This window comes from Carcharodon carcharias, chromosome 30, assembly GCF_017639515.1.
Source record: "Carcharodon carcharias isolate sCarCar2 chromosome 30, sCarCar2.pri, whole genome shotgun sequence".
Classification (NCBI taxonomy): Eukaryota; Metazoa; Chordata; class Chondrichthyes; order Lamniformes; family Lamnidae; genus Carcharodon; species Carcharodon carcharias.
Window position 1 is genome coordinate 4643979 of NC_054496.1, and position 114617 is coordinate 4758595.

General features: G+C 48.5%; 3 protein-coding genes across 6 annotated transcripts; 2 read left to right on the forward strand and 1 right to left on the reverse strand.

The window, feature by feature from the left end:
- Positions 1 to 17490: 17490 nt before the first annotated feature.
- LOC121271430 (DENN domain-containing protein 1B-like) lies at positions 17491 to 86895 on the forward strand. Of its 2 annotated transcripts, XM_041177436.1 has the most exons (23): positions 17491 to 17597; positions 24472 to 24533; positions 33508 to 33551; positions 34591 to 34640; positions 35921 to 36040; positions 41651 to 41720; positions 43081 to 43161; positions 44554 to 44628; positions 45764 to 45817; positions 46510 to 46620; positions 50126 to 50226; positions 50371 to 50416; positions 51345 to 51446; positions 52662 to 52787; positions 56893 to 56994; positions 57579 to 57669; positions 57808 to 57848; positions 58380 to 58451; positions 59250 to 59306; positions 78387 to 78521; positions 79211 to 79278; positions 83722 to 83932; positions 85746 to 86895. In XM_041177436.1, exons 1-23 carry the CDS (start codon positions 17581 to 17583, stop codon positions 86859 to 86861), a joined length of 2952 nt encoding a protein of 983 aa, XP_041033370.1. In that variant the 5' UTR covers positions 17491 to 17580; the 3' UTR covers positions 86862 to 86895. The 2 variants fall into 2 exon arrangements, with proteins under 2 accessions (XP_041033370.1, XP_041033371.1); XM_041177437.1 differs by lacking the exon at positions 44554 to 44628.
- Positions 86896 to 90637: 3742 nt separating this feature from the next.
- LOC121271170 (protein crumbs homolog 3-like) lies at positions 90638 to 107167 on the reverse strand. Of its 3 annotated transcripts, XM_041176932.1 has the most exons (5): positions 106991 to 107165; positions 106280 to 106495; positions 98803 to 99215; positions 93197 to 93246; positions 90638 to 92292 (listed from the first exon to the last, which is right to left on the reverse strand). In XM_041176932.1, exons 3-5 carry the CDS (start codon positions 98867 to 98869, stop codon positions 92098 to 92100), a joined length of 312 nt encoding a protein of 103 aa, XP_041032866.1. In that variant the 5' UTR covers positions 98870 to 99215; positions 106280 to 106495; positions 106991 to 107165; the 3' UTR covers positions 90638 to 92097. The 3 variants fall into 3 exon arrangements, with proteins under 3 accessions (XP_041032866.1, XP_041032868.1, XP_041032867.1); XM_041176934.1 differs by lacking the exon at positions 106280 to 106495 and having other exon boundaries at positions 106991 to 107167; XM_041176933.1 differs by lacking the exon at positions 106280 to 106495 and having other exon boundaries at positions 106964 to 107167.
- Positions 99444 to 100942, forward strand: LOC121271158 (basic salivary proline-rich protein 1-like). Its single transcript, XM_041176917.1, has 2 exons — positions 99444 to 100085; positions 100190 to 100942. The coding sequence occupies exons 1-2, from the start codon at positions 99444 to 99446 to the stop codon at positions 100940 to 100942; spliced, it is 1395 nt and encodes a 464-aa protein (XP_041032851.1).
- Positions 107168 to 114617: the final 7450 nt, after the last annotated feature.

Consider the following 114617-nt stretch of genomic DNA (forward strand, 5'->3'; position numbering starts at 1 on the left):
GTATCTGAGGTCAGTGTCCCGTGTCCCGTGTCCCGTGTCCCGTGTCCCGTGTCCCGTGTCCCATGTCCCGTGTCCCATGTCCCGTGTCCCGTGTCCCATGTCCCGTGTCCCGTGTCCCGTGTCCCGTGTCTCGTGTCCCGTGTCCCGTGTCCCGTGTCCCATGTCCCGTGTCCCATGTCCCGTTTCCCGTGTCCCGTTTCCCGTGTCCCATGTCCCGTTTCCCGTGTCCCGTGTCCCGTGTCTCGTGTCCCGTGTCCCGTGTCCCGTGTCCCGTGTCCCGTGTCTCGTGTCCCATGTCCCGTGTCCCGTGTCCCGTGTCTCGTGTCTCGTGTCCCGTGTCTCGTGTCCCGTGTCCCGTGTCCCGTGTCTCGTGTCCCGTGTCCCGTGTCTCGTGTCGCTGGGACGCTGTTCTTCCCATAATTCGGTGCTTTAAACCCTGCACATGCATAGTACCTGCTCCCCTCTTGTTTGCCCACTCTTAGCTCTGACACCCCCCCCCCACCCCCACCCACTCTCACACCCCCCCCACCCCCACCCCCACCCACTCTCACCCCCCCCACCCCCACCCCCCCCCCCACCCACTCTCACCCCCCCCCACCCCCACCCCCACCCCCACCCACTCTCACACCCCCCCCACCCCCACCCCCACCCACTCTCACACCCCCCCCACCCCCACCCCCACCCACTCTCACACCCCCCCACCCACTCTCACACCCCCCCCACCCCCACCCCCACCCACTCTCACACCCCCCCCCACCCCCACCCCCACCCCCACCCACTCTCACACCCCCCCCACCCCCACCCCCACCCACTCTCACACCCCCCCCCACCCCCACCCCCACCCACTCTCACACCCCCCCCACCCCCACCCCCACCCCCACCCACTCTCACACCCCCCCCACCCCCACCCCCACCCACTCTCACACCCCCCCCACCCCCACCCACTCTCACACCCCCCCCCCACCCCCACCCACTCTCACACCCCCCCCACCCCCACCCCCACCCACTCTCACACCCCCCCACCCCCACCCACTCTCACACCCCCCCCCCACCCCCACCCACTCTCACACCCCCCCCCACCCCCACCCCCACCCACTCTCACACCCCCCCCACCCCCACCCCCACCCACTCTCACACCCCCCCCACCCCCATCCACTCTCACACCCCGCCCCACCCCCACCCCCACCCACTCTCACACCCCCCCCACCCCCACCGCCACCCCCACCCACTCTCACACCCCCCCACCCCCACCCACTCTCACACCCCCCCCACCCCCACCCCCACCCACTCTCACACCCCCCCCCACCCCCACCCCCACCCACTCTCACACCCCCCCCACCCCCACCCCAACCCACTCTCACACCCACCCCCACCCCCACCCACTCTCACCGCCCCCCACCCCCACCCACTCTCACACCCACCCCCACCCCCACCCACTCTCACACCCCCCCACCCCCACCCACTCTCACCCACCCCACCCCCACCCCCACCCACTCTCACCCCCCCCACCCCCACCCCACCCACTCTCACCCCCCCCACCCCCACCCCCACCCACTCTCACCCCCCCCACCCCCACCCACTCTCACAGCCCCCCCACCCCCACCCCCACCCACTCTCACACCCCCCACCCCCACCCCCACCCACTCTCACACCCCCCACCCCCACCCCCACCCACTCTCACAGCCCCCCCACCCCCACCCCCACCCACTCTCACACCCCCCCCACCCCCACCCCCACCCACTCTCACAGCCCCCCCACCCCCACCCCCACCCACTCTCACACCCCCCCACCCCCACCCCCACCCACTCTCACACCCCCCCCACCCCCACCCCCACCCACTCTCACACCCCCCCCACCCCCACCCCCACCCACTCTCACACCCCCCCACCCCCACCCCCACCCACTCTCACACCCCCCCCACCCCCACCCACTCTCACACCCCCCCCACCCCCACCCCCACCCACTCTCACACCCCCCCCGACCCCCACCCCCACCCACTCTCACACCACCCCCACCCCCACCCCCACCCACTCTCACAGCCCCCCACCCCCACCCACTCTCACACCCCCCCCCACCCCCACCCACTCTCACACCCCCCCCACCCCCACCCACTCTCACACCCCCCCACCCCCACCCCCACCCACTCTCACACCCCCCCCACCCCCACCCACTCTCACACCCCCCCCACCCCCACCCCAACCAACTCTCACACCCCCCCACCCCCACACACTCTCACACCCCCCCCACCCCCACCCACTCTCACAACCCCCCCCACCCCCACCCACTCTCACACCCCCCCCCACCCCCACCCACTCTCACACCTCCCCCCACCCCCACCCACTCTCACACCCCCCCCCACCCCCACCCACTCTCACACCCCCCCCCACCCCCACCCACTCTCACACCCACCCCACCCCCACCCCCACCCCCACCCACTCTCACACCCCCCCACCCCCACCCACTCTCACACCCCCCCACCCCCACCCACTCTCACACACCCCCACCCCCACCCCCACCCACTCTCACACCCCCCCACCCCCACCCACTATCACACCCCCCCACCCCCACCCAATCTCACACCCCCCCCCCCACCCCCACCCACTCTCCCACCCCCCCCACCCCCACCCACTCTCACACCCCCCCCCACCCCCACCCACTCTCACACCCCCCCCCACCCCCACCCCCACCCACTCTCACACCCCCCCAACCCCCCCACCCCCACCCCCATCCCCTCTCACACCCCCCCACCCCCACCCACTATCACAGCCCCCCCACCCCCACCCACTCTCACACCCCCCCCCCCCCCCCACTCTCACACCCCCCCCCACCCCCACCCCCTCTCACACCCCCCCCACCCCCACCCCCACCCCCACCCACTCTCACAGCCCCCCCCCCCACCCCCCCACTCTCACACCCCCCCCCCCCCCCCACTCTCACACCCCCCCCACCCCCACGCACTCTCACACCCCCCCCCACCCCCTCTCACAGCCCCCCCACCCCCACCCACTCTCACACACCCCCCACCCCCACCCACTCTCACACCCCCCCACCCCCTCTCACACCCCCCCACCCCCACCCCCTCTCACACCCCCCCCACCCCCACCCCCTCTCACACCCCCCCACCCCCTCTCTCACCCCCACCCACTCTCACACCCCCCCACCCCCACCCCCTCTCACACCCCCCCACCCCCTCTCTCACCCCCACCCACTCTCACACCCCCCCACCCCCACCCACTCTCACACCCCCCCCAACCCCACCCACTCTCACACCCCCCCACCCCCTCTCACACCCCCCCCACCCCCCCCACTCTCACACCCCCCCCACCCCCACCCACTCTCACACCCCCCCCACCCCCACCCACTCTCACACCCCCCCACCCCCACCCACTCTCACACCCCCCCCACCCCCACCCCCACCCCCCCCACTCTCACACCCCCCCCACCCCCACCCACTCTCACACCCCCCCACCCTCACCCCCTCTCACAGCCCCCCCCACCACCCACTCTCACACCCCCGCACCCCCACCCACTCTCACACCCCACCCCCACCCACTCTCACAGCCCCCCCCACTCTCACACTCCCCCACCCCCACCCCCACCCACTCTCACAGCCCCCCCCACTCTCTCACCCCCCCACCCCCACCCACTCTCACACCCCCCCCACCCCCACCCACTCTCACACCCCTCCCCACCCCCACCCACTCTCACACGCCCCCACCCCCACCCCCACCCCCCCCACTCTCACACCCCCCCCACCCCCACCCACTCTCACACCCCCCCACCCTCACCCCCTCTCACAGCCCCCCCCACCACCCACTCTCACACCCCCGCACCCCCACCCACTCTCACACCCCACCCCCACCCACTCTCACAGCCCCCCCCACTCTCACACCCCCCCACCCCCACCCACTCTCACACCCCCCCCACCCCCACCCACTCTCACAGCCCCCCCCCACCCCCACCCACTCTCACAGCCCCCCCCACTCTCACACCCCCCCACCCCCACCCACTCTCACACCCCCCCCACCCCCACCCACTCTCACACCCCCCCCACCCCCACCCACTCTCACAGCCCCCCCCACTCTCACACCCCCCCCACCCCCCCCCACTCTCACAGCCCCCCCCACTCTCACAGCACCCCCCCCACACTCTCACACCCCCCCCCACCCACTCTCACACCCCCCCCACCCCCACCCACTCTCACACCCCCCCCACCCCCTCCACTCTCACAGCACCCCCCAATCTCACAGACCCCCCCCCCTCCACTCTCACAGCACCCCCCACTCTCACAGACCCCCCCACTCTCACAGATCCCCCCCACTCTCACAGCCCCCCCCACTCTCACAGCACCCCCCCCCACTCTCACAGACCCCCCCACTCTCACAGATCCCCCCCACTCTCACAGACCCCCCCACTCTCACAGATCCCCCCCACTCTCACAGCCCCCCCCACTCTCACAGCACCCCCCCCCACTCTCACAGACCCCCCCACTCTCACAGATCCCCCCCACTCTCACAGACCCCCCCACTCTCACAGATCCCCCCCACTCTCACAGCCCCCCCCACTCTCACAGCACCCCCCCCCACTCTCACAGACCCCCCCACTCTCACAGATCCCCCCCACTCTCACAGACCCCCCCACTCTCACAGACCCCCCCACTCTCACAGATCCCCCCCACTCTCACAGCCCCCCCCCACTCTCACACCCCCCCCACTCTCACAGACCCCCCTCCACTCTCACAGACCCCCCCCCACTCTCACAGCACCCCCCCCCACTCTCAGCACCCCCCCCCACTCTCACAGCACCCCCCCCCCACTCTCACAGCACCCCCCCCCACTCTCACAGCACCCCCCCCCCAACTCTCACAGCCCCCCCCCACTCTCACACCCCCCCCCAACTCTCACAGACCCCCCCCTCCACTCTCACAGACCTCCCCCCCACTCTCACAGCACCCCCCCCACTCTCATAGCACCCCCCCCCCACTCTCACAGCGCCCCCCCCACTCTCACACCCCCCCCACTCTCACACCCCCCCCACTCTCACACCCCCCCCACTCTCACAGCACCCCCCCCCACTCTCACAGCACCCCCCCCACTCTCACAGCACCACCCCCACTCTCACAGCACCACCCCCACTCTCACAGCGCCCCCCACTCTCACAGCCCCCCCCACTCTCACAGCACCCCCCCCCACTCTCACAGCCCCCCCCCACTCTCACAGCACCCCCCCCCACTCTCACAGCACCCCCCCCCACTCTCACAGCCCCCCCCCCACTCTCACAGCCCCCCCCCCACTCTCACAGCTCCCCCCCCACTCTCACAGCACCCCCCCCCCACTCTCACAGCCCCCCCCCACTCTCACAGCGCCCCCCCCACTCTCACAGCTCCCCCCCCACTCTCACAGCCCCCCCCCCACTCTCACAGCACCCCCCCCCACTCTCACAGCACCCCCCCCCACTCTCACAGACCCCACCCACCCCCCACCCCACTCCCCACTCCACTCCCCACCCCACTCCCCACTCCACTCCACTCTCACAGCCCCCCCCACTGCTGTCAGAGATGTGAGATTGGGAAGCGGGCTGTTGCCAGAGCTGATTATTGGAACCTATTGGTTCGAAGTTGGCAGCCCTGTACTGCTGGAGGGGATAGCTGCTGTTTGACTCATTCCGATTTTCCCAGCTGCCAGGTGGGCATTATGTTATTCCCTGAGCCGTGCTGATTGATACAAGGGGTCAAAATAATTTTTTTTCAAGGGTTCCTCTTGATCTTTTCTCAAGGGCTATTCTTTAGTTTTCAGGGCTCTTTTTTCATTCTCACAAACTCCTCTGTTAGGTGATGCAATCACCTAGTAACATTGCCTTCTGTATTTATGTTGACATATGTGGTATTTGGACTCTCACAGAAGCAGAATTAGAAGAATTCAACAATATCCTCAATAATCACCACTCCTCCATTAAAGTTAAAGCCACAACACATAAGGAAACCATTAATATCCTAGACACTACAGTATTTAAATTGACACAAGTCAACAGGCAAAAGTTAACAACCAAAGTTTTTTCAAGATAACTAACTCTCACTTCGACACACAGAAAGCCAGCAGCCTGAACACACCTTCCACAGAGTGATAAGATCACCGCCAATGCATTTTCATCGTGTATGAAGATTTTAAGCAATTAGTTACTATCCTTTTCATTGCATCTCAGATCTCAATCTCAAATTTAAATTTAACAATTGATCTAGCATTAATATTGATTTATTATCAAGTACTGTTTGCAGAAGAGAGTTCCAAACTTCTACCACCCTTTGTGTGTAAAAGTGTTTCCCAATTTCACTCCTGAAAGATCTGGTTGTAATTTATACATTATGCTCCCTATTCCTAAACTCCCCTAAATTAATTGAACATTTACCTCATTACATTTCCTTCATTACAACAGTGACTACACTTCCAAAGTATTTCATTGAAGGTAAAGTACTTTGGACTGTCCCAAGGTCATAAAAAGCACCATAAAAACCAAGTTCTTCATTACACATTCACAAAAAGAAAATGATACAATGTCCATAGAATCACTGGAAGCGATTTCTTCAAAAGTTTATTGGCTGCTTTATGTAATATAATAGATATGTCCTTATCCAGCTTACAGACTCAACAAACCGCTGGCAGATGTGACCCTGAGAAACTTTCCCTGACATTAACTGAAAGGTGCAGAGCTCCAGTCCAAGTTGACAGATTGCTGCTGCAAGATTCCCTCGCTGTCCAAAACAAAGTAGCAAAGAAACTAGAATTCTCCTGAAAATTCAGTCATGCTGAGGCCTGCTCACAGCTTCTGCAGATGGAGAAGGTGTGACTACTCTTGTCCTAGCAGACAACCTCTCTCTGTCCCCCAAAGATGGCAGCCTCCTCCTCCCTACCACCCTTTCCCTCCCTTCCTCCAACTTCCTTCCCCAGCCCCTACCCCCACATCCCTCCTCCTCTCTACCCTCCATTTTTCAACCCACCCATTCACTCACACCCCCACCCCCACCCTGGCAGGCAGTCTCTCTCTCTCTCACCCCCTATTCCTCTCACCCCTCCTTAACTCCCTCCCTCCCCTTCTTCCATTCTACCCGCTCTCATCCTTACCCGTCCTTCCATCCCCTTCCTCCCTTCTCCCTTCACCCCTCCCTCCCTTCACCCCTCCCTCCCTTCACCCCTCCCTCCCTTCACCCCTCCCTCCCTTCACCCCTCCCTCCCCTCACCCCTCCCTCCCTTCACCCCTCCCTCCCCTCACCCCTCCCTCCCTTCACCCCTCCCTCCCTTCACCCCTCCCTCCCCTCACCCCTCCCTCCCTTCACCCCTCCCTCCCTTCACCCCTCCCTCCCTTCACCCCTCCCTCCCTTCACCCCTCCCTCCCTTCACCACTCCCTCCCTCCCTTCACCCCTCCCTCCCTTCACCCCTCCCTCCCCTCACCCCTCCCTCCCCTCACCCCTCCCTCCCCTCACCCCTCCCTCCCTTCACCCCTCCCTCCCCTCACCCCTCCCTCCCTTCACCACTCCCTCCCTCCCTCCCTTCACACCTCCCTCCCCTCACCCCTCCCTCCCTTCACCACTCCCTCCCTCCCTCCCTTCACACCTCCCTCCCCTCACCCCTCCCTCCCTTCACCACTCCCTCCCTCCCTTCACCCCTCCCTCCCCTCACCCCTCCCTCCCTTCACCCCTCCCTCCCCTCACCCCTCCCTCCCTTCACCCCTCCCTCCCCTCACCCCTCCCTCCCTTCACCCCTCCCTCCCTCCCTTCACCCCTCCCTCCCTCCCCTCACCCCTCCCTCCCCTCACCCCTCCCTCCCTTCACCCCTCCCTCCCTTCACCCCTCCCTCCCTTCACCCCTCCCTCCCTTCACCCCTCCCTCCCCTCACCCCTCCCTCCCTCCCCTCACCCCTCCCTCCCCTCACCCCTCCCTCCCTTCACCCCTCCCTCCCTTCACCCCTCCCTCCCTTCACCCCTCCCTCCCTCCCCTCACCCCTCCCTCCCTTCACCCCTCCCTCCCTTCACCCCTCCCTCCCTCCCCTCACCCCTCCCTCCCTTCACCCCTCCCTCCCTTCACCCCTCCCTCCCTCCCCTCACCCCTCCCTCCCTCCCCTCACCCCTCCCTCCCTTCACCCCTCCCTCCCTTCACCCCTCCCTCCCTTCACTCCTCCCTCCCCTCACCCCTCCCTCCCCTCACCCCTCCCTCCCCTCACCCCTCCCTCCCTTCACCCCTCCCTCCCTCCCTTCACCCCTCCCTCCCTCCCTTCACCCCTCCCTCCCTTCACCCCTCCCTCCCTCCCTTCACCCCTCCCTCCCTTCACCCCTCCCTCCCCTCACCCCTCCCTCCCTCCCCTCACCCCTCCCTCCCTCCCTTCACCCCTCCCTCCCCTCACCCCTCCCTCCCTCCCTTCACCCCTCCCTCCCTTCACCCCTCCCTCCCCTCACCCCTCCCTCCCTCCCTTCACCCCTCCCTCCCTCCCTTCACCCCTCCCTCCCCTCACCCCTCCCTCCCCTCACCCCTCCCTCCCCTCACCCCTCCCTCCCTTCACCCCTCCCTCCCCTCACCCCTCCCTCCCCTCACCCCTCCCTCCCTTCACCACTCCCTCCCTCCCCTCACCCCTCCCTACTCCCTCCCTTCACCCCTCCCTCCCTTCACCCCTCCCTCCCTCCCTTCACCCCTCCCTCCCTTCACCCCTCCCTCCCTTCACCACTCCCTCCCTCCCTTCACCCCTCCCTCCCTTCACCCCTCCCTCCCTTCACCACTCCCTCCCTCCCCTCACCCCTCCCTCCCTTCACCCCTCCCTCCCTTCACCCCTCCCTCCCTTCACCCCTCCCTCCCTTCACCCCTCCCTCCCTTCACCCCTCCCTACTCCCTCCCCTCACCCCTCCCTCCCTTCACCCCTCCCTACTCCCTCCCCTCACCCCTCCCTCCCTTCACCCCTCCCTCCCTTCACCCCTCCCTACTCCCTCCCTTCACCCCTCCCTACTCCCTCCCTTCACCCCTCCCTACTCCCTCCCTTCACCCCTCCCTACTCCCTCCCTTCACCCCTCCCTCCCCTCACCCCTCCCTCCCTTCACCCCTCCCTCCCCTCACCCCTCCCTCCCTTCACCCCTCCCTCCCCTCACCCCTCCCTCCCTTCACCCCTCCCTCCCCTCACCCCTCCCTCCCCTCACCCCTCCCTCCCTTCACCCCTCCCTCCCTTCACCCCTCCCTCCCTTCACCCCTCCCTCCCTTCACCCCTCCCTCCCTTCACCCCTCCCTCCCCTCACCCCTCCCTCCCTTCACCCCTCCCTACTCCCTCCCCTCACCCCTCCCTCCCTTCACCCCTCCCTACTCCCTCCCTTCACCCCTCCCTCCCCTCACCCCTCCCTCCCCTCACCCCTCCCTCCCTTCACCCCTCCCTCCCCTCACCCCTCCCTCCCTTCACCCCTCCCTCCCTTCACCCCTCCCTCCCTTCACCCCTCCCTCCCCTCACCCCTCCCTCCCCTCACCCCTCCCTCCCTTCACCCCTCCCTACTCCCTCCCCTCACCCCTCCCTCCCTTCACCCCTCCCTACTCCCTCCCTTCACCCCTCCCTACTCCCTCCCTTCACCCCTCCCTACTCCCTCCCTTCACCCCTCCCTACTCCCTCCCTTCACCCCTCCCTACTCCCTCCCTTCACCCCTCCCTACTCCCTCCCTTCACCCCTCCCTCCCCTCACCCCTCCCTCCCCTCACCCCTCCCTCCCTTCACCCCTCCCTCCCCTCACCCCTCCCTCCCTTCACCCCTCCCTCCCCTCACCCCTCCCTCCCTCCCCTCACCCCTCCCTCCCCTCACCCCTCCTCCCTCCCCTCACCCCTCCCTCCCCTCACCCCTCCCTCCCTTCACCCCTCCCTCCCCTCACCCCTCCCTCCCCTCACCCCTCCCTCCCTTCACCCCTCCCTCCCTTCACCCCTCCCTCCCCTCACCCCTCCCTCCCCTCACCCCTCCCTCCCTTCACCCCTCCCTCCCTTCACCCCTCCCTCCCTTCACCCCTCCCTCCCTTCACCCCTCCCTCCCTTCACCCCTCCCTCCCTTCACCCCTCCCTACTCCCTCCCTTCACCACTCCCTCCCTCCCTTCACCCCTCCCTCCCTTCACCCCTCCCTCCCCTCACCCTTCCCTCCCTTCACCCCTCCCTCCCTCCCTTCACCCCTCCCTCCCCTCACCCCTCCCTCCCCTCACCCCTCCCTCCCTTCACCCCTTCCTCCCTTCACCCCTCCCTCCCCTCACCCCTCCCTCCCTTCACCCCTCCCTCCCTTCACCCCTCCCTCCCTTCACCCCTTCCTCCCTTCACCCCTCCCTCCCCTCACCCCTCCCTCCCTCACCCCTCCCTCCCTTCACCCCTTCCTCCCTTCACCCCTCCCTCCCCTCACCCCTCCCTCCCTTCTCCCAACCTCTCTCTCTTACACCCACCATCCTTCCTTTCTTCCCTCCCCCAAACTCACTCCCACCCTCCATCCCTCCCCCTCCTCCCCTACTCTTCCTCTATCTTTCCCTCACCCCTCCCTCCCCTCACCTCACCCTTCCTCCCCTTTTCCCATCACCCTTCCTCACCCTTTCCCCTCCCCCTGCCTTCTTCCTCATCTTCCCCCCCTTCCCCCCCTTCCCCCTCCCTTTCTCACCCCTTTCCTCCCCCTCTCTTCCCACCTCCCCCCCTCACCCTACTTCCCCTTCTCCCCCTCCCTTCCCATCTCCCTCCCTCCCTTCCCACCTCCCCCCCTCACCCTACTTCCCCTTCCCCCCCTCCCTTCCCACCTCCCCCTCCTTCCCCTCCTCCACACTCCCCACCTCCCCCTCACCCCACTTCTCCTTCTTCCCCCTCCTGACAGGAGGGTGCCAATGAGCACCCTAACTGTCCTTAGGCTGATTGCCGACTGCCTGGGCTAGCAATTCACTTTTAACAGCTGCTACTTCTGAAAAGGCAACTGTATCAGAAACCTGGCTACTTGGCAATACAAACTCAGGAAATTGATAAACCACAGCTTCCTGATACGCAGCATTCATATAAAGTATGCAAAACTATCACGGGCTGGGTTTAATCTTGCTCTATCGATCTGCTTGCTGCATTCTGTTTGATTTTAAAGTATGTTTCTCCTTACTCCTTAGCCTTATGGCCTCAAACCACAAATTAAGAAACTTGTGTATGATCTCTGCTAACTTCAACACTTCACAGGTTGTCTCGTTCATTATGGGAATGTCCTTCCTCTAATATCCATACATCTTTGAGCAGAAATCCACAGAGTCTGGCCTGTGGCTGAGCACAAGAATGGCCTCCTTCTCTAGATGAATCAGCTGCAAGTGTTTGTTCTCTGGATGTGTCTGATAATCTTTTAAATGAAAACAGTTAAACCAAATCAACAAAATTGGGATAAATCAGGCACAGCCCCTAATTTAGGTCAGCCGTAAAACCAAGAACAAAGTTTACTGGATGTGTCTGATGCTGCCAAGTCAGCAATTATTGCTTAACGCTAGTTCTTAATGTAGTTGTTATCTCTCCCTTTGAACCACTTCAGTAATTGTAGATAGTGCTTCTGCTAAGGTGCTACATTCAATGGTTGTTATTGTGACTGACAGCAATCGTGTTTAAATCAAAGAATATTTACACACCTGAGCTGTCTGTACCCAATGTGAGTATTGATCAGCATCAGCTCCTGACAGTCAAATATTCCAACTGCTGCTGTTTAATTCATCTTTAAACAATGGCTGTTGGCAGGAGGTTGAGGCAGCAGGAGTTGGTGTTTACAAGACTGAGAAATGGCAGTGGGTCTATCTGTGCACCTAGCAAAGTACATCTTGCCCAGCATGAACCTATCTGCTGTCTCTTCACCAATAGCTGCTCTCCTCTGCTGCAGCTCAGCATGGAGCTGGATATAACTGAGCTTAGGAGCTGAACTGGACATGATAAGGAAAGAGGCAACAGCCTCCAAGGGTTCCAGCTCACCCATTCCCTGGGTAATGACACGGAGTCTGTCATGGGAACCCTCCTCAACCAGCAAGATCAGAGAAGAATATCCAGACAGATGCCCTCCCCCAAGATACTGACACTGCTGTAGAACCATACAATGCCACCCTGTCTGTTGACCAGATTGTAGAGAACACATAGGTGAGACATTTGCAGTGACTGTTGTTTTACCTTCAAGCTCAAAGCTCCATAGTCCTGATAATCTAGGGCCGGTAAGATCCCTTTGAAGAATAGTGGACAGTGCCCAATAACAGTGCCTGCATAACTACAGTAATCATGTCCCATTACCACCAATCAGATATTGTTGGGCAAAAATTAGGAGAAATCTAGCTTCTCTTCAAATAATGCATTGGGATCTTTAACATCTTAACATACACAGTGGCTCCTCTGAAAGACAGCACCTCTGATAATAGGGCACCTCTGATATTACGGCACCTCTGATAATACGGTATCCCTCATAATACTTGATAACACAACAACCCTGATATTATGGCATCCCCGATTATAAGGTATCCCCCATAATAGGGCATCTCTGACAATACGGCACCTCTGACCAATACGGCACCTCTGATAATACGGTGCTTATGCACTGGAATATCTGTCTAGACTTGTGCTAAGTTGTGAAATGCCCTTGATAATAGGGCACTCTGATAATTCAGCATCCCTGATAATACAGCACCCCTGGTTAATATGGCGCTTATGCACTGGAATGTCAGTCTAGACTTGTGCTCAGTTGTGAAACAGATCTTGAAATAATGACTTTCTGACTAGGAATATAGAGGAGAAAATATATAATAAAACACCTTGGAATATATTCCAATAAAATAAAAGATGAAAACAGAAACAGGTTCTAATGTACATTATTGGACATATGTACAAGATCTCCTGAGATAGCAGAGGTGGGGTAGGTCATGACTGGTCACTCTTTGGGTTAGCAATCTCGCCGTTTAGCCAGAAAGTCGAGGGTTCAAACACCATGTTATGACATAGCCCCTGTGTCTCTTAATATTGTAACATCTTTACCTACTCCACCCTGTACACATGGAAAGACTTTCCCCTCACACACAAAATCTTTAAACATTTCTGCAACCTGCTCCTCAGAATTCTCTTGGGTAAATTGGGAACACGTTCCCACTTCTTTACCTATCACTGATTCTCCTTGTTTCACCTGTACACAAACCATTGTTTTTTCCTGTGCCTGGATCTCACAACTCACAATACTTTCACTTCCAGAACTTTTCGGTGCCTCAGTAATTCCAACAGATTTTCCTTGCAATTTCCAACACACTGACATCGTGTGCCCCACTTTATTAATGAAAACACCTTGATTTTTAAATATCACTTCTACCCTTATCACCTTCCTTTTTATCCTGAAAAAAACTTCCTGGGAATTCCCAGCCCCTCCTTCTCTTCCCTAACTACCTACCTTCCTTTCACCTTCCCTCTTTCTATCCTTTTTGAATTTGAAAGTGTGACGAAAAGAAGGTTTAGTTCTGTGAAATAACTCATTCATCAGCTATCTCTGCTGCTTGTCTTACAGTTTAAACCCTCTGTTCCCCCGTATGAGTTCTCAATACTGAAGGGATTGAGTCTTTAAATTCTTCCAAAAGAATTACTTCCCTAAGAGCTGCGTATGTTGTCTCTACTTTTAACGCCCATATCCACTGGTCAAAATTATTTATTTTACGCTCTCAAACTCAATATACCTTTGCCCAGGCTGTTTTCTCATATTCCTAAATTTCTGCCTGTATGCTTTAGGAACCAACTCATATGCACTCAAAATGGGCTTTTTCACCACATCATAATTCAACAATACCTCTTCAGACAGCGAAGCATATATCTCATGCGCTCTACCCAGCAACTTAGACTGTAATAATAACATCCAGTACTCCTGTGGCCATTTCATCTGTTTAGCTATCTTCTCAAGTGAAATAAAGAATGCTTCAACATCTTTTTTCTCAAACTTTGGAAGAGCTTGTACAATTTTAAACATCCCCCCCACTGGGTTTTAGGCTAAAGGTTTTCTCATCATCAGAACTCTCTTCAGAATCTGAGATATCTTTTTTAACATCCAGCCTTTTAAACAGGTATTCTCTTTCTCTCTCTTTCCCTCTTGGCTGAAATTCCAGTTCCAGCTTCCTTTCTTTCTCCTGCCTTTCTGCTTGCTCCATTTTAAATGCCATTTCTCTTTCCTTTGCTCCTAATTCAAGTTTTTTCAGTTCCTTTGCTTGTTCAAATTCAAGCTTCTTCATTTGCAACTGAAGTCTCACTACCTCCAGCTGTGACTCACTAGTATCAGGTATCACTTCCAACTGTAGATGCTGTGCTATACTTTTAATTATGCCTGATTTCATAGCCCTGCAGGTAACCCCAATTTTATCTGCCCAACTCTGTTAACTTACTCTTGGTTATTTTCTGCAACCCAATCAGAGTTATATCTTTTACTCCCAGACAAGTCTTAGCAATTGCCAAAGCCATCTTGCAGCCTCACCACTTCTAAAATACCTCACCAACTCCTGAAATCAAAGTGCTTCTCGTACTCATAACCTTAAGATTCACCAATCCAAACCAATCAAGGAATTACAAATGTTATCCTGCCAAGAGCCCCCAGTTGTTATGACACAGCAGTTGGTAAAGGTTGAGTTATTTCAAATCCCGGAGGGAAACTTTAAACAACTGTCATAACCTTATTTTCAATAGGTATGTTTGAGATGCAGCTCTGAATTCAGGAATAAAACCCATCAAGCCTCCAGAGATTTTTTTAAATATAAATTAAACATTTATTAATTTAGCAACACATTTAAACACATACATATGTCTACAAATTACTACCATAATAACTTTTAAACAAATCCCCAAATTAATCAGTCCCAGGTAATCTTCCCCAAGGCAACAATAACCCATAGATTTAAACAGACACCAGACAAAGCACATTTTATCTTACAAATTCAAAATGAGGTTCCTTTCAATTTGTTCCTTCGCAGACACAGTTGTAGGCTTATAGGCAGCTTAGATCTCACACGCCTCTGACCACCACACAAAACTCTTCTGTATATACCTAACCTTCTCTTTGAATGTAAATTCTCATTGTATCACCAGGCCCTTTGAACTCCTCCTCTTCTAACAATAAAACCCCTTTCAGAGCACCAATTTTATTAGTAATATAAACATATTGCTTGGAGTCTCCTAACTAAGTGCAAGATTTCACCCCCAGTCTTTGAATGGTTTATTCAACAAAATACAAATGTCCCCTCTACCTAACCATTTAACATCTCAAAACTACCATACATCAAACCACCCAGACTAGCTGGCTTTAATCCAGTTAGGACAAATACACTCACACCCACAGACACAGACCCTACAACAAGTCCAATTTAAAATAATTTCCAATAACATTATAACATTAATATCTTCATGACACCCTGTTAGAAGGTGCAGCACTGGGATTGTGCACCCGGCGCCGCACTGGGAGAGTGCACCCGGCGCCGCACTGGGAGAGTGCACCCGGCGCCGCACTAGGAGAGTGCACCCGGCGCTGCACTGGGAGAGGGCACCCAGCACCGCACTGTGGGGGTGCCTCCCAGGGCAGCACTGTGGGGGTGTCTCCTAGGGCAGCACAATGGGGGTGTCTCCCAATGCAATAAGAAGGAATGCTGCACTGTTGGAGGTGCTATCTTTTAGACGTAACTTTAAATTGAGATCCCATTCAGTGGATTTAAAAGATCCCATAGCATTGCTTGAAGGGAAGCAAATGTCCTGATGAATATCCTCCAACCAATATCCCTAAAAACAGAATATGTGGTCATTATCTCATTCCTGTGTGTGGGATCTTACAGTGAGCAAATTGGCTGCTGAGTTTTCTGCACTACAACAGTGACTTACTTAAGAAAATCACTTAATTGGCTGTAAAATGCTTTGGGACGTGCTGAAATCAGAAAGGTGTTATAGAAATTTTGAGTTATTTTCCTTTAGCGCCTCAATGTAATATATAGAGATGGACACTAGGTGTCACCATGACACCATGACCTGATTTAGATATAACTGCTGTATTCAGCCAGTGAGTAACTGAGCTTCACAATGCAGGAGCTCCCTGACTCCATCCCCAGCGTATTCTGAGTTAGCTGATCTTACCTGGATACTGAAGGGCAGTTGGGGATGGGCAATAAATGTTGGCCCTGCCGGTGATGCCCGCATCACATGAATTCATGGAAAAAATGTTGGGGCTGCAGTCACCCTCGGTGCTCGCAGTTAGAGAAGGAAAATCCCACTGAAGCTCCCAGGCCTGATTGCAATCCAGCGCCACTTTCCTCTGAGCTTTGTGTGTGCACGGCATCGGGCTCAGCTATGATAGCCCCACCATCCAATAGCCTTCTCATTTTGGCATCTGTCCTCACAAATGGCCCATTCAGGTGAGAGACTGGAAGAGGCCTGGTGTCTGTGGAACCTTATGTCAGGAGAAGTCAGAAGAGGAGAAGGTAAAACTTTCCAAGCTTGACAGCAACTCCCACATTCTAACTAATAAAAGGTTCCAGATGTTCCATCGGATCTTCAAGTTAAAAAACCGTTCTCCCTTTTAGGCCACCTTGCCAACGGGTACCCTGTGTCATTGCTGGTGGAAAGTCGGATGGTTTGCTATTTCATGGTAACAGAAATTATGTATAAACTGCTGTTAAGGTGACATAGGATATAAATAGATAAAAACAAAAAACTGCGGATGCTGGAAATCCAAAGCAAAAACAGAATTACCTGGAAAAACTCAGCAGGTCTGGCAGCATCAGCGGAGAAGGCCTGACCCTTAAGTTCGAGACGATTTGCTGAACGTTCTTCTGCTCAATGGGAGGCTAATTGCTTTTAGCGAGGGAAGCGTGAAGGTTGGTACAAAAATAAAAATAGCTGGAAAAACTGAGCAGGTCTGACAGCATCTGCGGAGAGGAATACAGTTAATGTTACAAGTCCGTATGACTTGGTATATGTTTGTAAATCTCTGGCTACCAAGTTAGAAAGGATCAGCAGGAATTGACTAGCTTTCTTTGAACTTCTACCACTGAAAGTACAACTGACCTCTGACTTTTATCCTGAGACAGATTTTACCCCTTCTCTCAATCCCCTGTCAGGCAGTTATCCTGTGCTGAACTCTTCAGGAAATATTTACATATCCATATCACAGGCCCTATCATATCTTTAGGAAACATTTAACTTCGTTATGTTATGTGATAAAGTAATGATGGATAGAGGGATTGTTGTGCAGTAACCTGTGTCGTAGCCTGTGGTCCCCACTCTAACACACTGAACTCTAAGCCTGTGGTATCACTGCATATAGTGACTCTGCTCTGAGTGGCGCGTCATACACTATACTTCCTATAGTGTAACGGAAGGATTGCAGCATTACATACTGGCAGAAAACTTTGTCAAATCTAACAACTGCACTCCTTGGCACCGCTGTGCTCCCCCTCCTCCCCACCCCACCCCAGGTCCCCCCCCCGCCCCCCCCCCCCCCCCCGCCCCCCCACCCCCCACCTCTCCCCAAACTCCATGATCTGTCCAAATCCAGAGACTAGGATTTTTTCCAGCTGAGAACACTGCCATGTAGACAACCATGGGATCCAGGATCAAGTAAGAGACTCAACCACTTTCAATGTGATTGCAAGATTGCGACACTTTCCTTATTTTGTCTGTTGCATTTGTTGCCTTTTCTGCTATTGCTCAGCTCAGCTCATGCTCGAGTGACAGTTATTTGAAGTGAACTCAGAGTTTGAAGGGAAGGAGCTGAAACTGCGGTTTAGCTGATGCTCGAGTCAACAGGTGGCTTTGTATCGTTGAAGTGAATTTAAATAATTATTTTCTTAGTCTCATTTTTAACTCTTTGCCACTGCTTTAACCTTTGTCAACAAATATAGCTGGTGAGCAAGGGCTGGGAGAGGTTAATGTCGTCTGTACACCTGGGATTAAGTCTGTACAAGAGATTGACTAATAACAAAATGGTTGCTTAAAAAGGAAGTTAATGCGAGGTTCGTACTAACATAGGTTTGTGACCTAATGGATGTAGATCATCTGGACTTTCTACTGTTGTGTGTAGTTGTTTCACTCCGTGTTCTACAACGCTCAATAATCTGACAGAAGCTTCTTGTTCACAAATCTAAATCATCAGTCTCAGAAAGTAACAAGCTTTGAAATGGAACAGAGAGCGGATGTTGAATGAACTTGATGGGGTAGTTTGTAAGTAACTGTTTCACCCAATGTTGATGGTGGGGTTTGTGGATTCTCAATCTAGCCTGTTGAGTACAATCTCTAAATCTGTTACAAGACATTACTTAACTAATATTAGCCTGATATAGACCAGCTACATCTATAAATATTGAGAATAAAAGATCCTGAGAACAGAGGAAGCAGAAACAGAGAAATTTTACCTTGTACTGTTTCTAATGATCATTCTATTACTAACTAGTTAATAGGTGCATTTGTTTCACTAATTACTCAACAAGATTCTTATGAGAACACTGGTTTAATGTGAAGAGAAGTTCCTTTCTTTGTCTGGTCTCTCCCCTCAGGCCAGGGCATGGTCTTTGAATGGTTCTTACTCCAGCAAGTCGAAGCTTGGCTATTTCCCATTTAGATTGTTCAGTTTATTTACGTCACATTTATTTTTACAAAGTTCTGCCATATGCTCGTCCCTGCCCTCCCTTGTGTGAGTCCTAATTATCATACTGTTTCAACATTGGGCCTCGGCTTAAGAGATGTTCCAAAGCAATTAGCCCCTCTTCCTTCATTGGTCTTGATCATACTTCCTTTTCATTGCGTTGTGGCTTTGTGGTGTCAGTCAACTTTTCTTTCAAGATTGTTTTACAAAAAACTTTTTAGGGTCACCAGTTTTAATAGATTCCTGCAGCTCACAACTAATTTTAAGAAACAGTACTAAACTAAGCAAGTACACCACATTAGGAATTAAAAAACAGGATACACTATACAATTACAGATCACAACAAACCCATGAACTGCTCCACTCAATCCAAGATTCAAGCACCTTGTCCATGTCCATGTTGTTTGCTTTGCTCTAAGTTTGTGTGAATTGACCACACTATACACTCAGTGTGAAAACCAGTGACATGGGAATCCCTCTCACCCACATTGTAATTGTATGTGCTGTATCTGTCTTTTCCTTGTACAATCAGTTCACCGAGTCTTTATATTTGGTTCAATAATGCAGCAACAGGCAGTAAACTGTTCGGTTACCCTCTCTGTAGTGCCATCATAGGAGGTCTTGTAGGGCAGTGGATAGCGTCCCTCCCTCTGAGCCAGAAGTCCTGGGTTCAAATTCCATTCCAGGACTTGATGCCCAAAAGAAGATGCATTCCTAGCACAGCCAAACAGGTTAGATATCAACTTATAAATCCTTCCAACATGTGCCAAGAGAGGGAGAGATTCCTGGTCAGCTATGTGATGGAAAGAAATTGGAGTCTCTACTACCACTATCCGTAGCTCCAGGCTACAACATGCATGGAAAAACCTACGCTGCCACAGTGACTCGGACCCCGAGTAAGGTAGGATCGGAATAATTGGTTGAAGGGAAAATCTCACTTAACTAAAAATCAATCATTTAAATTAGACGGGCAAGCATTTTGACAAGGAGGGGCTGGGCTAGATCCCCCACACTCGAAATCTAGACACTCAGAATCACTTCACCTTTGATTGCTGTGCTTTCAGCTGCCAAGATCCTAAGCTCTGGAATTCCTTCCCTACACCTCTCCAACTCTCTACCTCACTTTCCCTCTTTAAGACACTTCTTAAAATCTACGTCCTTGACCAAGCTTTTGGTCATCTGACCTAATATCCTCTTATTTGGTTTGTTGTCATACTTTGTTTTATAATGCTCCTATGAAGCGCCTTGAGATGTTTAGTTAAGTTAAAGGTGCTATATAAATATAACATATATAAGTATATAAAAGTTGTTGTGAGTTTATGAAGTGTGGAAGGCAGGAGGCTTTTCCAGCATTAGAAAAATGTGTCTTCAAGGTAGTTCAGGCTTTGTCAGTACTACAAGCATACAGTGCTGCACAACAGACTTGTGAGAAAAGTTATAGCTCATGGAATAAAGGGGTCAATAGCAACATGGAAACAAAATTGGCTGAGTGACAGGAAACAGAGAGTAATGGTCAATGGATGTTTTTCGGGCTGGAGGATGGTTTGTAGTGGAGTTCCCCAGGGGCCGGTATTGCTTTTCATGGCATATACTAATGATCTAGACCTTGGTGTACAGGGAACCATTTCAAAATTTGCAGATGATACAAAACTTGGAAGCATTGTAAACTGTGAGGAGGACGGTGTAGAACTTCAAAAGGACATAGACAAATTGGTGGAATGGACAGACAGGTGTCAGATAAAGTCCAATGCGGGGAAGCGTGAGTTGATACGTTTTGGTAGAAATAACATGGAGAGAAAGTATAAAATAAAGGATAGAACTCTAAAGGGAGGAGCTGAGAGGCCTGGGTGTATATGTGCTTAAGTCATTAAAAGTGGCAGGACAGGTTGAGAGAGCAGTTAATAAAGCATGCAGTATCCTAAGCTTTGTAAATAGGGGTATGGAGTTAAAGAGCGAGGAGGTTAGGTTGAGCTTGTATAAGACACTAGTTAGACCTCAGCTGGAGTACTGTGTACAGTTTTGGGCACCAAATTTTAGGAAGGATATGAAGGCATTGGAGAGAGTGCAGAAGCAGTTTACAGGGATCATTCCGAGAAGCGTCAGTGATGAAGCTAGATTGGAGAAGTTGGGACTGTTTTCCTTGTTCAAAAGAAGACTGAGAAGAGATTTGATAGAAGTATTCAAAATCATGAGGGGCCTGGACAGAGTAGATGGGGGAAGCCCCATTGACAGAGGGATCGATAACCAGAGGGCATAGATTTAAGGTAATTGGTAAAAGAAGCAAAAGTAATTTGAGACAAAACTTTTTCACACAGCGAGTGGTTAGGCTCTGGAATGCACTGCCTGAGAAAGTGGTGGAGGCAGGTTCAATTGAGGTATTCAAAAGGGGTTTAGATGATTATTTGAAAATAAACAATGTGCAGGTTACGGGGAGAAGGCAGGAGAATGGCACAAGGTGAAATGCTCATTCAGAGAGCCAGTGCAGACATGATGGGCTGAATGGCCTCCTTCTGTGCTGTAACAATATTATTATTCTGTGACCGCCCCCCCAAGGGCAACAATAATCAACCGCAATGGGAATTAAGACCACGCTATCATTAGCTAGAAGCTTGGTGGGTAATTTTGTAAGGTGCAAAATCATTTTGGCAGAAGTCTGGATGTTGGGAAGAAAGCTCAGACCAACATTAAGAGATTTCAAAGTTGCCCATCCATTGATCTGAACTTGAACCACCAGCCAAGGCTGGTGATCCAGTTGGTGCCAGACACTTTGGTGTTGGTGAAGTTCAGGCCTCTGTCAGTTAAAAATCCTGGGGTCAGTGATCTTGGGTGGAGAGGGTAGAGTTGGGCACCAATGAGGGTGGGAACAGTGCTCAAACAGAGTTTGACAGTGTTAAGGAGCAGACCCAAGAAGGGGCTTTTGATTGTCAGAAGTTAGGTTGAGGGAGACATTGGTATGAAGTATTGAATGGATTATGAACTGCAGTCAAGGGTTCAAGGACAGAATCTATTTGCTAGAGCTAAGGAACAAAAAAGGTGCAATTGCATTGCTTGGTGTCGTCTACAGACTACCAACTAGTGGGAAGGATGTAGAGGAACAAATTTGCAAGGAAATTACAGAGAGTTGCAAAAACTATAGAGTAGTTATAATGGGGGACTTTAATTGCCTGAATATATACTGCGATAGTATTTGTGTAAAGGACAAAGTGGAGCAAGAGTTCCTAAAGTGTGTTCAGGAAAATGTTCTTCCCAACAAGGAAAGAGGCGCTGACAGACCCGGTGCTTGGAAATGAGCTGGGCCAAGTAGATCAAGTATCGGTGGAAGAACATTTAGGAGACAGTGATTATTATATCATAAGGTTCAGGCTGGCTATGGAAAGGGACAAAGAACAACCCAGAGTAAGAAAAATTAACTGGAGGAAAGCCAACTTCAATGGGATGAGAACAATCTGGACCAAATAAATTGGAGTCCAAGGTTGTCAGGAGAAACAGTAGCTGATCAATGGGCTACCTTCAAAGATTTATACTCCCTCGAAATTGAAAGGTAGGGCAATCAAATCCAGAGTTCCCTGAATAACAAAGGAAATAGAAATTAAGATAAAGTGTGCTTATGACAGGTTTCAGATAAAGACTACAATAGGGAACCAGCTGAATAACGAAGGTACAAAAGGGAGGTGAAGAAGTAAGTAAGAGAAGTAAAGAGAGAGTATGAAAAGAGACCGGAAGCTAACTTCAAAGGGAATCCCAAAATCTTCTATAGGCATATAAATAGAAAAAGAGTGGTAAAAGGAGGATTAGAGATCATGAGGGACCAAAAAGGGAACTTGCACATGGAGGCAGAGGGTATAGCTGAGGTACTAAATGAATACTTTGCATGTGTCTTTATCAATAAAGAAGATACTATCCAGGCCAAAGTAAAAGGGAAGGCAATCCAGACACGAGAAGGGTTTAAAATTGAAAAGAAGGTGGTATTGGATGGGTTTTGTGTACTTATGTTGATAAGGCACTGGGACCGAATGAGATGCACCCAAGGATACAGCGAGAAGTGAGAGTGAAAATTGCGGAGGCATTGGCCATAATTTTTCAGCCTTCCTTAGACTCAGGGGCGGTGCCAGTGGGCTGGAGAATTGTAAACGTTACACCCTTGTTCAAAAAAGGGTGTAAGGATAAACCCAGTAACTACAGGCCAGTCAGTTTAACTTCAGTGGAGAGGAAACTTCTAGAAGCAATAATTCTGGCCAAAATTAATAGTCACATGGACAAATGTGGGTTAATTAAGGAAAGCCAACCTGGATTTCTTAAGGGAAAACCATGTTTAACTAACTTTCTGGAGTTTTTCAAAGAGATAACAGAGGGTTGATGAGGGCAATGCTGTTGATGTGGTGTACATGGACTTCCAAAAGACATTTGATACAGTGTCGCACAGCAGACTTGTGAGCAAAGCTATAGCTCATGGAATAAAAGGGACAGTAGCAACATGGATACAGAATTGGCTGAGGGGCAGGAAACAGAGAATTCTTTGGGCTGGAGGAAGGCTTGTAGTAGAGTTCTGCCAGAACTCTGTAAGTGTTGGGATCCTTGCTTTTCCTGATATATATTAATCATCTGAATCTTGGTGTGCAGGGCACAATTTCAAAGTCTACAGCTGATAGAAAACCCAGAAGCATTGTGAACTGTGAGGAGGATAGTGTAGAGCTTCAAAAGGACATAGACAAGTTGGTGGAATGGGCGGGCAGGTGGAAGATGAAGTTCAATGCAGAGAAATGTGAAGTGATTCATTTTGGTAGACAGAACATGAGAGACAATACAAAATAGGGGTTAAAACTCTAAAGTGGGTGTAGGAGTCAAGGGATCTGGGTGTATATATACATAAGTCATTGAAGGGAGCAGGACAGGTTGAGAGCACAGCTAATAAAGCATTCAGTATCCTATATTTTATTACTATTTTTATTATTATTTTATTAATAGGGGCATACAGTACAAGAGCAAGCAGGCTATGTTGAACTAGTAGAAGTCACTGGTTTGGCCTCAGCTGGAGTACTGCATCCAGTTCTGCACCCCGCACTTTAGGAAGGATGTGAAGGCATAGGAGAGAGAGCAGAAAAGATTCACGGGAATGGTTCCAGGGATGAGGAACTTAAGTAATGAAGATAACTTCTCCATTCTAAGACTGTTTTCCTTGGAGAAGACTGAGAGGAGATTTAATTGATGTATTCAAAATTACGAGGACTCTGGACAGAGTAGATACGGAGAAACTGTTCCTGCTCATGAAAGGATTGGGAAAGAGAGGGCACAGATTTAAAGTAATTAGTAAATGAAGCAAAAGTGATGTGAGGAAAGGCTTTTTCATTCAGTGAGTGAGGTTTGGAATGCTCTGCCTGAGAGAGTGGTGGAGACAGATTCAAATGAGGCATTCAAAAGGGAATTAGACTGTTATCTGAAAAGGAAGAATGTGCAGAGTTATGGGGAGAATCAAACTAGGTGAGTTGCTCATTCGCAGAGCACGAAAGACACGATGGGCCAGATGGCCTCCTTCTGAACCATACAAATTCAGTGATTCTGTAGTTTAACTCGTTATTTTCCACCATGGTGCTTTTTGCTAACCAATGACTCCTCTGTGTGTGTGAGAATATGTGTGAGAGTCCATGTGTGTGTGAGTGTGTGTAAATGTGCACATGTTAGGATCTTCTGAGATACCTCCAAGGTTCATAAATGTTGAATGGCCACTAGGCCTGGTTACCATAGGGCAGCCTGGGACATTGCACCCTGCTTGAATTAGTGCTTCAGGAGAGAAGACTTGCTTTTCCAGATGAGCTATGACTTAACTCATTTTAAAAATATTTTTATTTTTAGAGAAAACCCGGAAAAGACGTTCGAGTTGTTTATCGAAGTCTCGTGTCCAAAATCAGATGTTGGTGAGTGAGAAAAATTACCAAATAGAAGTGCTGAAAGGTTGTTCAATCTTAAATTTATCTTCAAATGGATTGAAATAGATGAGGAGAGCACTTGATAAGATGGATAGAGATGAGATTGATCCAACCCGACTCATTGTGGCAAAAAGTCCCTCTACTTCCCATCTATTTCTTACTTCAGAACAAGAGGAGATGATTCAGCCCCTCAATCCTGTTCTGCCATTCAAGCCATGGCTGATCTGTAATTGAACTTCATTTACACACCTTTCATTCATCTGCTCCAATACCCTTACCTCAGCAAAATCTATTAACCACCATCTTGAAAATTTTAAATATTCACACATCTGCAGTCTTTAGGGAAGAGAGCTGCGGATTTTCATTGCCCTTTGTGTGGAGAGGTGCTTCCTGATTGGAACTTCAGTTTTGAGATTGTATCTTGTTCTGAATTCCCCCGCTGGAGGAAATGGTTTCTCTATAGAATGCTTTTTTCTCATTTTGAAATACCTCAAATTGTTCACCCCTCATTCTTCTAAACTCAAGGGAATATGAGCCATAACTAACCCTTTAAGCCCTGGCATCATCCCAGTGAATGTGCACTGTGCACTCTCTGAGACCAATATATATTTCCTGGGGTGCAGTGTCCAGAATTGAACACAATATCCCAAATGGAGTCTGACCAAGGCTCTGTATAACCCAAGCATCATTTCCTTCCTTTTGTTAAATCCCAGCCTATTTGAGATAAAAGCTAATAAGGCTTTTGACGTTGCTTTGTGCCTGTACTCTAGTTTTTAGTGATTTGTGTAACTGGCCATCCAAATTCCTTCACTCCTCCATATTCTCTCACCATTAAGAAAATATTCCAACTTGTTTTTCTCAGATTAACTTCAGTCTTCCCCACATTGAATTCCATCTGCTGTTCACATTCACCTAACCTGTCTATGTCCCTTTGTAACTTCCTGCTCCCATCAACACCACTTATCATGCTTTGTAACTTAGCACCATCTGCAAACATGAATACACAATTCTCAGAGAATGAACCTTTTATCCCTATTCTCTGGGACAAATTTTCATCCAGGTGAGGAGCTGCATTTTAGTGTGTGAGTAGCCGCACTTTGATTTATTTTAGAGGAAATCCAATTTTCCCCTGCATTCCTGACCCACGCCTTTTTGCGGATCAGGAATGCCTCGTGTGCAAAACGCTCACCCATCCCCACTGAGGTCAGGTTCCCCATTTTAAATGGAGGGTGAAGATCAGATTTCCTCCCACACACCATATTCATCTAATGGTGCAGGGTTCTAGAAACCCATCAAAAGCACACCAGATTTGATAGTTTATGAAGAAAATGGAAAGCCCACTGAAGAGTCTGGAATATTCTGAAAGGTCAGTGGAAAATATTTTGACATCTTCAAGTGTCACTAATTGGTGCTATATTGTAACATAGATGTGTTTTTAATGAACAAATCAGTCCTGCAATATAAGTTGACCCTTACATTGACCGGCTTTGTGTAATTGCTCACATGCATTATGGTACTTTTCCAATGGAGAAAATAATATAATGTATTTTTAAAATGTCCTCTGCTGTCATAATTTTTGTGCTCTGATTTATTTGCACTGGCTGTTTTAAAAAAAAAACCCTGCTTCTGAATGTAGAACAATTGGTCTGCAGCTGCTCCTCTCCATTGATTGACACACTGATTTGAAAGGGAAATGGATATCTGTTCTGTCAGTGAAGTTGGAAACTTTTGTTATGACAGGTGTTCCATTATGAATGCTTGGCTGAGTTTCAAAAGCTTAAGCTCAACAGATAGTCTTATTGATACAAGAGCTATTGAAATGTTTACGCATCTATAATAACAAACGGAACATGTCTTTGATATAGTTTCTTGTTTGTTTACAAACCTAATAGACACTTAAAAGATTACATCTATTTTTCCCTTGGGTGTTTTGGTCCAGTATCAATGATACTGAGTTTGGATTCAGGATTTTCTTAGATTGTTAAAGGTTTAATGATTTTCCAATGATGTTAAAATAATTGCATGGCTCCCGAGAACTATAAATAGTGCATACAGATGAGTAGCTATGTAGGATGCATGGGGGGCATAGAGTATGCATGAGGTGGAATGGGAATGGGAGGTGGCATAGAGGTGACATGGGCTGGGATTTTCCTCCCCCATTGGTGTCAGGCGGGGATATGGCGAGAAGGCCAAAAATCGGTTTCACACCATCCTGAAACCAGTTTGCGATCGTCCACTCCACCCGTCAACGGCGGGCCGCATTTCCCATCGCCGCATGCTGGGAACCTAATTTCAATACTTTAGCATCTCATTATAAGCCCTGCTCAACAGAATTATCCCCCCCCCAACGCTGGATCATCCGGGCCCATTGACGTGATTGCACGCCAACATGTTTCACAACTGTACATAAGCGATGTGCACCTGGTGAGCTGCATGTTGCTCAGGACTTCGAGGTTTGTTTGCCTACCCTGCTTCGGGCAGCTCTCGTTGTCATCAGCGCCAGGCTTCGCAGGCAGCACCACATCACCTTTGGGGGGGGTCACGAGCAGGTCTCTACCTACCAGACCAGCCATAAGGCAGAGGTGGCTTCTCAATGACTGCAGGGCTGGGGCTTTCTTGGGAAAGGGGGAGAAATGGCCTCAGGTAAGGGAAGAGGCTGCAGGGCGAGGGCTGTACTGGGGAAGGGGGGTATCCCAAGGTTTGTGTGAGGTCACATGTTGATCTGTGCAATTAGCTTCAAGATGGTGAGGGCTGAGGAGGCAGTCTCCAGAGGAGATGAGGCCAGGCGGAGATGTGAGGGTGTGTGTGTGAGAGAGTGAGTGGTGACGCCCCTTGAGCTGGTAGTGAACGAGATGCCAGTGAATGTGCAATGGCCTTCTGAGTGTGTAAGTTTAGAGTGATGAGATGGTTGCCTTATCCTGGCAGCATGGATAAGATCATTCATCCATTGGATGCCCAACCTCTTCTGTGCAGCATTGGCAATGACCACCTCTGCCAACATCTCCCATGCCAGAGTGGTCAGGCAAGGGTAGAGGACATCATGGCTGGCCTCCACAGGGTCCAGAATGCGACCTAGGGATGCGTCACTGAGTCGGGAGACTGCACACTTCTTGACTTTCAGAGCCGTGTTTTCTCCGGAGCAGTCCTGGGCTACAAGCGTTGAGATCTGTGCATGCGACTACAGTTTAAATATGGTGCCTGGAGTGAGGAAGGACGAGATAACGGTGTGGCCAGCAAATTGAAGGCCGCCCACCAGCGAGACGGCATGTTTCCTGTGGGCTGCATAACTAATGAGGCGGGAGTGGGACAATGTGGCATGAAAATCCACCACTGCGGCCAGTAAAACAAATTTTTCCCCGCTCACTATTACACTTTGTGCAAATCTGGGACGATGCCACCCATGGGCTGGCATAAGGGCAAGTGAGGTGGCATGGGGTGGGTGGGGGAGGTTGAGGGGGCGAGGGTGAGATTTAGGTGGCGTTGGGAGCTAGGTTGCTGTGTTGGAGAACCAAGGAGGGTTTCTAACTGGCCTGCCTCCACATCCACACTCCTCGCACACTCCATCACATTGCAAAATGCACTGCCAGCCCAGCCCCTGTGTAAATGTAAAGTCACACGTGGGTCGGGTGTGCATTTTGTGAGCTACAAAAGTACTTTGGTCGGTTTTTCCCAAGCCCAGTGGAAATTTGGTCCCCTGTCTCCAACCACCCAGCCAATTACAAACCCATAAAACAAGGCAGCCTTCAATTCCACGCACTCTCTCTTTTACTAATTCATGATTGTTGGTAGTGATTTGAACACATGTTAACCCACTGCACTGGTGAAGCAGCAGCTGACCAGTGGAAAGCCAGGCAGCTAGTGGCCACCTCCTGAAATGAGGTTGGTGGTGGGAATCAAAGGGGTATGTCAGGACCCAGGAGGAGTTTGAGGCATCTGCAGACATAATACAGCGGTGAGCAGATTGCAGTTATGAGCAGCATTAATGGCAGATAGATTGTAGAGAAAGGCAGCATTAATTATGAAACATTTCTTGCAAAGTGGTGTTTTTTCTGTCAATTCTACTTTGCTCTGCCCATCCCTCGTGTGATCCCTGAATGTGAGTATTAACTGGCGGAGCTTGATGTTTCCCCAGGCACTTTCCATTGAATTCACTGCATACTGATCATAGCAGGAGCTGGCGCTGGATTCTTTCCCCTACCCCATCTCACAGGGGTTGATTTAAGCATGAGGCAGAAGAGTTCTGGGTTATCTGATGATTAACTTTATCAATGTCACAAACTTAAAGGAATTTAATTAAGCTGAAGTTCCCATTGGGAAAGATTGGAACAAAATAGCATAACAGCAAATTTAAGTAATGACCAGCAATTACTCATTAGCGAACGCATCATGTACAGTGGTACTCAGCCTCGGCCAAGAGGGCTTCAGGTTCTGCTCATTATCTGTGCTCAGATAGTTCAGGGCTCAGTGATGATATTGTAAGTCTCCAAGATAGCAGAAATAAAAATCAGCTCCTTATCCTGAAAGACTGTGAATAATGACAGAGATCAGGATCAGGCTTGGATACAAAGCCTCCTAATGTTAAATAGCTGTCATGTAGATTCATTAAGAAAAGGAGTGAAGAAAATCAGGAAGAGGAGACTAAAACAGAATCTAGCTTTATTTAAAAATAGGAACAGGAGAAGGTCATTCAGCCCCTCAAGCAAGTCCTGTCATTGCGTTAAGCCATATCTGATCTATACTTCAATTCCATTTACCCACCTTAGCTCCATATCCCTTGATACCCTAAGCTAACAAAAATCTGTCAACCAGAGTCTTGAAAGCGCCAATTGGCCACACAGTCTTTTGAAGAGAGAATTCCAGATTTCCTCTACCTTCTTGTGTGAAAAAGTGCATCTTCATTTCATTTCTGAACAGTCTAACTCTAATTTTAAGATTTCCCCTTCCAGAGGAAATAGTTTCTCTCTATCTGCCCCATTGTATCCTTTAATCATTTTAAATACCTCCATCAGATCCCCCTCAATCTTCTAAACTTGAGGGATCACAAGTCAAGTTTATGTAACTTGACCTCATCATTTAAGCTTGTTAAGTCTAACATGACACACCTTAAAATTGTGACTGATATGGACAAGTGAGGCAGAGCAAGTGTGCTGATGCTGTGGTTGAGCAATCACCAAGTGCTACAGGAAACAAGTTTGCACAGCTTCAACATTCTCTGAATACACTCTTTCCTCTCATGCTCACGTTAGGGGTTGTCTTAAATTTACTAATTTTTCGAATAATAGTAATGTCCAATTTTCCAAACTGACAATATAGCCGTTAAAGGGGTAGCTCACTGTCAGCATATTTTGACCATATTCTCCCTTCAATGTATTCTGTAGGTGATGTACATTCTTTGGTACCAAGGTACCAGAGAATGTGCACCTACAGAGGCTTCACAGGCCACAGTCCCGTCCTATCCTCACCCTATGTCAACAGTTCATGAAACATAAAACTAGTCCTGCCCGAGGAAAAGCATGTCCTGCAGCATTCCTCTCATCTGTGGAATGACCATGTGTGCCCTGCTCAGTCACTCAGTGGAACAGAGTCTCCTGTCTTACTGCAGCCTTGGAACAGTTGACTTCTTACCTTGCTTGTGGGGGAAAGAGGTAAGAAGCTTCATGGTGTTTAACCTAATAATATGTAAGCCCCACAACCACATTCCCCCACGCCCCACCCCATGATTTTAAAATTATCATCCTTGTTTTAAAATTCCTTCATGGTCTTACCATTCCCCCATCTCCAAAACCTCTTCCAGGCCCCTGAGATTTCTGTTCCCCCAACTCTGGCCTCTTCTGCATCCCCAATTTCCATTGCTCCACCATTGGCGGCTGTGTCTCCAGCTACCTAGACCCTAAGTTCTGGAATTCCCACTCTAAAAACTTCTTTGCCCCTTTCTCCTTTAAGACACTCCTTAAAACCTACCTCTTGGTCTCCTATTTTAAATCTCTTCATGTAGCCCATTGTCAAATTTTGTTTGTTAACACTCCGGTGAAAATGTTTACTACGCTCAAGGTGCTTGGAGAAATGCAAATTACTGTTGTGCCGTACAAACCCAGGAAGATCCCAGTTTCAATCCCTGATCTCTGCTGAATTAAGCTGACCTCAGCCATGGTGGCAGCAGAGGGTAGGGCACCTGACCTGGGACCTAGGAAGCCCAAAGTTCAGACTCCTGAGCACTGATAGCGTAGGTGTTTGGACAGGACCTGTTTAACAGCAATGCCTCCTGTGGTCAAACAGCCAGCTTGTACATAAGTATTGAATGGCCACCTGGATGATATATAAGGCTGTCAGTGGCCACAGGTCAGTGCATTGAGAAGAGCAAAAACAAAATCTGAAGGCGCCAGAACAGGCAGAGGGGCTCTTGTGGTTGTGGACTGAAGAGTCTGTCTCAGTGTCTGACTCCTTTCTGCAGTTTGGATTTTTTTAAAAAGTTGTGCTGAAGCCACAGGTTTCCTGCTGAGCTCATCACCAGGGCAATGTGTGAAGGGCAGAAAAGCCATCCACAAAACATAATCCCTATAACTCAGGAGGCAGACTGTCAGCAAAAAGAAGTGCTTGTAACCACGTGCTGACAGAGGATAGGACAACAAGGCAGGATGTGTAAATCAGACATTTTATATTAAAAGAAAACAGAATCACGATCCAGTTAATGAGCAGCCCCATCTTGTGTTAAACCACATCCTGTCTGCTAGGAAACAGGCCCAACTGTCTGCTGGTGCAATGCAGGGATTTGTCACGAAAGCTCCACTACTGCATGTGGTTTTCCCCTTTTCTTCCCTTCTGTCCTGAAAGTGCTGACTCTTGCTACAGACAGATGTACTGGGATGGGCAACCTCTGGTATCCAGGCCACTCCCCCATTAAGATAAAAGCAAAAAACTGCGGATGCTGGAAATCCAAAAATACCTGGAAAAACTCAGCAGGTCTGGCAGCAACTGCGGAGAGGAACACAGTTAACGTTTCGAGTCCATATGACTCTTCAACAGAACTAAGTAAAAATAGAAGAGAGGTGAAATATAAGCTGGTTTGGGGGTGGGAGGGGGCGGCGGGACAGGTGGAACTGGATAGAGGGCCAGTGATAGGTGGAAATAACCAAAAAATGTCACAGACAAAAGGACAAAGAGGTGTTGAAGGTTATTATCTAAGGAATGTGCTAATTAAGGGTAGAAAGCTGGACAAGCAAGTTACAGATAGCCCTAGTGGGGGTGGGGTGGGGTGAAGAAATCAAAATAGGCTAAAAGGCAGAGATAAAACAATGAATGGAAATACATTTAAAAATAGATGGAAATAGGTGGGAAGACTCCCCCATTAATGCTGTTTAAACAGGACACATTCCACAAGCACTATACAGGGACATATCAGCACAGTTACTAGGTATGGCTTCCCATCGTTGTGTGTTTTAATACTCAAAGCTACTGATTATGAAGATCGAAGGCACCAATGTTAGATTGAACAGGCTAGTTGTGAGCAGTAATGGCAGGTGCAGTTAAACTGAGGTTTCTTAACTTGCCTATGACCCTGAATCTTATGGCTCCTGGTCTGTGTGGATTAGTATCATATCCAACTGTGCATTTGGGGAAGCTATCATTGCATTCAAATCACAAATCTATAGAGATCTGAGTGAGGTAGGGGTGTGAGATAGAGGGGTACAATATTCAGGAGGGAAGAGTAGAATTGAGGGACAATTACAGAGAGGAGCAGGTTAGAGAAGTTTTATAATGAATGGCTATAAAGGAGGCATGCAGTGGAGGCATGGTGAGCAGTATAGAGGCCAGTGAGGGTTCTGGGTAGGGGAAGGAATATTAGTTATAAAGAAGCTGAATAATGCTTGACAACAGACATATGTCCAAGTCCTCTGCTGGTGGAATGACCCAAATCCCATTGGCTGGCGGTTATTGTGCTGCTTTGTTGAATTCAATTTCACAACTTGGGATTTGAACACACACCCTGTGGATTTCTCATCCAGTAAAATAACCACAAAGCTACGTCGTTGTATTAGTCTATGATGTCCAATAGGATCACTTGGAGAGACTTAACAGATATTTCACATCCATGTTAGTAGATTGTTGTAAGCCCAGTGCCAATCCTAACAAAGATGTCATCCTACTAACAATCTGTGATTATTCTCCAAGATTCAACCTTATGTAAGTGATGTGGGACAGCTTCCATTTGGACACTAAAAGGAGGATTGGTGAGGTTTTATCACATGGAAACACTTGCCAGCAGTGGGTAATGATCATGGGGAGCAGGATTCATTGCTGTTTCCTTCCCTCAGCCTTGGGCCAATAGTAGCATTTCCCATTCCAACCTAATAAAGTAAATTGGGATTGAATCTTGGAGATTCCACTCTCAATGCTTCAGTTCCACTGGGCAGCATCATTTCCAGTCTGTTGAAAACTCACTGATTTCCATCCCAAAGAAAGATGTTATAGATTAGCCTCACCCCCAAAATCATAGGATAATGCAGCATGGAAGGAGGCCATTTGGACCATTGTGCCTGTACTGGTCAGCCTGCCTTATCGTCCTGTCCTTTGACTGCATGTGGAACATGCTGCTATGAACGCTTTGCTGTGCTGATAGTCTGCCTCCTAGTTTGAAGAGATTGTGTTCTGCTGGTGCCTTTTGCCCCCTTCACATGTTGATGTGGTGATGGGCTCAGCAGGAAACCTGCAGCTTCAGCACATCTCCTGCATTTAGCCAAGGTAACTTGTGATCAACTCCCAACTGTATCTCTTTCAAATGAATCAGGAGAGGGTCAGCAGGTTCTTTGCTTACTTTCAGCTCTCCTTTCTTGCAACAAACCATCCCACGGTGTTTGCAGATGAGTACATGAAGCAGCAAATCCATAGGGACCATGAGTGTAGTGTACAAGTTTTTGAGTGCTGAGATTGATGACTATTTGATGGGCTTGCTCTTCCCTTTCAGATCCTGCAGTGCTGAGACAGTTTCCTGAAGATTACAATGACCCGGTAAGCTGTATCTTTTATCTCACTCTGTAATTTGCCACTGGAAAATCTAACTAACCTGTTAGTGAACTGATTAACAATTAAACTGCCGTTAGGTCTGGACACACATGGGTGCTGAACGAGTCTGCTACACATTCATGTATATTCAAAGAATGGGAGTTCTACCTGAGTATGAGCTCCACAGTGGATTTTAAAATGATTGCTTTGGGTCATACTAAATATTTGTTGATTATGATACTGTTTTGTTATCCTGAATGTGAATTGGTTTATCATGTGTAAACAGTAGATTGATAGGTTATTGGTTTATTGAAAAATCATCATGGTGGCACGAGCCAACTAGTAATTATGAAACTAATAAAACAAGTAATGAGATTCATGACATTGTTATGGGCTAGTGCTAATGAAAGGATTCTACTTTATAAACAGCTAAAAGCAATGTGTGCTTGACACTGCCTGGCTGAATGGTGCCTCAGCACCATCTTATATTCCTTTACAACATGATTGCTGATGTGGGAATTCCTCACCTTCTTCAGTTTTTATCCATTTTTCCTTCCATCCTCTTCTGTAGAAACTCCCCAGTTCACTCATGCAGTTATTTTTCAGGTGTGAACCCAGGCAGCAAGAGCCCGAATTTAACTCTGCATATGGACGAGTTAAAGTGTCAGCAGACTATGGCCAGGGTTTTCTAGCCCCATCATGGTGGGACCCGCTGCAGGAGATTCAGCGGCCCAGCCAAAAGTCCACTGACTTTCGGCAGTACTGGACAATCCCGATGATGGGCGGGACTGGAAAATCCTGCCCTCTGTAGCCAATGGAGGTGTCACAGTCAAGCATGTTACACCCTGCGCTGCAACTGCAGCTGCAACCTTGCAGTAGAAGCCACTGGACAGCAAGCTGAAGTGGGGGCCCAGGAATCAATCCCATGGACCTCCTGGCATTATGGCTCAGTATCAAAGTGACCTGAGCCATCAGTGGCCCAGACGTAGGTAACTAACCTGATATAACTGACAGCATCAAAACATGCCTGCTTTTTTTCTCACAGGAATCTCTACAGAGCCTGCCCAAATTCTGCTTCCCTTTTGATGTGGAAAGGTAAGAGTTAAGCCATGGGTTTAGGGATGAATGTCTCTCCCACTGCTCCTTACCTGGGTGTCCACAATCTGAGGTCAGTTTCAGGTCCAAATTGAAATCAATTTGAAGGTCAGGTCTCAGTCAGCTCCTGATTGGTACAACACCACAGTATGTAGTGACAGGGTTTAATTTTCTCTCAAGTATTAATGCAATACTCCTTTATTTACTATCTTAACTCCAAAGGAATTTTACTGGTTCGTGTTCAACGAACACATGGGAGGGGAGGAGAGTGAGGGGGGAGGAGGAGAGTGATGGGGGAGGGAGGAGAGTGAGGGGGAGGGGGGAAAGAAAAAGAGAGGGAGAAGGAAAAGACCTCTATTTTAACAGGGAGTGGTTGAGGCCAAGGGCCACTGCATCATTTATTAGAAAGTTGGATCAATATTTGAAGCAGAGGAAGATTGCAGGGCTTTGGGATGAAAGAGGACAGGAATATGGAAATATTCAGATTGCTATAACAAAGAGTTTCTGATATGCATCATTAGATAACCTGTTTGATGCAGAATGCACTCTCAGTGGGGTTAAAGATCGAGTTTGACTCTAGATTGCTGTACATCAACTTGCTTCCAACTTAATAAATGTTATCCTTTCTTATTCAATCCCAGGTTACAAAAAGTATGTTGTTTGTATGACTAAGGTGTTGTAAAGACTGACTAAGTTTTATTGTCAACTTTTCTTGCTTCGCCTCCTGTCTTGGAGATGACCCTGATTAGGAGTAAGTGATAATCTTAGGCTCACAGCCTGGACAATATTGTCACCTCCATTCTCCTGGTCCACACTTGCTGGGTACAGACTCACCTCTTTAGGTTCATGGGTTTTGGGTAACCTCATTATTCCTATCTGAGCCAGGACTCAAGCCCCATTCTGACAGGCACAGACTGTGAATGCTGGAGGGCTATTTAACCATGGAGACATCACAACCCATCCAACCCTGTCCTTATCCAAAAAACTCACACAAAGACCCAATTGAGCAGCTGTAGCTGCAATCAGGTGTCTTCGCACAGCTTACAGTGTGAGTTTCCTGATCGGTGTGTGTTTGTTCATCACTGGTTAAACATGCCGATATTAGAATGGACTTTCAGTGTCACGTGATGGCATATTAACCCTGATGTTGTAATGAGAGCACAGTGTGGTATCGGAATAGTCTGCACAATGCCCAGTTGATCATTGGGTTGGAATTCTGTCATTGGATGATGAAATGTGAACTCACTGTGTGAGCTGAAAATCATTTTTCTGTTTGGCAGGATGTGGGAGAGTTCTGTAGTCCAGCAATTCACCTTTGTGTTGACGGATATAGACGGCAATCAGCGGTTTGGCTTTTGCCGACTGACTGGTGGATCAAAGACCTGCATTTGCATCCTCAGGTAGGACCCAGGACACAAATCCTCATGAAACTGGCACTTGGCCAATTCCAACAAACTAATTTTCCAAAAAACTTTCATGAATTTACTTCTTTAAAAAATACTAAAGAAGATTTTTATTATCCTTGTCTCCATTTCCTCCAAACCTGTTCCCTCAGTCAAAGACACTAACTCCTATAGTCCCCCTGCCGTCAAACACTCTCCAGTACCAGAGACACTGACTCCTACAGTCCCCATGCTCCAGACACTCTCCAGTACCAGAGACACTGACTCCTACAGTCCCCATGTCCCAGACGCTCTCCAGTACCAGAGACACTGACTCCTACAGTCCCCATGCTCCAGACACTCTCCAGTACCAGAGACACTGACTCCTACAGTCCCCATGCTCCAGACACTCTCCAGTACCAGAGACACTGACTCCTACAGTCCCCATGTCCCAGGCACTCTCCAGTACCAGAGACACTGACTCCTACAGCCCTCATACCCCAGAGGCTCTCCAGCAACCAGAAACAATAACTCCTACAGACCCCATGCCCCAGACCCTCTCCCAGTTATTAATTCAGCCACCCAAGCACAAGCACTACACAGTGGTTTGGTAATATGAGTTTCCAGGATAGCTCTTCACAGTACCACTCCTGTCCCTGCTCAAACATACCTGTATCTAATTACATCAGATTCAGACTCAGTAAGTGGCACCAGCCTGGCTGAGGAAGAAAATCTGGTTACAAGGAGATGGGGCGGAACTAGAAATAAGAACATGTGCCCTGGCTATTTAACAGGAGGCCACAGAAACTAAAATTTCCATTTCTAGCCACTTACTGAGGAAGTGAAACATTTCCTGGAATATTTCAAAAAGAAGAATCACTTGGCATAATGAGCACCAGGATCAAAAAAACCAAACCCAGCATATGACTGCTTCATCAAGAGCTCTCCAAACACCGATTACAGACAGCAACTTTGAAGGGCAGTGACTGCTGTTAGTTTGGAAAATGGGGCAGTAGTTGATAGTGCCAGTAGTATCCCTCCAAAAAGCAATGAGATGAACAGCCAGCTAATCAGTTAATGGTGCCATTGATTGTGCCAGGAATATGAATAAGATACCAGGACCACTCCCTGTTCTGCATCAAATGGGGATCTTTACCGCATTGAAGCAGGGTGATGGGATTTCAAACTGTCCGAAGGATGGCCACACCAATTGTTTTTTGATGCCAGGTGAGCTGCAACTTGGGTTTAAACCACAAAGCTCACATCCAACTAACACTGTGTAAGAAAGTGCCCATAATCCCCAGGGAGAGAGGGAGGAGCGAGGGAGTCTCCCCCCAGGGAGAGAGGAGGGAGGGAGGGAGTCTCCTCCCCGGGGAGAGAGGAAGGAGGGAGGGAGTCTCCCCCCAGGGAGAGAGGAAGGCTGGAGGGAGTCTCCCCACCAGGGAGAGAGGAGGGAGGGAGGGAGCATTGCTGTGCCAATAGACTAAGGGAATTCTCTGGAAAAAAAACAGTTCAAGATGTCCTTAAAAATGTCCCGTTTTCAGATTTTGCTGGTTAGCCAGATTTGAAGTACTGTACCTATGTATTTCCAAATGGTGTTCCTAGGGTTGAATTTTACATCCTGTGGGCGGGCATGCAATTAAGCCCACTAACAGCGCAATTGTCTCCGATTTTTCACAGCCCGTCAAACCTTACGCTTGGCAGAAGGGCAAATCAGCCAGGCGGACTTTCCATTTTTCATCAAACCTCATCCAAGGGCGGCATGACATTTCTGTTATGAAATAAAATAAAAATAACTATCTGTGGGAAGCATTTTTATCAGCTATATTTTCAGGTGATTGATTGCGATGCATGGACATTTTTTCAGCTCTTAAAACCTTTATTTGATGACTTTTCAGGTCTGCAGCTCCCTGATGCATCTGTCTGCCTTCAGGGAGCTTTCTCGCAGTGCTCACCTGTGCCCACGGTGACATCATTGCCCACCCTCTCCCTGCACCCACCCTAGCAGCGCTGATCACCCCTGGGCACCCCGATCGGGCGCGCCCACCAAGTGTAAAATTCAGGTCCTGGATTCAAGTTCCTGCATTCTCTTGTAAACAAACAGTGCCTGGATACTAATGGAACATGGAACAGCAGGCTGGTAACATCTACGCATATCTGACAGACCCAGAGATCCTACGTTAACCTGTTGAGTTAATTGATCTTAGCAGAGGCAATGTTAAAGGTTACCAAGTGAAATCAGCCAGAATCCCCATTATGGGATGTGGGCATCACTGGAATAGCATTGTGCCCACCCCTAAATACCCTTGAGAAGGTGGTGGTGAGCTGCCTCCTCCTTGAACGGCTGCAGTCCATGTGGTGTAGGTACACCCACAGTGCTGTTAGGGAGGAAATTCCAGGATTTTGACTCAGCAACAGTGAAGGAACAGCGATATATTTCCAAGTCAGGATGGTGAGTGACTTGGAGGGGAACTTGCAGCTGTTGATGTTGCCATGCATCTGCTGCTCTTGTCCTTCGAGATGGTAGAGGTCATGAGTTTGAAAGGTGCTGTCGAAGTAGCCTTGGTGAGTTCCTGCAGTATATTGTACACACTGTAGACACTATGCAAGTGATGGGGGGACTGAATGTTTAGGTTGGTGGATGGGATGCTGATCAAGTGGGCTGCTTTGTCCTGGATAGTGTCAAGCTTCTTGAGTGTTGCTGAAGCTGCACACATCCAGGCAAGTGGGGATTATTCCATCACAGACCTGACTTGGGCCTTGTAGATGGTGGACAGGCTTTGGGGAGTCAGGAGGTGAGTTACTCGCCGCAGGATTCCCAACCTCTGACCTGCTCTGGTAGCCACAATGTTTATATGGCTAGTCCAGTTCAGTTTCTAGTCAATGGTGACCTCCAGGGTGTTGAGGGAGGGTCAGGATTCAATACAATTGAATTGCATGCTGACTTTTAAGATCTGGGCTCAGACCTGAGAGTTGGGAATGATTCGAAGGAGGACAATCAGCAGCTCTAGAAGCATACCCATGGAGAAAGTAACATTTTCAGGAGAGGCTTGATGAATGGAAAAAAATAGACAGTAATATCAGAGACCTTGAAACATGATAAAGATATTACAGGAAATATAGACCAGAATTACTGAATTGTTACAGCACAGAAGGAGGCCATTTGGCTAATCATGTCTGCACTGGCTCTCCAAATGAGCAACTCACCCTAGTGCCATCCTGCTGCCTTCTCCCTGTAACCCTGCACATTTTTCCTTTTCAGATAACAGTCTAATTCCCTTTTGAATGCTTCAATTGAACCTGCCACCATCACACTGTCAGGCAGAGCATTCCAGACCTTAACCATTTGCTGTGTGAAAAAGATTTTTCTCATATTGCTTTTGCTTCTTTTGCCAATTACATTAAATCTGTGCCCTCTCATTCTTGATCCTTTCACAAGTGGGAACAGTTTCTCCCTATTTACTCTGTTCTCATGATTTTGAATACCTCTATCAAATCTCCTGTCAGCCTTCTCTTCTCCAAGGAGAATAGTTCCAACTTCTACAATCTCTCTTCATAACTGAAGTTCCTCCCTGGAACCATTCTCGTGAATCTTTTCTGCACTCTCTAATACCTTCACATCCTCACTAATGTGCAGCACCAAAACTGGACACAATACTCCAGCTGAGGCCAAACTCGTGTCTTATACATGTTCAACATAACCTCCTTGCTCTTGTACTCCGTGATCCTATTAATAAAGCCTAGGTTACTGTATACATTATTAACTGCTCTCTAAACCTGTTCTGCCACCTTCAATGACTTATGCACATACACACCCAGGTCCCTCTGTTCCAGCACTCCCTTTAGAGTTGTACCCTTTATTTTATATTGTCTGTCCATGTTCTTCCCACCAAAATGAATCACCTCACATTTCTCCGCATAGTATTTCATCTTTCACTTATCTGCCCATTCTATTTTTTAATTCATTCATGGGATGTGGGCTTCCCTGGCTGGGACAACATCTATTGCCCATCCCTAGCTGCTCTTGAATAGGTGGCAGTGGGCTGCCTTCTTGAACCACTGCAGTCCATATTGTCTACCAATTGGACTATGTCCTTCTAGACTACCCTCCTCAAGGTTCACTATGCTTCCAAGATTCGAATCATCCATAAATTTTGAAATTGTGCCCTGCACACCAAGGTCTAGGTTATTATTATGTATAAGGAAGAGTAAGGATCCCAACAATGACCCCTGGGAACTCCACTACACACCATCCCCAAACCCGAAAAACATCCATTAACCGTTACTCTCTGTTTTCTGTCACTCAGCCAATTTCATATCCATGTTGCTACTGTCCCTTTTATTCCATGAGCTATAACTTTTTCACAAGCCTGTTGTGCAGCACTGTATCAAAAGCCTTTTGGAAGTCCATGTACATTACATCAACAGCATTGCCCTCAATAACCCTCTCTGTTAACTCTTCAAAAAACTCCAGCAAGTTGGCTAAACAAAATTTTCCCTTAACAAATCTGTGGTGGCTTTCCTTAATTAGCCTGCACTTGTCCATGTGACTGTTAATGTTGTCCTGAATTATTGATTCTAAAAGTTTCCCCACCGCACTAAAGTTAAACTAACTGGCCTGTAGTTGCTGGGCTTAAGGGTGTAACATTTGCATTTTCCAGTCCTCTGGCACCACCCCTGAGTCTAAGGAAGACTGGAAAATTATGACCATTGCCTCTGCAATTTTCACTTTCATTTCCCTCTCTATCCTTGGATACATCTCATCTGGTCCTGCTGCTTTATCAACTTTAAGTATAGACAGCTAATCCAATACCACCTCCTTATCAATTTAAACCCTTTTATTAATTACCTCCTCTTTCACTGTGGTCTGGATAGTATCTTCTTCCTTGGTAAAGACAAAGTATTTATTTAATACCTCAGCTATACCTTCTGCCTCCAAGCGTAAATCCCCTTTTTGTCGCTATCCCCTTTTTGGTCCTTTTATCACCCTTTTACTATATATCTCTGTTGAAGACTTTGGGATTCCCCTTTATGTTAGCTGGCGGTCTCTTTTCATACTCTCGCCTTGTTTCACTTACTTGCTTTCTCACAGCCCCTCTGAACCTTCTATATTCAGCCTGATTCTCCGTTATGTTATTCACCCAACATCTGTCACAAGCAAACTTCATCTTCATCTTAAACTCTATCTCTTTTGTCATCCAAGGAGCTCTGGATTTGTTTGTCCTATCTTTCCCCTTCGAGGGAATTTACCTTAACGGTGCCTGAATTATCTCTTCTTTGAAGGTAGACCATTTTTCTGTTACCATTTTTCCTGCCAACCTTTGATTCCATTTTATTCGGCTGAGATCCGTTCTTACACTATTGAAGTTGGCTTTCTCCCAGTTAATTTTTCTTACTCGGGATTGTTCTTTGCCCTTTTCCATAGCCAACCTGAACCTTATGATACAATGATCCTGTCCACCTCATTCCCAGGAGTGATCATTGAAAAAGTATGCAACAAGATAATAAATAATAAAGCAAGTACTTTTTAAATGAAAGCTGTTAATTGCACTGGAAGTGTTTTTGTTCATCACTCCTTTGAACTGGGGCTCTGCAGCTTTTTCATTTGTTGCTCCGTTTGTCTTCTAGTTTCCTGCCCTGGTTTGAAGTCTTCTACAAGCTCCTAAACAATATAGCTGACTACTTAGCAAAAGGACAGGTAAATATTACAATGTGTAAAATACACCGCTGTATAACCAGAGTAAATATTATACTGTAACACACAGTTTGCTGTAGGATATGAATACATATCGTTCACTAATCAGAATTAGTAGGTTGATTCAGAGCTTGCTACACACTGAGTGACAGCGTAGAGATCCATCTATATTGTCCCATCAAATACCCCCAGGACAGGTACAGCACGGGGTTAGATACAGAGTAAAGCTCCCCCTGCACTGTCTGCATCAAACACTCCCAGGACAGGTACAGCACGGGGTTAGATACAGAGTAAAGCAACCTGTACGCTGTCCCCATCAAACACTCCCAGGGCAGGAACAGCACGGGGTTAGATACAGAGTAAAGCTTCCTCTACACTGTCCCCATCAAACACTCCCAGGACAGGTACAGCACGGGGTTAGATACGGAGTAAATCTCCCTCTACACTGTCCCCATCAAACACTCCCAGGACAGGTACAGCACGGGGTTAGATACAGAGTAAAGCTTCCTCTACACTGTCCCCATCAAACACTCCCAGGGCAGGTACAGCACGGGGTTAGATACAGAGTAAAGCTCCCTCTACACTGTCCCCATCAAACATACCCAGGGCAGGAACAGCACGGGGTTAGATACAGAGTAAAGCTTCCTCTACACTGTCCCCATCAAACACTCCCAGGGCAGGTACAGCACGGGGTTAGATACAGAGTAAAGCTCCCTCTACACTGTCCCTATCAAACACTCCCAGGACAGGTACAACACAGGGTTAGATACAGAGTAAAGCTCCCTCGACACTGTCACCATCAAACACTCCCAGGGCAGGTACAGCATGGGTTAAATACAGAGTAAAGCTTCCTCTACTCTGTCCCCATCAAAAACTCCCAGGACAGCTACAGCACAGGGTTAGATACAGAGTAAAGCTTCCTCTACTCTGTCCCCATCAAACACTCCCAGGGCAGGCACAACACAGGGTTAGATTCGGATAAAGCTCCCCCTACACCGTCCTCATCAAATACTCCCAGGACAGGTACAGCACGGGGTTAGATACAGAGTAAAGCTCCCTCTACACTGTCACCATCAAACACTCCCAAAGCAGTTGCAGCATGGGTTAGATGCAGATCAAAGCTCCCTCTACATTGTCTGCATCAAATACTCCCAGGACAGGTACAGCTCAGGATTAAGTACAAAGTAAAACTCATTCTATATTGTTCAAACAAAACAACATAATTCTCCCAGATTGGACCATTTCCATTCAGAATGCTTCTGGCCTTTGCATTTGCTGATGTTTTGGGGAGCTTGCTGCTTTTCCTAGGTCCGTAGGTCTGCTTTCTGTGAGCTGTAATATGTCTGTGTGTTTATTTCTACAGGACAGTGAAGTGAAAGAGCTCTTGAGTGCTCTGTACGCTCACCCACCTCCCCAGCCAGACTCTGCACTCAATCTTGGATTTGTAAGTAAAGAAAAGAAAGAAACTGCATTTATTTAGCACCTTTTACAATCTGAGGATGTCTGCAACCATTTCATGGTGCCCCCATCACCACTCACTGGGCTGTGCAGCATATGCTTGTTAAATATGCAAAAAACTCCCCATCATTTTATACACGTTAGGGTCAGTGATTAAGTGGAATTGTGACTCAATCAATTAAGCATTTTCTAATGTGATAATGAGCCAAACAGACCAGCAAGGCTGCGCTGAACCTCTGAGGTAAGCTGGGGTGCAACAGGTGGTCTTAGTGATTCTGGATGGGGAGCTGCTAAAATTGGCCAACTATCCTTATGGAAGGTATGTCTGCCCTATTTGTGTGAATAGACTGAAGTCACTCACGATCTAGACTGACTGACATAAGGTTTCTTTGAAAGATACACTTTCATTTCTATAGCACCTTTAATTAACTCAGGATATTCCAAAGTACTTTAAAGTCAATGAAGTAATTTTGATGCAAAAGCAAACTACTGTGGATGTTGGAAATCTGGAACAAAAATAAAAAATCCTGGAAATATTCAGCAATCCAACCCACGACCTCTTTCATCTAGAAGGACAAAGGCAGCAGAGAGATGGGAACACCACCACCTGCAAGTTCCCCTCCAAGTCACTCACCAGCCTGACTTGGAAATATATCGCCGTTCCTTCACTGTCGCTGGGTCAAAATCCTGGAACTCCCTCCCTAACAGCACTGTGGGTGTACCTACACCACATGGACTGCAGCGATTCAAGAAGGCAGCTCACCACCACCTTCTCAAGGGCAACTAGGGATGGGTAATAAGTGCTGGCCTTGCAAGCGACGCCCAAATCCCATGACTGAATAAAATAAAATCAGGCTGCATCTGTAGAGAGAGAGAAAAACAGAGTTCATATTTCAGGTCGATAATGTTTTGTGATGTAAAGTACTTTTGAAGTGTAGTCACTGTTGTAATTCCAATTTACACAAAGCAAACTCCCACAGACTGCAATGAGATAATGACCAGGCGATCTGGTTTTGTGATATTGGTTGGATAAATATTGACCAGGACACTGGAGAGAATTCCTCTACTCTTCCTTGAAAGAGTGTCATGGAACCTTTTATGTTTATCTGTAATGGCAGATATCTCATCTGAGAGATGGCACCTCCAACAGTGCAGCATTCCTTCAGTACTACACTTGCAGTGTTGGCCTGGATCATGCTGTCAAGTCTCTGGAGTGGAGCATGAACTCACTAGAGTTCTGACTTGGAGGCAAGAGTGTTACCCAATGATCCATGGCTGACAACAAGTGAGAGATTTTTCCTAACACAAAGTTGATAAAATATACATTGTAATGTGATATTTTGGAATGAAAAATAATTGCACAATACTGTCTCACAAGGCCCAGCAGCTGGGAGTTACAACAAGACGGTTTCTGAAAGATCAGAAGAGGGATCCTAGTAGTGGTATGCCGTCGGTGAGTCGGGCAAAACCCGATAACCAATGCCACTATACTGGAACTGATCAAATTAACCCTATAACTAAACAGCACCTAACTCTACCCATGCATGCTGATCAAATTAATTAGCAATCTGTGCTGCCCTTTACATAAAACACTTGCTATCTGCAGACTAACCTGTTGTCTAATTGTGCAGATTGTCAATCTTTCCTTTATTAACAAGGGTTTCCTGTTTAGCAAAAGTTGCTCTATATTTCAGCTTTTACAATATGAATGGTGGAATCCTAGTGACTGGGGGTCACTTCATGAGACAGGGCCCTTGAGGTAGATCCCTGCAAAGGAAGGCCCAGGAAGGCCAGATCACCCCCGGCAGGGCAGTCCTGAGTGAGCTGACCATTGGATGCTTCTTTTCTTCCAGGCTTCCTGCTGGCTGCACTCTTCCTCCCTTACAGACTAAAGTTCACAGATTTCACATTGCTGAGCCTGCCATTTCTTCCTCCGAGACCACGGGAAGTATACATCTGAAGCCTGCGACCTGACCTAGCTGTAACCAGGCTTCAGAGAGAAATCAACTGCCCATTAGAAAAGAACAAATCATCCTTGGAACAGCCAGTCCCACTGGCCAGACCAGTGCACCTATTCCACGATAGAGTGACAAACTGCCCCTCTAGAATGCCAATGACCCTCTCTGGGGCGAGAGAGCTGAAGGAAACAAAAACAAAAATACCTGGAAAAACTCAGCAGGTCTGGCAGCATCTGTGGAAAGGAACAGTTAACGTTTCGAGTCCAAATGACCCTTCAGCAGAATAGAGCTGAAGGAAATGTTGGCGGTGAGGGGGAACAGAACAGGGTGGGAGAAGAGGGTTAAGGGAGACAAGGGGAGGTGAGGGGTAGGGAAGAGGAGAGGGGAGGAGGGGGTGGAGTCAGGCTCCGGCATTTTAATGAGCAACACAAAACATTTCTTATTTCATTCTTGTTTGCCTTGCAGCTCTGTTAACCATTTTGATCATTATTCTTGTTAATCCCTTGTGGGATCCGTACTCCTAAATTTTAAACTCTTTGTGACTTAATCACTGACAAATGAACACTCTGCAAACTGTACGTTTTATAAACATAAAAACAAACATAACCTTTTATCTCTTTTTACCTCCAGCTTTCTTACTTTATTGCCCCTGACACCAACAGCTTGCCTACAATACCAGAGAGTGTAAGTATGACTCAGTGTTCAGGTGGTTGGTGGGGGGTGTTGGGTGGGAGCGAGTGCTGCTGGCTGACTAACCCCGTTGACCATTGATGGACATGGTATATGTTTGAGAAACTACCTGCAAGAACCCATTTGATTTACAGCATACACAGATACACAGTCACCCATAAAAAAACACACACACACACACACACACACACACACCTGACTGTAATATATTTATACCTGAATCAGGAAATGAAATCATAATGAACCCAGAGTTCTCCAAAAGTCCTACAATCCTCATTCCCCATTGCACCCACCCTCTGCCCCCACCATCATCCACCCATGAAGGAAAAGATATTAGGGATTGATAACAGTTTCTGCTTTGTTCAGGTGTTTATCCTGTCTAGTTCCTTTGCATCTTTCCAGAGTCATTGAAGCCTCCCACCTACCAGGCAGTAGCACTGAATTCTATAGGGAAAGAGAATGCACAAATAACAATTTTATCTATGAACATGAAGGGATCTGTGCAGTAACACTTAACAAGGGAGGGATTTGCACTGTTGAGGTAATGGGAAGGGGATTGTTCAGTGCTCTGTTGGATAAGGTTTCCATTTATATGGATTCAGTTTTACTAGTAAGATACCAAGTAATGTTGTATAATATGTTTGCTCTTTGTTTCCCACTTCTGTATAAATGTATTTGTGTTACAGAGGAACCTGACAGAATATGTGGTTGCTGTAGATGTGAATAACATGCTACATCTCTATGCCAGTATGCTGCATGAGAGGCGCATTATCATCACTTCCAGCAAGCTCAGCACAGTAAGTGCCAGCACAGACAATGTCGTCCCTCTGATGGCGTTTCTCCCCAATTCCCTTAGAACACTTAACTTTAACAGTCTCTATCTACAGAGTACAGCTGTGACATTCTATCTACAGGGTTAAGCCATGACAGCCTATCTACAGGATTCAGCTGTGACAGTCTATCTACAGGATTCAGCTGTGACAGTCTATCTACAGGGATCAGCTGTGACAGTCTATCTACAGGGATCAGCTGTGACAGTCTATCTGCAGGAATCAGCTCTGACAGGCTACCGACAGGATTCAGCTGTGACAGTCTATGTACAGGGTTCAGCTGTGACAGTCTACCTCCAGGGTTCAGCTCTGATAGTCTATCTAGAGTTTTAAGCTGTGACAGATTATCTACAGAGTTCAACTGTGACAGTCTAACGACATGGGTCACCGTGACAGTCTATCTACAGAGTTCACTGTGACAGTCCATCTACAGGGTGCAGCTGTGACAGACTATCTACAGAGTTTGCTGTGAAAGCATATCTACAGGGCTCAGCAGTGACAGTCTATCTACAGGGTTCAGCTGTAGCAGTTTATGTACAGGGTTCAGGTATGTCAGTCTATCTACGGGGTTCAGCTGTGACAGTCTATCTACAAGGTTCAGCTGTAGCTGTCTATGTACAGGGTATACGTGTGACAGTCTATCTACAGGGTTCAGTTGTGACAGTCTGTCTACAAGGTTCAGCTGTTGATGTCTATCTACAGGATTCAGCTCTGAAGGTCTACCTACAGGGTTCAGCTCTGGCAATCTATCTAGAAACCTCAGCTTTGAGAGTCTATCTAGTCAGTTCAGCTCTGACAGTCTATGTACAGGGTTCAGCTGTAACAGTCTATCTACAGGTTTCAGCTGCGAGAGTCTATCTAGACAGTTCCGTTGTGACAGTCCTGCAACAGGATTCAACTGTGACAGTCTGCCTGCAGATTTGAGCTGTGACAGTCTGCCTGCAGATTTGAGCTGTGACAGTCTGTCTGCAGAATTGAGCTGTGACAGTCTGTCTGCAGAATTGAGCTGTGACAGTCTGTCTGCAGATTTGAGCTGTGACAGTCTGTCTGCAGATTTGAGCTGTGACAGTCTGTCTGCAGATTTGAGCTGTGACAGTCTGTCTGCAGATTTGAGCTGTGACAGTCTGTCTGCAGATTTGAGCTGTGACAGTCTGTCTGCAGCTTTCAGCTGTGACAGTCTGTCTGCAGATTTGAGCTGTGACAGTCTGTCTGCAGCTTTGAGCTGTGACAGTCTGTCTGCAGCTTTGAGCTGTGACAGTCTGTCTGCAGCTTTGAGCTGTGACAGTCTGTCTGCAGCTTTGAGCTGTGACAGTCTGTCTGCAGCTTTGAGCTGTGACAGTCTGTCTGCAGCTTTGAGCTGTGACAGTCTGTCTGCAGCTTTGAGCTGTGACAGTCTGTCTGCAGCTTTGAGCTGTGACAGTCTGTCTGCAGCTTTGAGCTGTGACAGTCTGTCTGCAGCTTTGAGCTGTGACAGTCTGTCTGCAGCTTTGAGCTGTGACAGTCTGTCTGCAGCTTTGAGCTGTGACAGTCTGTCTGCAGCTTTGAGCTGTGACAGTCTGTCTGCAGCTTTGAGCTGTGACAGTCTGTCTGCAGCTTTGAGCTGTGACAGTCTGTCTGCAGCTTTGAGCTGTGACAGTCTGTCTGCAGCTTTGAGCTGTGACAGTCTTTCTGCAGCTTTGAGCTGTGACAGTCTGTCTGCAGCTATCAGCTGTGACAGTCTGTCTGCAGCTTTGAGATGTGACAGTCTGTCTGCAGCTTTCAGCTGTGACAGTCTGTCTGCAGCTTTCAGCTGTGACAGTCTGTCTGAGCTTTCAGCTGTGACAGTCTGTCTGCAGCTTTCAGCTGTGACAGTCTGTCTCCAGCTTTCAGCTGTGACAGTATGTCTGCAGCTTTCAGCTGTGACAGTCTGTCTGCAGCTTTCAGCTGTGACAGTCCCTCTACAGGGCTCAACTGTGACAGTGTCTCGACAGGGTTCAGCTCTGACAGTCTATCTCCAGGGTTCAGCTATGACAGTCTATCCATAGGGTTCAGCTATGACAGTCTATCTAGACAGTTTCGCTATGACAGTCTCTGGACAGGGCTTAGCTAAGACAGTCTATCTACAGGGTTGAGCTCCGACAGTCTATCTAGATGGTTCAGCTGTGATAGTCTCTGGACAGGGCTCAGTTATGACAGTCTATCTGGACAGTTCTGCTGTGACAGTCTATCCGCGGGTTCAGCTCTGACAGTCTATCTAGATGGTTCCGCTGTGACAGTCTATCTCCAGGGTTCAGCAATGACAGTCTATCTACAGGGTTCATCTCTGACAGTCTACCTAGACAGTTTCGCTGTGACAGTCTCTCAACAGGGTTCAGCTGCGACAGTCTGTCTGCAGATTCAGCTCTGAAAGTCAATCTAGATGGTTCCGCTGTGTCAGCCTAGCTCCATTGTTCAGCTGTGAGTCTATCTACAGGGTTCAGCTATGAAATTCTATCTACAGGGTTCGGCTCTGACAGTCTATCTAGATGATTTAGCTGTGACAGTCTCTGGACAGGGCTCAGCTAAGACAGTCTATCTAGGTCGGTTCCACTGTGACAGTCTCTCGACTGGCTTCAGCTGTGACAGTCTCTCGACTGGCTTCAGCTGTGACAGTCTATCTAGATGGTTCCACTGTGACAGTCTCTCGACTGGCTTCAGCTGTGACAGTCTATCTAGATGGTTCCACTGTGACAGTCTCTCGACTGGCTTCAGCTGTGACAGTCTATCTAGATGGTTCCACTGTGACAGTCCCTCAACAGGGTTCAGCTGTGACAGTCTATCTAGATGGTTCCACTGTGACAGTCCCTCAACAGGGTTCAGCTGTGACAGTCTACCTAGAGGAGTCTGCTGTAAAAGGTCTGGAGCTAAAACACACAAACAGTTCAGATTTGGACCTTGGTCCATACAGAGTTCTCTGATCTTTAACCAGGTCAGCAACTTGGTGTGAATTAGCTTCAATGCCTCTGTCTTTGAGAGGAAACTCTCAGGAAAGCATCTTGTTCCTCAGCCCAGTCATTTGGACCTGCTGAAAAGTGCTCCTGTGCTGGGGTACAGGATGGCCCCAATAATCACTGCCTGGATTCACTTGTGTTTGCGCTATGGGTAAGTTATGGAGGTGGCTGATGGCACTATGGGACCACACTTGTCTGTAGGATATGAGGGAGAGCATTGGGCAGGGGGGAGATTTCCTTTTCACTTTCCCTTCTTCCCAGTCAGAATGCACAGGGTGCCCACTCAGCACTTGGCTGTGGTGATGAGTTCCATCAATATTTCTCATTCTCTGGTACCATGTTTACAACAATCCCACATGTTGTTCTGTCATCCTCCCTAATTGTCCTCTTCTGACAATATTAGGGAAGACATTACACACAATCTGCTAGGCAGTGGCCACAGGTTGTAATTAATTGACTGTGATTTATTTATCCATACATTGCTATTTTTTTCTGTTCCACAGTTAACTGCTTGTGTACACGGCTCAGCTGCAATGCTCTATCCCATGTACTGGCAACACATCTACATCCCTGTGCTCCCTCCACATCTCCTTGATTATTGCTGGTAAGAAAACCGTTCCTTTCACTCTTTCCTATTGGCTTAGGAGGCAGAGGTGGTAACCAGCAGACATCTCAGTAATGGCTGGCATTGAGCAGGTGCCAGAGATGAAAGATCAGTGTGTTAACCCTTTATCTTGTTGCCTTACAGTGCTCCAATGCCTTATCTCATAGGGATTCATTGCAGCCTAATGGAGGTGAGTGAGTCAGTATGTGTCGCTATCTCACTAATTGACATTGCTGACAAACTTCTTTCTTCAAACAGTCCAGCCAAACTTCACATCCTGACTATAGTCAAGAAACAAACTTTGACCTTTGGTGAGTCTTCATTGCCTCTGTCTCCTGATAAAACAGTAACATTCTCCTTGTCCTAGGACTTGGTTTTCTTCATGCAACTGTCACACCAGGGTAATAAACAAGGTAGCATAGATAAAGGCAGGATACTGCTCAGAATAAACAGGGATAGAAGAACAAGATTGTGGGTTCTAACCGTTCTACAAGGGTTCCATACATGATTCAGTGACAAAAACAAAAATAAAAATACCTGGAAAAACTCAGCAGGTCTGACAGCATCTGCGCAGAGGAACACAGTTAACGTTTCGAGTCCATATGACTCTTCAACAGAACTAAAGAAAAATAGAAGTGAGGAGATTCATTAAAGGTCACATTATCTTTCACAGTAGAGCGGGAACTTCTCCCAATATTCCTCCCTTCACCACCACAAAAAACATAATCGCATTGCTGTTTATGGGATCTTGCTGTGTACAATATGGCCACCACATATAGCTACATAATATAAGCTACCAAATATCAAAACCCAAGTAATAAGATGAAATATTTTGAGATATGTTGAGGTGACAAGACACTGAACTTGTCCCAAAGGGATTTCTAGTGCTTTATTGTCTGTAGCTTTCCAGTTGAGTGTCTCATTGATGTGAGGATTAGGTTGTGATACAATGGACATTCTCACAGGTCTAGACTGTGGTAACAGAACTGATTGTGAAGAAGCCAGTGGAAGTAGCAACCAAATGTGAGTTCACCCTGAGAGAGCCCTGTCTTTCTCGAAGCAAATGAGAATGCAAAAAATGAAAGTTTGTATCCTTCAGATATCCCTTTCCCTTGCAGAGAGCAAGAAGCAAAGCTCTGGAGGATGTGGTTATATTAAATGTTGACTCAAACACCCTGGAGTCGCCATTCAATGATCTGGAAAAGCTGCCATCAGATGTGGTGAGTTCACAGTGACAAATCAAACCATCACATCCACTCCATGCCTAGAATCACTGAAAGATCGTACATCATCGCCCTTGAAGCAAAACCCCATCAGTGGTGGTCACACTAGTCATTCCCCTGACCCCCACTCCACACACGTCCAGACTATCCTGGAACATATAGCATGGGATTGGGCTGACACCTGGAAATCTTCTTAAGTCCAGAATCCTTCTGTTTAAATTCAGCTGTAATGGGAGATGTTGCTACAGCAGGGGTGGGTGGGTGGGGGGGGGTGGGGGGGGGGGGGGGGGGGGGGGGGGGGAAGAGAGAGAGGGGGGCTTTGGGGAGGCAGGGGACAGGACAGGCGGGGGCTGACAGAGCAGAGTGTTGGCAGGGGATGAATGAAAAGGTGCACCGGCACAAACAGGCAATGCACAATGCAGCACCTTAACTTCAACAACTTGCACTATTCACACTTCCCTGACTAAATATAGGCTTCTGTGATGTTGCAGCATTCGTGAGCAAAACTGGGGCAGCGACATTCGCCTCACTCTGTTCCCAGGAAGGGCAGTGTTAGGACGAATGGTACACAGTGCAGAGAGCAAAGCAATAAACAGTACACATTACAGAGAGTGGTGCAATGAGCAGTACGCAGTACAGGGAGAGGAGCAATGAGCAGTACGCAGTACAGGGAGAGGAGCAATGAGCAGTACGCAGTACAGGGAGAGGAGCAATGAGCAGTACGCAGTACAGGGAGAGGAGCAATGAGCAGTACGCAGTACAGGGAGAGGAGCAATGAGCATTATGCAGTACAGGGAGAGGAGCAATGAGCATTATGCAGTACCGGGAGAGGAGCAATGAGCAGTACGCAGTACAGAGAGAGGAACAATGAGCAGTATGCAGTACAGGGAGAGGAGCATTGAGCAGTATGCAGTATGGGGACCGGTGCAATAAACATTTCACAGCGCGAGTGTAGAGAGCAGAATCATGGTATTGGAACAGGTGCACAGTGTGATATACAGGAACCGGTGTGGAGCCAAGTGCAGAACAGTTCAAGAATCAATGTGAGGGACGCTGTTGTGACGGGAATGGTGAGGGGCACTGTCTGGATAAAGGGACCTAAAATTATTTCAAAAGCCACAGAAGTGGATGCAGGAGATGAGGGTATAAACATGAATTGTGATGGCTGTCCCTCAATGATGTTTCATCATCTGTTTGTTCCGTATACTCCAGGTGTCGATTCTGAAGATGAAGTTAAAGAAGCAGTCAGCAGTGACTGGTGACGTGGTGGCACGGGCCTTTCTCAGGGCACAAGCAGCAATCTTTGGAAGCTACCAGGATGCCCTTAAGTTTAATGCTGTAAGTGTCCACAGCCACTCAGACTCAGCTGCATCTCCTCCACCTGCACCCTGTCTAATGCACACACTGAGTCCCAGTATTCAGCATGGAGAGTTCTCTCCTACACTCACTCGCTACTGAAAGCACCAATCACCAACACCATCACCTGCAAGTTCCCCTCCAAGTCACACACCCTCCTGACTTGGAAATATATTGCCGTTCCTTCACTGTCGCTTGGTCAAAATCCTGGAATTCCCTTCCTGACAGTACTGGGGTGTACTACACCACAAGGACTGCAGCGGTTCAAGAAGGCAGCTCACCACCACCTTCTCAAGGGCAATTAGGGATGGGCAATAAATGCTGGCCCAGCCAGTGACGCCCACATTCCTTGAATGATTGAATTTAAAAAAATCTTTCCCTTAACAGTTCTCATCCCTCTGAGGGCCCTGAAACACCTCAGCTGAGAAATGGGGAAGATAAACCCATACTGTGGGCACGAAGATAGAAAGGAAAGGAGTGAATTGGTAAAAGAGACAATGAAGTAAATTGGAATGTAGTGATTAACTGGTAAAATAGGCTTTTAAATGTCTGCAGATGAGGTGAGGAAAGGGAGACCATTTGGGCAGTGAAGTATTCTGAGAAACAATAAGTCTGAGTAGGAGCTAATGCATGAGTTAATTAACGATTGAGGGAGGAGAGTGTGATAGAGCACATTGGACAGTCAGCAGAGGCACAGGGGAAGAACATTCAGAGACCTCTGACCAATTGTATTGTTGAAATAGAGAGAAACAAGAAAGAATGTGATGGGACAAGAGTGTTTGACCATTAATTCGCTCGTAGATGCTGTTTTAGAGTGAGAGCAGCCTCTCCAGATACATGTACAATGATCAAAATTGTAGAAATTGAATGACTTTCTCTTTAGTTTTAACATGGTGTTAAATTTAAAATTTAGTTTCCTCAATGGCTTAGGGTCAATTATCAGCTGGTATGACGCAGTGCCATCCAAATTGTTGCTGCCCAGATAACTGATCCCACATGGGACAATTGTGGTGCTTCCTATATCAGGTAGAGTTCCTGCTCTCCATCACTACCCCACAGTGTGGCCATTGGTAAAAGAAGGATAGGGTGTCATGGAGAGTACTGAAACTTTATTGATGGCTATAGGAATATCCAGACATGGTATGGGACAAGGCCATGGAGGGCTTTTTTACACATCAAGTTATTGTGATTTGGAATGCACTGTGGAACGGGCAGTGGAAGCCGATTCAGTAAGTGAGGATTAAAAGATAAACACCTACAGGCCTCTGGGAAAGAGCAAAAGAGTGGCTCTTTCAAAGGGCTAGAACAGGTACAATGTCCTCCTTCTATGCTGTTAGCTTTTTCTTTATTCTTTCATGGGATTTGTTACCCATCCCTAATTGCGCTTGAACGGAGTGACTTTCTAGGCCATTTCAGAGTCAACCATGCCGCTGTGAGTCTGGAGTCACATGGAGACCAGACCAAGTAAGGACAGCAGAATTCTTTCCCTAAAGGACATCAGTGAACCAGATGGGTTTTTACAACAATTGATGGCAGTTGTCATTCCTGAGACCAGCTTTATATTAACTGAATTTAAAGTCCATGAGCTGCCGTGGTGGAATATGAACCCATATACCCAGATCATTAGCCTGAGCCTCTGGATTACTAGTCCAATGACATTGCCACTACGCCACCATCACCCTGGTCCCTATGACTGGCAACAGCTTAAGGACCCTAATGAAAAACATGGGAAAATGGAGATAAAAGCAAAAAACTGCGGATGCTGGAAATCCAAAACAAAAATACCTGGAAAAACTCAGCAGATCTGGCAGCATCTGCGGAGAGGAGCAGAGTTAACGTCTGAGTCCGAATGAACCTTCAACAGAACTAAGTAAAAATAGAAGAGAGGTGAAATATAAGCTGATTAAGGGGGGGTCAGGGGGGGTGGCGGGTGGGACAAGTAGAGCTGAATAGAGGACCAGTGATAGGTGGAGATAACCAAAAGATGTCAGAGACAAAAGGACAAAGAGGTGTTGAAGGTGGTGATATTATCTAAGGAATGTGCTAATTAAGGGTAGAAAGCAGGACAAGCAAGGTACAGATAGCCCCAGTGGGGATGGGGTGGGGTGAAGGGATCGAAATAGGCTAAAAGGCAGAGATAAAACAATGGGTGGAAATACATTTAAAAATAATGGAAGTAGGTGGGAAAAGAAAAATCTATATAAATTATTGGAAAAAAAAGGGGGGGAAATCGGAAAGGGGGTGGGGATGGAGGAGAGAGTGCATGATCTAAAATTGTTGAACTCAATATTCAGTCCGGAAGGCTGTGAAGTGTCTAGTGGGAAGATGAGGTGCTGTTCTTCCAGTTTGCGTTGAGCTTCACTGGAACAATGCAGCAGGCCAAGGACGGACATGTGGGCAAGAGAGCAGGGTGGTGTGTTGAAATGGCAAGCGAGAGGGAGGTCTGGGTAATGCTTGCGGACAGACCAAAGGTGTTCTGCAAAGCGGTCACCCAGTCTGCGTTTGGTCTCTCCAATGTAGAGGAAACTGCATTGGGAGCAGCGAATGCAGTAGACTAAATTGAGGGAAGTGCAAGTGAAATGCTGCTTCACTTGAAAGGAGTGTTTGGGCCCTTGGACAGTGAGGAGAGGGGAAGTAAAGGGGCAGGTGTTGCACCTTCTGCGGTTGCATGGGAAGGTGCCGTGGGAGGGGGTTGAGGTGTAGGGGGTGATGGAGGAGTGGACTAGAGTGTCCCGGAGGGAACGATCCCTGCGGAATGCGGCCTTGGGGTGAAGGGAAGATGTATTTGGTGGTTGCATCATGCTGGAGTTGGCGGAAATGGCAGAGGATGATCCTTTGAATGCAGAGGCTGGTGGGGTAATAAGTGAGGAAAAGGGGGACCCTATCATGTTTCTGGGAGGGAGAAGTAGGTGTGAGGGCGGATGCGCGTGAGATGGGCCAGACACGGTTGAGGTCCCATCGTGGATGGAAAACTTCGGTTAAGGAAGAAGGAAGACATGTCAGAGGAACTGTTTTTGAAAGTGGCATCATCAGAACAGATGCAATGGAGGCGAAGGAACTGAGAGAATGCGATGGAGTCCTTACAGGAAGCGGGGTGTGAGGAGCTGTAGTCAAGGTAGCTGTTGGAGTCGGTAGGCTTGTAATGAATATTGGTGGACAGTCTATCTCGAGAAATTGAGACAGAGGTCAAGGAAGTGAAGGGAAGTGTCAGAGATGGACCATGTGAAAATGATGGAGGGGTGGAAATTGGAAGCAAAATTAATAAATTTTTCCAGGTACAGACAAGAGCATGAAGCAGCACCAAGGTAATCATCGATGTACCAGAGAAAGAGTTGTGGGAGGGGGCCGGAGTAGGACTGGAACAAGGAATGTTCCACATACCCCATAAAGAGACAGGCATAGCTGGGGCCCATGCAGGTACCCATAGCCACACCTTTTATTTGGAGGAAGTGAGAGGAGTTGAAGGAGAAATTGTTCAGCGTGAGAACAAGTTCAGCCAGACGGAGAAGAGTAGTGGTGGATGGGGATTGTTCGGGCCTCTGTTCAAGGAAGAAGCGGAGAGACATCAGACCATCCCAGTGGGGGATGGAGGTGTAGAGGGATTGGACGTCCATGGTGAAGAGGAGGCGGTTGGGACAAGGCAACTGGAAATTGTTGATATGATGTAGGGTGTCAGAGGAATCACAGATGTAGGTGGGAAGGGACAGGGGAGAGAGAATGGAGTCAAGATAGCAAGAAATGAGTTCTGTGGGGCAGGAACAAGCTGACATGATCGGTCTGCCGGGACAGTCCTGTTTGTAGATTTTGGGTAGGAGGTAGAAGCGGGCCGTCCGAGGTTGGGAGACTATCAGGTTGGAAGCTGTGGGAGGAAGATCTCCAGAGGAGATGAGGTCAGTGACAGTCCTGGAAACAATGGCTTGATGTTCAGTGGTGGGGTCATGGTCCAGGGGGAGGTAGGAGGAAGTGTCTGCGAGTTGACGCTCAGCCTCTGTGAGGTAGAGGTCAATACGCCAGACAACAACAGCACCACCCTTGTCAGCGGAAAAAGGAGAAACCGTTAATGGAATTTGTTTCCCTGTGTATTTAGGATGAACCAGTCACGTTTTGTGAGGAGACGTTTTTGAATCACAAGTCTACCCTGATGAAGAATTTTCTGCAACATGCAGTGCACCTTCAGCTGTTCAAACAGGTGAGACTTGGTGGGAGCCTGTGTGTCAGGTATGAAACCAGCCATTTGAGGGGGTTTTGCTAAGGCTTCTTGATCAGTTTAATAATCCTTCAATGTCGAGGGTAGATACTCCCAATCCCCTTTCATTCAGCATTCCAAATTTTAGAAAAAACTTGAAAGTTTACAGCTGCGAAAGCACTCAGTCAGCCCAACAAGGCTGTTCCAGGTCTATGCTACAGCTATCCCAAACTAAACCCACTGCCCTGCTCCCTCCCCAGAGCCTTGAATCTATCTCCACTTCAAATATTTATCCAAATTTCCTTTTAAAGATGCAACTGTCTCATCCTCAACCAATCCCTGTGCCAAAACAGCTCTTGCTTCAACAGTCCCTGTGTAATTAAATTTCTCCTAACCCTCTCTCGACTCTTAATATACATTTTAAGTTGGTGGCCATCATCAATGACTCCCCCGCCCCCACCTGCCCTGGCCCCATTCCACTCACTGCGAGCAGTGTATTGCCAATTCACCCCATCCATTAAATTTCCTCTTGTTCAATTTGGTCCATTGGAAATAATTTGTTTAATTCTTCTCTGGTTTGGATTCAGTTTATAGACAATCGTCTGGAAAAGCTTAACCAAGGGAAAGCATTAACGGATATATTCGAGGAGGAAGTCAATCTGGGCGGTTATTCGTCAGGTGAGGGCCTAGGATCCTGAGTTTACTCTCTCATCCAACACAGACACGAAGCTGCTCCCCCCTTCAAAGCTTCTCTTTACCAATAAGCATTAACGTTATGTTCTCCCTCTCTCTCTCCCTCCCTCTCTCCCTCCCCAGGCTGCTCCAGGTCATACCAACTATGGATGCAAAACTTTAAGGTAAATATAAACAACTGTTTCTTTTAGCGATAAAGCCAGATGAGGGTCAAAGTTTGGGACATAGCCAGGGTTGGTGAGAAGATACGATCCAATAACACTGTGATTGGATTTGAAAAGCCTGTGGATTCTAGGAGCAAGAGAAAAATATGAAGGGGAGCAGCTAGGAGGGAGCAGGACCAAAGAGTTAGAGTAACACAGTTAGTCTTTATTTCAACACGGTGAGGATTCAGGGGAAAAGGGAAGAGGGAGAGAGGCCAGAGTGTAGGGAACAAAAGAGAGGGTGAAGTATCAGGAGGAGAGAGAGAGCAGGTGGAGTGTAGGGAGGAGGGAGGGCAGAGTATAGGGAACAGGAGACAGCATAGCAGAGGGGAAGGCATGGGGATGAGGTCCATGGGGTGAAGGTGAAACCAGAGGCTGCTCCTGGAACTGAAGCCTGGAGGAGGTAATAAAGTTATTGAGTTTGAAGGTGAATTTTGAGGGGCCTGTTGGAGTGGGACTATCTAATGTTTTAACGGTTGACTCTGTTTCCAGAAAGGTGGCGGAGCCCTGATTCAGACAGTGAGAACCAAAACCAATCCAGCCATGAAGAACATGTATAAATACGTAAGTACAGAGCTAAAGGGCACTCTCTTCTCTGGGTCAGTGTGACCTCTGAGAGCTAGTATTAATGAGCTGTCTAGACAGGCTGACGGGTTAGTTGTGTTCTCAGCAGGGAGCTGTCAATATTGGGAAATATACCAATTGATGGGACTGAAACTGCTGCGAACAAATAAGACCTCTCATCTTAGGAATTACAGATATCAAACAACTCATACAGAGCTCATACTTGGCAACAATCCTACTGACGCAACTTGTGTCTCTCTTGTGCTCACTATCCAATCAAAGTCACCTGCTATCCTGTATCCTTACCTATATCTTATGGAACCACCCTTCCTTGTCTCTATAACCTTCAGAGATCTTTATTCTCCTCCACTCTGACCTATAAACCATTCCTGATTTTAACGGCTCTGCCATTAGTGACCTTGCCTTCAGCTGCCTGGGCCCCTAAACTCTGGAATTATCTCCCTCCACCTCTCCATTCTCTCCCCCTCTTTCCTTCTTTATGACTCTCCTTAAAACCTACCTCTTTGACCAAGCTTTTGGTCCACCTGCCTTATTATCTCATGTAACTGGTGTCAAATGTTGTTTGCTAACACCCTTGTGAAGCACCACAGGACATTTTAGTCTGTTAAAGCTTGTTAGAGACTCAGTCAGTCTGATATAGCACCAAACCAGAGAAAGAAAGATTGAAAGATTTGGAGATGGGTAGTGATAAAGGGAGAAAGGTGGATATGAGATGGGGAGACAATGATGTTCAAGATGCAGGAATACTCACTTGGTTTGATTGTCTTTCACTTTCAGGCTAAAGGTCAAGCTAAATTGGGCCTGAAGGGGATGAAAAACCGGCTGAAACACAAGGTACCAGCTAATTCCTTCATCATTTATCTTTTTTTCCCACTGGTCTAAATTAGTTCACAGGAATTAGACACAGATGAGGGAGGCCATTCAAGCCTATCCCATTAAACAGACCCTAAACCCCCATCACAACACACAGCAAGTTCCCCTCCAAGCCACTCACCATCCTGACTTGGAAATATATCACCGCTCTTTCACTGTCGCTGGGTCAAAATCCTGGAACTCCAGCACTGTGGGTGTACCTACACCACAGGGACTGCAGCGGTTCAAGAAGGCAGCTCACCACCACCTTCTCAAGGGCAGTTAGGGATAAGCAATAAATGCTGGCCTAGGCAGCAAAGCCCACATCCCATGAACAAGTAAATACAAAAAAAGATTCCATAATTCTCTTTCAAGTTGCCCAGAATGTATTCCAGGATATGATCTCGGTGAGAAATCAGTCCTAAATATTGTCCTAAACTCACATTATGTCTTCAATTAGATTTCAGATGGACCTTTCCATACCCTTACCGATCTTTCTTTGATCATTTCTCTAAGATCCTTTCTCAGATGCCTCTTTATAAGGACTGAAATATTCAAGTTTGCTGTGTTGCTGGAGTAGGGATGTTGCATTACTGATTGAGTAATTTGATTTAAGAAGTATTGTAATATTTTAAAATAAAATATTGCAGAGACTACAGCCTTTGATACTCTGTAATGAACTGAGAAAATAGGAGCAGGAGTAGGCCATTCAGCCCCTAATGGTACTGATTTTAATTAAGCCGCTGCATCAGGCACATCCCCTACCCCCACTGATCCAAACCTACCCTCCTATCCTAGTCCAGTGCCTGGACCTTTCTCTACCTTCCTCTCTTCCAAACTCATCTTGTCCATGGCACCTCCTGCTGCCTTGACTTGCCCGACCTCATATGTCTCCGTTACCACTGAACTGCTGATCACCCAACTTCCCAACTGTCTTCTTGGCCCCCACGCTACCTGACATTGTAAATCTTTTCCAAAGCTATCAATCCCCCTCCCATCATCACCCCACCCCTCAGAAAACCTAGACACCCGCTTCCTTGGTCCTTGCAAATTACCTCCCCGTGGCCAACCTCATTTTCCTCTCCAAAGACATCCAACATGTTGTCACCTCTCAAATATACGCCTATCCTTCTTGAAATTCCATATTTGAGCCAGGTTTCTGCCCCTTGCACAGTAAAGAAGGGCCCCGATCAAAATCACAAATGACATCCTTAGTAATGACCATCGTGTGTTATTTCCCCTTGTCCTCCTTGCATACCAACCACCTCACCATCCAGTACCCCTCCTTCATAGATCACTGTGGGACTGGCCTCTCTTGTTTCCACTCTTAGCCAATCCAGTTGTACTTCTGGAAGGATCAATTCGCTTCCTAATCTACATCATCTGAAGATATAGGTCAGCTTTCACAGGCACGCTGATGACACCCAGCTCTCTCGACTGTTTCACCACCTCTTCACAAACAGTGCCCTCACTAGAATTACATCACCCACCCCAGTACTCTCAGGGTAAACCAGATTGTTCATAACCTCGGTGACCCATTTGACTCCTACTGCATATTCCCTACATCACAAAGACCAGCTAATACCATATCCGTAACATCCCAGCTTCCAGCTCTGCCTCAGCCCATCAGCCTCTGACACCTTCATCCATGTATTTCTCACCTCCATACTTGACTATTCCAATGTTCCCCTTACTGGCCTCCAACTTCCATTAACTTTTGCCTTTGTGTTTGTGTGAGTTTGTGTCTGTGTGTTTGTGTCTGTGTTTATGTTTGTATGTGTCTGTGTGTATGTGTGAGTTTGTGTCTGTGTGTTTGTGTCTGTGTTTACGTTTGTATGTGTCTGTGTGTTTGTGTGAGTTTGTGTTTGTGTGTCTGTGTGTTTGTGTCTGTGTTTATGTTTGTATGTGTCTGTGTGTTTGTGTGAGTTTGTGTCTGTGTGTTTATGTGAGTTTGCTTCTGTGTGTTTGTGTCTGTGTGTTGGTGTGAGTTTGTGTCTGTGTGTTTGTGTCTGTGTTTGTGTGCGTTTGTGTCTGTGTTTGTGTGCGTTTGTGTCTGTGTGTTTGTGTGTGTTTGTGTCTGTGTTTATGTTTGTTTGTGTCTGTGTGTTGGTATCTGTGTTTATATTTGTATGTGTCTGTGTGAGTTTGTGTGTGTGAGTTTGTGTCTGTGTTTTGTTTGTATGTGTCTGTGTGTTTGTGTGAGTTTGTGTCTGTGTGTTTGTGTGAGTTTGTGATGTGTGTTTGTGTCTGTGTTTTGTTTGTGTCTGTGTTTTGTTTGTGTCTGTGTGTTTGTGTGAGTTTGTGTCTGTGTGTTTGTGTCTGTGTTTTGTTTCTGTGTGTTTGTGTCTGTGTGTTTGTTTGTATGTTTGTGTGAGTTGGTGTCTGTGTGTTTGTGTTTGTATGTGTTTGTGTGTGTTTGTGTCTGTGTTTTGTTTGTATGTGTCTGTGTGTTTGTGTGAGATTGTGTCTGTGTGTTTGTTTGTATGTTTGTGTGAGTTTGTGTCTGTGTGTTTGTGTTTGTATGTGTTTGTGTCTGTGTTTTGTTTGTATGTGTCTGTATGTTTGTGTGAGTTTGTGTCTGTGTGTTTGTGTGCGTTTGTGTCTGTGTGTTTGTGTGCGTTTGTGTCTGTGGGTTTGTGTGTGTTTGTGTCTGTGGGTTTGTTTGTATGTGTCTGTGTGTTTGTGTGAGTTTGTGTCTGTGTTTTGTTTGTATGTGTCTGTGTGTTTGTGTGAGTTTGTGTCTGTGTATTTGTGTGAGTTTGTGTCTGTGGGTTTGTTTGTATGTGTCTGTGTGTTTGTGTGAGTTTGTGTCTGTGTTTTGTTTGTATGTGTCTGTGTGTTTGTGTGAGTTTGTGTCTGTGTTTTGTTTGTATGTGTCTGTGTGTTTGTGTGAGTTTGTGTCTGTGTATTTGTGTGAGTTTGTGTCTGTGTGTTTGTGTCTATGTTTTGTTTGTATGTGTCTGTGTGTTTGTGTGAGCTTGTGTCTGTGTGTTTGTGTCTGTGTTTTGTTTGTATGTGTCTGTGTGTTTGTGTGAGTTTGTGTCTGTGTTTATGGTTGTATGTGTCTGTGTGTTTGTGTGAGTTTGTGTTTGTGTGTTTGTTTGGATGTTTGTGTGAGTTGGTGTCTGTGTGTTTGTGTTTGTATGTGTTTGTGTCTGTGTTTTGTTTGTATGTGTCTGTGTGTTTGTGTGAGTTTGTGTCTGTGTTTATGTTTGTATGTGTCTGTGTGTTTGTGTCTGTGTTTTGTTTGTTTGTGTCTGTGTGTTTGTGTGAGTTTGTGTCTGTGTGTTTGTGTCTGTGTTTTGTTTGTATGTGTCTGTGTGTTTGTGTCTGTGTTTTGTTTGTGTCTGTGTGTTTGTGTGAGTTTGTATCTGTGTGTTTGTTTGTATGTTTGTGTGAGTTGGTGTCTGTGTGTTTGTGTTTGTATGTGTTTGTGTGTGTTTGTGTCTGTGTGTTTGTTTGTATGTTTGTGTGAGTTGGTGTCTGTGTGTTTGTGTTTGTATGTGTTTGTATGTGTTTGTGTCTGTGTTTTGTTTGTATGTGTCTGTGTGTTTGTGTGAGTTTGTGTCTGTGTGTTTGTGTCTGTGTTTTGTTTATGTGTGTGTGTGTTTGTGTCTGTGTTTTGTTTGTTTGTGTCTGTGTGTTTGTGTGAGTTTGTGTCTGTGTGTTTGTTTGTATGTTTGTGTGAGTTGGTGTCTGTGTGTTTGTGTTTGTATGTGTTTGTGTCTGTGTTTTGTTTGTATGTTTCTGTGTGTTTGTGTGAGTTTGTGTTTGTGTGAGTTTGTGTGAGTTTGTGTCTGTGTGTTTGTTTGCATGTTTGTGTGAGTTGTTGTCTGTGTGTTTGTGTTTGTGTGTGTTTGTGTGTGTTTGTGTCTGTGTGCTTGTTTGTATGTTTGTGTGAGTTGGTGTCTGTGTGTTTGTGTTTGTATGTGTTTGTGTCTGTGTTTTGTTTGTCTGTGTCTGTGTGTTTGTGTGAGTTTGTGTTTGTGTGAGTTTGTGTCTGTGTGTTTGCATGTTTGTGTGAGTTTGTGTCTGTGTGTTTGTTTGCATGTTTGTGTGAGTTGGTGTCTGTGTGTTTGTGTTTGTATGTGTTTGTGTGAGTTTGTGTCTGTGTGTTTGTGTGAGTTTGTGTCTGTGTGTTTGTGTGAGTTGGTGTCTGTGTGTTTGTGTGAGTTTGTGTCTGTGTGTTTGTGTGAGTTTGTGTCTGTGTGTTTGTGTGACTTTGTGTCTGTGTGTTTGTGTTTGTATGTGTTTGTGTGAGTTTGTGTCTGTGTGTTTGTGTGAGTTTGTGTCTGTGTGTTTGAGTGAGTTGGTGTCTGTGTGCTTGAGTGAGTTGGTGTCTGTGTGTTTGTGTGAGTTTGTGTCTGTGTGTTTGTGTTTGTATGTGTTTGTGTCTGTGTGTTTGTGTTTGTATGTGTTTGTGTCTGTGTGTTTGTGTGAGTTGGTGTCTGTGTGTTTGTGTGAGTTTGTGTCTGTGTGTTTGTGTGAGTTGGTGTCTGTGTGTTTGTGTGAGTTTGTGTCTGTGTGTTTGTGTGAGTTTGTGTCTGTGTGTTTGTGTGAGTTGGTGTCTGTGTGTTTGTGTTTGTTTGTGTTTGTGTGAGTTTGTGTCTGTGTGTTTGTGTGAGTTGGTGTCTGTGTGTTTGTGTTTGTATGTGTTTGTGTGAGTTTGTGTCTGTGTGTTTGTGTGAGTTGGTGTCTGTGTCTTTGTGTTTGTATGTGTTTGTGTGTGTTTGTGTCTGTGTGTTTGTGTGAGTTGGTGTCTCTGTGTTTGTGTTTGTATGTGTTTATGTGTGTTTGTGTCTGTGTGTTTGTGTGAGTTGGTGTCTGTGTGTTTGTGTGAGTTGGTGTCTGTGTGTTTGTGTGAGTTTGTGTCTGTGTGTTTGTGTGGGTTGGTGTCTGTGTGATTGTGTGAGTTTGTGTCTGTGTGAGTTGGTGTCTGTGTGTTTGTGTGAGTTGGTGTCTGTGTGTTTATGTTTGTATGTGTTTGTGTGAGTTTGTGTCTGTGTGTTTGTGTGAGTTGGTGTCTGTGTGTTTGTGTTTGTATGTGTTTGTGTGAGTTTGTGTCTGTGTGTTTGTGTGAGTTTGTGTCTGTGTCTTTGTGTTTGTATGTGTTTGTGTGTGTTTGTGTCTCTGTGATTGTGTTTGTATGTGTTTGTGTGAGTTAGTGTCTCTGTGTTTGTGTTTGTTTAAGTTAGTGTCTCTGTGATTGTGTTTGTATGTGTTTGTGTGAGTTTGTGTCTGTGTGTTTGTGTGAGTTGGTGTCTGTGTGTTTGTGTGAGTTTGTGTCTGTGTGTTTGTGTGAGTTGGTGTCTGTGTGTTTGTGTTTGTTTGTGTTTGTGTGAGTTTGTGTCTGTGTGTTTGTGTGAGTTGGTGTCAGTGTGTTTGTGTTTGTATGTGTTTGTGTGAGTTTGTGTCTGTGTGTTTGTGTGAGTTGGTGTCTGTGTCTTTGTGTTTGTATGTGTTTGTGTGTGTTTGTGTCTGTGTGTTTGTGTGAGTTGGTGTCTCTATGTTTGTGTTTGTATGTGTTTATGTGTGTTTGTGTCTGTGTGTTTGTGTGAGTTGGTGTCTGTGTGTTTGTGTGAGTTTGTGTCTGTGTGTTTGTGTGGGTTGGTGTCTGTGTGATTGTGTGAGTTTGTGTCTGTGTGTTTGTGTGAGTTGGTGTCTGTGTGTTTGTGTGAGTTGGTGTCTGTGTGTTTATGTTTGTATGTGTTTGTGTGAGTTTGTGTCTGTGTGTTTGTGTGAGTTGGTGTCTGTGTGTTTGTGTTTGTATGTGTTTGTGTGAGTTTGTGTCTGTGTGTTTGTGTGCGTTTGTGTCTGTGTCTTTGTGTTTGTATGTGTTTGTGTGTGTTTGTGTCTCTGTGATTGTGTTTGTATGTGTTTGTGTGAGTTAGTGTCTCTGTGTTTGTGTTTGTTTAAGTTAGTGTCTCTGTGATTGTGTTTGTATGTGTTTGTGTGAGTTTGTGTCTGTGTGTTTGTGTGAGTTTGTGTCTGTGTGTTTGTGTTTGTATGTGTTTGTGTGAGTTTGTGTCTGTGTGTTTGTGTGAGTTGGTGTCTGTGTGTTTGTGTGAGTTTGTGTCTGTGTGTTTGTGTGAGTTGGTGTCTGTGTGTTTGTGTGAGTTTGTGTCTGTGTGTTTGTGTGAGTTGGTGTCTGTGTGTTTGTGTTTGTTTGTGTTTGTGTGAGTTTGTGTCTGTGTGTTTGTGTGAGTTTGTGTCTGTGTGTTTGTGTGAGTTGGTGTCAGTGTGTTTGTGTTTGTATGTGTTTGTGTGAGTTTGTGTCTGTGTCTTTGTGTGAGTTGGTGTCTGTGTCTTTGTGTTTGTATGTGTTTGTGTGTGTTTGTGTCTGTGTGTTTGTGTGAGTTGGTGTCTCTGTGTTTGTGTTTGTGTGAGTTGGTGTCTCTGTGTTTGTGTTTGTATGTGTTTGTGTGTGTTTGTGTCTGTGTGTTTGTGTGAGTTTGTGTCTGTGTGTTTGTGTGAGTTTGTGTCTGTGTGTTTGTGTGAGTTGGTGTCTGTGTGTTTGTGTGAGTTTGTGTCTGTGTCTTTGTGTTTGTATGTGTTTGTGTGAGTTTGTGTCTGTGTGTTTGTGTGAGTTGGTGTCTGTGTGTTTGTGTGAGTTTGTGTCTGTGTGTTTGTGTGAGTTGGTGTCTGTGTGTTTGTGTGAGTTTGTGTCTGTGTGTTTGTGTGAGTTGGTGTCTGTGTGTTTGTGTGAGTTTGTGTCTGTGTGTTTGTGTGAGTTGGTGTCTGTGTGTTTGTGTTTGTTTGTGTTTGTGTGAGTTTGTGTCTGTGTGTTTGTGTGAGTTGGTGTCTGTGTGTTTGTGTTTGTATGTGTTTGTGTGAGTTTGTGTCTGTGTGTTTGTGTGAGTTGGTGTCTGTGTCTTTGTGTTTGTATGTGTTTGTGTGTGTTTGTGTCTGTGTGTTTTTGTGAGTTGGTGTCTGTGTGTTTGTGTGAGTTGGTGTCTGTGTGTTTATGTTTGTATGTGTTTGTGTGAGTTTGTGTCTGTGTGTTTGTGTGCGTTTGTGTCTGTGTCTTTGTGTTGGTATGTGTTTGTGTGTGTTTGTGTCTGTGTGTTTGTGTGAGTTGGTGTCTCTGTGTTTGTGTTTGTATGTGTTTGTGTGTGTTTGTGTCTGTGTGTTTGTTTGTATGTTTGTGTGAGTTGGTGTCTCTGTGTTTGTGTTTGTATGGCCAGAATTTTGCCCTTGGTGGGTGGGCGGACTCCACTGGCTTGGCGGTGAGCGGGCAGCCAAACTCCGCCGCCAAAACGGAGCCGGCCACCGTTTTATATGGGCAGGTCAATTAAAGCCCGCCCAGTGGCCTGCCCAACAGGAAGCACTATGCGCTATGCACTTCCTGTGTGGGGGGTGGAGGGATTCCCCATCCGTCAAAGTGCGCTCTTTCACATGCGCATGAATGAGTGCACTGCTTCCTGAGACTAAGTGCTGTCTCAGGGAGAGCGCTGAATGTTTTAAAAACTTTTAAAATAGAGAAAGAAAAACATTATTAACATGTCCCCCTCATGTGACACTGTCACACAAGATGGGACATGTTAATAAATATGAGTCAAACTTTAATAAACTTTTTAAAAACTGAGATGAAACCTCATCCCATCAGTGGATGAGCTTGTATTGTTTTTCAGAAGCCCACTGGGGTTCCTGTCCCGCCCACTGGGGTTCCTGTCCCGCCCACTGGGGTTCCTGTCCCGCCCACTGGGGTTCCTGTCCCGCCCACTGGGGTTCCTGTCCCGCCCACTGGGGTTCCTGTCCTGCCCACTGGGGATCTTGTCCCGCCCACTAGGGATCCTGTCCCGCCCACTGGGGATCCTGTCCCGCCCACTGGGGTTCCTGTTCCGCCCACTGGGGTTCCTGGCCTGCCCACTGGGGTTCCTGGCCCGCCCACTGAGGATCCTGTCCCGCCCACTGGGGATCCTGTCCCGCCCACTGGGGATCCTGTCCCGCCCACTGGGGATCCTGTCCCGCCCACTGGGGATCCTGTCCCGCCCACTGGGGATCCTGTCCCGCCCACTGGAGCTCCTGTCCCGCCCACTGGGGTTCCTGTCCCGCCCACTGGTGTTCCTGTCCTGCCCACTGGTGTTCCTGTCCCGCCCACCGGGGATCCTGTCCCGCCCACTGGGGATCCTGTTCCGCCCACTGGGGTTCCTGTCCCGCCCACTGGGGTTCCTGGCCCGCCCACTGGGGATCCTGTCCCGCCCACTAGGGATCCTGTCCCGCCCACTGGGGATCCTGTCCCGCCCACTGGGGATCCTGTCCCGCCCACTGAGGTTCCTGTCCCGCCCACTGGGGATCCTGGCCCGCCCACTGGGGATGTTGGCCCGCCCACTGGGGTTCCTGTCCAACCCACTCGGGTTCCTGCCCCGCCCACTGGGGTTCCTGTCCAACCCACTCGGGTTCCTGTCCCGCCCACTGGGGTTCCTGTCCCGCCCACTGAGGTTCCTGTCCCACCCACTGGGGATCCTGCCCCGCCCACTGGGGCTCCTGTCCTGCCCACTGGGGATCCTGGCCTGCCCGCTGGGGTTCCTGTCCCGCCCACTGGGGATCCTGTCCCACACACTCGGGTTCCTGTCCCGCCCACTGGGGTTCCTGTCCCGCCCACTGAGGTTCCTGTCCCACCCACTGGGGATCCTGCCCCGCCCACTGGGGCTCCTGTCCCACCCACTGGGGATCCTGCCCCGCCCACTGGGGCTCCTGTCCCGCCCACTGGGGCTCCTGGCCCGCCCACTGGGGCTCCTGTCCCGCCCACTGGGGATCTTGTCCCGCCCACTGGGGATCCTGTCCTGCCCACTGGGGATCCTGTCCTGCCCACTGGGGATCCTGGCCCACCCACTGGGGATACTGCCCCGCCCACTGGGGTTCCTGTCCCACCCACTGGGGATCCTGTCCCGCCCACTGGGGATCTTGTCCCGCCCACTGGGGATCCTGTCCTGCCCACTGGGGATCCTGTCCTGCGCACTGGGGATCCTGGCCTACCCACTGGGGTTCCTGCCCCGCCCACTGGGGTTCCTGTCCCGCCCACTGAGGTTCCTGTCCCACCCACTGGGGATTCTGCCCCACCCACTGGGGCCCCTGTCCCGCCCACTGGGGCTCCTGTCCTGCCCAATGGGGCTCCTGGCCTGCCCACTGGGGATTCACAGTGATTTTCATAAGAACACAAGAACTAGGAGCAGGGTTGGTTCAAAAGGCTGCTTGAGCCTGCTCCACCATTAAATGTTATTGCAGCTCAACTCCATTTTCCCATCCTATCACCCTATCCCTTAGTGCCGAAATATACATGGATTTCCATCTTGAACATATCAAGATGGAGAACAACAGACTCAGTGCAACTATTAATCTGGGAAATGCACAAACAAGGTGCATGTGAATTACAAACTCACCTCTTCACTACTTGGTAATGATGTTAAATGAGCTTTACACTGGCCCCATGCTGAAATCTAGTCATTCTCTGATAGGTATTCTTAATGCAATAATTAGCAAATTTAGAATGAAAAATACCCTCCGCTTCACTGTAAGGCTGAGCCGGCCTTAAAGTTGGACGGGCAGGTCTTTCAATGAGCTTAATGATCTTGTCAATGGCCTCAATTGGCCATTGATAGGTTGGCGGGCAAACAGCTGATTTTGCTGTTTAAATGGACCAGGATGACATCAGGGTTCCTCCCAACGTCATCCCACGTCATTCTCCCATTGGCGAGCAGGCCCCGCCCCCAAATCACCAACAGGAAAATTCTGGCCTATGTGTTTGTGTGAGTTAGTGTCTCTGTGATTGTGTTTGTATGTGTTTGTGTGAGTTAGTGTCTCTGTGTTTGTGTTTGTTTAAGTTAGTGTCTCTGTGATTGTGTTTGTATGTGTTTGTGTGAGTTAGTGTCTCTGTGTTTGTGTGAGTTGGTGTCTCTGTGTTTGTGTGAGTTGGTGTCTGTGTGTTTGTGTGAGTTGATGTCTGTGTGTTTGTGTGAGTTGGTGTCTGTGTGTTTGTGTGAGTTGGTGTCTGTGTGTTTATGTTTGTATGTGTTTGTGTGAGTTTGTGTCTGTGTGTTTGTGTGAGTTTGTGTCTGTGTCTTTGTGTTTGTATGTGTTTGTGTGTGTTTGTGTCTGTGTGTTTGTGTGAGTTGGTGCCTCTGTATTTGTGTTTGTGTGTGTTTGTGTCTGTGTGTTTGTTTGTATGTTTGTGTGAGTTGGTGTCTCTGTGTTTGTGTTTGTATGGCCAGAATTTTGCCCTTGGTGGGTGGGCGGACTCCACTGGCTTGGCGGTGAGCGGGCAGCCAAACTCCGCCGCCAAAACGGAGCCGGCCACCGTTTTATATGGGCAGGTCAATTAAAGCCCGCCCAGTGGCCTGCCCAACAGGAAGCACTATGCGCTATGCACTTCCTGTGTGGGGGGTGGAGGGATTCCCCATCCGTCAAAGTGCGCTCTTTCACATGCGCATGAATGAGTGCACTGCTTCCTGAGACTAAGTGCTGTCTCAGGGAGAGCGCTGAATGTTTTAAAAACTTTTAAAATAGAGAAAGAAAAACATTATTAACATGTCCCCCTCATGTGACACTGTCACACAAGATGGGACATGTTAATAAATATGAGTCAAACTTTAATAAACTTTTTAAAAACTGAGATGAAACCTCATCCCATCAGTGGATGAGCTTTTATTGTTTTTCAGAAGCCCACTGGGGTTCCTGTCCCGCCCACTGGGGTTCCTGTCCCGCCCACTGGGGTTCCTGTCCCGCCCACTGGGGTTCCTGTCCCGCCCACTGGGGATCTTGTCCCGCCCACTGGGGATCTTGTCCCGCCCACTGGGGATCCTGTCCCGCCCACTGGGGATCCTGTCCTGCCCACTGGGGTTCCTGTTCCGCCCACTGGGGTTCCTGGCCTGCCCACTGGGCTTCCTGTCCCGCCCACTGGGGTTCCTGTCCTGCCCACTGGTGTTCCTGTCCCGCCCACTGGTGTTCCTGTCCCGCCCACTGGGGATCCTGTCCCGCCCACTGGTGTTCCTGTCCCGCCCACTGGTGTTCCTGTCTCGCCCACTGGGGTTCCTGGCCCGCCCACTGGGGCTCCTGTCCCGCCCACTGGGGATCCTGTCCCGCCCACTGGGGATCTTGTCCCGCCCACTGGGGATCTTGTCCCGCCCACTGGGGATCCTGTCCCGCCCACTGGGGATCCTGTCCTGCCCACTGGGGATCCTGGCCTGCGCACTGGGGATCCTGGCCTACCCACTGGGGTTCCTGCCCCGCCCACTGGGGTTCCTGTCCCGCCCACTGAGGTTCCTGTCCCACCCACTGGGGATCCTGCCGCGCCCACTGGGGCCCCTGTCCCGCCCACTGGGGCTCCTGTCCTGCCCAATGGGGCTCCTGGCCTGCCCACTGGGGATTCACAGTGATTTTCATAAGAACACAAGAACTAGGAGCAGGGTTGGACCAAAAGGCTGCTTGAGCCTGCTCCACCATTAAATGTTATTGCAGCTCAACTCCATTTTCCCATCCTATCACCCTATCCCTTAGTGCCGAACTATACATGGATTTCCATCTTGAACATATCAAGATGGAGAACAACAGACTCAGTGCAACTATTAATCTGGGAAATGCACAAACAAGGTGCATGTGAATTACAAACTCACCTCTTCACTACTTGGTAATGATGTTAAATGAGCTTTACACTGGCCCCATGCTGAAATCTAGTCATTCTCTGATAGGTATTCTTAATGCAATAATTAGCAAATTTAGAATGAAAAATACCCTCCGCTTCACTGTAAGGCTGAGCCGGCCTTAAAGTTGGACGGGCAGGTCTTTCAATGAGCTTAATGATCTTGTCAATGGCCTCAATTGGCCATTGATAGGTTGGCGGGCAAACAGCTGATTTTGCTGTTTAAATGGACCAGGATGACATCAGGGTTCCTCCCAACGTCATCCCACGACATTCTCCCATCGGCGAGCAGGCCCCGCCCCCAAATCACCAACAGGAAAATTCTGGCCTATGTGTTTGTGTGAGTTAGTGTCTCTGTGTTTGTGTTTGTATGTGTTTGTGTGAGTTAGTGTCTCTGTGTTTGTGTTTGTTTAAGTTAGTGTCTCTGTGATTGTGTTTGTATGTGTTTGTATGAGTTAGTGTCTCTGTGTTTGTGTTTGTATGAGTTAGTGTTGCTGTGGTTGTGTTTGTATGTGTTTGTGTGAGTTAGTGTCTCTGCGTTTGTGTTTGTATGTGTTTGTGTGAGTTAGTGTCTCTGCGTTTGTGTTTGTATGTGTTTGTGTGAGTTAGTGTCTCTGTTTGTGTGAGTTAGTGTCTCTGTGATTGTGTTTGTATGTGTTTGTGTGAGTTAGTGTCTCTGCGTTTGTGTTTGTGTGAGTTAGTGTCTCTGTGTTTGTGTTTGTACGTGTTTGTGTGAGTTAGTGTCTCTGTGTTTGTGTTTGTATGTGTTTGTGTGAGTTAGTGTCTCTGTGTTTGTGTTTGTGTGAGTTAGTGTCTCTGTGTTTGTGTTTGTACGTGTTTGTGTGAGTTAGTGTCTCTGTGTTTGTGTTTGTACGTGTTTGTGTGAGTTAGTGTCTCTGTGTTTGTGTTTGTGTGAGTTAGTGTCTCTGTGTTTGTGTTTGTACGTGTTTGTGTGAGTTAGTGTCTCTGTGTTTGTGTTTGTACGTGTTTGTGAGTTAGTGTCTCTGTGTTTGTATGTGTTTTTGTCTGTGTGTGTTTTTGTCTGTGTGTGTTTTTGTCTGTGTGTGTTTTTGTCTGTGTGTGTTTTTGTCTGTGTGTGTTTTTGTCTGTGTGTGTTTGTGTCTGTGTGTTTGTGTCTGTGTGTTTGTATGTATCTGTGTTTGTGTCTGTGCGTTTGTGTTTGTATGTATCTGTGTTTGTGTCGGGTGAGTTTGTGTCGGGTGAGTTTGTGTTTGTATGTATCTGTGTTTGTGTCTGGTGAGTTTGTGTCGGGTGAGTTTGTGTTTGTATGTATGTGAGTTTGTGTCGGGGTGAGTTTGTGTCGGGGTGAGTTTGTGTCGGGGTGAGTTTGTGTCGGGGTGAGTTTGTGTCGGGGTGAGTTTGTGTCGGGTGCGATTGTGTTTGTATATGTTTGTGTCGGGTGAGTTTGTGTCTGTGTGTTTGTGTGAGTTTGTGTCTGTGTTGTGTGCTTGTGAGTTTGTGTCGGGTGAGTTTGTGTCGGGTGAGTTTGTGTCGGGGTGAGTTTGTGTCGGGTGCGATTGTGTTTGTATATGTTTGTGTCTGTGTGTTTGTGTCGGGTGAGTTTGTGTCTGTGTGTTTGTGTGAGTTTGTGTCTGTGTTGTGTGTTTGTGAGTTTGTGTCGGGTGAGTTTGTGTTTGTGTCTGTGTGTTTTTGAGTTTGTGTCGGGTGAGTTTGTGTCGGGTGAGTTTGTGTTTATATGTGTTTGTGTCGGGTGTGTCTATGTTTGTATGTGTTTGTGTCGGGTGAGTTTGTGTCGGGTGTGTCTGTGTTTGTGTGAGTTTGTGTCTGTAGGCAGAATCTTCGGGTTGGCGAGCAGGGGAGGGTCCTTCTTACTGATGTGTGAAATGACACGCGGTGACAGTGGGCATGCATCCCGACGTTACCACACGTCATTTAGAACTTGAGTTCGGCGGGTGCGCACTGGAGTTGGCTGTACACCCCCTGAACTGTCAAAGGCCTATTAAGGCCATTTAAATAGTATTAAACGAAGTAACTGAACTGCCCGTCCAACCATAAGGTTGGCGGGGGGGGGGGGAGGCGAAGATCCCAGGCGGCCTTCACATTTATCATGGAACCTCATCCATGGACAGGAGGAGGTTTTAATGAAGGTTTTTCAAGTTTTATAAAAATTTATAATAAAATTCATTGCCATGTCCTGGCTCATGTGGCACAGATTGTGAGACACTGTCACATGAGGGGACGTGGATTAAAAACTTTGTTTTCCCTTCATTAAAAGTTTCAAAAATAAAACTGATTTCCCTGAGGCAGCTCTTTACTTCAGGGAGATTTCTGCGCTCTTTTGCGCGGAAGAGCTCAGCCTACTCCCCCTGCCCGCACACGCTTCCGGGTGCGCGTCACGTTGGGCGGCCCTTAAATGGCCCGCCCACATAAAATGGCGGCGTGCAGCTGATCATGGGCGGCGAACAGCTACGCCCACGCCCTGCTCCCGTCCAACACCCCCGATGTGGAGAACATTTTCCCCTGTGAGTTTGTGTCCGTGTGTGTGAGTTTGTGTCCGTGTGTGTGAGTTTGTGTCCGTGTGTGTGAGTTTGTGTCCGTGTGTGTGAGTTTGTGTCCGTGTGTGTGAGTTTGTGTCCGTGTGTGTGAGTTTGTGTCCGTGTGTGTGAGTTTGTGTCCGTGTGTGTGAGTTTGTGTCTGTGTGTTTGTGTTTGTATGTGTTTGTGTGAGTTTGTGTGTTTTTGTAGTTTGTGTTTGTGTGTTTTTGTAGTTTGTGCCTGTGTGTTTGTGTTTGTATGTGTCTGTGCGTTTGTGTGAATTCCTGCCTGTGTTTGTGAGTTTGTGTTTGTATGAGTTTGTGCCGGTGTGTTAGTCTGTGTCTGTGTGTTCGCGTAGTTTGTGTCTGTGTGTTTGAATTTGTATGTGTTTGTGAGTTTGTGCCTGTGTATTTGTGTTTGTGTCTGTATGTGTCTGTGTGTTTGTGTTTGTATGTGCCTGTGTTTGTGTGAGTTTGTGCCTTGTGTTTGTGTTTGTATGTGTCTGTGTGTTTGTGTGAATTTGTGTCTGTGTGTTTGTGTGAGTTTGTGTCTGTGTGTTTGTGTTCGTATGTGTCTGTTTGTGTGAGTTCCTGCCTGTGTGTTTGTGAGTTTGTATTTGTGTGAGTTTGTGTCTGTGTAGTTTGTGTCTGTCTGTGTTTGTGAGTTTGTGTGTTTTTGTAGTTTGTGCCTGTGTGTTTGTGTTTGTGTGAGTTCCTGCCTGTGTTTTGAGTTTGTATTTGTATGAGTTTGTGCCTGTGTGTTTGAGTTTGTATGTGTTTGTGAGTTTGTGCCTGTGTATTTGTGTTTGTATGTGTCTGTATGTGTCTGTGTGTTTGTGTTTGTATGTGCCTGTATGTTTGTGTGAGTTTGTGCCTGTATGTTTGTGTGAGTTTGTGCCTGTGTTTATGTTTGTATGTATCTGTGTGTTTGAGTCTGTGTCTTTGTATGTGTCTGTATGTTTGTGTTTGTGTGAGTTTGTGCCTGTGTGTTTGTGAGTTTGTGCCTGTGTGTGTGTGTGTTTGTGTCTGTGAATGTGTGTGAGTTTGTGTCTGTGAATGTGTGTGAGTTTGTGTCTGTGTATGTGTGTGAGTTTGTGTCTGTGTTCGTGTGAGTTTGTGTCTGTGTTTGTGTGAGTTTGTGTTTGTGTCTGTGAGTTTGTATCCTTGTGTTCGTATCTATCTGTGTGTGTGAGTTTGTGTGTGTGTGTGTTTGTATGTATCTGTGTGTTTGTGTGACTCTGTGCCTATGTGTTTGTGTTCATATGTGTCTGTGTATGTATGTGAGTTTGTGTCTGTGTGTGTGAGTTTGTGCCTGTGTATTTGCGTTTGTATGTGTCTGTGTGTTTGTGTTTGTATGTGTCTGTATGTTTGTGTGAATTTGTGTCTGTGTGTTTGTATGAGTTTGTGTCCGTGTATTTGTGTGAGTTTGTGTCTGTGTGCTTGTGTTCGTATGTGTCTGTTTGTGTGAGTTCCTAACTGTGTGTTTGTAAGTTTGTATTTGTGTGAGTTTTTGTCTGTGTAGTTTGTGTTTGTCTGTGTTTGTGTGAGTTTGTGTGTTTTTGTAGTTTGTGCCTGTGTGTTTGTGTTTGTGTGAGTTCCTGCCTGTGTTTGTGAGTTTGTGTTTGTATGAGTTTGTGCCGGTGTGTTTGTCTGTGTCTGTGTGTTCGTGTAGTTTGTGCCTGTGTGTTTGAGTTTGTATGTGTTTGTGAGTTTGTGCCTGTGTATTTGTGTCTGTGTGTTTGTGTTTGTATGTGCCTGTATGTTTGTGTGTTTGTGTGAGTTTGTGCCTGTTCATGTTTGTATGTATCTGTGTGTTTGTGTCTGTCTTTGTATGTGTCTGTATGTTTGTGTTTGTGTGAGTTTGTGTCTGTGTGTGTGTGTGTGTTTGTGTCTGTGTGTGTGTGAGTTTGTGTCTGTGTGTGTATGAGTTTGTGTCTGTGTGTGTGCGAGTTTGTGTATGTGTGTGAGTTTGTGTCTGTGAATGTGTGTGTTTGTGTCTGTGAATGTGTGAGAGTTTGTGTCTGTGTTCATGTGAGCTTGTGTTTGTGTGTGTGTTTGTGTTTGTATGTGTCTGTGAGTTTGTATCCTTGTGTTTGTATCTTTCTGTGAGTTTGTGTCTGTGTGTGTTTGTATGTATCTGTATGTTTGTGTGACTCTGTGCCTGTGTGTTTGTGTTCATATGTGTCTGTGTGTTTGTGTGAGTTTGTGTCTGTGTGTGTGTGTGAGTTTGTGTCTGTGTGTGTGTGAGTTTGTGTCTGTGTGTGTGTGATTTTGTGTCTGTGTATGTGTGAGTTTATGTCTGTGTGTGTGTGCGTGTGTGGGTTTGTGTCTGTGTATGTGTGTGAGTTTGTGTCTGTGTATGTGTGTGAGTTTGTGTGTGTGAGAGTTTGTATCTGTGTGTGTATGAGTTTGTGTCTGTGTATATGTGTGTGAGTTTGTGTCTGTGTATGTGTGTGAGAATTTGTGTCTGTGTATGTGTGTGAGTTTATGTCTGTGTATGTGTGTGTGAGTTTGTGTCTTTGTATGTGTGTGAGAGTTTGTGTCTGTATATGTGTGTGAGTTTGTGTGTGTGTGTGTGTGTTTGTGGCTATGTATGTGTTTGTGTCTATGTATGTGTTTGTGTCTGTGTGTTTGTGTGTGAGTTTGTGTCTGTGTGTGAGTTTGTGTCTGTGTATGTGTGTGAGTTTGTGTATGTATATGTGTGAGTTTGTGTGTGTGAGTTTGTGTCTGCGGTGTGTGTGTGTTTGTGTCTGCGTGTGTGTGTGTTTGTGTCTGCGTGTATGTGAGTTTGTGTCTGCATGTGTGCGTGTGTGTGTATGTTTGTGTCTGTGTGTGTGTGAGAGATTGTGTCTGTGTGTGTGAGAGAGATTGTGTCTGTGTGTGTGTGAGTTTGTGTGTGTGTGTGTGTGTATGTGAGTTTGTGTGTGTGTGAGTTTGTGTGTGTGTGTGAGTTTGTGTCTGTGTGTGTGTGTATTTGTGTCTGTGTGTGTGTGTGAGTTTGTGTCTCTGTGTGTGTGTGTGTGTGTGTGTGTGAGAGTTTGTGTCTGTGTGTGTGTGTGTTTGTGTCTGTGTGTGTGTGTGTTTGTGTCTGTGTGTGTGTGTGTGTGTGTGTGTTTGTGTCTGTGTGTGTGTGAGTTTGTGTCTGTGTGTGTATGTGTGAGTTTGTGTATGTGTGTGAGTTTGTGTCTGTGTGTGTTTGTGTCTGTGTGTGTGTGAGTTTGTGTGTGTGTGTGTGAGTCTGTGTGTGTGTGTGAGTGTCTGTGTGTGTGAGTGTTTGTGTCTGTGTGTGTGTGAGTCTGTGTCTGTGTGTGTGTGAGTTTGTGTCTGTGTGTGTGTGTGTGTGTGTGAGTTTGTGTCTGTGTGAGTTTGTGTCTGTGTGTGTTTGTGTGTGAGTTTGTGTGTGTGAGTTTGTGTGTGTGAGTTTGTGTGTGAGTTTGTGTCTGTGTGTTTGTGTCTGTGTGTGTGTGTGTGTGTTTGTGTCTGTGTGTGTGTATGTGAGTTTGTGTCTGTGTGTGTGTGTGTGTGAGTTTGTATCTGTGTGTGTGTGTGTGTGTGTGAGTTTGTATCTGTGTGTGTGTGTGAGTTTGTATCTGTGTGTGTGTGTGAGTTTGTGTCTGTGTGTGTGTGTGTATGAGTTTGTGTCTGTGTGTGTGTGTGTGTGAGTTTGTATCTGTGTGTGTGTGTGTGAGTTTGTGTCTGTGTGTGTGTGTATGAGTTTGTGTCTGTGTGTGTGTGTATGAGTTTGTGTCTGTGTTTGTGTGTGTGTTTGTGTCTGTGTGTGTATGTGTGAGTTTGTGTATGTGTGTGAGTTTGTGTCTGTGTGTGTCTGTGTGTGAGTTTGTGTCTGTGTGTGTGTGTTTGTGTGTGTGTGTATGTGTGAGTTTGTGTATGTGTGTGAGTTTGTGTCTGTGTGTGTCTGTGTGTGAGTTTGTGTTTGTGTGTGTGTGTGAGTTTGTGTCTGTGTGTGTATGTGTGAGTTTGTGTCTGTGTGTGTGTGAGTTTGTGTCTGTGTGTGTCTGTGTGAGAGTTTGTGTGTGTGTGTGTGTGTGAGTTTGTGTGTATGTGTGAGTTTGTGTGTGTGAGAGTTTGTGTCTGTGTGTGTGTGTGTGTATGTGTGAGTTTGTGTGTGTGAGAGTTTGTGTGTGTGTGTGTGTGTGTATGTGTGAGTTTGTGTGTGTGTGTGTGTGTGTGTATGTGTGAGTTTGTGTGTCTGTGTGAGTTTGTGTGTGTGAGAGTTTGTGTCTGTGTGTGTGTGTGTGTGTGTGTATATGTGTGAGTTTGTGTGTCTGTGTGTGTGTGTGTGTGTGTGTGAGAGTTTGTGTCTGTGTGTGTGTGTGTATGTGTGAGTTTGTGTCTGTGTGTGAGTTTGTGTCTGTGTGTGAGTTTGTGTCTGTGTGTGAGTTTGTGTCTGTGTGTGTGTGTGTGAGTTTGTGTGTCTGTGTGTGTGTGTGAGAGTTTGTGTCTGTGTGTGTGTATGTGTGAGTTTGTGTCTGTGTGTATGTGTGAGTTTGTGTCTGTGTGTGTGTGTGTATGTGTGAGTTTGTGTGTGTGACAGTTTGTGTCTGTGTGTGTGTGTGTGTGTGTATGTGTGAGTTTGTGTGTGTGTGAGTTTGTGTCTGTGTGTGTGTGTGTGTGTGTGTGTCTGTGTGAGTTTGTGTGTGTGAGAGTTTGTGTCTGTGTGTGTGTGTGTGTGTATGTGTGAGTTTGTGTGCGCTCATTTGTTCAGAAGTTGCAATCCTTGTAATTTAGAAGACAAGTGTGAATGTGTGACTGATAAAATTTACACTATTGGTGTAAGTCCAGGCCTGGCTGCTGCATGGCAAATGCGCCAGCATGTAAACCCATAGACTGGCTTGGCCTTTCACCTTTCAACAATGCAGCAGAATGATGAATGGTGTTTTATTTCCAGGAGCTGGGTGAAGAGCGAGGAGTTCACCGTGGTGGGTCACTGAGGTGTGAACCAGGTGGGGGCTGCTCCTATCAGAGACACATGCAGTCAGAGTGTTTACAAAATCGTCTGCCAATCACCCAGCACTTCGGTCAGGTAAGGAGTGGCCTAAGCTTTCCAAGGTTTAGGAAACTGGGCGCCCATTCAGAACAGGCACTAACCATCTGCACTGTAACGGCTCACGTTCAACACTGCTCCCTAACACATCGACTGTCCGTCTAATTCCCCCACCCCCAAAACTGTGCTGCAGACAGCAAGTGACAGCAAGCTGCTGCCTGGCAGAGAGCATTGTGACTGAGCTTCACCCTGACTCTTCACAAAGTATTGGGGGGGATGATCAAGAGGGGACAACCTTGGCTGCTTTTTCATTCATACCCCGACCTTTGCTTAAGGGAATGAGGTGCAGGTCATTGTGGCTCTTAACAAGGTTGCTGGGCAGTGGGCTTCTTACCCGAGCCTTAGAGAGAGTCCAGAACAGGAACCATGCCACCAGCCCACTGAATTCACAGGAGGTGTTGTCAGAGATTGAGACTCAAGGGAATAGAAAACACAGGAGCTGACGGCTCGGAATACTGAGGAACTGAGATCTGCACAGATTGATGTATCGATATATAAATCAAAAATACTGTCTTCACTTTTGGAAACTCAGAACCAAATACCACGTTATTTATTTAGTTGAGAGTTTGTTGGATGGGGTGGCTGGTGGGATTGATTGGGTGCAGGAGAGAGCTTCAGCCTATTCTGGTCCTGTTTTACACTGAACACGTTTACTGTTTCTCCTCCAGTCTCGTCCTCGTCGACCAGCTCGTCGATACACAAATTTTGATGCAGCACTCCCCCCTGAGACAGTCAGGTAATGCTTTCTGTTGTAGATACATACCCAAGTCTAGGTGTACACGGGTTAAAGGGGCCCAAGCAGGTGTTTCTCCAAATACACCCCCCGTCTGGATCTGTCCTTGATATGCTCCGTGTGGATGATACGCACCCCGCCCACAGCTCACACATCAAAACACCCCAGCATACAGGCACCTCCTCTCAGCATCGTATAGGGTACTAACACTACCCCCCCCACACACCATCCCAAAAGCACGTGGCTACTAACACCACCTGCACCCTGTCCCGTCACTGTGTGGGGTATTAACACCGTGCCCCCCAAACTGTCCATCACTGTGTGGGGTATTAACACCGTGCCCCCCAAACTGTCCATCACTGTGTGGGGTATTAACACCGTGCCCCCCAAACTGTCCGTCACTGTGTGGGGTATTAACACCGTGCCCCCCAAACTGTCCATCACTGTGTGGGGTATTAACACGGTGCCCCCCAAACTGTCCATCACTGTGTGGAGTATTAACACCGTGCCCCCCAAACGGTCCTTCACTGTGTGGGGTATTAACACCGTGCCCCCCAAACTGTCCATCACTGTGTGGGGTATTAACACCGTGCCCCCCAAACTGTCCATCACTGTGTGGGGTATTAACACCGTGCCCCCCAAACTGTCCATCACTGTGTGGGGTATTAACACCGTGCCCCCCAAACTGCCCATCACTGTGTGGGGTATTAACACGGTGCCCCCCAAACTGTCCATCACTGTGTGGGGTATTAACACGGTGCCCCCCAAACTGTCCAACACTGTGTGGGGTATTAACACTGCCCCCCAAACTGTCCATCACTGTGTGGGGTATTAACACGGTGCCCCCCAAACTGTCCATCACTGTGTGGGGTATTAACACCGTGCCCCCCAAACTGCCCATCACTGTGTGGGGTATTAACACTGTGCCCCCCAAACTGTCCATCACTGTGTGGGGTATTAACACGGTGCCCCCCAAACTGCCCATCACTGTGTAGGGTATTAACACTGTGCCCCCCAAACTGTCCGTCACTGTGGGGTATTAACACTGTGCCCCCAAACTGTCCATCACTGTGTGGGGTATTAACACTGCCCCCCAAACTGTCCATCACTGTGTGGGGTATTAACACCGTGCCCCCCAAACTGTCCATCACTGTGTGGGGTATTAACACTGCCCCCCAAACTGCCCATCACTGTGTGGGGTATTAACACCGTGCCCCCCAAACAGTCCATCACTGTGTGGGGTATTAACACCATGCCCCCCAAACTGCCCATCACTGTGTGGGGTATTAACACCGTGCCCCCCAAACTGTCCATCACTGTGTGGGGTATTAACACTGTGCCCCCCAAACTGTCCATCACTGTGTGGGGTATTAACACTGTGCCCCCCCAAACTGTCCATCACTGTGTGGGGTATTAACACCGTGCCCCCCAAACTGTCCCATCACTGTGTGGGGTATTAACACCGTGCCCCCCAAACTGCCCATCACTGTGTGGGGTATTAACACTGTGCCCCCCAAACTGTCCATCACTGTGTGGGGTATTAACACTGCCCCCCAAACTGTCCATCACTGTGTGGGGTATTAACACTGCCCCCCAAACTGTCCATCACTGTGTGGGGTATTAACACTGTGCCCCCCAAACTGTCCATCACTGTGTGGGGTATTAACACTGTGCCCCCCAAACTGTCCATCACTGTGTGGGGTATTAACACTGCCCCCCAAACTGGCCCTCACTGTGTGGGGTATTAACACTGTGCCCCCAAACTGTCCATCACTGTGTGGGGTATTAACACTGTGCCCCCCAAACTGTCCATCACTGTGTGGGGTATTAACACTGCCCCCCAAACTGTCCATCACTGTGTGGGGTATTAACACTGTGCCCCCCAAACTGTCCATCACTGTGTGGGGTATAACACTGTGCCCCCCAAACTGTCCATCACTGTGTGGGGTATTAACACTGTGCCCCCCAAACTGTCCATCACTGTGTGGGGTATTAACACTGTGCCCCCCAAACTGTCCCATCACTGTGTGTGGTATTAACACTGTGCCCCCCAAACTGTCCATCACTGTGTGGGGTATTAACACTGTGCCCCCCAAACTGTCCATCACTGTGTGGGGTATTAACACTGTGCCCCCCAAACTGTCCATCACTGTGTGGGGTATTAACACTGTGCCCCCCAAACTGTCCATCACTGTGTGGGGTATTAACACATGCCCCCCAAACTGTCCCATCACTGTGTGGGGTATTAACACCGTGCCCCCCAAACTGCCCATCACTGTGTGGGGTATTAACACCGTGCCCCCCAAACTGTCCATCACAGAGCGGGGTATTAACACGGTGCCCCCCAAACTGTCCATCACTGTGTGGGGTATTAACACTGTGCCCCCCAAACTGTCCATCACTGTGTGGGGTATTAACACCGTGCCCCCCAAACTGTCCATCACTGAGTGGGGTATTAACACCGTGCCCCCCAAACTGTCCATCACTGTGTGGGGTATTAACACGTGCCCCCCAAACTGTCCATCACTGTGTGGGGTATTAACACCGTGCCCCCCAAACTGTCCATCACTGTGTGGGGTATTAACACTGTGCCCCCCAAACTGTCCATCACTGTGTGGGGTATTAACACTGCCCCCCAAACTGTCCATCACAGAGCGGGGTATTAACACGGTGCCCCCCAAACTGTCCATCACTGTGTGGGGTATTAACACTGTGCCCCCCAAACTGTCCATCACTGTGTGGGGTATTAACACATGCCCCCCAAACTGTCCATCACTGTGCGGGGTATTAACATTGTACCCCCCAAACTGTCCATCACTGTGTGGGGTATTAACACGGTGCCCCCCAAACTGTCCATCACTGTGTGGGGTATTAACACCGTGCCCCCCAAACTGTCCATCACTGTGTGGGGTATTAACACTGTGCCCCCCAAACTGTCCATCACTGTGTGGGGTATTAACACGTGCCCCCCAAACTGTCCCATCACTGTGTGGGGTATTAACACCGTGCCCCCCAAACTGCCCATCACTGTGTGGGGTATTAACACCGTGCCCCCCAAACTGCCCATCACTGTGTGGGGTATTAACACGGTGCCCCCCAAACTGTCCCATCACTGTGTGGGGTATTAACACCGTGCCCTCTAAACTGCCCATCACTGTTTGGGGTATTAACACTGTGCCCCCCACACTGCCCATCACTGTGTGGGGTATTAACACCGTGCCCCTCAAACTGTCCATCACTGTGTGGGGTATTAACACCGTGCCCCCCAAACTGTCCATCACTGTGTGGGATATTAACACCGTGCCCCCCAAACTGTCCGTCACTGTGTGGGGTATTAACACCGTGCCCCCCAAACTGTCCATCACTGTGTGGGGTATTAACACCGTGTCCCCCAAACTATCCATCACAGAGTGGGGTATTAACACTGTGCCCCCCAAACTGTCCATCACTGTGTGGGGTATTAACGCTGCCCCCCAAACTGTCCATCACAGAGCGGGGTATTAACACGGTGCCCCCCAAACTGTCCATCACTGTGTGGGGTATTAACACTGTGCCCCCCAAACTGTCCATCACTGTGTGGGTTATTAACACCGTGCCCCCCAAACTGTCCATCACTGAGTGGGGTATTAACACCGTGCCCCCCAAACTGTCCATCACTGTGTGGGGTATTAACACGTGCCCCCCAAACTGTCCATCACTGTGCGGGGTATTAACATTGTACCCCCCAAACTGTCCATCACTGTGTGGGGTATTAACACGTGCCCCCCAAACTGTCCATCACTGTGTGGGGTATTAACACCGTGCCCCCCAAACTGTCCATCACTGTGTGGGGTATTAACACTGCCCCCCAAACTGTCCATCACTGTGTGGGGTATTAACACTGTGCCCCCCAAACTGTCCATCACTGTGTGGGGTATTAACACTGTGCCCCCCAAACTGTCCATCACTGTGTGGGGTATTAACATTGTACCCCCCAAACTGCCCATCACTGTGTGAGGTATTAACACTGCCCCCCAAACTGTCCATCACTGTGTGGGGTATTAACACTGTGCCCCCCAAACTGTCCATCACTGTGTGGGGTATTAACACGGTGCCCCCCAAACTGTCCATCACTGTGTGGGGTATTAACACGGTGCCCCCCAAACTGTCCCATCACTGTGTGGGGTATTAACATTTCTTCTACCATTCCATCACCACATCTCCCCTGCCCGACTTCCTCCTCCCCCCCACCCCTGCCTTACAACACTGTCCCATCACCCGCCACTGCAAACCTCCTGAGCAATGAATGAAACCCACACCATACTCCAGCTTGCTTTCACATTGTCTTTGTCTAATCCCATGTTAGATTTGCAAGACCCCAGTGCAGGACCTGTTACATTTCCCTAGTCCATGATGTATGGAACCCCCTTGAGCTTTTGCTGTAAGTTATTTGCTTGTCTTGTGCAGATCCACCAGTGGAGAGCTCGTGCTGGACAGCTCACTGGACATTATTGAAGATGAGCTTCTGGACTGTAACCTGCTGCAGAATGAGGATATGGATCTGCTGGGGGAGATCTTCGACACCCTCAGCACCCAGACTGCACATGACAAGGGTCTTCTGTATGCAACTCGCAGCCTCGACTTTTACAACTTAGATTCAACGGAGGATATCCATAGGGTGAGAAATTCCCCAACATCGATCCTGCTAGCTCTGCTCGTTTTTATCCAATCATTCCCTAAACCAGGAAACCATTTTCCAAAGGCCTTGTCCACAGTTTCCTGGAGTATTTCAAATGTACCATTTGCCTCTAAGAATGTTGTGCATTCAAGCCTCCCTCCAGAAGCATGTGCGGTAAATCCAAGTTGACACTCCAGTGCAGTACTTAGGGAGTGCTGCACTGTCAGAGGGTCAGTACTGAGGGAGTGCTACACTGTCAGAGGGTCAGTACTGAGGGAGTGCTGCACTGTCAGAGGGTCAGTACTGAGGGAGCGCTGCACTGTCAGAGGGTCAGTACTGAGGGAGCGCTGCACTGTCAGAGGGTCAGTACTGAGGGAGCGCTGCACTGTCAGAGGGTCAGTACTGAGGGAGGGCTGCACTGTCAGAGGGTCAATTCTGAGGGAGCGCTGCACTGTCGGAGGGTCAGTTCTGAGGGAGCGCTGCACTGTCGGAGGGTCAGTTCTGAGGGAGCGCTGCACTGTCGGAGGGTCAGTTCTGAGGGAGGGCTGCACTGTCGGAGGGTCAGTTCTGAGGGAGGGCTGCACTGTCGGAGGGTCAGTACTGAGGGAGCACTGCGCTGTTAGAGATGCTGTCTTTTGGATGTGATATAAAATCAAGGTCTTCGCCCTACAGATAACGTCCCAGACTGCACCATCACCATCCCTGGGTATGTCCTGTCCCACCGGCAGGATAGACCCAGCAGAGGTGGTGACACATTGGGATACTGTCAGGAGAAAGTTGCCCTGGGAGTCCTCAACATCGACTCCGGACCTCATGAAGTCTCATGGCATCAGGTCGAACATGGGCAAGGAAACCCCCTGCTGATTACCACGTACCGCCCTCCCTCAGCTGATGAATCAGTGCTCCTTCATGTTGAACATCACTTGGAGGAAGCACTGAGGGTGACAAGGGCACAGAATGTACCCTGGGTGAGGGACTTCAATGTCCATCACCAGGAGTGGCTCAGTAGCACCACCACTGACCGAGCTGGCCTAGTCCTATGTGACATATCTGCTAGACTGGGTCTGCGGCTGGTGTTGAGGGAACCAACAAGAGGGAAAAACATACTTGACCTCACCCTTACCAACCTGCATGCTGCAGATGCATTTGTCCATGACAGTATCAGTAGGAGTGACCACCGCGCAGTCATTGTGGAGATGAAGTCCCTCCTTCACATTGAGGATAACCTCCATCGTGTTGTGTGGCACTACCACTGTGCTAAATGGGATAGATTTGGAACAGATCTAGCAATGCAAGACTGGGCACCATGAGGTGCTGTGGGTCATTAGCAACAGCAGAATTGTACTCCAACACAACCTGTAACCTCACTTATACTGACACAAGCTTTTTATATCTTAATTTCTTTTTAAAATGAACACAAGTTCTTGAAGTCATGGTGAGATTTTAACTTGTGTTTTCTGGATTACTAGTCCAGTAGCAATTACTGCACCAGCATCCTTGTGTATATCTCGTGTTTATTTCATTGCTGTGTACTGAAAGGCATTTCCTTATTCAACCACAGTCACTGCACATCAAGATAAAGTCAGTGTGTTAAATGCTTCATGATGAGAGAGATCTGTCTGAATGAACTTCTCGTTCTGGATTGGTTTTTCTTTGTGGTAAAATGCAGCAGGCACTGTATCTGACCAGAAAAAGCCTAATACTGAAACTTGGAGCCAAAGTATCTCAACCTACCCAAGGTTGGCATTCCCCATCTAAACATTCAGATTATCGGATTGATAAAACTGTTAATTTATCATTCTCATACTTGCAGATCAAAGACATCAACCCCAGCGAGGAGAATCTGAGCAAGATCAGGAGGGAGTCTGAACCAGTCAGACCCAGGATGTGGGGCTTTGATGGCTCTGCAGAGTGTGTGAAGTCCCTCTCGGCCTCCTTGGATGAATCTTCAGGCCTATCCTCAGTGTACAACAGCCAGCCGGACCTTGGAGACTCCGGCAGTCTCTCCAGCAGCAGTCATGAAGAAAACATAACAGCTTCCGAGGCAGAGACACTGAAACACAACACTCCAAACGACAGCAATAAAAAGGAGCTTGGATCGATGGAAGAAGCTTCAGTTATTTCCCCAACTGGCAAATCCAATGAAAAGTGTACAGGGATTCACTGGGATAAAGGATCTTTACTGGCCCAGCCCAATGGAATATTGGCTGAAAACGGAGATTCTCAACTGGAGGTGAGCAAGACAAGAGATGAAGTCCTAACCAAGACTGTGGAGATCGATGAGCTGAAAGCTTCTAAAGATGAATCCAAGCATCACAAAGGACCAGACGAAGCAGTGGATCTTGCCAGGAGTGCAGTAACATGCGCAGAGAGTAAACCTGACCAGAGCAGTAACACTGAAAAATCTCCTCCACCAACAGCTCCTAAAACATCAGCAGTAGAGCTGAGATCAAAGCTGACAGCCCAGGGTCCTGAAGGCAAAGGATTAAATAGCGGTGAAATAAAGGGGGAAAGTTCCAGTGGTCAGGAAATGGGATCTAAGGAGCATGTTTCGAGTACAGAAGACTCTTCACCTGCTCCTGCAGACACTGCCACTCATGAGGAGACAGCTCCGAGTGTGCAGTCTGCACTCTCCTATTTCAAGGCTCGATCAGAGGAACAAAAGGCTGTAAAAGGAAAAGTCTGCCAGTTATCCCCCTCAGCAGGTGGGTCCCTGGGTAGGTGTAGCAAAACCGATCAGAAAGAGGAACACAATGCAGGAAAGGCTCTCTCTGAGCCCATCATCACCCCTTCTAACAGGTCAGCCAGAGAAGCAACAACTCCGGACAGTGAGGAACAGAAACCTGAATCAGCAACACATTCTGGCAAAGACCCAGACATTACACCCCCTAGAAAGGTTTCAGAGCTGAAAAAGAGATTTGAATCCTAGCAAATGTCTGGACTTATAAATATGTTTTTCAATAGTTGGCCTTCCTAACTGAATGTTGAAAAGTCGGTATAAGATCTTTGCTTTGTGGCCATGCATATCCATAATAGAGGTTACTGAGCCTCACGGGTTTTTCCAGGCATCAGTCACCGTTAATTTTTTTTTTTAAATATACAGAGAAACTGAGCTGAAGCCTCTAAAAGATATGAGCTATAGTCTTAAAGAGGAGGCTTTTGATTTGCCCATTAACATCTCCCACTCAGTAATTTTTTAAAAATGGCTTCCTGGACCTGAATTTCAGCTGAAGCAATTAGCAGCATTTGTGGGGTGGGGGTGGGGGTGCAGGAGGGATTGATGCTTACAGATTAGGCCACTATAGTTCAGAATTTTCTAAATTTAAAGGAGTGACATGTGACAGATGGAGCCAGCATGGCTGTAGACAGGGTCCTCACACAATCAGCTTTGCCAGCGTCCAAGTAATATATTTTTACTTGTGTGAAGCAATTCATTTTGGTAGGAGGAATGAGAGAGAGGCAAATGAACTTAATGGTACATTTTTAAAGGGTGGGAGAACAGACTTATCCTATTACTTTCAAAGATTTGTGCATTTACATCCTCAAGTTGAGAAAGCTGTTTAAAAAGCAAATAGGATCTTTGGCTTTATTAATATAGGGGTATCGTACAGAAGCAAGGAAGTTATTTCCTTTCTAAACCTTTCTAAAATACTGGTTAGGCCTCAGTACAATAGAGTGTTCAACTCTGGGCACCACACTTTAGGATGTCAAGGAGGGTACAGAGCAGATTTATTGGAATGGGATCATGGAAGAGGGACGTCAGGCATCTGGAGAGACTGGGGAAGTTGGGATTGTTCTCATTTCAGCAGAGAAGGTTGAGGGAGATTTGGTAAGGATGGTCAAAATCATGAACAGGTTTGTAAGATTAAATAAGGGAAAACAATTAGCATTGATCAGTAATGAGCAGAGTGAGATTTTAGGTAATTGGCAAAAGAACGAGAGGGGAGATGAAGTTTTTTTTACACAGCAGGTTGTTGTGAACGGCTTGAAAAGGAGTGGATCAAATTCAATAGTAACTTTCCAAAAAAAAATTGCATAAATACTTGAAGGGATCAAATGGCAGGCCCGTGGACAGAGAACAGGGAAATGGGATTCATTGGATAGCTCTTTCCAAGAGGCAGCTCTTGGAATGGGCCGAATGGCCTCTCTGTGTGCTATATGATTAATCCTCAATGGGAATGTCAGATGTGTGTATGCTGCAGTACCAGCCTTTGGCCAGATGAGAGTGATGTTGTTCCAATAATGATGATGGACAATTTACAGCAATTTAACAGGAAATGTTCAGCTAAAGGGAGGAAAGATTTGCAGCACCTTTTGCAATCACATGATGTCCCAAGTCACTTTACAACCAATGTAGTCACTGTCATAATGTATGAAACACAGCAGCCAATTAGCACACAGCAAGATCCCATAAACAGCAAAGGGAAATAATGGATATTTGTTTTAGCAATGTTGATTGAGGGATAAATATTTGCCAGGACACAGGGGTAAGTCTGCTGCTCTTTAAAGTAGCACCATGGAATCTTTCACATCCAACAGGCAGGGCCTCAACTGAATGTCTCATCTGAAAGTCAGCACCACCATCAGTATTGCATTAGCGTCAAATGATCTAAACCATCTTATCTTTTTAAATTCATTTACAATGTGTGGGTGTTCCTGTCTAGGCAAGCATTTATTGCCCATCCCTAATTGCCATTGAAGGTGGTGGTGAGCTGCCTTCTTGAACCACTGCAATCCCTGTGGTGTAGGTACACCCACCGTGCTGTTAGGGAGAGTTCCAGGATTTTGACCCAGTGAAGGAACAGTGATATATTTCCAAGTCAGGATGGTGACTGGCTTGGAGGGGAACTTCCAGGTGGTGGTGTTTCCAGCTATCTGCTGTCCTTGTCCTTCTAGATGGTAGTGGTCGTGGGTTTGGAAGGTGCTGTCTAAGGAGCCTTGGTGAATTCCTGCAGTGTATCTTGTAGATGGTACACACTGCTGCCACTGTGTGTCGGTGGTGGAGAGAGTGAATGTTTGTGGATGTGGTGCCAATCAAATGGGCTGCTTTGTACTGGATGGTGTCAAACATCTTGAGTGTTGTGGGAGCTGCACTCATCCAGGTAAGCAAGGAGTGTTCCGTCACATGCCTGACTTGTACCTTACAGATGGTGGACAGGGTTTGGGGAGTCAGGAGGTGAGTTACTCGCTGCACGATTCCCAGCCTCTTGTCTGCTCTTGTTGCCACAGTATTTATATGGCTAGTCCAGTTCAGTTTCTGGTCAATGATAACCTCCCAGGATGTTTATAGTGGGGGATTCAGTGATGCTAAGGCTATTGAATGTCAAGGGTCGATGGTTAAGATTCTGTCTTGGTGGAGATGGTGATTGCCTGGCACTTGTGTGGCGTGAATGTTACTTGCCACTTGTCAGCCCAAGATGATTTCTGCAACTGTCTCCAGTCTGCACCCCCCCTCCCCCCCCCCCATCCCCATCCCCATGGGCACTGAGGCAAATTGTCCAGTGCAGATTGGGGTTGAACCAAGAAGGACGGAGCCCAGCATCCTCACAATATATAATACTCCAAAGACCAGATAGGATATTTCTTCCAGATTCAGCAGTGACCGAAGCCTCTGTTTTGAAACAGTGTGAAAAGGAGTATTAAAATGGCAGATCTGTCATATACAGTATTCTCCAGGCCATCTAAATACTGTCAGGTGTGATATACTAATGCAGATAAACCACAAATACCTTGTGAACTGACTGAATTAACGCAATTAATCAAAAATTCCCTTCTCAGAATAAAAAAGAGGATTTGCATTAAAGGTCATTTGAGAATCTCATTCCATGGAAAATAGACACTGGAGAGGATGTGGTATTGGGATCAAAAAGAGTGGTTAGTGAAAATGGCAGAAACCCCTCAACAAGCAAATGGCCTTTTCTGTTCCTACACACTGCCAAGTTCACCACAGATTTCAAGGATAAAATTCCTTCATCTCTTCACCATGTTTAAATTCAAACTGAATATTTCTCCTGGGATTGCATGCTGGCATTTGGGAATATTTCTCCTTGGATTGTATGTTAGTGTTTGGGAATTTTCCCAAAACCTAGTACATAATTTCAGATATCAGCCACCACAGCTGTTTCTGGCTGACCATTACAATAATGGAAGATAAACACTGGTCCAGCTGGTTACAGGGGTTTGGAAAAGCACTGGGATTTTCTATCAGAATCTACAGATTCTGTTTTACAGTCTAAGAAACTTGTTGACTTCCTGTGATGTTACATACACATAGATGTAGAGTACCATGGGAAACTAGAGCAGGGTCCTTAATCCTAATTCAGTGCCCATGTTAAACTTAAAAATATATTAAACATTGGAAGTATAATATTAAACAACAAAACTAAAATTAATTTAGTTTCACTTATGTACAGGCCAAGAAGGTGGGAGGGACATTGCAGCCTCCCCATGGTGAGAAGGTAAATTACAGTATGACAAGTTTACATATGTTGTTTCAATTATAAATTTGGTCACAAGAACTTAACAATGGCAAAAAGAAAGTGAGACAAGAATATGGGAAGTGCTCTTTGCTAGATAGAAATTGTTGCAACTGTAATACTTATAACAAAAATATTGTGTATGCACTTCCTGTACTTAAAGGTATAACAAGAAAGGAACTCTCCAGGAACACACAATTCCAGTGCAAGAATGTCTGCATTCTCTTACTTGATCTGTATAAATTCACCCAGTGTTTATTTAACAGCAGCAATCTCTTGACCTTGATATAAACTTAACCAGTGTTTACTCAACAGCAATTTGACAATGTAGCCTTGAAGAGAAACATATTTACATTCTATTTTGCATTATATAAGGCTCCTGGCCTTGAACAACAGAACCTCTTACTTACCGTGATCCAGGAAGATTTGATAGTTTTATGTAATTTTTTTATATCTAGTGCAAGACAGTTACATCAAGATCAGCCACAGAAAAAATAACATATTTGCTTCAAATTTCCCAAGAAACCATCAAGAAGACATTAATTATCTTTTACTCTGAGCACATCTCATACAAATCTCTTTCCAAATTCTGCATCCTTATTTCGTTCTCACTCAGCCTGACAATAAAACATCAAATCTTTCAGCATCCAACAAGCTCGACCATAGAAGATCCGCTCGGCTAAACAACCACAGAGTCTGTCATGAGTCTCAAATTGAGACTGTGCCACAGGTCAGAGTAACATGAAGCCAGCCCATACAATGGGAAAGTCCTGATATCCCAAAGCTCAACATCTTGAAGGTTACTGACCTATTGATGCAACTAGAGTTAAACAGGGGTTCTTTAAAACACAATCTCAAAAATTAATTTAAATATTCTTTTAAATTACATAACACACTGAAGGCAACTGAAGTTCCTCATGATGTCACCTGCATGACTGAAATTTGTACTGTAACTACATTTGTTAATCCACTGACGATCCACAGGTTCAGAAGATTGCCTGCTTAGTTAAATACAGGGAGGGGGGGGAGATAAAAAGTGGGATAACAGGAAAAACAGTGAGATTGCGGAGTGGTTACTGCTGATTGCTGAGCACTAACTTTCATTTTGCTGCATTGTAGATTTAATTGCGAGCGGTGCTGGGTCTTCATTTTGGTTCTATTTCTGATTTAGAAGGACAGTGTATGCTACAATGGTCCCAGTTACAATGCAGGTCAGCTCCTTGCTTCTTTGTTTCTTCTTAAAAGAATAATCTCAGATGGGAAACCTCTAGGGCACACTGGCCTGAATGTCTTTATTCAGCAGGGTCGGGTACCCCACTTCCAGCAGCTGACACAGGGCAGCTGGACCCTCAACAGTTCAATACAGGTAGGATTGTTGCTTGGCACTTGGGGCCAATTTTGGCTTGCCATGTCTAAGAGTTTCCATTTGACCCAGAGAGCAGCAGTGTAATGTAACTGGATCCTTCGAATAGTGATGCGGTACAAACCTGAGAACATTAAATAAAAAGGGAGATACTGTGTCTCGTAATCTACAAGTGACTACTGAATATCCTTCATCTTTAACCCAACAAAAATAAAATCAATTTTAAAAGGGTAAAGGTCATAGAATCACTGCTAATTAACAGCACTCTACAAAGCATCTTTCTCTAGTTATCATTCCATTGCGGCGGCTAAGACAGTGCAAGACCATTAGATGAGCCTCTCCTCCGGGGGCAGCTTCAGGCCATGGCTGACTTGTGTGCGTGCCCCAATCTGCTCCTGCTGGCTAGGGTTATATGTCCCCTCATCTCTCCGCTTTCCCTTCAGCTTTATGAAGACCACGGCGAGGATGATGACGATGAGCAGCACACCACCGATCACACAGGGAGCCACAATGGCAGCAATCTGTTCAAATAAGAATCAACCTGCAGGTCAATAACTTGCATTATCCCTATCCAGGCTTCAGCAAGCCCATATTACTAACATTTCCAATATCCCTTTCCAGCTCCTGAAGGTGCTCAATCCCCACTGGAGTTCAGGCAAAGTTAACCCTCCAAAAATCTACTCCCAATACCCATGCTTCGGATCCGAGTCCAGAGCAGTCAATTCAATCACGGGGTATTTTGTGGCTGTGCCACTGCGTAGCTGTCACTGAACACCAAAGGAGAAGAAATGTGGCTCATTCCACCCCACCCTATTCCTGGAAACAAGATTCCCAAAGCTACGTTGCCAATGGAATCAGGCTTGACCCTGGCCTATGGAAGTAGCCTGGTAAATAGCCTTGAGTTCGGCACAGGCTCAAGACAGAGCTCACTATTCCGTATTGAATATTTCAGCGTAAAACTACTTAGTGCAGCTTCTTACGGGTTCAATGGGAGCCAACTGCATTGCTCAGAAAGAGACAAGATATCTCGAAACAAAAAGTGCAACAGAAAGTCAGAGAAATGGGAGCTCTCAGGATGGAAGGTCCAAGGATGTTACATCCCACCACAACCCCATACTTTCCAATAAACCAAATGATTCTCACCATTTAATTAGCTATTAAACAGAAGCTACAAGCAGGGAAAGAAATTTCACCCCATGTTTTTTCTGGGGCGATGCAAATGTTCCCCCCTCCGACTACCCCTTTACTGTCAGAGAGCACAACCAAACAGGACTCTATAAACAAAGGGCAGCACAAAGCAACTCTGCCCATCCCAGTCTCATCCCATGCACCAAAGCTGAAGGCCAGAGACACCAACCTGTAACAAGCCCTGATACACAACTCAATCAGCATAGCACAGTTAAAAGAAAGGAAGGTGTCACTTACTGGTACGTCTGATCCAGGTGCCTCTGTGGAATTTGGGCTTGTGGTGTTATCTACAATGGTGAAAAATCAAAGGAATTTTATTTCCAAAGAGTATAAAATAAAATGAGCCAATGGTCAATGAGAACACTTCCTGGTCCAGTGAAAACCATCTGAAACTTGAAATGTCACTGATGTCAAATGAACAAGTTATTCCAGAAAGTAAAGACAATTAATATCCGTTTCCTATAGAGGGGACTCTACTTTAAAAAGAACATTTCATGCTAAGCATGATTCAGCCTCACAGGCCAGGGGACCCCTAGGTCTATGTCAAGATGCTGACACCAGAATTTAACAATTGGCCTAAGCTTTCAACTCCTCTTCCCCTGTCAGAAGAGGAAATTCGAGCTCCCAGTCCTGATTTTGATTCAGCCTCACAGCTGGAATTGTGAATCTCAGAGATGGGCCACAAGATGAGATTCAGTTGCAAGGTTAATTATGTTGCTGGCATTAACATGCTTGAGTAAAGCACCAATAGACAACGTCTACCCGACCACAATAAAAAAAAGCACAAGGCATTCAAGATGGAAGAGGGGGAATCTTTGGAGAAGTTTTCTTAAGCATAGCTCTCTCTTGCAATCCACTTTACCTGTGACACAGTCACTTTTTTAAAAAATTTGAGATCAAGTCTTTGGATCTTCTGTCAAATTCTGGCATAGAAACAAAGACAATCCCAAAAACTCAAAAGTTGTCACGTAAAGACACTCTGTTCCTTCAGACTGCACTGAAGTTCCTATCTGCTCCCTCAGGCTGGTGCACAACATCTATAAAATGGAAGGGAGGGAAAAACTACAAAGTAAGACTTGTAAAGCCAGTACTGATGACAAAACTAAAGTTGCCAACTGCCTCACTGGCTGTGAGCCTGGTGCAAAACACTGATTAGAGCTAAAAGCTGTTACTGTAGCAACAAGAGCACCTTGAAGATCATTCCAGAATCATGCAGCTCACAGTTACGTGAACATTCACAAATTCACTCACCACCATCACAGACAGAAATTAAAGATCCGTTGTAAGCATTGAACATATCAATCTGGTCTGCTTCATGCATTCAACCACGGAGGAAGGTTTGGACAAAGTTGGGGTGGGGGCAGGAGACGGGAAGAGAATAGCGAGGACAATTCCCCCGGGACAGTTATTTTTCTCCCCCCTGGGCATGGGTTCTGAAAATCTCTCCACCTCTAATTTCCTGAATTGCCCTGATTTCCCTTTCCAACCCTGCACAGGTGGTTGCATCTTATCCCATCCCCCAATACCCAGGTCTAGTTGACATTGTACTGAACAAATAGTCCTGAACCATGTTAATGAACAATCCTCTCCGTCATTGCACAAAACCAACCTCACTCTCGGAGGTTGTTTTTTTCCCTGTCTTCATGTTTCACAAGGCACCATACAGAGAACAAGCATTAATTCACTCCCATTTCCTGTTCACAGATCCACTTGGTAATGATTAACCAATAATCATCATAAAGACAAACTCTCTCAGTTAGTTTCTAGCCCACTTTAAATATCAATTCATCTAAATTAACTTCTCCCAGTGGAATAAATATTATTTGAAAAAAATATTATTTATTCAGGATGTTTCTTCTGGCTGGAGAGAACTAGGAGGTGTTATCCAAGGTGTCAGCCACTTAGGACTGAGATGAGGGGAGATCCTTCACTCAGTGGGTTGTGAATCTTTGGAATTCTCTACCCTGAGGGTTGTGGATGCTCAGTTGCTGAAGATATTCAAGATATAGATTGACAGGTTTTTGGACGCTAAGGGAATTAAGGAAGATGGGGATAGTGCAAAAAAGTGGAGTTGAAATAGAAGATCAGCCAAGATCTTCTTGAATGGCAGAACAGGGCCAAGGGGTGTATGGTTTATCATTGTGCCTATTTCTTGCATTTTTATTTTGCAGAGTAATATACATTTAAACTTGGAGCTGGCTTGGGTGGATGCAGTCACCAGAATGCAATGCAATGAGGTAAGAAAGGAATTGCAGAGCTGGAGATGGAGATGAGCACATCAGGGTCATTACAGAACGAGTTACTCCTTACAAATGCAAACAGTAACACAAAGATCATGGAGACAGTTGAGAAAAGAAAGACAAACCTTTTGTATTAGTGTCAGACTGGGAAAGATGAGAAACAGGAACTGGAGTAGAATCTTACCACCTTCACTGGGAGAGGCTTTCGTATGGGTGTATACAGGACTTAATGGTAGAAATGAAATTAATATGGAACAAGGGTTAATGAAGATTACAGGGAGCACATATTTAAGAAATTTACAAAAAAAATTTTAAAGGGGAGGTTAGATTGTTGCTTGAAAATGAAGAATGTTAAAGAGTGTGGGGAGAATAGACTCGATGGGTTGAATAGCCTGATTCTATAATGACACATTTCACAAATTCCAGGGTAAAACTGGAGAGTGAGCCTGTCCTGGGACAGGAGCGGAGCTTCAATAATAACCCAAAATTTCAATGTCAGCCCCTAAGATTGTAAGAAATGGGAGCAGAACCAGGCCATTCGGCCCACCAAGCCTGCTCCAGCATTCAACAAGAGCATGGCTGATCTGACTGTGTCCTTCACTTTCCTGCCTGTTCCCCCATATCCCACGACTCTCTTGTAGAACAAAACCCTGTCTAACTCGGCCTTGAATCTATTCAACGACCGAGCCTCCGCTGCTGTCTGGGGAAGAGAATTCCAAAGACTAATGACCCTCAGAAGGAATTCTTGGTCTTAAACAGGTGGCCCTTTATTTTTAAACTGTGCCCCCTGGTTCTAGGTTAACGCACGAGGAGAAACATCCTCTCAGCATCTACTCTGATGAGTCCCCTCAACATTGCTGCAATGATCAGAGTGAGCTGGAGATAACTGAAAACAACAATCTCTCTTCAAAAGGGATTTAACACTGGGGCATTGGTGGAACTCTGCACAACTCCAACGCCTGACATCGATTGCTACGCAGTGACTTCAGTAGGATAGTGTGTGTGAGAGAGAGTGTTCATAAATTGCGATACATCCTAATTACTGATGTGGTGACAGTAATTATAAAGGTACTGAGGATTCCATCAATTGATAAGTTATTACAAAAGACCAAAATTTGTGCAGATGACCAGCTTAAAAAGGGAATGTCTGCTCCTGAAGCGTGTTTTATACACTCAGGACATGCTGGACCCTGAGCTACTGCAGTCTGTGTGGTGAAGGTGCTCCCACAATGCTGCTAGAGAGCAAGTTCCAGGACTTTTAAAACAAGCTGCACTCGTTCTCTCAGAAATTAAATGTTATTTTGTTGATGTAAAGGTTGAACTTGGAAACTACTGATCTCTACAGCTCTGGTACATGTTCTCAGTGAGCGATCAGAAGCACTGACTGTTAGGACAATTCAGATAAAATCTGCACAATCACTGAGATATGCTCTCGTTACATGGATCCTATCATAAGATTGAGATTGCAGCCCAAGTCACACAGAAATGGTATGACCTCCTTTAAACAGATAAGAACCTGATTTAACAGCAAACTCAGAAGGGGAAAACAACAGACACAGAAGATGGGGAATACATGGTGAGGATTCCTCCACCCTGATCACTCCCCTGAGGTCTAGCTGGAGAGGGCAGTGTCAATCTCGACTATGACAGGAAGATAGACTATTTTCCACTAAGGGAGGTTCTGTCGAAGGGTCATGAGGACTCGAAACATCAACTCTTTTTCTTCTCCGCTGATGCTGCCAGACCTGCTGAGTTTTTCCAGGTAATTCTGTTTTTGTTTTGTGAGAAATCAGCCTGTGTCACTGGCGGGGTAGAGATACAGCCAGGATTGACCAGAGAAATCCGTCTCAAGAGTTCCTGGTGGGTAGACACAGAGCCAGGTTTGATGTTCAGCAACCTGGAACTGTTTAGTCAAAGCAGCATGGGCTGCCCTCAGTTTGTACAGTTTCAGGAAATGTTGCTTGAAATTGTTAAACTATAAAACATTGCAGCAATCTCAGAAGCTCAGAGTGAAAACATTTGAGTTCAAAGTACCAGATGATACCCAGCTGGGCTGTTTATATAGGTCATGTGAAGCCAGATAAAGAGCTGCCACCTGCTTGTAAATTGTATGAATACATTAGAATACTTCCTGAACCCTTGCCTGTGGCTTTCTCCCTTCTTACCCTGAAAATGTTGATTCACAGCAGAAGTGCTGCATTCACTGTCCATCTCCAATAATTTTTCTATGTGAGCTTTAGGCCGAGTGTCAGCTGATTATCAAACACTGACATCTAGGTCACAGATTCCTACTTACCAGCAAAGGCCGGGAGAGGGATCAGGACAAAAAGCTTGGCTACTTGTTTTCCCTTTTGCTTCAGAGGCTGATTACAGAACCAGCGGGTAGCTGGGTGCCAGGCGGGTAACACGGCACTGACCAGGCAGCCGGGCGGGTAACACAGCACTGACCATGGAGAGAACAAGGGCCCTTCCTGCCTTGAGTGGCTGAGCACATCAGTGGAAGCCAGTTCTACCAGCTGAGTCAGAGGGAATGGGCGGGGCGGCACACAGAAAGCTGTCTGAGAATCTGATTTAAATTAGGGCTTGAAGAACATCTTTTCAGTCCCACCAACTCCTCAACTGAAGGTTGTGCCAAATAGAGAGAGAGGCTTTAATAGGAGAATGGGGCTACTAGAATGGTGAGCTTTGATTGGCCAAATAGTCTCTTCCCATCCTTAACTTTTCTTATAAAACGTCATTTAAACTGATCCTGCAACAGAACAAATCACACTGACTTCCTTCTGATGTGAAAGGCCTATATCTCCATTGGTGCCTCAACACTGCACCAGATTATCAATGCAGAGCCTAACGGCAGATAGTCCACCACCAAGAGCCTTCTAAATGCCAACCTCCCTAACCTCGTCCTCAAAGCTTGGGGCTACAGGAACACAACACCCTGCACCCACCAGTCAGGTCTTGGTCAAAGACAACTTAACTTGACATTTTGTCGAAGTTTTTGTCTTGCACTCATCAGGACAATCACAAGAATAGCAAATGTCAAGGGAAGCAACAACTTTATCCTGTACGAGAAGACAGTGCTGACTGCACTCATACACATGACCGGTTCTCATACGGTATAAAGTTGTTATTTCCCCTGACAATGTTATTCTTGTGATTATCCTGATGAGTGCAAGATAAAAAGTTTCGACAAATTGTCTTTTTTCAGCAAAACCTTTTCCTAAGTTTGAACCATCAGTGGGATTATATAGGAATTTAGGAATTGCTGCAGAAGGTCAAGGCCCATCCAATTCCTCTTCTACCATCCCGCGTGTTACAATGATGGAGTTATTGTCTAATCAGAGTGATCAGTCTCTCCCAATGAGTCTACAACAGACACAGACATGAGCTGAGGAAAACCACCAGGGGTGGAGAGAGTTGGGAACCACAGGTCCAGAGTTACCTGTTCCTTCAAAGCATACTCTGCTCACCCCACAACAAGCCTCAAATAACCAACTTACCCCATCCCAAAATCTGCTTTCCCTTTCAAAATGAAGCCAGGTCAGACACTGCAAAAACTGTCTCCACTCCAACACCCCTCAAAGTTGTGAAAAATAATTAACTCACCAACTTGAGTGGAGCTCCTGGCGCCAGCCAGCAGAGAGACGGCTGGAAGATACTGTAGCCTCTCCATCGCTGCATCAACAGGCACTGAGACTCACGCTTCTCTGACCCTTGAGAAACTTGGGTTAAATAGTTCTGAGCATTGAAGATCCCAACAAGTCCAAAAGGTGTTCGAGACAGATCACACACTTCAAAACCTCTCACTTAGAAACTTCCAGAAGATCAGCATTGGAGCACAATTCTGGTACAGCCTTGACCAGAACTGATGGGGATCCCCAGGCAGGCGCACTGTAGGGGGAATTCCTTTAATTGTCACTGTGATATACACTGGGTATATCTTATATTTTAAAAGCTAATCCCAAGTCATACAGAATTCATCTCCGCAGATTTTAGCTTCCTCTTGGCACCAAAAAGCTCTAAAAGAAAAGATTAAATTATATTTAATGTTATAAAATGCTTAATGACTGTGGCATTATGATCATCTATTACTCAGGGGAAAAGGGGGAGATGGGAGGGAATCAGAGACAGTGTTTCCAACTAAACTGCAGTGACTCTGTGGGAAAGGAGACACGTGGAGAGGGCAGGATTGGACCCAGTGGTGATGTCCCCGTCATGGTTAAATAACTTGTCGATGTTCACAGACGATGTTGGAAGGACAAGTGACTCAAAATTCCACAAGGCAGCCAAGGCCGAGGGACCCGCTCAAACGCCAAGGCCCAGGGACCCGCTCAAACGCCAAGGCCCAGGGACCCGCTCAAACGCCAAGGCCCAGGGACCCGCTCAAACGCCAAGGCCCAGGGGCCCGCTCAAACGCCAAGGCCCAGGGGCCCGCTCAAACGCCAAGGCCCAGGGACCCGCTCAAGCGCCAAGGCCCAGGGACCCGCTCAAACGCCAAGGCCCAGGGGCCCGCTCAAACGCCAAGGCCCAGTGACCCGCTCAAACGCCAAGGCCCAGGGGCCCGCTCAAACGCCAAGGCCCAGGGGCCCGCTCAAACGCCAAGGCCCAGGGGCCCGCTCAAACGCCAAGGCCCAGGGACCCGCTCAAACGCCAAGGCCCAGGGGCCCGCTCAAACGCCAAGGTCCAGGGGCCCGCTCAAACGCCAAGGCCCAGGGACCCGCTCAAACGCCAAGGCCCAGGGGCCCGCTCAAGCGCCAAGGCCCAGGGACCCGCTCAAGCGCCAAGGCCCAGGGACCCGCTCAAACGCCAAGGCCCAGGGGCCCGCTCAAACGCCAAGGCCCAGGGACCCGCTCAAACGCCAAGGCCCAGGGGCCCGCTCAAACGCCAAGGCCCAGGGGCCCGCTCAAACGCCAAGGCCCAGGGGCCCGCTCAAACGCCAAGGCCCAGGGGCCCGCTCAAACGCCAAGGCCCAGGGACCCGCTCAAACGCCTAGGCCCAGGGGCCCGCTCAAACGCCAAGGCCCAGGGGCCCGCTCAAACGCCAAGGCCCAGGGGCCCGCTCAAACGCCAAGGCCCAGGGGCCCGCTCAAACGCCAAGGCCCAGGGACCCGCTCAAACGCCTAGGCCCAGGGGCCCGCTCAAACGCCAAGGCCCAGGGGCCCGCTCAAACGCCAAGGCCCAGGGACCCGCTCAAACGCCAAGGCCCAGGGACCCGCTCAAACGCCAAGGCCCAGGGACCCGCTCAAACGCCAAGGCCCAGGGACCCGCTCAAGCGCCAAGGCCCAGGGACCCGCTCAAGCGCCAAGGCCCAGGGACCCGCTCAAGCGCCAAGGCCCAGGGGCCCGCTCAAGCACCAAGGCCCAGGGGCCCGCTCAAGCACCAAGGCCCAGGGGCCCGCTCAAGCACCAAGGCCCAGGGGCCCGCTCAAGCACCAAGGCCCAGGGGCCCGCTCAAGCACCAAGGCCCAGGGGCCCGCTCAAGCACCAAGGCCCAGGGGCCCGCTCAAGCACCAAGGCCCAGGGGCCCGCTCAAGCACCAAGGCCCAGGGGCCCGCTCAAGCACCAAGGCCCAGGGGCCCGCTCAAACACCAAGGCCCAGGGGCCCACTCAAGCACCAAGGCCCAGGGGCCCGCTCAAGCACCAAGGCCCAGGGGCCCGCTCAAGCACCAAGGCCCAGGGGCCCGCTCAAGCACCAAGGCCCAGGGGCCCACTCAAGTAGTTCGCCAATCCACAGCAAAACTAAAATAACAGACAGGTTTCTTTAAAATGAAAAAAAGAACATGAGGTAAAACATTCTCCAGTGTGTCTCTGTGAATGTCCAAGTAGTAATTAAAATGTGTTAATACAGCCCATGCCTGACTGAGTGACTCATTTATTCTCAGGGCATCTCTGTGGTGAGAAGCACAACATTGAAACCAAGTACTGGAAATCTGAAACAAAAAATGGAAAATGCATCTGTAGCGAGAGAAAACAGCCCCAAAAAACCTTGGGAAAAGTATTTCATTGGCTGCCAAGTGTAGTTTCTGTTCTAACGTAGGAAGTGTGACAGCCAATTTGTGTACAGCAAGATCCCACAAACAGCAAAGACCATCCAACCTGTTTTTAGTGATGTTAGTGATGAAATATTGGGTGTGACAACAAACCGAACTCTCCTGTTCTTCAAAATAGTGCTGTGGGATTTTGTGGGGGGTGAAGAAAATAAAATACATCCAGAGACTTGGAGAATGTGTGAATAGTTAAAGCAGGAGAGCTATGAGGAGCTGGTAAAGCAGAGCAGGCTCCTATGAACCATTCCAACACTCACACAAAAGTAAAATATCGCAGATGATGGAAATCTGCAGCAAAAACAGAAACATGCTGGAAGTGCTCGAAAGGGTCTTGGCAGCATCTGTGGAGAGTTAACCTTTCCGGTCAAGATGACCCTTCATAAGCTGCTGAATATTTCCAGCATTTGTTGATTTTATTCAAGTGAGCCATTGTTAGGTGGTTTAACTCTGAGGTTTCACTGCCAAACTCAGTGTTTCAGGTCATGAAGGAGATACCAGAGAACAGCATCCATTCTCAACGCCACATCTTCGTCGGGGGTCACACTCTGCCAACCCCCACACACCACCAAACACACACACGCGCGCGCGCGCACACACACACGCACACACACACATGCACGTGCACACAATCCCCACACAGACACCTACCTATAGGCTCACTCACTGACTTTTCCAGAACTGCTTCATCCAATTCAGGGCCATAGGGAGTCGCAGCCTATCCCGATAGGGAATGGGCACTAGGCAGGGCACACCCAGGACCGGACACCAGTCCCTCACAGGGTACATATGCCCACACTGGAGGACAATTTACCATAGCCGTTCCGCCTGACCAGCAGGTCTTTGGATGGTGGGAGGAAACCAACACGGAAATGGGGAGAAGGTACAAACCTGCAAACCACACACAGACAGACACTGGGGTCAGGATCGAACCTGGGTCCCTGGAGTTGTGACCATGTGGACACCATTCCCACAGCCACGCATCATTCCCAGAGACACACATACACTATCCCCACATGCTCACAGAAACACAGAACCCTATCTTCATAATAATAAAATCAAAACACTGCGGATGCTGGAAACCTAAAATTAAAACAGGAAGTGGAGAAACTCAGCAGGTCTGGCAGCATCTGTGGAGAGAGAACAAAACAAAAACAGAATTACCTGGAAAAACTCAGCAGGTCTGGCAGCATCGGTGGAGAAGAAAAGAGTTAACGTTTCGAGTCCTCATGATCCTTCGACAGAACTTGCGTGGAGAGAGAAGCAGTTAATGCTTTGAGTCCGTGTGACTCCCTCACACACACACACACACACACACACACACACACACACAATCCCCCTCCCCTACACACAATCCCCCCTCCACCCACACACTCACTCTCACACACACACACACACAATCCTCCCCCCCACACACACACAATCCCCCTCCCCCCCACACACACACAATCCCCCCTCCACCCACACACTCACTCTCACACACACACACACACACACACACAATCCCCCTCCCCTACACACAATCCCCCCTCCACCCACACACTCACTCTCACACACACACACACACACACAATCCTCCCCCCTACACACACACAATCCCCCTCCCCCCACACACACACACAATCCCCCTCACCCCACACACTCACTCTCACACACACAATCCTCCCCCCCCACACACTCACTCTCACACACACACACACACACACACACACACACACACACACACACAATCCTCCCCCCCACACACACACAATCCCCCTCACCCCCCACACACACACAATCCCCCTCCCCTACACACAATCCCCCCTCCACCCACACACTCACTCTCACACACACACACACACACACACAATCCTCCCCCCTACACACACACAATCCCCCTCCCCCCACACACACACAATCCCCCTCCCCCCCCACACACACACACACACACACAATCCCCCTCCCCTACACACAATCCCCCCTCCCCCCACACACACACAATCGCCCCTCCCCCCACACACACACACACACACACACACAATCCCCCTCCCCTACACACAATCCCCCTCCCCCCCACACACACACAATCCCCCCTCCACCCACACACTCACTCTCACACACACACACACACACACACACACACACACACAATCCCCCTCCCCTACACACAATCCCCCCTCCACCCACACACACACAATCCCCCTCCCCCCACACACACACACACACACACACAATCCCCCTCCCCTACACACAATCCCCCCTCCACCCACACACACACAATCCCCCTCCCCCCACACACACACAATCCCCCTCCCCCCCACACACACACAATCCCCCCTCCACCCACACACTCACTCTCACACACACACACACACACACACACACAATCCCCCCTCCACCCACACACTCACTCTCACACACACACACACACACACACACACACACACACACACACAATCCCCCTCCCCCCCACACACACACAATCCCCCTCCCCCCACACACACACAATCCCCCCTCCACCCACACACACACAATCCCCCCTCCACCCACACACTCACTCTCACACACACACACACACACAATCCCCCTCCCCTACACACAATCCCCCCTCCACCCACACACTCACTCTCACACACACACACACACACACACACACACAATCCCCCTCCCCTACACACAATCCCCCCTCCACCCACACACTCACTCTCACACACACACACACACACACAATCCTCCCCCCCCAAACACACACAATCCCCCTCCCCCCACACACACACAATCCCCCTCCCCCCACACACACACAATCCCCCCTCCACCCACACACTCACTCTCACACACACACACACACACACACACACACACACACACAATCCTCCCCCCCACACACACACAATCCCCCTCCCCCAACACACACACAATCCCCCTCCCCCCACACACACACAATCCCCCTCCCCCCACACACACACAATCCCCCTCCCCCCCACACACACAATCCCCCTCCCCCCCACACACACACTCACTCTCACACACACACACACACACACACTCACTCTCACACACACACACACACACACACACACACACACACAATCCTCCCCCCTACACACACACAATCCCCCTCCCCCCACACACACACACACCCACACACACACAATCCCCCTCCCCCCCACACACACACAATCCCCCCTCCACCCACACACTCACTCTCACACACACACACACACACACACACACACACACACAATCCCCCTCCCCCCCACACACACACAATCCCCCCTCCACCCACACACTCACTCTCACACACACACACACACACAATCCCCCTCCCCTACACACAATCCCCCCTCCACCCACACACTCACTCTCACACACACACACACACACACACACACACACACACACACACAATCCTCCCCCCCAAACACACACAATCCCCCTCCCCCCACACACACACAATCCCCCTCCCCCCACACACACACAATCCCCCCTCCCCCCCACACACACACAATCCCCCCTCCACCCACACACTCACTCTCACACACACACACACACACACACAATCCTCCCCCCCCACACACACACAATCCTCCCCCCACACACACACACACACACACACAATCCTCCCCCCTACACACAATCCCCCCTCCACCCACACACTCACTCTCACACACACACACACACACACACACACAATCCCCCTCCCCTACACACACACACACACACACACACAATCCCCCTCACCCCCCACACACACACAATCCCCCCTCCACCCACACACTCACTCTCACACACACACACACACACACACACACACACACACACACACAATCCTCCCCCCTACACACAATCCCCCCTCCACCCACACACTCACTCTCACACACACACACACACACACAATCCTCCCCCCCACACACACACAATCCCCCTCCCCCCACACACACACAATCCCCCCTCCACCCACACACTCACTCTCACACACACACACACACACACACACAATCCCCCCTCCACCCACACACTCACTCTCACACACACACACACACACACACACACACACACACAATCCTCCCCCCCACACACACACAATCCCCCTCACCCCCCACACACACACAATCCCCCCTCCACCCACACACTCACTCTCACACACACACACACACACACACACACACAATCCTCCCCCACACACACACACACACACACACACACAATCGCCCCCCCCACACACACACACACAACTCCCCCCCACACACACACACACAACTCCCCCCCACACACACACACACAACTCCCCCCCACACACACACACACAACTCCCCCACACACACACACACACAACTCCCCCACACACACACACACACAACTCCCCCCCACACACACACACACAATCCTCCCCCACACACACACACACACAATCCTCCCCCACACACACACACACACACACACACACACAATCCTCCCACCCCCCCCCCCCACACACACACACACAATCGCCCCCCACACACACACACACACAATCCTCCCACCCCCCCCACACACACACACACACAATCCTCCCACCCCCCCCACACACACACACACACAATCCTCCCCCCCACACACACACACACAATCCTCCCCCCCACACACACACACACAATCCTCCCCCACACACACACACACACACAATCCTCCCCCACACACACACACACACAATCCTCCCCCACACACACACACACACAATCCTCCCCCCCCCCCACCCCGCACAGACAGCTCCTCTGGGCAGTACATATAGATCTGAACTCTTGAATCGGATTCACTGCATTTACAGAACTCCCAGGGATACCATCCGCGACTCTTAGTGTGAAAGAAAATCCCAGAAGGTTAATGACCGAACTGAGGACCCAACGACCTGAAAAAAATACCAATATTAAGAAGAGATTTTGTCATCGCTCTGGTTTCGAAATTTCGATTATTGGAATGTGTAACCCAATTAACACCCAGTTTCCTGAATCGCAGGTAATTCCATTAACACAAAAGCCCAAAGCACCGAGAGCGGATCCAGGCGCCGAATGAAACTTACCGACTGAAATCAGCAAAAGGAAACTTCTTTTCACAACAGAAGCTGCTGAAATTTCTAAACCCCAACTTTTATTAAAGATTTGAATTAGATAGCTGGCTGCACGGGGCGAGCGCCCGAGTTTCCAGCTCTTACTTGCCTCTCTCTCTCTCTCTCTCTGGAGCTCCTGCCCCACCTCCAGCCAACATTTCCGATTGCAACACCTGAACCTTGGGTAACCTGAGAAAGCGGGAGCCCAGAAAAAGCTTGTTAATCGGAGCAAGGAGAATGGACCCGCCCCCGCACCGAAACCCCAGCAAATACCCCATCGGAAACCCTGGAAACTAGAAGGTGTTTGTCAAAGTCCAAAAAGTAAACGTTTAAATCAGTCACAATACAACAGATCCTGCGTTTACCCTTATGACGACCATTCAGAACTACTTCATTGGCTTTAAAGCACTTTGAATGTCCCGAAACTAAAGATTCTACACCAATGCAGGGCTAACTATAAAGCTCTAAAAGACGCTGTATAAAAACATTACTAAATGTTTGTGCTTTTTAAAATTGAGGGTCAGGATTGTCGAATAACATTATAATTTTTTTTAAAAACAGATTTGACCCCTGGCTGTGTGACTGCTCCAGTTACTGTAACACAGGTTTGCCACGAGAATAACCCAGGGGCCAGTTGTTTAACCCATTCCAACTCACTTATCTCATGCTACATCCCAACAGCACCTTAAATGGCCAGATGACTACAGCTGAGGAAGTCCATTCAGCCCATCTCCGTCCGACCTTCTCCCGTCGCAGCGACCTAAATGATTCCAAGATTTTCGCTTCCGTCACTGTAACTGCAAGTTCATTCCTCATGTGGTTAATCGCTGCTCGTGTGAAGCATTTCCCTGTTTGAACCTGTGTCCCCTACTCTTACTGGTTTCGTTTTATTTGAAGCAAGGAGCTGGATTTAATCATTTTTTGTGCCATTTAGTACCTTGTACATGGCTCCTCTTTTCAAAGTTTCTCCAATCTTTCCTCATGACTCTTTACAGGCACTTTACAGCCTTCCAGACTTAATATTGAGTTCAACAATTTCAAATCATGAACTCTCTCCTCCATCCCCACCCCCTTTCCGATCCCCCCTTTTCCAATAATTTATCATTTTTTTACAATATATTTTTTCTTTTCCCTCCTATTTTTAAATTTATTTCAATCTATTGTTTTATCTCCACCTTTTAGCCCATTTCAGTCCCTTCCCCCTACCTACCCCCCCACCCCACCTGCACAGGGCTATCTGCCACTAGCTTGCTTCCCTTAATGTTCCCATTATCCCATTAGCACATCCTTTAGATATTATCTAAAACACCCCTTTGTCCTTTTGTCTATGACATCTTTGGCAGTCTCTTCTTGGCCTCCACCTATCACTGGCCCTCTATCGAGCTCTCCTGTCCCACACCCTTCTACCAGCTTATATTTCATCTCATTTCTGTATGTCTTCGTTCTGATGAAGAGTCGTACGGACTCGAAACGTCAACTGTATCCCTCTCCACAGATGCTGTCAGACCTGCTGAGTTTTCCCAGGTATTTTTGTTTCCTCATGACTCATTCTTCTGAAGGGAGGGATCAACTTTGCACTGTTCACATAATCATCATTTCAATTATCAAATCGTGACACAAATCTCCTTCAAAAACAGAAAGAAAAGGTCTTTTCCCTCTTCTGGTCTTCCCCCTGGTCTCCTTTCACAGGCCATGTACAGTCTCCCCACGTGATGAACGATTAATCTTCTCAAGAAGGAATTTTGGCACAAAAACTCAGCAGCTTTGACCTGTGGATTTTCCCCAACTGGAAACTGGATTCAGATTCCCTCAACAAAGTTTCCCCAACTTGTATCCTTTCAGAGATAAAAAACAGAAAATGCTGAAAAACTCATCTGTGGAGAGGCAGAGTTAACGTTTCAAGTCCAATATGACTCTTGATCAGAACAGTTTGATATTAGGATATCCTATCAGTCTGGCTGGATATGAAACCTGGCTACAGATGTGTAAAGACAATATATTAATCCTTCCTTTTGTTAAGTCTGTAGGTTCCTTCAGAAAGGATCCTTATGATTTCTGTTGCAGCAAGTAAGATGGGAAAAATGTCATGTACGTTTTAAATGAAAGAGTACAAGTTCCACTGATGCAATGATCCCTCCTGCCTGTGTATTTGTTTTCATTATCCTGAAGTTAAACTAGATGTGGGACAATGACACTCTTCCTGAATCAGCCTCAATTGTACAGCACCTTTCATATTGAAGGAATAAGTCTCAAGTTGCTTCACAGACATAAGAGCAGCTACTAGGAGCAAAGATTTGGTCAAAGTGAAGGAGAAGAGTGGAGAAGTGGTTGTTTCTAGGCAGAAATTCAAGGGCTTGATGGCTGATAATGGCAAGATAAGGGGGGCAGTAACCAAAATACAATATTTCCTGTGTGAGTTTAGCCAGCAATTGTTGGTAATCTCTTAAACAGGTAAGCATCACGGCCTACCCTCACCCCACCCTCATCCAACCACCACTTCCTCTTCACCATGGACGTCCAATCCCTCTACACCTCCATCTCCCACCAGGATGGTCTGAGGGCCCTTAGCTTCTTCCTTGAACAGAGGCCCGAACAATTCCATCCACCACTACTCTCCTCCGTCTGGCTGAACTTGTTCTCACACTGAACAATTTCTCCTTCAACTCCTCTCACTTCCTCCAAATAAAAGGTGTGGCTATGGGTACCCGCATGAGCCCCAGCTATGCCTGTCTCTTTATGGGGTATGTGGAACATTCCTTGTTCCAGTCCTACTCCGGCCCCCTTCCACAACTCTTTCTCCGGTACATCGATGATTACTTCGGTGCTGCTTCACGCTCTCGTCGGGACTTGGAAAAATTTATTAATTTTGCTTCCAATCTCCACCCCTCCATCATTTTTACATGGTCCATCTCTGACACTTCCCTTCCCTTCCTTGACCTCTCTGTCTCAATCTCTGGTGATAGACTGTCCACCAATATCCATTACAAGCCTACCGACACCCACAGCTATCTCGACTACAGCTCCTCACACCCTGCTTCCTGTAAGGACTCCATCCCATTCTCTCAGTTCCTTCGCCTCCGTCGCATCTGTTCCGATGATGCTACATTCAAAAACAGTTCCTCTGACATGTCCTCCTTCTTCCTTAACTGAGGTTTTCCACCCACGGTCGTTGACAGGGCCCTCAACCGTGTCCGGCCCATCTCCCACGCATCTGCCCTCACGCCTTCTCCTCCCTCCCAGAACCATGATAGGGTCCCCCTTGTCCTCACTTATCACCCCACCAACCTCCGCATTCAAAGGATCATCCTCCGCCATTTCCGCCAACTCCAGCATGATGCCACCACCAAACACATCTTCCCTTCACCCCCCCGGCGGCATTCCATTGGGATCGTTCCCTCTGGGATACCCTGGTTCACACCTCCATCACCCCCTACTCCTCAACCCCCACCTATGGCACCTCCCCATGTCCACGCAAAAGATGCAACACCTGCCCCTTCACTTCCTCTCTCCTCACCGTCCAAGGGCTCAAACACTCCTTTCAAGTGAAGCAGCATTTCACTTGCATTTCCCCCAACTTAGTCTACTGCATTCATTGTTCCCACCGCGGTCTCCTCTACATTGGAGAGACCAAACGTAAACTGGGCGACCGCTTTGCAGAACACCTGCGGTCTGTCCGCAAGAATGACCCAAACCTCCCTGTCGCTTGCCATTTTAACACTCCACCCTGCTCTCTTGCCCACATGTCTGTCCTTGGCTTGCTGCATTGTTCCAGTGAAGCCCAACACAACCTGGAGGAACAGCACCTCATCTTCCGACTAGGTACTTTACAGCCTTCCGTACTGAATATTGAATTCAACAATTTTAGGTCTTGAACTCTCTCCTCCATCCCCATCCCCTTTCTGTTTCTACCCCCTTCCTTTTGTTTTCCAATAATTTATATAGATTTTTCTTTTCCCACCTATTTCCATTATTTTTAAATCTTTTATGCCCCCCCACCCCCACTAGAGCTATACCTTGAGTGCCCTACCATCCATTCTTAATTAGCACATCCGTTTAGATAATATCACCAACTTCAACACCTCTGTGTTCTTTTGTCTGTGACATATTTTGATTATCAGCTCCTATCACTGCTTGCTTGTCCCTACAACCACACCACCACCCTCCACTTCTCTCCCCCGACCCAACACCAACCCCCCCCAACCTTAAACCAGCTTATATTTCACCCCTCTGCTTGGATACATCTAGTTCTATTGAAGGGTCATGAGGACTCGAAACATCAACTCTTTTCGTCTGATCTGATGCTGCCAGACCTGCTGAGTTTTTCCAGGTAATTCTGTTTTTGTTTTGGATTTCCACCATCCGCAGTTTTTATGTTTTTAACCAAACTACCTCCACTCCACCCACTGAACCCTATCCCAAACCTCATCCACAATCCCCCAAACCTCCACTCCCAAGCCTGCCCACACCTAATCTCAGCTAACACTCACCCAACCACATCCTCATCTAACCCCAGCCCACCAACTCAATCCTGCCGCATTTCTTCCCAGCCCTGCCCATTCATCCCTGCCCCACTCAACCACACCTTCATCTGACCCAACCCCACCCACTCCCTGCACCATCATCACCCAGTCCCCCACCCACTCCCTGCACCATCTTCACCCAGTCCCCCACCCACCCACTCCCTGCACCATCTTCACCCAGTCCCCCACCCACTCCCTGTACCATCTTCACCCAGTCCCCCACACACTCCCTGCACCATCTTCACCCAGTCCCCCATCCACTCCCTGCACCATCTTCACCCAGTCCCCCACCCACTCCCTGCACCATCATCACCCAGACCCCCACCCACTCCCTGCACCATCATCACCCAGTCCCCCACCCACTCCCTGCACCATCTTCACCCAGTCCCCCACCCACCCACACCCTGCACCATCTTCACCCAGTATCCCACCCACTCCCTGTACCATCTTCACCCAGTCGCCCACCCACCCAGCCATGCACCATCTTCACACAGTCCCCCACCCACTCCCTGTACCATCTTCACCCAGTCCCCCACCCACACGCTGCACCATCTTCACCCAGTCCCCCACCCACCCACTCCCTGCACCATCTTCACCCAGTCCCCCACCCACCCACGCCCTGCACCATCATCACCCTGTCCCCCACCAACCCACTCCCTGCACCATCTTCACCCAGTCCCCCACCCACTCCCTGTACCATCTTCACCCAGTCCCCCAACCAATCCCTGTACCATCTTCACCCTGTCCCCCACCAACCCACTCCCTGCACCATCTTCACCCAGTCACCCACCCAATCCCTGCACCATCTTCACCCAGTCCCCCACCCACCCACTGCACCATCTTCACCAAGTCCCCCACCCAATCCCTGCACCATCTTCACCCAGTGCCCCACCCACCCACTCACTGCACCATCTTCACCCAGTCGCTCACCGACTCACTGCACCAACTTCACACAGTCTCCCACCCACTCCCTGCACCAGCTTCACCCAGTCCCCCACCCACCCACTCCCTGCACCATCTTCACCCAGTGCCCCTCCCATCCACTCCCTGCACCATCTTCACCCACTCCCCCACCCACCCAATCACTGCACCATCTTCACCCAGACCCACACCCACTCCCTGTACCAACTTCACCCAGTCCCCCACCCACGCAGCCCTGCACCATCTTCAGCCAGTCCCACACACACTCCCTGCACCATCTTCACCCAGTCCCCCACCCAACCAATCCCTGCACCATCTTCACACAGTCCCCCACCCACTCCCTGCACCATCTTCACCCAGTCCCTCAACCACCCACTCCCTGTACCAACTTCACCCAGTCCCCCACCCACTCCCTGCACCATCTTCACACAGTCCCCCACACACCCACTCCCTGTACCATTTTCACCCAGTCCCCCACCCACCCACTCCCTGCACCATCTTCACCCAGTCCCCCACCCATTCCCTGCACCACCTTCAACCAGTCTCCCACCCACTCCCTGCACCATCTTCACCCAGTCGCCCACCCACTCCCTGCACCATCTTCACCCAGTCCCCGACCAAATCCCTGCACCATCTTCACCCAGTCGCACACCCACTCCCTGCACCATCTTCACCCAGTCCCCGACCAAATCCCTGCACCATCTTCAAAAAGTACCCCACCAACTCCCTGCACCATCTTCACCCAGTCCCCTCACCCACTTCTCCCTGCAACCATTTCACCCAGTCACTCCACCCACTCGCTGCATCCATCTCACCCAGTCCCCCACCCACACCCTGCATCATCTCATGCAGTCCCCCACCCACACCCTGCATCATCTCAACCAGTCCCCCACCCACACCCTGCCAAGCATCTTCACCCATTCCCCTTACACCCACTCCCTGCACCACCTTCACCCAGTCCCCCACCCACTCCCTGCACCATCTTCACCCAATCCCCTTACACCCACTCCCTGCACCATCTTCACCCAGTCCCCCGCCCATCCCTGCACCATCTTCACGCAGTCCCCCACCCACCCACCCATTCCCTGCACCATCTTCACCCAGTCCCCCACCCATTCCCTGCACCATCTTCACGCAGTCCCCCACCCACCCACCCATTCCCTGCACCATCTTCACCCAGTCTCCCACCCACTCCCTGCACCATATTCACCCAGTCCCCCACCCACCCAACCCTGCACCATCTTCACCCAGTCCCCCACCCACTCCCTGCACCATCTTCACCCACTCCCCCACCCACTCCCTGCACCAACTTCACCCAATCCCCCACCCACTCCCTGTACCATCTTCACCCAGTCCGCCACCCACTCCCTGCACCATCTTCACGCATTCTCCCACCCACTCCCTGCACCATCTTCACCCAGACCCCCACCCACTCCCTGCACCATCTTCACCCAGTCCCCCACACACCCAGCGCTGCACCATCTTCACCCATTCCGCCACCCACTCCCTGCAACATCTTCACCCACTCCCCCACCCACCCACACGGTGCACCATCTTCACCCAGTCCCCCACCCACTCCCTGCACCATCTTCACCCAGTACCCCACCCACCCACACCCTGCACCATCTTCACCCACTCCCCCACCCAACCACTCCCTGCACCATCTTCACCCAGTACCCCACCCACTCGCTGCACCATCTTCACCCAGTCCCCCACCCACCCAGCCCTGCACCATCTTCACCCAGTCCCCCACCGACTCCCTGCACCATCTTCACCCTGTCCCCCACCCACCCACTCCCGGCACCATCTTCACCCAGTCCCCCACCCACCCACTCCCTGCACCATCTTCACCCAGACCCCCACCCACCCATTCCCTGCACCATCTTCACACAGTCCCCCACCCACTCCCTGCACCATCTTCACCCAGTCCCTCAACCACCCACTCCCTGAACCAACTTCACCCAGTCCCCCACCCACTCCCTGCACCATCTTCACACAGTCCCCCACCCACTCCCTGCACCATCTTCACCCAGTCCCCCACACACCCACTCCCTGTACCATCTTCACCCAGTCCCCCACCCACCCACTCCCTGCACCATCTTCACCCAGTCCCCCACCCACTCCCTGCACCATCTTCACCCAGTCCCCCACCCACCCACTCCCTGCACCATCTTCAACCAGTCTCCCACACACTCCCTGCACCATCTTCACCCAGTCCCACACACACTCCCTGCACCATCTTCACCCAGTCCCCCACCCAACCAATCCCTGCACCATCTTCACACAGTCCCCCACCCACTCCCTGCACCATCTTCACCCAGTCCCTCAACCACCCACTCCCTGTACCAACTTCACCCAGTCCCACACCCACTCCCTGCACCATCTTCACACAGTCCCCCACACACCCACTCCCTGTACCATCTTCACCCAGTCCCCCACCCACCCACGCCCTACAGCATCTTCACCCAGTCACCCACCCACTCCCTGCACCACCTTCAACCAGTCTCCCACCCACTCCCTGCACCATCTTCACCCAGTCGCCCACCCACTCCCTGCACCATCTTCACCCAGTCCCCGACCAAATCCCTGCACCATCTTCACCCAGTACCCCACCCACTCCCTGCACCATCTTCACCCAGTCCCCCACCCACTCCCTGCACCATCTTCACCCAGTCACCCACCCACTCGCTGCACCATCTTCACCCAGTCCCCCACCCACTCCCTGCATCATCTTCACCCAGTCCCCCACCCACACCCTGCACCATCTTCACCCAGTCCCCCACCCACACCCTGCACCATCTTCACCCAATCCCCTTACACCCACTCCCTGCACCATCTTCACCCAGTCCCCCACCCACTCCCTGCACCAT

Bases quoted from the DNA above. Each gene is read 5' to 3' on its own strand.
- LOC121271430 (XM_041177436.1), top strand. The intron at 44,629-45,763 runs GTGAGTCGGGCA...TTTTACCTCCAG, and splicing joins CTAGTAGTGGTATGCCGTCG to CTTTCTTACTTTATTGCCCC. The intron at 78,522-79,210 runs GTAAGGAGTGGC...TTTCTCCTCCAG, and splicing joins TCACCCAGCACTTCGGTCAG to TCTCGTCCTCGTCGACCAGC.
- LOC121271170 (XM_041176934.1), bottom strand. From the start codon at position 98,869: ATGGAGAGGCTACAGTATCTTCCAGCCGTCTCTCTGCTGGCTGGCGCC. The intron at 93,247-98,802 runs GTGAGTTAATTA...TCACCATTGTAG, and splicing joins CAGGAGCTCCACTCAAGTTG to ATAACACCACAAGCCCAAAT. The intron at 92,293-93,196 runs GTAAGTGACACC...TTATTTGAACAG, and splicing joins CACCTGGATCAGACGTACCA to ATTGCTGCCATTGTGGCTCC.
- LOC121271158 (XM_041176917.1), top strand. From the start codon at position 99,444: ATGTTGGAAGGACAAGTGACTCAAAATTCCACAAGGCAGCCAAGGCCG. The intron at 100,086-100,189 runs GCCCAGGGGCCC...TCAAACGCCTAG, and splicing joins GGGCCCGCTCAAACGCCAAG to GCCCAGGGGCCCGCTCAAAC.